This window comes from Pseudophryne corroboree, chromosome 3 (assembly GCF_028390025.1).
Source record: "Pseudophryne corroboree isolate aPseCor3 chromosome 3, aPseCor3.hap2, whole genome shotgun sequence".
Classification (NCBI taxonomy): Eukaryota; Metazoa; Chordata; class Amphibia; order Anura; family Myobatrachidae; genus Pseudophryne; species Pseudophryne corroboree.
Genome location: NC_086446.1, coordinates 808,319,679 through 808,463,857, shown reverse-complemented (window position 1 = coordinate 808,463,857; position 144,179 = coordinate 808,319,679). Strand labels below are relative to the sequence as shown.

Sequence of the window (144,179 nt, the reverse complement as noted above, 5' to 3'; positions counted from 1 at the left end):
TAGTCAGGCCACCGGCCTGTGGCACCGGTTAGGCGGGCATTAGGCCCGAGCGGCACATCAGGCACTAGGCCTGGGGGATCTATAGAGGGCATTAGGCCCTAGGAAAGCCCGCTGGTAAAGGAGCATAAGGTGACCCTGGGCACTAGGCCCAGGTCACCCAACGGGTGACAAGTTAGGCGGGCGCTAGGCCCGTGGGTGAAGCCAGGCCTCCGGCCTGTGTACAGTCAGGGGGCGCTAGGCCCAGTGAAGAAGTGTTTCCCCCGAGGTGAATAGAGGTGGCACTGGGCACTAGGTCCAGGCCACCCTGAGGTGATTAGGTAGACAGGCTCGCTTGGCCTGAGGCCCACATAAGGGAAGGTACAGGAGGTGGGCAGGCTGTGCGGCGTCCACCCCCCAGAGTGCAGGTAGGGATCTAAAGGAATCGCACCGTTTGATGTACTCTGATGTGTGTTGTTACCGTGCAGGGCATAGTGTTGTTTAGAGTTTGTGCATAGTTTGTGTTGCACCACCCGCACTTGAGCCAGTTTGAGGCCTTTGTTTATGTAGTTAGTGTAGCGGATGCACACTAGGTTAGAGTGAGGCCCTGCACGGCTGTTTCTCTCTTTGCCTCCTTACAGGGACCTGTAAGTGGAGAAGATCGGAGTACAAGACGTAGGACGTGAGTAACATCGGTCTGTGTGTTCCTTCTGTGTGTGTCCATATCTGTCTCCCTTCCCTCAGGGCGAACGGTGAGCCTTGCACACCGGTGCAAGGTAAAATTTCCACCTGGTGCGAGAGTGCCAATAGGTGAAATTCGGGCTCTGAGGCGGACGCCTGGGATGACCCTCACCCAGCCCGAAAGCACTATTTTCCTCGGCTCCGGAGGGCGTTACGGTCCACAGTCAGGAGGACGGCACTCAGCAATCTCCTTCCTCCTAGGTCATCGTGTCCGGATCCGACGGAAGATTTGCCAGGTCCGTTGAAGGTTCCGGTACCTGAAGGTGAGAGAGCGGCGCCTGGTGAGTACCGAAACTACACCTGCACGGCAGCAGGCACCACCACACACACAGCCGCACCTCTAACATTTTACACACGTACAGCTGCAGTCACTACTTTGTGTGATCACCGGCATTGCGTCCGCTCTGAGCCAGCGCCACGATGTCCCAACTCTCTGGGCTTACAAACCAAGTGGATAAAGTGAGACGCCTGCGCCTAAGGGGGACATGTTGCAGCGTGCGCAGTGGAGAGTTATGCAACTTTTGACAAAGGTATGTTCTGCTATTTGGGTCTTGGCGATGGTTGGACGCTGATCTCCCTTCAGCTCGCTCCCGTCCATCTGCGCTAGTCTGCCGAGCGCTATGTACTGCATATGCACCAGCTTCCTCCTTGGCCCATTCTGCACCATTTACACATATTAACCCTCTCTATGACATAACCACAGTCACTTGCCTCAGCTTCCTCCCTAATCATCTGTGGATAGTTTACATGTGCCTCCAGAGCCTCTCCTCTAGTGGCCTATGTATTCATCAGTGCAGAGGTACTGCTCTTTGTCTGTGTCGAAGTATCTACGTTTTATAACATCATTTTACAGAGGGACAGCGACAGGGCCGGCAACAGACATCTTGGGGCCCGGTACAGGTATCCCCTTTGACCCCCCTGTCGCCGGCCCTGGACAGCGGCTGCGAGAACACACGGATGCGGAATCCAGGCCGGCACAAATGAGGCATTTCGTATTTTCACCTTCTGACACCGCAGCAACCGCACAGCATCACTTTCTGAGGCACTTCAGAGGAGGGAGGCTGTGAAAATGCCTCCAGAGGCACATCGCAGTTATCCCCATCTGGAGAGTAACCTACAGTGCCCAGATCCCATACGCCGTGTTTTCTGGAGCTTGGTACATAGATCCCCATTGAGACGGCAGCTGAGGCGCTAATTAACCTTTCGCAGGACGTCTCTGCGCAGTCTCCTGTCACATAGCACCAATACTTATACTGCTGACAGAGCTGTCAGAGCTGGGCTGGTCCCTGGAGATCAGGACTGCTGAGTGCATAGGATTTCCTGTGAGGCTTGCCTGGAACCAGCATGAGGGGGACGCAGAGAAGCCGCAGCTCTGAGACCCACTGATGACAGCTGCTCAGTACATAGGATTTCCTGTGAGGCTTGCCCAGGACCAGCATGAGGGGGACGCAGAGAAGCCGCAGCTCTGAGACCCACTGATAACAGCTGCTTAGTACATAGGATTTCCTGTGAGGCTTGCCCGGGACCAGCATAAGGGGGACGCAGAGACGCCGCAGCTCTGAGACCCACTGATAACAGCTGCTCAGTACATAGGATTTCCTGTGAGGCTTGCCCAGGACCAGCATGAGGGGGACGCAGAGAAGCCGCAGCTCTGAGACCCACTGATAACAGCTGCTTAGTACATAGGATTTCCTGTGAGGCTTGCCCGGGACCAGCATGAGGGGGACACAGAGAAGCCGCAGCTGTGAGACCCACTGATAACAGCCGCTTGCTCTCCCTGGGACATATTTTATTCTTTACAGAGTTCTTTCCCTCTGAGCATATTGCATGCACGGTTCCTTTTAATTTTGCAGCTTGAACATCAGGTTGTAAAACATTAATAATGTAAAACGCGCCATGCGCTCTCTCTCCAGCCAGTGTGACTTCTACAGTGCAGTTTTATTACTAGATTTATTTATAAGTCCCTGCCCTGCGGAGCTTACACTCCGAGGTCTATAAAACAAGCAAATATTAGTTTGGTCAGCAGCCAAGTCACTTCGAGTTAATGCGGGATGATACAGGTGACTCTGGGAGAACATACAAACTCCACACAGATGGGTAGAATTCAGCCCATGGCCTATGACACTTAGGTGTTGTGAAACTACATGTCCCAGAGCATAGCCAGATTAAGGGGGGATGCAGGGCATACTGTGCCCCGGGCCCCCTTTGTCAGGCCCCCCTCCCCCCCCGGCCAGAGCATACGGACATCACTAGCTTTCCCTCTTAAGCAGCAGCAGAACCAGCAGCCAGAATGTGAGAAAGAAAGTGTGCAGTGCAGGCAGAGACACAGGAATATCAAGTGTCATGAGCTACAGGCAGAGCTTTCTGACCAGAGGAGAGATAGGAGGGCGGAGAGAGCTGTAAGTGACACAGGGATCCCAGCTTCTCCTCCTCCCCGCCTGGGTGTCTGAGTCCTGTGTAACTGTTATGCAACTAAATCATTTGGTTCTAGAGATAGAGACACACACAGAGTCCTCCTGAGTCCTGTCCCAGTGTGTAAGTAGTACAGAGGCTGCTGATATTCTTTCATGTGACAAGATAAATTATTTTATTTTTCTATGTGTATTTTAAGGTTAAGTTGTCTGTGTTACACTACAAGAAAAGTTTCTAAAATAGTTGTCTTCCAATTAGGTGGAGCTATAAACAGTACCCGGGCATTATTAAACTAAACTAATAAACACCAATTAAATGTAATATACACAATCCATACCTCCCACCATGACCCATTCTAGGAGGGACAACATGCTCTCTACCTGGACTATCTTATTACTTTATGATTGCAATCAGCTGTGCTGAAATTCCTTTCTTATCAATTAAATAGTTCAACACAGGTGACACCAATCATATATTAAGTGGGAAGTCCAGGTAGAGAGCATTTTACCCCTCTTGGAACGGGACATGTTGGGCGGTATGCACAATCTAATATACATCCCTTCCATCGCGGGCCCCCTGTCTTAAGTGCCCCGGGCACCACCAAGGTTTAAACCGGCCCTGTCCCAGAGTGCTGGCTGGGGCCATGGAAGGAGCTGGCGTGGCAGCAGTTGGCAGAAATGGAACCTGGCCAGAGCACCAACCCACTCATTAGGTGTAGAAGGTGATGTATGCCATCTCTTCTATACCATCTTATGGCCAATCTGACAGCGAACATGCTTCTCGGTGCAGTGTATCCGTTTGTGTCAGCCTCTTTCCCCAGCCAGACAGGCGCCTTACTGATAATTGGGGCAGGTCTCATTTACTAACGCGCATCACACAGATATCTCAGCAATCCCAGGACCGCAACACAGAGACAAGAAAAAAAAGGAAACATTTTCCCCCAGCACACTGCAAAGCATCAGCAATGAGATGTGAATACTACATGATAATAGAAATACAGAGATCTCAGCTTGCATAGATTTGCAAATATACACTGCTCAAAAAAATAAAGGGAACACTTAAACAATACAATGTAACTCCAAGTCAATCACACTTATGTGAAATCAAACTGTCCACTTAGGAAGCAACACTGATTGACAATCAATTCCCCATGCTGTTGTGCAAATGGAATAGACAACAGGTGGAAATTATAGGCAATTAGCAAGACACCCCCAATAAAGGAGTTGTTCTGCAGGTGGTGACCACAGACCACTTATGAGCTCCTTTGCTTTCTGGCTGATGTTTTGGTCACTTTTGAAAGCTGGTGGTGCTTTCACTCTAGTGGTAGCATGAGACGGAGTCTACAACACACACAAGTGGCTCAGGTAGTGCAGCTCATCCAGGATGGCACATCAATGCGAGCTGTGGCAAGATGGTTTGCTGTGTCTGTCAGCGTAGTGTCCAGAGCATTGAGGCGCTACCAGGAGACAGGCCAGTACATCAGGAGACGTGGAGGGGGCCGTAGGAGGGCAACAACCCAGCAGCAGGACCGCTACCTCCGCCTTTGTGTAGGGAGGAAAGGGAGGAGCACTGCCAGAGCCCTGAAAAAATGACCTCTAGCAAGACACAAATGTGCATGTGTCTACTCAAACGATCAGAAACAGACTCCATGAGGGTGATATGAGGGCCCGACGTCCACAGGTGGGGGTTGTGCTTACAGCCCAACACCGCGCAGGACATTTGGCATTTGCCAGAGAACACCAAGATTGGCAAATTCACTACTGGCGCCCTGTGCTCTTCACAGATGAAAGCAGGTTCTCACTGAGCACATGTGACAGACATGACAGAGTCTGGAGATGCCAAGGAGAACGTTCTGCTGCCTGCAACATCCTCCGGCATGGCAGTGGGTCAGTAATGGTGTGGATTGGCATTTCTTTGGGGGGCCGCACAGCCCTCCATGAGCTCGCCAGAGGTAGCCTGACTGCCATTAGGTACCGAGATGAAATCCTCAGACCCCTTGTGAGACCATATGCTGGTGCGGTTGGCCCTGGGTTCCTCCTAATGCAAGACAATGCTAGACCTCATGTGGCTGGAGTGTGTCAGCAGTTCCTGCAAGACGAAGGCATTGATGCTATGGACTGGCCCGCCCGTTCCCCAGACCTGAATCCAATTGAGCACATCTGGGACATCATGTCTCGCTCCATCCACCAACGCCACGTTGCACCACAGACTGTCCAGGAGGTGGCGGATGCTTTAGTCCAGGTCTGGGAGGACATCCCTCAGGAGACCATCCGCCACGTCATCAGGAGCATGCCCAGGTGTTGTAGGGAGGTCATACAGGCACGTGGAGGCCACACACACTACTGAGCCTCATTTTGACTTGTTTTAAGGACATTACATCAAAGTTGGATCAGCCTGTAGTGTGTTTTCCCACTTTAATTTTGAGTGTGACTCCAAATCCAGACCTCCATGGGTTAATAAATTTGATTTCCATTGATAATTTTTGTGTGATTTTGTTGTCAGCACATTCAACTATGTAAAGAACAAAGTATTTAATAAGAATATTTCATTCATTCAGATCTAGGACGTGTTATTTTAGTGTTCCCTTTATTTTTTTGAGCAGTGTATGTGTAAGCCACCAGGCCGCATCAAGGCATCTCTGTTCTCGCTCTTCCTAGCGCTACGTAATAACAGAACCCAGTCTTGGAGGTATGGATGATAAAAGTATGCTATTGTCTCAGGTGTCCACAGCGCCCTCTGGGGTGGACACACTGTACTTACTACAAGGAGAGCTGTTTTCTAGGCTCTCTACATATTCTGAGTAGTTCTATCACATTCCCTATGGTGAGAAGTTGCCTATCTCAGACTGTATTACCCACAGTGGGTGCTATTATTTAGGTACCGCCAGAATAAAAATTACTTGATGTGGCCTGGTGGCTTAACCACTTGCCTGTTGTGGTCGCATCAGATGTGATGACACCAGACTGGGCTTTCCCTGACATGAAAAAAGCCCATTGTGCGGGGATGCTGGAAGAGAATTCTTCCAGCAGCTGCCGCTCTCAGAGGGCCTAGGGATTGCCATCATCCATCGATGAATCACAATCAAGGGGGAGAACCGGATGGTTTCCTACCATTGATGGTAAAGATCAAATAATATTTTTTTCTCTCCAGAGTGTCAGTAATGTGGAGCATAGCTCCGCCCCCGACAACCGCAAATCCGCGACCCAAGCTCCTGATTGATCCGCGACTCTTTTAATACAAAAGTAGGGATGACCATCAATGGATAACCCCCCACCACACACACACACACACACACACACACAATCTACGGCTGCAGAGAGTAGCAGCTGCTGGAGAAACATAAAAGAAGGCCCTTTCCTTGCTTTTCCTCCCACATGGCTGCAGATAAAAGCAGCCACCGGGAAAAGGTAGGTTCCTGATGGTTACTATGTTCCGATCATCGATGGACCAATATTTCAGTCATCGATGTTTATAAAAATTATTGTAAAAAAAAACAGGATTTTAATAGCTACCGGTAAATCCTTTTATCATAGTCCGTAGAGGATGCTGGGGTCCACTTTAGTTCCATGGGGTATAGACGGTTCCACTTTAAGACTTTTCAAGGGTGTGAACTGGCTCCTCCCTCTATGCCCCTCCTCCAGACCTCAGTTATAGGAACTGTGCCCAGTGAGACGGACATTTTGAGGAAAGGATTTACTTATAATTTAATGGAGAGATTCATACCAGCTCACACCTCAACCATGCCGCACAACATGGCATTCAACATAACACATGCCAACGGGCATGAACAATTGCAGCAATCATGCTGAAAATAACCATAACACAACATCTGTGTAACTACAAACGTAATAACTGCAGGTAAAGTACGCACTGGGTGGGCGCCCAGCATCCTCTACGGCCTAGGAGAAAATGATTTACCGGTAGGTATTAAAATCCTATTTTCTCAAACGTCCTAGAGGATGCTGGGGTCCACTTTAGTACCATGGGGTTATACCAAAGCTCCAGTACGGGCGGAAGAGTGCGGATGACCCTGCAGCACCGATTGACCAAACTTGAGGTCCTCATCGGCCAAGGTGTCAAACTTGTAAAACTTTGCAAACGTGTTTGCCCCTGACCAAGTAGTTGCTTGGCAAATTTGTAATGCCGAGACCCCCCAGGCAGCCGCCCAGGATGCGCCCACCTTTCTAGTAGAATGGGCATTTAACGACTTCGGTATCGGCAATCGTGCCGTGAAAGGAGCATGCTGAATCGTCCCTCTATCCAACGCGCAATGGTCTGGTTAGAAGCAGGACACCCAATCTTGTTGGGAGCATACAGGAAAAACAGAGCCTCTGTTTTCTGTACCCGAGCTGTTCTTGCGACATAAATTTTCAAAGCTCTAACCACATCCAGAGACTTTAACGTATTGAAGGTGTCAGTAGCCACTGGCACCACAATAGGCTGGTTTATATGGAAAGACGAAACCACCTTTGGAAGAAATTGTTGGCGAGTTCTCAACTCTGCTCTATCTTCATGGAAGATCAGGTAAGGACTCTTGTGAGACAAGGCCTCCAACTCAGACACCCGCCTTGTGGATGCCAAGGCCAATAACATGACCACTTTCCAATTGAGAAACTTCAATTCTATCTCCTTCAGTGGTTCAAACCAATCTGATTGCAGGAACTGCAACACCACATTAAGGTCCCATGGTGCCACCGGGGGCACAAATGGAGGTTGGATGTGCAGCACTTCTTTCACGAACGTCTGAACTTCTGGAAGGGAGGCCAATTATCTTTGAAAGAAAATTGATAAGGCAGAAATCTGGACATTGATTGAACCCAATCGTAGGCCCGCATCCACACCAGCCTGTAGAAAATGGAGAAAACGTCCTAACTGAAAATCTTCCGTTGGAGCCTTCTTGGATTCACACCAAGACACATAATTTCTCCAAGTACGGTGGTAATACTTAGACGTTACTCCTTTCCTGGCCTGAATAAGTGTGGGAATGACTTCTTTTGGAATACCCTTTCGGGCCAGGATCCGGCGCTAAACAGCCATGCCGTCAAACGTAGCCGCGGTAAGTCTTGATATACGCACGGCCCCTGCTGCAGCAGGTCCTCATGAGGAGGAAGAGGCCGAGGATCTTCTAGTAACTCCTGAAGATCTGGATACCAAGCCCTCCTTGGCCAGTCTGAGGCAATGAGAATCGCTCAAACCCTTGTTCTCCGTATGATTTTGAGAACTTTTGGTATCAGTGGAAGTGGAGGGAAGACATATACCGACCGAAACACCCACTGGGTCACCAGTGCATCCACTGCTAGTGCTTGAGGATCTCTCGACCTGGAACAATATCTCTGAAGCTTCTTGTTGAGACGAGATGCCATTATATCTACTTGAGGAACTCCCCAAAGACTTGTCACCTCTGCGAAGACTTCTTGGTGGATGCCCCACTCTCCTAGATGGAGATCGTGTCTGCTGAGGAAGTCTGCTTCCCAGTTGTCTACTCCCGGAATGAAAATTGCTGACAGAGCTCTTGCATGTCTTTCTGCCCGGAGGAGGATCTTTGTCACCTCTGCCATTGCTGCTCTGCTTTTCGTTCCGCCCTGACGGTTTATGTACGCGACTGCTGTTACATTGTCTGATTGGATCTGCACGGGTTGATCTTGAAGAAGATGCACCGATTGTAGAAGGCCGTTGTAAATGGCTCTCAATTCCAGCACGTTTATGTGAAGACAGGTTTCCTGACTTGACCATCTTCCTTGGAAGCTTTTTCCTTGTGTGACTGCTCCCCAGCCTCGGAGACTTGCATCCGTGGTTACTAGGACCCAGTCCTGAATCCCGAACCTGCGTCCCTCTAATAGGTGAGAACTGTGTAGCCACCATAGGAGCGAAATCCTGGCTTTGGAGGACAGGATTATCTTCTGGTGCATGTGCAGGTGGGATCCGGACCACTTGTCCAACAGGTCCAACTGGAACGCTCTGGCATGGAATTGGCCAAACTGTATGGCCTCGTAGGCCGCTACCATCTTTCCCAACAATCGAATGCATTGATGGATCGACACTCTTGTTGGTTTCAAAATTTGCTTGACCAGTCTCCGGATTTCCAGAGCCTTTTCCACTGGAAGAAATACCCTCTGTACTTCTGTGTCCAGTATCATCCCCAGAAAGGACAATCTTGTCGTCGGTTCCAATTGTGACTTTGGAAAATTCATGATCCAACCGTGTCGTTGGAGTACTGACAGGGAGAGTGCAATGTTCTGCACCAACCGTTCCCTGGATCTCGCTTTTATCAGGAGATCGTCCAGGTAAGGAATTATATTGACTCCTTGTTGTCGAAGGAGGACCATCATCTTGGTGAATACCCTCGGTGCCGTGGAGAGTCCGAACGGCAACGTCTGGAACTGGTAATGGCAATCCTGTACTGCGAATCTCAGATAAGCTTGATGAGGAGGATAAATGGGAACATGTAAGTAAGCATCTTTTATGTCTACTGACACCATGAAGTCCCCTTCCTCCAGACTGGAAATCACTGCTCTGAGAGATTCCATCTTGAACTTGAATCTTTTCAGGTAAAGATTCAGCGATTTTAGTTTCAAAATTGGTCTGACCGAGCCGTCCGGCTTCGGAACTACGAAGAGGCTTGAATAAAACCCTTCTCCCTGTTGTGACACGGGAGCCAGGACAATGACTTGATCCTGACATAATTTTTGAATTGCAGCTGTTACAACTTCTCTGTCCGGAAGAGAAGCTGGCAAGGTCGATTTGAAAAATCGGCATGGGGGGACGTCTTGAAACTCCAGTTTGTATCCATGGGACACTATTTGCAAGACCCATGGGTCCAGGACAGATTGACCCCAGACCTGACTGAAAAGATTCAGACGTGCTCCCACCGGAGCGGACTCCCACATTGGAGCCCCAGCGTCATGCTGCAGATTTGGCAGAAGCAGGGGTGGACTTCTGCTCCTGCGATCCCGGAGACGCTGCAGGCTTTTTTCCCCGTCCTCTCCCTCTACCTGGAAAGAAGAGGGAACCTTTGGCCTTTTTATATTTGTTGGGCCGAAAGGACTGCATCTGAGAGTGGTGTCTTTTTCACCGGTGCAGGAGCATAAGGCAAAAATGTCGACTTACCTGCGGTAGCCGCAGAGACCAACGCATTTAGCCCATCTCCAAACAAGGCCTCACCTTTATACGGGAAAGCCTCCATATTTCTTATGGAATCTGCGTCAACATTCCACTGGCGAATCCACAACGCCATCCGAGCCGAGACTGCCATGGTGGCGGCTTTTGAACCTAAAAGTCCAATATCCTTCATGGCTTCTAGAATGTAAGCAGCAGCGTCTTTGATATGACCTAACTTTAGGAGAATCTAGTCTCTATCGTGTCAATTTCAGATGACAAGTTATCTGACCATTTTTCGATAGCACTACTCACCCACGCGCAAGCAATGGTGGGCCTGAGCAGTGTACCATTGGCCACATAAATAGATTTTAACGTAGTCTCCATTTTGCGGTCTGTCGGCTACTTTAGTGAAGCCGTCCCAGGTGCAGGGAGAATCACCTTTATTGTTAAGCGTGACAAGGCACTGTCCAAAACTGGGGGTAACTCCCACCTTTTCCTGTCCTCTACCGGGAAAGGATAAGCAACCTGAATCCTTTTGGGAATCTGAAATTTCTTTTCAGGGTTTGCCCAAATTCCCTCAAAGAGAGTATTTAGCTCGTGAGAAGGAGGGAAAGTTACATTAATTTTCTTTTCTTTATAAAAATAAGCCTTTTCCTGAGGTACAGGAGGGGCTTCCATAACTTCAAAAACCTACCTTATAGCAACAATCATGTAGTGAATGCTTTTTGCCAATTTAGGATCTATTCCCCTGGAATCACTAGTGTCGACACAGGAATCAGAGTCCGTGTCGGTATCAGTTTGTACTATTTGCGCAAATGGTCTTTTATGTGACCCAGAGGGCTCGCCTGCGGATGAAAAAGCAGAACCACTAAAAATCCACATCTTCCACTGATTTTCTCCAGCTCTCTGCATGAGACTCAGACTTATCTAATCTCTTACTGATATGATTCACACTATCACGTAATTATTTCACCCATTCGGGTTCGTGGTGTGCCGGCAGAGCCACCACATTACAACTCTGTGTCCCTAAAATGGCTCCCTCAGGGGAAGAGCTCCCTGCCTCAGACATGTCACACACGTGCACAACCACACCACAGACACTCCGGGGCTTATAGGGGACAGACCCACAGTAAAATCTGTCAGAAGGACACAGATAGGATTTGCCAGTTCACAACCCAGCGCCAGTAATACAATGTCTGTGAACACAAAATGCTCACTGACATGCAGCGCTTTTATAATGATAATTATACCGTGTATAGCACCAAATTTCACTGTGCCCCCCGTTTTGCACCCTGAAACTTAGTTCAGCAGTGGAGGAGGACCAGCGTTCTTCTCTGCAGCTCAGGAATGACAGAAAATGGCGCTAAGCAGTGTGCTGGCTGACTGAGGAGGAAGCCCCGCCCTTGTAATGGCGCGTTTCCCCTCAGACAATGCTTCTAATATTTATACTGGCAGGGATAGGGCTGTGCCACAACATCTTATGCCCCTTGTATGCCAGTGTACAAGGTTTCATGCTGCCCAGGGTGCGCCCCCCCCCGCACCCTGCAGTGCCTGTGTGTGTGGGTAGCATGGTGCGTAGTGTTCCCGCCCGCTGCGCGGTACCTTTCAGCCGTCACGATGTCTGAAGATCCTCTCTTCTTTACACTCACCTGTCTTCTGGCTCTGTAAGGGGGGTGACGGCGGGCTGTGGGAGTGAGCGCATAGCCGCAGCTAGCGTTCAGTACCCTTCAAGAGCTAATGGTGTCCTGTCAGCCAGAAGCAGAGCCATGAAACTCTTTAGGAAGTTGGTTCAAACTTCTTCCCCCTCAGTGCCACGGAGCAGGGAGACTGTTGCCAGCAGTCCTCCCTGAAAATAAAAAACCTAATATAAGTCTTTCAGAGAAACTCAGTAGAGCTCCCCTGGAGTGCATCCAGTCTGCCTGGGCACATTTCTAAAACTGAGGTCTGGAGGAGGGGCATAGAGGGAGGAGCCAGTTCACACCCTTGAAAAGTCTTAAGGTGCCCATGGCTCCTGCGGAACTGTCTATACCCCATGGTACTAAAGTGGGCCCCAGCATCCTCTAGGACGTTTGAGAAATATATATTTATTTTCAAATAAAATCGTGTAAAATATGTTTTTAATAGATGTTTTAACCTTTTTCAATCATAAAAAAAAATGATAATTTGTGAGCGTTTTTTGGGAGAAATATCAGCCAGGTAAGTGGTCACACATATCTTTGTAAATATATATATGCAGAGATCCCTGTATTTCTGTTATGTACTATTCAGTTGTCATTGCTGATCCTTTGCAGTGCGCTGGGGGAATACGTCTCTTTTATCTTGTGTAGACTGACCCCTCCCAATCATGCACCTGTGGAGGACCATTAAATTGACTGAGCAACCACCATTTTATATTACTGCTATAGAGAGACCCCAGAACAACGCCTGGAACTTGTGAAGAGGCTGAAGGGCTCAGTTATACCCCTTTTCCACTAGCTCTTAGAAACACGGGTAAATGCGCTGGGGGCATATGCCCTAGTGGAAAAGGGTCCCCCGGCAAATTCCCGGATCAAGTGATCCGGGAATCCTACCCTGGTAGCTAGCCGGGTTGAACACGTGTTCAACCCGGTAAGCTGTCTAGTGTGAACGGAAGCCGTGTCGAGGCGACACAGCTCCCGTTCACAGTGTATGGGAGGGCGGCGCTGGGAGATCATGTGATCTCCCAGCGCCGCCCCTGCCGCGTCACCAACCCGGCAATTGCCGGGTTGGTGAGCGCTGTCTTTAGGGGGCTGTAGCATGGGTCACCACCGCGTCAGGCGACACGGCTGCGACCCGTGCTACAGTAGTGGAAAAATAAGATTTTAAACCTACCGGTAAATCTATTTCTCCTAGTCCGTAGAGGATGCTGGGGACTCCGTAAGGACCATGGGGTATAGACGGGCTCCACAGGAGATATGGCACCTAAAAAGAACTTTGACTATGGGTGTGCACTGGCTCCTCCCTCTATGCCCCTCCTCCAGACCTCAGTTAGAGAACTGTGCCCAGAGGAGATGGACAATACAAGGCAGGATTTAGCAATCCAAGGGCAAGATTCATACCAGCCCACACCAATCATACCATGTAACCTGGAACATACATAACCAGTTAACAGTATGAACAAAAACAACAGTAACGGTCTTAGACCGATGTCAACTGTAACATAACCCTTATGTAAGCAACAACTATATACAAGTCTTGCAGAGTTTCCGCACTGGGACGGGCGCCCAGCATCCTCTACGGACTAGGAGAAATAGATTTACCGGTAGGTTTAAAATCTTATTTTCTCTTACGTCCTAGAGGATGCTGGGGACTCCGTAAGGACCATGGGGTTTATACCAAAGCATCCAATCGGGCGGGAGAGTGCGTATGACTCTGCAGCACCGACTGAGCAAACGCTAGGTCCTCATCAGCCAGGGTATCAAACTTGTAGAACTTAGTAAAAGTGTTTGACCCCGACCAAGTCGCCGCTCGGCAAAGTTGTAAAGCCGAGACGCCTCGGGCAGCCGCCCAAGAAGAGCCCACCTTCCTAGTGGAATGGGCCTTAACCGAATTTGGTACCGGCAATCCAGCCGTAGAGTGAGCCTGCTGAATCGTATTACAGATCCAGCTAGCAATAGTCTGCTTTGAAGCAGGAGCGCCAATCTTATTGGCCGCATACAGGACAAACAGAGCCTCTGTTTTCCTAAATCTAGCCGTCCTGGCTACATAAATCTTTAAGGCCCTGACTACGTCTAGGGATCTGGAATCCTCCAGGTCACCGGTAGCCACAGGCACCACAATAGGTTGATTCATATGGAACGAAGAAACCACTTTAGGCAAAAATTGCGGACGTGTCCTCAATTCAGCTCGATCCACATGAAAAATCAAGTAGGGGCTCTTGTGTGAGAGAGCCGCCAATTCTGACACTCGCCTTGCTGATGCTAAGGCCAACAACATGACCACCTTCCAAGTAAGAAATTTCAACTCAACCTTGTTAAGCGGTTCAAACCAGTGTGATTTTAGGAACTGCAACACCACATTCAGGTCCCATGGTGCCACTGGAGGCACAAAAGGGGCTGGATGTGCAGCACTCCCTTTACAAACGTCTGGACTTCTGGAAGAGAAGCCAATTCCTTCTGAAAGAAAATCGAGAGGGCCGAAATCTGTAATTTAACCGAGCCTAATTTCAGGCCCATATCCACTCCTGTCTGTAGGAAGTGGAGAAAACGACCCAGATGAAAATCTTCCGTAGGTGCATTCTTGGTCTCACACCAAGACACATACTTTCGCCAGATACGGTGATAATGTTTTATCGTCACCTCCTTCCTAGCCTTTATTAAAGTAGAGATGACCTCTTCCAGAATCCCCTTTTTTGCTAGGATTCGGCGTTCAACCGCCATACCGTAAAACGTAACTGCGCTAAGTCTTGAAATACACAGGGCCCCTGCTGCAACAGGTCTTCCCTCAGAGGAAGAGGCCAGGGGTCTCCTGTGAGCATCTCTTGTAGATCCGAGTACCAGGCCCTTCGAGGCCAGTCTGGGACAACGAGTATCGTCTGTACTCTTCTTCGTCTTATGATCCTCAACACTTTCGTGATGAGAGGAAAAGGAGGAAACACGTAGACCGATTCGAACACCCACGGTGTTACCAGTGCGTCTACTGCTACTGCCTGAGGGTCCCGAGACCTTGCGCAATACCTCCGAAGTTTTTTGTTGAGGTGTGACGCCATCATGTCTATTTGAGGGGTTCCCCAAAGACGTGTTACGTCTGCAAAGACTTCTTGATGAAGTCCCCACTCTCCTGGATGGAGATCGTGTTTGCTGAGGAAGTCTGCTTCCCAGTTGTCCACTCCCGGAATGAAGACAGCCGACAGAGCGCTTACATGATTTTCCGCCCAGCGAAGAATCCTTGTGGCTTCCGCCATCGCAACTCTGCTTCTTGTCCCGCCTTGGCGGTTCACATGAGCCACTGCTGTGATATTGTCTGATTGAATCAGAGCCGGTAGGTTTCGAAGAAAACTCTCTGCTTGTCGAAGGCCGTTGTAAATGGCCCTGAGTTCCAACTCACTGATGTGTAGACAGGACTCCTGGTCTGACCAAAGACCCTGAAAAGTCTTTCCCTGTGTGACCGCTCCCCATCCTCGGAGGCTCGCGTCCGTGGTAACCAGGATCCAGTCCTGAATCCCGAACCGGCGACCCTCCAGCAGGTGAGCACTTTGCAACCACCACAGGAGGGACACTCTGGTTCCTGGGGACAGAGTTATTTTCCGATGTAAGTGCAGATGGGACCCTGACCACTTGTCCAGAAGGTCCCATTGAAAAGTCCTTGCATGGAACCTTCCGAAGGGAATGGCCTCGTAGGCCGCCACCATTTTCCCCAGAACTCGAGTGCATTGGTGAACTGACACCCTTTTCGGTTTTAGCAGGTCTCTGACCATGTTCTGGATGTCTTGGGCCTTCTCTGTTGGGAGAAAGACCTTCATTTGTTCCGTATCCAGTATCATACCTAGGAACGGTAGTCGAGTTGTCGGAATCAACTGTGACTTTGGTAGATTTAGAATCCAACCGTGTTGCTGGAGCACTCTCAGAGAGAGCGCCACACTGCTCAGCAATTTCTCCCTTGATCTCGCTTTTATCAGGAGATCGTCCAAGTATGGGATAATTGTGACTCCATGCTTGCGCAGGACCACCATCATTTCCGCCATTATTTTGGTGAAAATCCTCGGGGCCGTGGAAAGTCCAAACGGCAACGTCTGCAATTGGTAATGACAATCCTGTACAGCGAATCTCAGGTATTCCTGATGGGGGGCATATATGGGGACATGAAGATACGCATCCTTTATGTCCAGAGACGCCATAAACTCCCCCCTCCTCCATGTTGGCTATTATCGCTCTGAGAGATTCCATTTTGAATTTGAATCTTTTTATGTACAGGTTTAGGGATTTCAGATTTAAAATCGGTCTGACCGTACCGTCCGGTTTCGGAACCACAAATAGGGTTGAATAGTAACCTCTTCCCTGCTGGTGCAGGGGAACCTTGATTATCACTTGCTGTATACACAGCGTTTAAATTGCAGCTAACACTACATCCCTTTCCGATGTGGAAGCTGGTAGGGCACATCCTCGAATTCCAATTTGTAACCCTGGGAAACTATTTCCAACATCCAGGGATTCAGGTCCGAACTGACCCAGGTCTGACTGAAAAGTCGAAAACGTGCCCCCACCGGTGCGGACTCCCTCAGGGGAGTCCCAGCGTCATGCTGTGGGTTTTGGAGCAGCCGGGGAGGACTTTTGTTCCTGGGCACCTGCCGAAGCAGGAGCTCTCTTGCCTCTGCCCTTACCTCTGGCGAGGAAAGAGGATCCCCGACCTCTTTTGGACTTGTGCGACCGAAAGGACTGCATCTGATAGGGTGTTACCTTCTTTTGCTGTTGGGGAATATATGGTAAAAAATTAGATTTACCTGCTGTAGCTGTGGAAACCAGGTCCGTCAGCCCATCCCCAAACAATACATCACCCTTATAGGGTAGTACTTCCATATGTTTTTTGGAATCCGCATCACCCGTCCATTGGCGAGTCCATAAGGATCTTCTCGCTGAGATAGACATGCAATCCAATGTCCCTTTGAGCATCCCTCATAAATAAGACTGCGTCTTTTATATGGGCTAGAGTTAGGAATATAGTATCCTTATCCATCTTATCAAATTGATCTGTCAGCTCATCTGTCCTAGCTGCAATTGCGCTACACACCCATGCCGACGCAATCGTCGGTCTTAACACAGTACCCGTATGAGAATAAATACCCTTTAATGTAGTTTCTTGCCTGCGATCTGCAGGGTCCTTAAGGGCCGCTGTGTCAGGAGACGGTAGCGCCACTTTCTTGGATAAGCGCGTCAGGGCCTTGTCCACAGTGGGGGATGATTCCCAAATCTCCCTGTCCTGCTTAGGGAAAGGGTATGCCATAAAAATTCTTTTGGGGATCTGCGGTCTCTTATCCGGAGTCTCCCAAGCTTTTCCAAAGAAATCATTTAATTCATGAGATGTGGGAAAATTAATAATCTGTTTCTTTTCCTTAAACATGTGTACCCTTGTGTCGGGGACCGAGGGTTCATCCACAATATGCAACACATCCCTTATTGCCACAATCATACACTGAATGGTTTTAGTCACCCTAGGGTGCAATTTTACTTCGTCATAGTCGACACTGGAATCAGAATCCGTGTCTATAGTAGTGTCTTGTGTCAAGGGACGCTTTTGAGACCCCGACGGGCCCTGTGAGTCGGTCCAATCTGAGGATTGACCGCCTGATGTCCCCCCTAAACCAGCCTTATCAAGCCTTTTATGTAAAGATGCCACACTTGCATGCAACGTATGCCACATATCCATCCAATCTGGAGTCGGCACAACCGACGGGGACACACCACTCATTTGCTCCACCTCCTCCTTGGAGAAGCCTTCCGCCTCAGACATGTCGACACACACGTACCGACACCCCCCACACACAGGGAGTTACCTATAAGGGGACAAAACCCCAACCAGGCCCTTAGGAGAGACAGAGAGATAGAGTATGCCAGCACACACCCAGCGCTTAAAAACACTGGAATATATGACCAGATAGCGCTGTTATATGTATATAATTGTAATCTCCACTCACTGCGTCGCCAAAGTGCCCTCCTCCTCTTTTTTCCAGCTTGTGAAGCTCAGCAGGGGAGAGAACAGGGAGCCAGCGTTTCCTCATGCAGTCTCTGTGGAGAAAATGGCGCTGGTTAGTGCTGAGGATCAAGCCCCGCCCACCCAACGGCGGGCTTCGGTCCCATCAACCTTGCATAGAAAAATGGCGGGGGTTACCGGATTTACTGTGCCACAGCCTAATCCATGTTTATTCATGCCAAATATGAGGAATATTGCTGCCCAGGGCGCCCCCCCCTGCGCCCTGCACCCTTCAGTGCCTGCTTGTGTGTGTGTGACTGGGAGTAATGGCGCGCAGCTTACCGCTCCGCGCTTACCTCATGAAGATCTGATGTCTTCTGCCGCCTGAAGTCTTCTTTGCCTTCTCATACTCACCCGGCTTCTATCTTCGGCATCTGTGAGGAGGACGGCGGCGCGGCTCCGGGACGAACCCCAGGTGAAACCTGTGTTCCGACTCCCTCTGGAGCTAATGGTGTCCAGTAGCCTTAGAAGCAGTGCCCAACTTGACAAGCCAGCTCTGCTTCTCTCTCCTCGGTCCCACGATGCAGGGAGCCTGTTGACAACAGGACTCCCTGAAAATAAAAAACCTAACAAAATTCTTTTTCCACAGAAAACTCTGGAGAGCTCTCTGCAGTGCACCCATTCTCCTCTGGGCACAAGTCCTAACAGAGGTCTGGAGGAGGGGCATAGAGGGAGGAGCCAGTGCACACCCATAGTCCAAGTTCTTTTTAGGTGCCCTATCTCCTGCGGAGCCCGTCTATACCCCATGGTACTTACGGAGTCCCCAGCATCCTCTAGGACGTAAGAGAAAGGGGTATTACTTACCAGTGTACTAAGCTAAAGCAGATTGCCTGCAGCCACAGCAATCCTTACAGCCGGCGGAAGCGCGAGAATGCTTATTAGTTGCGTTGCAGTCATACCAGGTCCCTATTGTCTCAGATGTTCACGGCGCCCTCTGGGGTGGACACACTGTACTACAAGGAGAGCGGTTATCTACATATTCTGAGCAGTTCTCTCACTTACCCCGGGAGAGGAGCAGACACCCGCTAGTACAATATATGATCACATTCCCTATGGTGAGTAGTTGCCTGTCTGTATAAAGGTGCAGGAAGTTAGATCATCCCTACCGACGAGAGTCTGGACAATGCAGGCCCACATACAGCAGCCAGGGGCCCCCCGTAACCTGGGAACGGGGCCCCTTCTTACCATAGCAAGAATATGAATAAAGAATATACAGCAGAAGCTGCGATGTAACCCACGACTTGTGTCCCGGGGCGGATAGGCGGATAGCCAGAAGCCCAATGTGTTACAGTGACAATGCAACTTTATCTATTCTACATTGTTATCAGACTACTTGCCTTTCTGCAGTTTCCTCTTGGACGTCGTATCACCACCTCAAACTTTATATTTCCACCGGCCAATAGTAGTTTCCAACCTGATATCTCTATCACTATTGAGAACTCGGCAATCATCCCTACCCCACAAGCTCGCTGCCTAGGTGTCATCCTGACTCTGATCTGTCCTTTATCCCCACATTCAATCTGTCTCTAAATTATGTTACATACATCCAAGAAACATATCCAGAATACGACCATACCTTACACAAGACACTGTAATCCATGCTCTCATCATCTCCCGCATTGATTATTGTAATAGTCTCCTGACCGGTCTTCCCAAACATAGGCTCTCACCACTACAATCCATTCTGACTGCAGCTGCGAGGCTAATCTTCCTCGCCAGACGTTCATCGTCTGCAGATCCGCTCTGTCAGTCCCTCCATTGGTTACCTGTATTCTACCGTATTCAATATAAAATACTTTTACTTACACACAAGGCCATTAACCAAACTGCACCAACATACATCACTTCACTCATCTCATAATATCTCCCAACCCGACCTCTCCGCTCTGCACAAGATCTGCGTCTCTCATCCACACTCATTACTCGCTCCCATGCACAATTACAGGACTTTCTTCAGGCTGCACCCACTCTGTGGAATGCCCTCCAACGCACAATAAGACTTACCTCTAGTCTCCAAACCTTCAACCGTTCCCTGAAAACTCACCTCTTCAGACAGCTTATCACATCCCAGAACCACTCACATAATCTTCAGAAGCTTTCCTATCTAATTATATCCCCTCTGTACAGTCCACACATATCCTCTCTTCACTTCCCCATCCTCCTCACCCCAGGCCAACATCACTGTGTGACCATATCATACAGCCCACCGAGAACCTCTGCAATGTGGCAGGACATGTAATATACAGGGCCGGCGACAGGGGGGTCAAAGGAGACAACTGTACCAGGCGCCAAGGATCAGAGGGGCCCCAAAGATATGCCGCTTAGTGCTCGGCCGTTACGTGAGCCATCTTGTAAAAATAGTGCAGCGAGCTGTAGGTGGTGTGTGCGTTGCCTCAGAGTGAAAGGAGCCTCTCACACACAGTGACTGTGCGGCATCCGCAGTGTGCGCACGCTCTTCCGGGTCCGGCTCTGATGCAGGCAGTTACAGGACATGGCAGCAGCTGGCCAGGATTTCCGTGCCCTGCATCGGCCTCGTCTACTGGGGTGTGAGGGCTGCACGCTTCCTGCTGTGTCATGTTCGGGTCTGGGTACTGGGGAGTGCAGCGCAGGTGAGTCTCTCCATGGCGTAAGAGTGACTTGGTGAGGGGATATAGGGCTTTGGGATGGGGTGAGGAAGTTGGGAATGCAGCATGGGGTCATTGGGGAAAGACAGACTGTGGGGTGTGTGGGAGGAAGGAGAGGGAGACAGACTGTAGTGTGTGGGGAGGAAGGAGATATATATATATATATATATATATATATATATGTTTCTAATATAGCGCAGCAAATTCTGTTGTACTTTAATAATGGGATTTTAATACGTAGAGGATGCTGGGGTCACCATTAGAACCATGGGATATAGACGGGATCCGCAGGAGACATGGGCACTTTAAGACTTTCAAAGGGTGTGAACTGGCTCCTCCCTCTATGCCCCTCCTCCAGACTCCAGTTATAGGAACTGTGCCCAGGGAGACGGACATTTCGAGGAAAGGATTTATTGTTAAACTAAGGTGAAATTCATACCAGCTCACACCTCAAGCACGCCGTACAACGTGGCATTCAACAGAACACAAGCCAACGGCATGAACAATTTCACCAACAGGCTGACTATAAAACGTACCACAACATGTGTGTAACCACAACTAATAACTGCAGATACAGTACGCACTGGGATGGGCACCCAGCATCCTCTATGGACTAAGAGAAAAGGATTTACCGGTAGGTATTAAAATCCCATTTTCTCATACGTCATAGAGGATGCTGGGTCACCATTAGAACCATGGGGTTATACCAAAGCTCCAGAACGGGCGGGAGAGTGCGGATGACTCTGAAGCACCGATTGACCAAACTTAAGGTCATCATCGTCCAGGGTATCAAACTTGTAAAACTTTGCAAAAGTGTTTAAACCCGACCAAGTAGCAGCTCGGCAAAGTTGTAATGGCGAGACCCCCCAGGCAGCCACCCAGGACGAGCCCACCTTTGTAGTAGAATGGGCCTTCACCGATTTCGGTAACGGCAATCCAGCCATGGAATGAGCATGCTGAATCGTATTACAGATCCAGCGTGCAATGGTCTGCTTGGAAGCAGGAGCACCCAATCTTGTTGGGAGCATACAGGACAAACAGAGCCTCTGTTTTCCTAACCTGAGCCGTTCTGGCGACATAAATTTTCAAAGCTCTGACCACATCCAGAGACTTTGACTCAATTAAGGCGTCAGTAGCCACTGGCACCACAATAGGTTGGTTCATGTGGAAAGATGAAACCACCTTCGGCAGAAACTGCTGACGAGTCCTCAACTCTGCTCTATCTTCATGGAAGATCAAATAAGGGCTCTTGTGACACAAGGCCACTAACTCAGACACCCACCTTGCGGATGCCAAGGCCAACAGAATGACCACTTTCCAAGTGAGGAATTTCAACCCCACCTTCTGCAAAAGGTTCAAACCAATGTGATTGAAGGAACTGCAACACCACGTTAAGATCCCATGGTGCCACTGGGGGCACAAATGGAGGTTGGATGTGCAACACACCCTTCACGAAAGTCTGAACTTCTGGAAGGGAGGCCAATTGTTTTTGAAAGAAAACCGATAAGGCTGAAATCTGTACCTTAATTGAGCCCAACTTTAGGCCCGCATCCACACCTGCTTGTAGAAAATGGAGAAAACGTCCTAGCTGAAATTCTTCCGTAGGAGCCGTCTTGGATTCACACCAAGAAACATATTTTCTCCAAATACGGTGGAAATGTTTAGACGTTACTCCTTTCCTGGCCTGAATAAGTGTGGGAATGACTTCACTGGGAATACCCTTTCGGGCTAGGATTTAGTATTCAACCGCCATGCCGTCAAACGTAGCCGCGGTAAGTCTTGATACACGCACGGCCCCTGCTGTAACAGGTCCTCGCGTAGAGGAAGAGGCCAGGGATCTCCTATGAGTAATTCCTGAAGATATGGATACCAAGCCCTCCTTGGCCAGTCTGGGACAATGAGGATCGCTTGAATCTTTGTTCTTCTTATGATCTTTAGAACTTTTGGAATGAGAGGAAGTAGAGGGAATACATACACCGACTGAAACACCCATGGTGTCACCAGTGCATGCATCCACTGCTATTGCTTGAGGGTCCCTCGACCTGGAACAATATCTCTGAAGCTTCTTGTTGAGACGAGATGCCATCATGTCTATTTGAGGAATTCCCCAATGTCACTTGGGCCCCACTCTCCTGGATGGAGATCGTGTTTGCTGAGGAAGTCTGCTTCCCAGTTGTCCACTCCTGGAATGAAGATCGCTGACAGAGCGCTTGTATGCTTTTCCGCCCAACAGAGAACCTTTGTGGCTTCTGCCATTGCCGCTTTGCTTTTTGTTCCGCCCTGGCGGTTTATGTACGCTACTTGTAGAAGGCCGTTGTAAATGGCCCTAGTCTCCACATAAACGTTCTGGAGTTAAGTTTCCTGGCTTGACCATCTTCCTTGGAAGTTTTCCCCCTGTGTGACTGCTCCCCAGCCTCGGAGACTTGCATCCGTGGTTACTAGGATCCAGTCCTGGATCCCGAACCTGGGCCCCTCTAGGAGGTGAGAGCTGTGCAGCCACCACAGGAGTGAGATTCTGGTCTTGGAAGACAGGATTATCCTTCGGTGCATGTGCAGGTGGGATCCGGACCACTTGTCCAACAGGTCCCACTGAAACACTCTGGCATGGAATCTGCCAAGCTGAATAGCCGCGTAGGCCGCAACCATCTTCCCCACCAACCGCGTGCATTGATGGATTGACACTCTTGCTGGTTTCACAATTTGTTTGACCAGACTCTGAAGTTCCAGAGCCTTTTCCACTGGAAGAAAAACTCTCTGTAGTTCTGTGTTCAGTATCATTCCCAAACACGACAACCGCGTCGTCGGAATCAACTGTGATTTTGGCAAGTTTTAGAGCCAACCATGTTGTTGAAGAACTGTCAGGGAGAGTGCAATGTTTTGCACCAACTTGTCCCTGGATCTCGCCTTTATCAGGAGATCGTCCAAGTACGGGATAAAACTCCTTGCTTGCGAAAGAGAACCATAATTTCCGCCATAACTTTGGTGAAAATCCTCGGAGCCGTGGACAGACCAAACGGCAACGTCTGAAATTGGTAATGACAATCCTAAATTGCAAACCTCAGGTAAGCCTGATGCGGAAGATAAATGGGAACATGTAAGTAGGCATCCTTTATGTCCACCGACACCATAAAATCCCCTTCCTCCAGACTGGAGATCACTGCTCGGAGAGACTCCATCTTGAATTTGAATTTTTTTTAGGTAGAAATTGAGAGATTTTAGGTTTAGGATTGGTCTGACTGAGCCGTCCGGCTTCGGGACCACGAACAGGTTTGAATAAAAGCCTTCTCCCTGTTGTGACGGGGGAAGCATGACAATGACCTGATTTTGACACAACTTTTGTATTGCGTTGCATACTACCTCCCTGTCCGGAAGAGAAGCTGGTAAGGCCGATTTGAAAAATCGGCGAGGGGGAACGTCTTGAAACTCCAGTTTGTACCCTTGGGACACTATTTGTAAAACCCATGGGTTCAGGTCCGAACGAAACCAGAACTGACTGAAGAGTTTGAGACATGCCACCACCGTCATGCGGTGGAATGGTCAGAAGCCGGGGAGGACTTCTGTTCCTGGGAACCCGACAAGGCTGGTGATCGTTTACCTCTTCCCCTTCCTCTAGTAGCAAGGAAGGAAGAACCTCACCCTTTTCTGTATTTATTGGGCCGAAAGGACTGCATTTGATAGTGGTGTGTTTTCTTTTGTTGTGGAAGAACATAAGGCAAAAAGGATGACTTATCCGCGGTAGCCGTAGATACCAAATCAGCGAGGCCGTCACCAAACAAGGCACCACCTTTATATTAGTGATATGCACCGGACATTTTTCGGGTTTTGTGTTTTGGTTTTGGCTCCACGGCAGTGTTTTGGATTCGGACGCGTTTTGGCAAAACCTCCCTGAAAATTTTTTGTCGGATTCGGTTGTGTTTTGGATTCGGGTGTTTTTTTTACAAAAACCCCTCAAAAACAGCTTAAATCATAGAATTTGGGGGTCATTTTGATCCCATAGTATTATTAACCTCAATAACCATAATTTCCACTCATTTCCAGTCTATTCTGAACACCTCACAATATTATTTTTAGTCCTAAAATTTGCACCGAGGTCGCTGGATGACTAAGCTAAGCGACCCAAGTGGCCGACACAAACACCTGGCCCATCTAGGAGTGGCACTGCAGTGTCAGGCAGGATGGCAGATTAAAAAAATAGTCCCCAAACAGCACATGATGCAAAGAAAAAGAGAGGCGCAATGAGGTAGCTGTGTGACTAAGCTAAGCGACCCAAGTGGCCAACACAAACACCTGGCCCATCTAGGAGTGGCACTGCAGTGTCAGGCAGGATGGCACTTCAAAAAAATAGTCCCCAAACAGCACATGATGCAAAGAAAAATGAAAGAAAAAATAGGTGCAAGATGGAATTGTCCTTGGGCCCTCCCACCCACCCTTATGTTGTATAAACAGGACATGCACACTTTTACAAACCCATCATTTCAGCGACAGGGTCTGCCACATGGATGGAATGGATGGATAGTATACTTGACGACACAGAGGTAGGTAGAGCAGTGGCCTTCTGTACCGTACTGCTATATATTATATACTGGTGGTCAGCAAACTGTGCAAAACTGAAATGCACCACAGGTATGGATGGATAGTATACGTGACGACACAGAGGTAGGTAGAGCAGTGGCCTTCTGTACCGTACTGCTATATATTATATACTGGTGGTCAGCAAACTGTGCAAAACTGAAATGCACCACAGGTATGGATGGATAGTATACTTGACGACACAGAGGTAGGTAGAGCAGTGGCCTTCTGTACCGTACTGCTATATATTATATACTGGTGGTCAGCAAACTGTGCAAAACTGAAATGCACCACAGGTATGGATAGTATACTTGACGACACAGAGGTAGGTAGAGCAGTGGCCTACTGTACCGTACTGCTATATATTATATACTGGTGGTCAGCAAACTGTGCAAAACTGAAATGCACCACAGGTATGGATGGATAGTATACTTGACGACACAGAGGTAGGTAGAGCAGTGGCCTTCTGTACCGTACTGCTATATATTATATACTGGTGGTCAGCAAACTGTGCAAAACTGAAATGCACCACAGGTATGGATGGATAGTATACTTGACGACACAGAGGTAGGTAGAGCAGTGGCCTTCTGTACCGTACTGCTATATATTATATACTGGTGGTCAGCAAACTGTGCAAAACTGAAATGCACCACAGGTATGGATGGATAGTATACTTGACGACACAGAGGTAGGTACAGCAGTGGCCTACTGTACCGTACTGCTATATATATATATTATATACTGGTGGTCAGCAAACTGTGCAAAACTTAAATGCACAACAGGTATGGATGGATAGTATACTTGACGACACAGAGGTAGAGCGTGGACTACTGTAACCTACTGCTATATATATAGTTATACTGGTGGTCAGCAAAATTCTGCACTGTCCTCCTACTATATACTACAATGCAGCACAGATATGGAGCGTTTTTCAGGCAGAGAACGTATAATACTGGTGGTCACTGGTCAGCAAAACTCTGCACTGTCCTCCTATATAATACTGCTGGTCCCAAGTCCCCACAATAAAGCAATTAGCACACTGAGCACAGATATTTGCAGCACACTGAGCACAGATATTTGCAGCACACTGAGCACAGATATTTGCAGCACACTGAACATAGAAACTGAGAGGACGCCAGCCACGTCCTCTCACGATCATCTCCAATGCACGAGTGAAAAATGGCGGCGACGTGCGGCTCCTTATATAGAATACGAATCTCGCGAGAATCCGACCACGGGATGATGACTTTCGGGCTCGCTCGGGTTAACCGAGCAAGGCGGGAGTATCCGAGTTGCTCGGACCCGTGCAAAAAAAGGTGAAGTTCGGGGGGGTTCGGATCCCATCACTACTTTATATGGTACAGATTCCATATTTTTCTTGGAGTCAGCATCAGCATTCCATTGGTGAATCCACAATGCTTGCCTAGCTGAGACTGCCATGGCATTGGCTCTTGTCTACAATGGGGGGTGACTCCCACTTTTCCCTATCCTCAGAGGGAAACGGATAAGCCACCGGAATCCTTTTGGGAATCTGAAACTTTCTGTCAGGGCTTTCCCAGACTTTTTCAAATAGCGTGTTCAGTTCATGAGAGGGAGGAAACGTTACCTCAGGTTTCTTTTCCTTATACATACATACAGACCCTTTTATCAGGAACAGCAGGGTCCTCAGTGATATGTAATATGTCTTTTATCGCCACAATCATGTACTGAATGCTCTTTGCCAATTTTGGATCTAATCTGGAATCACTATAGTCGACACTGGAATCAGTGTCCGTGTCGGTACCGTTTTTGTGACCCCGAGGGGTCCTGGATTTGCAATAACACATCCTCCACAGATTTCTTCCATGCCTGGGTCTCTCAGACTTATCTAATCTCTCGTCACTGAAGTATTCTTCTTTCCTTCTGCTACTCACCTGTCTTCTGGCTCTGTGAGGGGGCTGACGGCAGGCTGTTGGAGTGAGCATCTTGGCGTACCTAGCGATCAGCACCCTCAGGAGCTAATGGTGTCCTGTCGGCCAGAAGCAGAGCCTTGGAATTCATTAGAAGTAGGTCATACCTGTCTCACTTAAGTCCCATGAAGCAGGGAGACTGTTGCCAGCAGCCTTCCTGAAAATAAAAAACCTAACAGAAGTCTTTGTTCAGAATAACGCAGTAGAGCTCCCCTGTAGTGCATCCAGCCTCACTGGGCACAATTCTAAAACTGGAGTCTGGAGGAGGGGCATAGAGGGAGGAGCCAGTTCACACCCTTTGAAAGTCTTAAAGTGCCCATGTCTCCTGCGGATCCCGTCTATACCCCATGGTTCTAATGGTGACCCCAGCATCCTCTAGGACGCATGAGAAATAAATATATATATATATATATATATATTTATTTATATATATATCTCTATCTTCCTGGAGGGATCGTGCAGTCAAACGTGGATTTTGACTTGCTTTTCTCACAATCCTGCGAGCTGTTCTGTCTGATATTTTTCTTGGTCTTCCAGATCTTGCTTTAACTTCCACTGTTCCTGATGACTGCCATTTCTTAATTACATTCCGAACAGAGGATATGGGCATCTGATAACGCTTTGCTATCTTCTTATAGCCTTCTCCTGCTTTGTGAGCGTCAACTATTCTCAGTTTCAGTGTTCTACGCAACTGCTTAGAGGAACCCATGGTGCTGATTGTTGGAGCAAGGTCAGATGAGTCTGGGCTTTTAAAACCTTTGAGATTGACATTGCCTGGTCTTTCCAGATGATGATTGAGAACAATCCATGACACTGCCAGGTCTCAGCTGTCCAAAGGGGGCAGTACAAGGTATTAACTCTGCAGGGTGCCCAAACTTTTGCAGACGCCATTTTTTGTTTTCTGTTCTTTTGAAAGTGTAAATGATGGAAATAAAATCAAACTTTTTTTGACATATTATAAGAATGTCTAATCTGTCATTTGATGCCTTTTGGAGATTTTACCATCTTTCCTTCGCTTCTTTTTGCACATTAAAATGAGTTTTTGCCTGGGGTGCCCAAACTTTCAATCCCCACTGTGTGTTTATATATATATATATATATATATATATATATATATATATATATATATATATTTTTTTTTTTTTTTTCTGAGGGGGCCCTAGAGATATCACTGTATGGGGCCCCAAGATTTCTGTTGCCGTCCCTGGTAATAGAGAACACCTATCCTTGTGTATCAATGCCTATTGCCCCATAGAGTGTAAGCTTGCGAGCAGGGCCTTCCTACCTCTGTCTGTAATTACCCAGTTTTGTTTGATCATTGTTGTCTCCAATTGTAAAGTACACCGGAATATGCTGCGCTATATAAGACATGGCTAATAATAATAACAGACCGGACACCACATTGCTGGACACATCTGTAAATGTCATAATGTAGAAACTTCTGCAGCTCTTCTTCTAAGGCTGGGACTCATCGCTTACATCAACTCAAGCGTCCGTCGCTAGCGTCCTATGTTATGTTAATGAAGGACGGAACATGGCCCCAGTGTGTATGGGCGTTCTGGGCTGACGGGGATTCGATCCAATGTCGGAACGAATCGCCGTTGTTCCAGTGTGTACTCAGCTCCCGTTGTTAAGGAAAGAATCAATGTGGCTTCTCTACAGAATACAGACCACCCAGGGGATGAGACGTCCCTGTGACCGGAGAAGGGTTTTCCCTGTATGTAACAGGACTAGTCCCAGGAATGTCAGAACGCAGGAAGAAGACTGCGGCAGGGGCGTCCTCATCATGGGGAGGATTTGCTGCCTGGATAAGGGGGATTTCTGCACTTACCTGTGAGGCCCTGAGGCAGAGAGTGCAGGGGGGCAGATACTGGTGCAATGGCCTCAGAAAGGGAACAGATAACCCTCACTGCTCCCCCTCAGTGTATCGCTAGCCTAGGAAGGAGACAACAAAATGCAGAATATAACACGTTCCTGGGAGGGTGGATCTGTACAATAAGTATAAACACCCCATTTCCTTCCAGCAGGGGGATACAGCTGTCTCTTAGCCACAGGCAGCAGGAGGAGAGGAACGCCTAACAGCAGCCATTTTGTGGGGTGCAAATCTGGTCATCCAGCCCTTCATGACATCCACCCCACCCTCCCTCCAGGAACAGATCACCCTGCCATGGTTTAGTAAACCCCAGATACGGGAGGGCGGTAGGGCACCAGAGTTAAGGTCACTGGGGCGGTCATCTTGGTCCAGCGAGAGAGAGCGGACATGAATCAGGAAACTCCTAAGGATCTAGACAAGTATTCCCGCAGAGTGCGTACCATGGACAAGGGAGTAAAGTGTTCCTTTCAGGATAGAAGGAGCAGGATGCTAGAGAGGGGTCCACAGAGCTGTAATTATACACAAAGGTCCTGTGAGCACCTCCCCTACAGGCGGACCACCCACCATCTGTGCCCCCTACTGGAGGATGGAGGGACTGCAGGCAGACTTCATGCCCAGATATTGCTTAGGATCTCAGAGGCTGAAGTCTGCACACACAACCCACCTTAGTAGTGGTACCAGGTAAGTGGCAGACCTGGAGGAAGCAGTTCGTTATGGTGCCTATGAGGTCTGCCCCACACGCACCCCCACACGGCACGGGGACATTTTACTCAATGCAGTATTGTCCGTCTCCAATCAGAGCTAAACTACTCCATCGTTTCCATGTTATAAACATTTATTATCAGTGTTACAGAAATAGTGCACAATATGTAACAAATATAGATTCATTCTGAGTTTCCTGGCGGTGAATCAGTGCGGAGCCATTCACCTGCAGATTTCTCACGCGGCTCTGGGGCTCCGCACTCACCCAGCTGCGCGAAGAGCACTCATGGGACGCCGCCACCCAACCCCCCTCATACAGGAACCTGCGCGTCTTATTCTAGCTCTTGCAGCAGTGACATCTATCCGGATCCGCCCTCCGGTCCAGGTAACCCGCTCAGCGCCAGCACAGCCACATGCGGAGGAGGGTGAGCAAATCACTATACGCCAGAGGTCTCTCTGCACAGCGGAATCCCATCAGTAACATGAATCTCTTTCTCTAAGAAAGGTTTTATGTCCGTTATAGAAAATACTGATTAAAAATGAGCTAAAACCGAGCATGACATAGCTGCAAGCACCTGGACGCCGCGCTTCCGCATATGAAAAGAGACAGACCTGCTGGTTATACCTGGGGCAGCAGGCAGACCAGCCCCATACGCTGGGTACGTGCTGCCGGAACATGCCCCACTGCGTGACCGGACACATTATGGATAAAGGCCTCCTGCATTCTGTCTGCCTGAAAGGGCTGAAGGGTAACTGGAAGACACTTTGCCTTACGTTCGCGTTGTCCTAATTCGGCGACGCTACCTCGTATGTAGACAGCAGGTGAATGTGCCACAGGTCAGCTTAATGCAGGCACGGGGGGACAACCAACGGAATCGCTGACTGTAGCTAACAGCCATGGACTGGTCCGAAACGCAACGCTTTTCTTATCGCGGTCACCTGACTAACACAGGGTCCAATTCCACAAAAGTCAGGGTGGGCATACCCACCCCCCGTCTCGCTTGGTCCCGATTACACACTACAGGGTAGATTACCGGTACCTACCTGATATAAAAGCAGCAGTAACTGAATGACAAGCCAGCACTTACGGTTTCTTATAAATCAGTAGGTTACAGCGGCAGCAGATCTCCATCCAAAAGATCAGCCGGCGTTACGGTCATCCGAATATTCCGCAGCTATAACCCTGACCAGTCACAGTCTAATCGCTCGTGTGACTATCCGTCTGCGCGAGGCTTTAATGTGCTGCACTGGTGGGTGAGCTTGTAGTGCCTCACGCTTACTGGTGGAGTGGTAGGAGGGCGTGTGTCTGAGATCAGGGGCCTATAAAACTACTGTAATATAGCACAGCAGTGAGCGGGTTAAGGGCCTAATTCAGACCTGATTGCAGCAGCAAATTGTTAGCAGTTGGGCAAAACCATGTGCACTGCAGGGGGGACAGATGTAACATGTGCAGAGAGAGTTAGATTTGGGTGGGGTGCGTTCAAGCTGAAATCTAAATTACAGTGTAAAAATAAAGCAGCCAGTATTTACCCTGCACAGAAACAATATACCCACCCAAATCTAACTCTCTCTGCACATGTTACATCTGCCCCCCTGCAGTGCACATGGTTTTGCCCAACTGCTAACAAATTTTCTGCTGCGATCAGATCTGAATTACCCCCTAAGTTTGGTCCAGAGAGAGGCAAAGAATTGTGCAACGAACCTGATCCATTGCACTGGAAAGTCGCACCCAAAAACTCGCCCAAAACAATAAACGGAAAATATAAAAACTGCAATATAATCCCGGGAGTGTTCCTGAAGCACGGGGATTCCCCAGTGCGGTGTCCCTCCTATTCCGCATACAGACATAGATTTATATATATATATAAATAAAAAAACACTGACTGAGTTGTCTTTTTACAGGTTTTATACAAATGAATGGTTTCAGCTAAACGTGGCCTGTAGCCGGGGATCAGCCAGTACGGGGAGGGGGCGGCACACAGGCTGCAGAACCACATTGTCTATATACAAGATGCAGCACAGGGAGGGAGCAGGGATCGCGCTGCGGCCGGATTAGGGCCTCTCAGCAATCACCGTTTTTTAGCAGCAAGTTCAAGTTTTCTTTAAAACAAAAATATATATATATATTTCTATGTATATATACACCCAAGAGAAAACTCCTGTTATAAATAATGTTCACGTCTGTCGGCATCGGGACACGTCAGGAGGAATCTCGGCACTCGTCCATGTGGTGCCATTGTCCTAGAGCTCAGATTCAGTCTGCGGGGAGCAAGTCACTGGGATCTTATCTGGTGCAGGAGCCATCTGCAAAACACAAGGGGGCGACAGTGAGAAACTGCCTCCAGTACACTGCATTACATATCCTACACTGTGTGACAGGATAGTCAGTGATATACCTCCTCCAGTAAACTGCATTACATATCTTACACTGTGTGACAGGATACAGTCAGTGATATACCTCCTCCAGTACACTGCATTACATATCACACTGTGTGACGTTATAGTCAGTGATATACCTCCTCCAGTACACTGCATTACATATCTTACACTGTGTGACAGGATACAGTCAGTGATATACCTCCTCCAGTACACTGCATTACATATATTACACTGTGTGACAGGATACAGTCAGTGATATACCTCCGCCAGTACACTGCATTACGTATCATACTGTGTGACAGGATACAGTCAGTGATATACCTCCTCCAGTACACTGCATTACATATCACACTGTGTGACAGGATACAGTCAGTGATATACCTCCTCCAGTACACTGCATTACATATATTACACTGTGTGACAGGATACAGTCAGTGATATACCTCCTCCAGTACACTGCATTACATATCACACTGTGTGACAGGATACAGTCAGTGATATACCTCCTCCAGTACACTGCATTACATATCTTACACTGTGCGACAGGATACAGTCAGTGATATACCTCCTCCAGTATACTGCATTACATATCACACTGTGTGACAGGATACAGTCAGTGATATACCTCCTCCAGTACACTGCATTACATATCACACTGTGTGACAGGATACAGTCAGTGATATACCTCCTCCAGTACACTGCATTACATATCACACTGTGTGACAGGATACAGTCAGTGATATACCTCCTCCAGTACACTGCATTACATATCTTACACTGTGTGACAGGATACAGTCAGTGATATACCTCCTCCAGTACACTGCATTACATATCACACTGTGTGACAGGATACAGTCAGTGATATACCTCCTCCAGTACACTGCATTACATATCTTACACTGTGTGACAGGATACAGTCAGTGATATACCTCCTCCAGTACACTGCATTACATATCTTACACTGTGCGACAGGATACAGTCAGTGATATATCTCCTCCAGTATACTGCATTACATATCATACTGTGTGACAGGATACAGTCAGTGATATACCTCCTCCAGTAAACTGCATTACATATCGCAAACTGTGTGAAAGGATACAGTCAGTTATATACCACCTCCAGTACACTGCATTACATATCACATTGTGTGACAGGATACAGTCAGTGATATACCTCCTCCAGTACACTGCATTACATATCTCACACTGTGTGACGGGATACAGTCAGTGATGAATCTCCTCCAGTACACTGCATTACATATCTTACACCGTGTGACAGGATACAGTCAGTGATATACCTCCTCCAGTACACTGCATTACGTATCATACTGTGTGACAGGATACAGTCAGTGATATACCTCCTCCAGTACACTGCATTACGTATCACAGTGTGACAGGATACAGTCAGTGATATACCTCCTCCAGTACACTGCATTACATATCTTACACTGTGTGACAGGATATAGTCAGTGATATACCTCCTCCAGTACACTGCATTACATATCTCACACTATGTGACAGGATACAGTCAGTGATATACCTCCTCCAGTATACTGCATTACATATCTTACACTGTGTAACAGGATACAGTCAGTGATCTACCTCCTCCAGTACACTGCATTACATATCACACTGTGTGACACGATACAGTCAGTGATATACCTCCTCCAGTACACTGCATTACATATCTCACACTGTGTGACAGGATACAGTCAGTGATCTACCTCCTCCAGTACACTGCATTACATATCTTACACTGTGTGACAGGATACAGTCAGTGATATACCGCCTCCAGTACACTGCATTACATATCTCACACTGTGACAGGATACAGTCAGTGATCTACCTCCTCCAGTACACTGCATTACATATCTTACACTGTGACAGGATACAGTCAGTGATATACCTCCTCCAGTACACTGCATTACATATCTCACACTGTGTGACAGGATACAGTCAGTGATCTACCTCCTCCAGTATACTGCATTACATATCTTACACTGTGTGACAGGATACAGTGATCTACCTCCTCCAGTACACTGCATTACATATCACACTGTGTGACAGGATACAGTCAGTGATATACCTCCTCCAGTACACTGCATTACATATCTTACACTGTGCGACAGGATACAGTCAGTGATATACCTCCTCCAGTACACTGCATTACGTATCATACTGTGTTACAGGATACAGTCAGTGATATACCTCCTCCAGTACACTGCATTACGTATCACAGTGTGACAGGATACAGTCAGTGATATACCTCCCCCAGTACACTGCATTACATATCTCACACTGTGTGACAGGATACAGTCAGTGATCTACCTACTCCAGTATACTGCATTACATATCTTACACTGTGGAACAGGATACAGTCAGTGATCTACCTCCTCCAGTACACTGCATTACATATCGCAAACTGTGTGATAGGATACAGTCAGTGATATACCTCCTCCAGTACACTGCATTACATATCTTACACTGTGTGACAGGATACAGTCAGTGACATACCTCCTCCAGTACACTGCATTACGTATCATACTGTGTGACAGGATACAGTCAGTGATATACCTCCTCCAGTACACTGCATTACGTATCACACCGTGTGACAGGATACAGTCAGTGATATACCTCCTCCAGTACACTGCATTACATATCTCACACTGTGTGACAGGATACAGTCAGTGATATACCTCCTCCAGTACACTGCATTACATATCGCAAACTGTGTGAAAGGATACAGTCAGTGATATACCTCCTCCAGTACACTGCATTACATATCACACTGTGTGACAGGATACAGTCAGTGATATACCTCCTTCAGTACACTGCATTACATATCTCACACTGTGTGACAGGATACAGTCAGTGATGAATCTCCTCCAGTACACTGCATTACATATCTTACACCGTGTGACAGGATACAGTCAGTGATATACCTCCTCCAGTACACTGCATTACGTATCATACTGTGTGACAGGATACAGTCAGTGATATACCTCCTCCAGTACACTGCATTACGTATCACAGTGTGACAGGATACAGTCAGTGATATACCTCCTCCAGTACACTGCATTACATATCTCACACTGTGTGACAGGATACAGTCAGTGATCTACCTCCTCCAGTATACTGCATTACATATCTTATACTGTGTGACAGGATACAGTCAGTGATCTACCTCCTCCAGTACACTGCATTACGTATCATACTGTGTGACAGGATACAGTCAGTGACATACCTCCTCCAGTACACTGCATTACGTATCATACTGTGTGATAGGATACAGTCAGTGATATACCTCCTCCAGTACACTGCATTACATATCGCAAACTGTGTGAAAGGATACAGTCAGTGATATACCTCCTCCAGTACACTGCATTACATATCTCACACTGTGTGACGGGATACAGTCAGTGATGAATCTCCTCCAGTACACTGCATTACATATCTCACACTGTGTGACAGGATACAGTCAGTGATATACCTAATCCAGTACACTGCATTACGTATCTCACACTGTGTGACAGGATACAGTCAGTAATATACCTCCTCCAGTACACTGCATTACGTATCACACACTGTGTGACAGGATACAGTCAGTGATATACCTCCTCCAGTACACCGCATCACGTATCATACTGTGTGACAGGATACAGTCAGTGATATACCTCCTCCAGTACACTGCATTACATATCGCAAACTGTGTGAAAGGATACAGTCAGTGATATACCTCCTCCAGTACACTGCATTACATATCTTACACTGTGTGACAGGATACAGTCAGTGATATACATCCTCCAGTACACTGCATTACGTATCTCACACTGTGTGACAGGATACAGTCAGTGATATACCTCCTCCAGTACACTGTATTACATATCTCACACTGTGTGACGTTATAGTCAGTGATATACCTCCTCCAGTACACTGCATTACGTATCATACTGTGTGACGTTATAGTCCGTGATATACCTCCTCCAGTACACTGCATTACATATCATACTCTGTGACAGGATACAGTCAGTGATCTACCTCCTCCAGCACACTGAATTACATATCTCACACTGTGTGACAGGATAGTCAGTGATATACCTCCTCCAGTACACTGCATTACGTATCATACTGTGTGACAGGATACAGTCAGTGATTTACCTCCTCCAGTACACTGCATCACGTATCATACTGTGTGACAGGATACAGTCAGTGATCTACCTCCTCCAGTACACTGCATTACGTATCATACTGTGTGACAGGATACAGTCAGTGATCTACCTCCTCCAGTACACTACATTACATATATCGCACTGTGTGACAGGATACAGTCAGTGATCTACCTCCTCCAGTAGACTGCATTACGTATCTCACACTGTGTGACAGGATACAGTCAGTGATATACCTCCTCCAGTACACTGCATTACATATCATACTGTGTGACATGATACAGTGATCTACCTCCTCCAGTACACTGCATTACGTATCATACTGTGTGACAGGATACAGTCAGTGATCTACCTCCTCCAGTATACTGCATTACGTATCTTACACTGTGTGACAGGATACAGTCAGTGATATACCTCCTCCAGTACACTGCATTACATATCTCACACTGTGTGACAGGATACAGTCAGTGATCTACCTCCTCCAGTACACTGCATTACATATCACACTGTGTGATGTTATAGTCAGTGATATACCTCCTCCAGTACACTGCATTACATATTTTACACTGTGTGACAGGATACAGTCAGTGATCTACCTCCTCCAGTACACTGCATTACATATCACACTGTGTGACGGGATACAGTCAGTGATGAATCTCCTCCAGTACACTGCATTACATATCTTACACTGTGTGACAGGATACAGTCAGTGATATACCTCCTCCAGTACACTGCATTACGTATCATACTGTGTGACAGGATACAGTCAGTGATCTACCTCCTCCAGTACACTACATTACATATCTCACACTGTGTGACAGGATACAGTCAGTGATCTACCTCCTCCAGTACACTGCATTACGTATCTCACACTGTGTGACAGGATACAGTCAGTGATATACCTAATCCAGTACACTGCATTACATATCATACTGTGTGACAGGATACAGTGATCTACCTCCTCCAGTACACTGCATTACGTATCATACTGTGTGACAGGATACAGTCAGTGATCTACCTCCTCCAGTATACTGCATTACGTATCTTACACTGTGTGACAGGATACAGTCAGTGATATACCTCCTCCAGTACACTGCATTACATATCTCACACTGTGTGACGTTATAGTCAGTGATATACCTCCTCCAGTACACTGCATTACCTATCTCACACTGTGTGACGTTATAGTCAGTGATATACCTCCTCCAGTACACTGCATTACCTATCTTACACTGTGTGACGGGATACAGTCAGTGATATACCTCCTCCAGTACACTGCATTACATATCTTACACTGTGTGACAGGATACAGTCAGTGATCTACCTCCTCCAGTACACTGCATTACGTATCTCACACTGTGTGACAGGATACAGTCAGTGATCTACCTCCTCCAGTACACTGCATTACATATCACACTGTGTGATGTTATAGTCAGTGATATACCTCCTCCAGTACACTGCATTACATATTTTACACTGTGTGACAGGATACAGTCAGTGATCTACCTCCTCCAATACACTGCATTACATATCACACTGTGTGACGGGATACAGTCAGTGATGAATCTCCTCCAGTACACTGCATTACATATCTCACACTGTGTGACGTTATAGTCAGTGATATACCTCCTCCAGTACACTGCATTACATATCTTACACTGTGTGACAGGATACAGTCAGTGATATACCTCCTCCAGTACACTGCATTACGTATCATACTGTGTGACAGGATACAGTCAGTGATCTACCTCCTCCAGTATACTGCATTACGTATCTTACACTGTGTGACAGGATACAGTCAGTGATATACCTCCTCCAGTACACTGCATTACGTATCATACTCTGTGACAGGATACAGTCAGTGATATACCTCCTCCAGTACACTGCATTACATATCTTACACTGTGTGACAGGATACAGTCAGTGATCTACCTCCTCCAGTACACTGCATTACGTATCTTACACTGTGTGACAGGATACAGTCAGTGATCTACCTCCTCCAGTACACTGCATTACATATCTCACACTGTGTGACAGGATACAGTCAGTGATATACCTCCTCCAGTATACTGCATTACATATCACACTGTGTGACAGGATACAGTCAGTGATATACCTCCTCCAGTACACTGCATTACATATCACACTGTGTGACAGGATACAGTCAGTGATATACCTCCTCCAGTATACTGCATTACATATCACACTGTGTGACAGGATACAGTCAGTGATATACCTCCTCCAGTATACTGCATTACATATCACACTGTGTGACAGGATACAGTCAGTGATATACCTCCTCCAGTACACTGCATTACATATCACACTGTGTGACGGGATACAGTCAGTGATATACCTCCTCCAGTACACTGCATTACATATCGCAAACTGTGTGAAAGGATACAGTCAGTGATATACCTCCTCCAGTACACTGCATTACATATCTCACACTGTGTGACGGGATACAGTCAGTGATGAATCTCCTCCAGTACACTGCATTACATATCTCACACTGTGTGACAGGATACAGTCAGTGATATACCTAATCCAGTACACTGCATTACGTATCTCACACTGTGTGACAGGATACAGTCAGTAATATACCTCCTCCAGTACACTGCATTACGTATCACACACTGTGTGACAGGATACAGTCAGTGATATACCTCCTCCAGTACACCGCATCACGTATCATACTGTGTGACAGGATACAGTCAGTGATATACCTCCTCCAGTACACTGCATTACATATCGCAAACTGTGTGAAAGGATACAGTCAGTGATATACCTCCTCCAGTACACTGCATTACATATCTTACACTGTGTGACAGGATACAGTCAGTGATATACATCCTCCAGTACACTGCATTACGTATCTCACACTGTGTGACAGGATACAGTCAGTGATATACCTCCTCCAGTACACTGTATTACATATCTCACACTGTGTGACGTTATAGTCAGTGATATACCTCCTCCAGTACACTGCATTACGTATCATACTGTGTGAAGTTATAGTCAGTGATATACCTCCTCCAGTACACTGCATTACATATCATACTGTGTGACAGGATACAGTCAGTGATCTACCTCCTCCAGCACACTGAATTACATATCTCACACTGTGTGACAGGATAGTCAGTGATATACCTCCTCCAGTACACTGCATTACGTATCATACTGTGTGACAGGATACAGTCAGTGATTTACCTCCTCCAGTACACTGCATCACGTATCATACTGTGTGACAGGATACAGTCAGTGATCTACCTCCTCCAGTACACTGCATTACGTATCATACTGTGTGACAGGATACAGTCAGTGATCTACCTCCTCCAGTACACTACATTACATATATCGCACTGTGTGACAGGATACAGTCAGTGATCTACCTCCTCCAGTAGACTGCATTACGTATCTCACACTGTGTGACAGGATACAGTCAGTGATATACCTCCTCCAGTACACTGCATTACATATCATACTGTGTGACATGATACAGTGATCTACCTCCTCCAGTACACTGCATTACGTATTATACTGTGTGACAGGATACAGTCAGTGATCTACCTCCTCCAGTATACTGCATTACGTATCTTACACTGTGTGACAGGATACAGTCAGTGATATACCTCCTCCAGTACACTGCATTACATATCTCACACTGTGTGACAGGATACAGTCAGTGATCTACCTCCTCCAGTACACTGCATTACATATCACACTGTGTGATGTTATAGTCAGTGATATACCTCCTCCAGTACACTGCATTACATATTTTACACTGTGTGACAGGATACAGTCAGTGATCTACCTCCTCCAGTACACTGCATTACATATCACACTGTGTGACGGGATACAGTCAGTGATGAATCTCCTCCAGTACACTGCATTACATATCATACTGTGTGACGTTATAGTCAGTGATATACCTCCTCCAGTACACTGCATTACATATCTTACACTGTGTGACAGGATACAGTCAGTGATATACCTCCTCCAGTACACTGCATTACGTATCATACTGTGTGACAGGATACAGTCAGTGATCTACCTCCTCCAGTACACTACATTACATATCTCACACTGTGTGACAGGATACAGTCAGTGATCTACCTCCTCCAGTACACTGCATTACGTATCTCACACTGTGTGACAGGATACAGTCAGTGATATACCTAATCCAGTACACTGCATTACATATCATACTGTGTGACAGGATACAGTGATCTACCTCCTCCAGTACACTGCATTACGTATCATACTGTGTGACAGGATACAGTCAGTGATCTACCTCCTCCAGTATACTGCATTACGTATCTTACACTGTGTGACAGGATACAGTCAGTGATATACCTCCTCCAGTACACTGCATTACATATCTCACACTGTGTGACGTTATAGTCAGTGATATACCTCCTCCAGTACACTGCATTACATATCTCACACTGTGTGACGTTATAGTCAGTGATATACCTCCTCCAGTACACTGCATTACCTATCTTACACTGTGTGACGGGATACAGTCAGTGATATACCTCCTCCAGTACACTGCATTACATATCTTACACTGTGTGACAGGATACAGTCAGTGATCTACCTCCTCCAGTACACTGCATTACGTATCTCACACTGTGTGACAGGATACAGTCAGTGATCTACCTCCTCCAGTACACTGCATTACATATCACACTGTGTGATGTTATAGTCAGTGATATACCTCCTCCAGTACACTGCATTACATATTTTACACTGTGTGACAGGATACAGTCAGTGATCTACCTCCTCCAATACACTGCATTACATATCACACTGTGTGACGGGATACAGTCAGTGATGAATCTCCTCCAGTACACTGCATTACATATCTCACACTGTGTGACGTTATAGTCAGTGATATACCTCCTCCAGTACACTGCATTACATATCTTACACTGTGTGACAGGATACAGTCAGTGATATACCTCCTCCAGTACACTGCATTACGTATCATACTGTGTGACAGGATACAGTCAGTGATCTACCTCCTCCAGTATACTGCATTACGTATCTTACACTGTGTGACAGGATACAGTCAGTGATATACCTCCTCCAGTACACTGCATTACGTATCATACTCTGTGACAGGATACAGTCAGTGATATACCTCCTCCAGTACACTGCATTACATATCTTACACTGTGTGACAGGATACAGTCAGTGATCTACCTCCTCCAGTACACTGCATTACGTATCTTACACTGTGTGACAGGATACAGTCAGTGATCTACCTCCTCCAGTACACTGCATTACATATCTCACACTGTGTGACAGGATACAGTCAGTGATATACCTCCTCCAGTATACTGCATTACATATCACACTGTGTGACAGGATACAGTCAGTGATATACCTCCTCCAGTACACTGCATTACATATCACACTGTGTGACAGGATACAGTCAGTGATATACCTCCTCCAGTATACTGCATTACATATCACACTGTGTGACAGGATACAGTCAGTGATATACCTCCTCCAGTATACTGCATTACATATCACACTGTGTGACAGGATACAGTCAGTGATATACCTCCTCCAGTACACTGCATTACATATCACACTGTGTGACGGGATACAGTCAGTGATATACCTCCTCCAGTACACTGCATTACATATCTCACACTGTGTGACGGGATACAGTCAGTGATGAATCTCCTCCAGTACACTGCATTACATATCTCACACTGTGTGACAGGATACAGTCAGTGATATACCGCCTCCAGCATTATAAACAGGTGCAGCAGTATATACATGTGGGCATTATACACAGGTGCAGCAGTATATACATGTGGGCATTATATACAGATGCAGCGGTATATACATGTGGGCATTATACACAGGTGCAGCGGTATATACATGTGGGCATTATACAGATGCAGCGGTATATACATGTGGGCATTATACACAGGTGCAGCAGTATATACATGTGGGCATTATATACAGATGCAGCGGTATATACATGTGGGCATTATACACAGGTGCAGCGGTATATACATGTGGGCATTATGCACAGGTGCAGCAGGTATATACATGCGGGCATTATGCACAGGTGCAGCAGTATATATATGTGGGCATTATGCACAGGTGCAGCGGTATATACATGTGGGCCATATGCACAGGTGCAGCGGTATATAGATGTGGGCATTATGCACAGGTGCAGCGGTATATAGATGCGGGCATTATGCACAGGTGCAGCGGTATATACATGTGTGCATTATACACAGGTGCAGCGGTATACACATGTGGGCATTATACACAGGTGCAGCGGTATATACATGTAGTCATTATACACAGGTGCAGCAGTATATATACATGTGGGCATTATGCATCATAATTATATTTATAATATAGTCTTTGTATTTTTCATATACTTTATAGTCAAAACTCCGGTGTATATGTTCGTATGACAGGAAAGGCTCTGACTCACCTCACTGCTATGTGTAGCGATAGATAGATAGATAGATAGATAGATAGATAGATAGATAGATAGATACACACACACACATATATATATACATACATACATACATACATACATACAGTGTATCCGGAAAGTATTCACAGCGCTTCACTTTTTTCCACATTTTGATATGTTACAGCCTTATTCCAAAATGGAATAAATTCATTTTTTCCCCACAAAATTCTACACACAATACTCCATAATGACAATGTGGAAAAAGTTTTTGAGATTTTTGCAAATTCATTAAAAATAAAAAACTAAGACATCACATGTACATAAGTATTCACAGCCTTTGCCATGAAGCTCAAAATTGTGCTCAGGTGGATCCTGTTTCCACTTCAAGCATGAAGTCAAAGGAATTGTCTGTAGACCTCCGAGGCAGGATTGTCTCGAGGCACAAATCTGGGGAAGGGTATAGAAAAATATCTGCTTCTTTGAAGGTCCCTATGAGCACAGTGGCCTCCATCATCTGTGAATGGAAGAAGTTCGGAACCACCAGGACACTTTCTAGAGCTGGCCAGCGGTCTAAACAGAGCGATCGGGGGAGAAGGGCCTAGGCAGGGAGGTGACCAAGAACCTGATGGTCACTCTGTCAGAGCTACAGCATTCCTCTGTGGAGAGAGAAGAACCTTCCAGAAGGACAACCATCTCTGCAGCAATCCACCAATCAGGCCTGTATGGTCGAGTGGCCAGGCGGAAGCCACTCCTTAGTAAAAAGCACATGACAGCCCGCCAGGAGTTTGCTAAAATGCACCTGAAGTACTCTCAGATCATGAGAAACAGAATACTCTGGTCTGATGAGACAAAGATTGAACTCTTTGGTGTGAATGCCAGGCGTCATGTTTGGAGGAAGCCAGGCGTCATGTTTGGAGGAAACCAGGCACCGCTCATCACCAGGCCAATACCATCCCTACAGTGAAGCAGGGTGGTGGCAGCATCATGCTGTGGGGATGTTTTTCAGCGGCAGGAACTGGGATACTAGTCAGGATAGAGGGAAAGATTAATGCAGCAATGTACAGAGACATCCTGGATGAAAACCTGCTCCAGAGCGCTCTTGACCTCAGACTGGGGCGACGGTTCATCTTTCAGCAGGACAACGACCCTAAGCACACAGCCAAGATATCAAAGGAGTGGCTTCAGGACAACTCTGTGAATGTCCTTGAGTGGCCCAGCCAGAGCCCAGACTTGAATCCTATTGAACATCTCTGGAGAGATCTGAAAATGGCCGTGAACCGACGATTCCCATCCAACCTGATGGAGCTTGAGAGGTGCTGCAAAGAGGAATGGGCGAAACTGCCCAAAGAAAGGTGTGCCAAGCTTTTGGCATCATATTCAAAAAGGCTTGAGGCTGTAATTGCTGCCAAAAGTGCATCAACAAAGTACTGAGCAAAGGCTGTGAATAGTTATGTACATGTGATTTCTTAGTTTTTATTTTTAATGAATTTGCGAAAATCTCAAAAACAAAAACACTTTTTTCACGTTGTCACTATGGGGTATTGTTTGTAGAATTTTGAGGGGAAAAAAATGAAGTTATTCCATTTGGAATAAGGCTGTTACATAACAAAATGTAGAAAAAGTGAAGAGCTGTGAATAATTTCCAGATGCACTGTACATGTATGTACATGTGTGTATATATATATAATATATATATATATATATATATATATACACACATATACACATATACACACACACACACACACACACACACACACACACACATATAACGAGTTTTATGGTAAGAACTTACCTTTGTTAAAACTCTTTCTGCAAGGTACACTGGGCTCCACAAGGAATGGACAATGGGGTGTAGAGTAGGATCTTGATCCGAGGCACCAACAGGCTCAAAGCTTTGACTGTTCCCAGAATGCATAGCGCCGCCTCCTATATCACCCCGCCTCCCTGCACAGGATCTCAGTTTTTAGTTAACCAGCCCAATGCAGTAGCAGGAAAAGAGACAACGGTTAGTAGCCACATACACCACACTCTCACGACAGGAGACGTGTCAGCGGCTAATGCCATACCAACCCAAAGAAGCTAAGTGCGTCAGGGTGGGCGCCTTGTGGAGCCCAGTGTACCTCGCAGAAAGAGTTTTAACAGAGGTAAGTTCTTATCATAAAACTCGTTTTCTGCTGCGGGGTACACTGGGCTCCACAAGGAATAGACAATGGGGATGTCCTAAAGCAGTTCCTTATGGGAGGGGACGCACTGTAGCGGGCACAAGAACCCGGCGTCCAAAAGAAGCATCCGGGGAAGCGGCAGTATCGAAGGCATAGAACCTTATGAACGTGTTCACAGAGGACCACGTAGCCGCCTTGCACAATTGTTCAAGGGTCGCACCACGTTGGGCCGCCCAAGAAGGTCCAACAGACCGAGTAGAATGGGCCTTAATGTAAACAGGAGCAGAGAGACCAGCCCTCACATAAGCATGTGCAATCACCATTCTAATCCATCTGGCCAGAGTTTGCTTGTGAGCAGGCCAGCCACGTTTCTGAAACCCAAACACAACAAAAAGAGAATCAGATTTCCTAATAGGAGCAGTTCTCTTCACATAGATACGGAGAGCCTGTACCACATCCAAAGACCGCTCTTTGGGAGACAGATCAGGAGAAACAAGTGCCGGAACTACAATCTCCTGATTAAAGTGGAATGAAAAAACCACCTTAGGTAGATAGCCGGGACCAGTCCTAAGAACCGTCCGGTCACGGTGAAATATCAGATATGGGGAACTACAGGACAAGGGATCCAAATCCGACACTCTTCTAGCTGAGGCAATAGCCAGCAGAAACACCACCTTAAGGGAAAGCCACTTAAGGTCAGCTGAACTAAGAGGTTCAAACGGAGACTCTTGTAACGCCTCCAAAACCACCGACAAGTCCCATGGAGCCACAGGCGGGACATAGGGAGGTTGGATACGCAACACGCCCTGAGTAAAGGTATGCACATCAGGTAAGGTCGCAATTTTTCTCTGAAACCACACCGACAAGGCAGATATTTGAACCTTGAGGGAGGCCAAGTCCAGGCCCTGCTGAAGAAAAGCCAACAACTTGGCTATACTAAACTTGGAAGCGTCATAATCGTTAGATGCGCACCAAACAAAGTAAGAATGCCAGACCCTATAGTAAATCCGAGCCGAAGCCGGTTTCCGGGCCCACAACATAGTTTGAATGACCGCCTCAGAAAACCCTTTAGCCCTTAAGACGGAAGCTTCAAGAGCCACGCCGTCAAAGACAGCCGGGCTAGGTCCTGGTAGACACAGGGGCCCTGAACGAGGAGGTCTGGGCGTTGTGGAAGTAGAATTGGACGCTCTGACCAACGCTGGAGCGTCTGGGCAACGCTGGAGCTATGAGAAGTAGAATTCCTTTTTCTTGCTTGAACTTCCTTATTACCCTGTGCAGGAGTGACACCCGAGGGAACACGTACGGCAGCCGAAACCTTCACGGTACCGTCAGCGCATCCACGAATGCTGCTTGAGGATCCCTTGTCCTTGCTCCGAAGACCGGAACCTTGTGATTGTGTCGAGACGCCATCAGATCTACGTCTGGAAGGCCCCACCTTTCCACTAGGAGTTGAAACACTTCTGGATGGAGGCCCCACTCGCCGGCATGCATGTCCTGACGACTGAGAAAGTCTGCATCCCAATTCAGGACTCCCGGAATGAATATTGCCGATATGGCCGGTAGATGGCGTTCTGCCCACTGTAGAATCCGCGAGACATTCTTCATTGCTAGGCGTCTTAGAGTGCCGCCTTGATGATTTATGTAAGCCACTGTGGTGGCGTTGTCCGACTGTACTTGAACAGGACGGTTCTGAATTAAATGCTGGGCTAGGTTCAAGGCATTGGAGACCGCCCGCAACTCCAGAATATTGATCGAGAGGAGGGACTCCTCCTTGGTCCACCGTCCCTGAAGGGAGTGTTGCTCCAGCACCACGCCCCAACCTCTTAGACTGGCATCTGTCCCAGTCGGCTATCCAGAACGGACGGCCCCTGCACAGTGGTTGGTCCCGGAGCCACCAGAGCAGCGACAGACGAACCTCCGGAGTCAATGAGATCATTTGAGACCTGATCCGGTGAGGCAGGCCGTCCCATTTGGCTAGAATCAGCCTCTGGAGAGGGCGAGAGTGAAATTGAGCGTACTCCACCATGTCGAATGCTGACACTATGAGGCCCAGCACCTGCATCACCGAATGTATCGATACTTGCGGACGAGATAGGAAGCAACGAATCCTGTCCTGAAGTTTCAGGACTTTCTCCTGAGACAGGAACAACCGCTGGTTGTGAGTGTCCAATAGCGCTCCCAGATGCACCATACTCTGTGCAGGGATCAGGGATGACTTCTTCCAGTTGATGAGCCACCCGTGGGCTTGCAGAAACCGGACCATCACATCTAGATGACGCAGGAGAAGTTCTGGGGAATTTGCCAGGATTAACAAGTCATCCAAATACGGCAGTATCCTGACCCCTTGACGGCGGAGTACCACCGTCATCAACGCCATGACGTTTGTAAAGACTCGCGGAGCCGTTGTTAAACCAAAAGGTAACGCCCGAAACTGGTAATGGCAGTTGCCAATCGCAAATCTCAGGTATTGCTGATGAGACACTGCTATAGGAATCTGCAGGTAAGCATACTGTATATCCAGGGAGACCATGAAGTCCCCAGGTTCCAAGGCCAGAACTAGAGCGAAGGGTTTCCATCCGGAACCTGGAAACCTTCACAAACCTGTTCAATACCTTGAGGTTGAGAATGGGCCGGGAGGACCCATTCGGTTTCGGGACTAGAAACAGCGGAGAATAGTACCCCCGGCCCCTCTGCGCAAGAGGCACCTGTACTACGACTCCTGTATCCAGGAGGGTCTGTACCACCGAATGTAGAGTGTTTGCCTTTGTCTTGTCCAACGGGTCATCTGTCTGGCAAAATCGATGAGGGGGTCGGTTTTTGAAGGCTATGGCGTAACCTCGAGTGACGACTTCCCGTACCCAGGCATCTGAAGTGGTCTTCAACCATTCCTGGGTATACCCTAGAAGCCGGCCCCCCACCCTGGGATCCCCCAGAGGGAGGCCCGCCCCGTCATGCGGCAGGCTTATCTGTCTTGGAAGCTGGCTGATGGGCCGCCCAGGCTCTTTTGGGCTTAGGCTTACCAGGTTTGGAAGTGCGGGCCTGCTTGTTGTACGCCTGACCTTTTGCTTTACCTGAAGGACGAAAAGGGGGAAAGGAAGTACTTTTAGCCTTCGACACAAAAGGAGCGGTACTTGGCAGACAGGTAGTTTTGGCAGTAGCCAAGTCAGCCACAATCTTATTTAAATCCTCCCCAAACAGAATATCTCCCTTGAAAGGGAGTACCTCCAGGGTTTTTCTAGAGTCCAGATCCACAGACCAGGATCTCAGCCACAATATCCGGCGAGCCAGGACTGACGTAGTAGAGGCCTTGGCTGCCAGGATACCGGCATCAGAAGCTGCCTCTTTAATGTAACAAGAAGCTGTGACAATATGAGACGAGAATTGTCTAGCATGGTCAGAGGAGATTTCAGCATCTAACTACAAGGCCCATGCTTCAATAGCCTCTGCAGCCCATGTAGCTGCAATGGTGGGCCTTTGTGCAGCACCCGTGAGGGTGTAAATCACTTTCAGACAACCCGCCACACGTTTATCCATAGGCTCTTTTAGAGACGTGACGGTGGTGACCGGTAGAGCTGAGGAAACCACCATCCTAGCCACATGCGACTCCACTTGAGGAGGCGTTTCCCAATTCTTAGACAGCTCCGGCGCGAGGGGATAGCGAGCCAGCATCTTCTTTTGAGGCACAAACTTCGTACCCGGGTTTTCCCAGGGTTCCTGACGTATATCAATTAGGTGGTCAGAGTGAGGTAAAACTTGTTTAATCACCTTCTGACGCTTGAACCTATCTGGTTTCTTAGGAGGAACGGATGGCTCGGGATCATCCGTAATCTGTAAAATCAGGATTTTGGTACTTACCGATAAATCCCTTTCTCCGATTCCACAGGGGCCACTGGAGTGCAGATACAATGGGGATATAGTAGGCAGTAACTGGAAGTTGGCACTTTAAATTTATAACCATGTGACTAGCTCCTCCCTTACTATGTCCCCCCTCCAAGCCAGTCTAGTTAAAACTGTGCCCGAGGAGAGCTGGAAAAGACCAACGTCAAAGTAGAGGAGGTTCGCTAAGTCAACTAAAACAAGATAATACCAAGGAAACAGTGATAGGGTAATAGGAACAAAATGCGCAGTCACACAGTGACATGCAACCCGATAAGTATAGGAGGAGGAAACAGCGCTGGGTGGGCGTCCAGCGGCCCCTGTGGAATCGGAGAAAGGGATTTATCAGTAAGTACCAAAATCCTGATTTCTCCTTCATCCACTAGGGGCCACTGGAGTACAGATACAATGGGGACGTCCCAGAGCTCCCAAGACGGGAGGGAGAGCGCTGAGAGTCCTGCAAAACCGCTCGGCCAACCTGTGACAGAGGCCGCAAAAATGTCAAATCCATAAAACGTGATCAACGTATGATGTCCCGACTAAGCGGCAGTGCAACATAAAAGCATTCATGGACACCCCGTGGGCGGCCGCCCCCGAAGGTCCCCCAGAGCGCGTGGAGTGCGCCAAAATAGAAAACGGAGGCTCTCGAGCAACCGCCAAATAAGACTGTCTGATGGTCAGACGTATCCAATGGCCCAACGTCTGCTGGGACCCCGGCCATTTAGGACGGGAGCATCGTACAGAACAAAGAAGAAATACATTTGTCAAATAGCCGAAGACCTCTGTAGAGAGTCGGCGAGCCCTGACAACATCCAAAGAGGGCCGAAAACACAAGTGTCAGATTTATATGAAAAGCAGACATCACCCCTAGAAGAAACGACAGCTGAGTATGAAGCTCAGCCATAACCTTATTCGAAAGGGGGGTTGCCGGTAGAGTACCCCCTGAAAGAGAGCCTGAACTTCCGGCCGCCAGGCTAATTTCCTTTGGAAGAAAACCGAAAGAGCAGAGACCTGAAAATTCAGGTCAACCTAGTCAAAACGCAGCCGAGCAAACCACCCGGAGAAAACCAAAGAAGGCGGCAAAATGAAAAACCGAAGGGAAAAACCCTCGTCATCCACACCAGGCCACATAAAGTTTCCAAAATTGGCAAAAGTGAGACGAGGTAACCGACTTCCGAAATCGGGGCCCAGTTGGTATAACCGAACTAGGGAACTCCTTACTTCTGAGAAAGTCTCGTGAACAGCCACGCTGTATAAGACTGAACAAAGAAAAGGACCCTGTTGAAGTAGACATTCCCACAGAGGTAGGAGCCAAGGCTCCTCTATTGACAACAGGTGCAGGGTGGATTTTCAAGTCATGCGCGGCCAAACTGGAGTCACCGGGAGGACTAGCGCGCATTCTCCCTTTATATGTGTTGCAGAAAGTGAGGTAGAAACAGAAAAGGAGGAAAGATAGACTAACCAGAAGCTCCGAGGAGCCCTAAGGGAATCCTCGGCTACTGCCGCCAGAGCTCACGTCCGAGAGTAGTAAAGGGATGAAGATCAGTCAAAACACCCTGAGGTCGATCAGAGTTCTCCGCCCACAGCGGACCAGCTGACAAAACTACGGGGAATGTCCAGTCACCCGGGTGCCTGACCTGGCGGCTTGACCTGGAATGAAGATTGTCATCCTCTGCTCAAAGGAGAATGTAGGCGACTTCTCTCAGCGCCGCAACTTGGCTGAAGAGAGAGAGGGGAACTGGTCCCGAGGAAGGAAAAATCCTCTGACGGACCGAGTTGAGAACCATCCCTAAACACAGAAAAACAGTACGAGGAGCATAAATGGGACCCGTGTTGAATCAGAAGATCCTGGATCCTCCGGATATTCAGAAGCAACCTAATCTGCAGAGTGGGTTTCCAGCAGTAGATTGTCCAGTTAGGGAACACACGTCACTCCCTGCCTCTGGAGTAGGGACATCCTGTGACCTTCATGAAAACGTTGGGAGCGGAAGAGAGACCGAACGGAAAGGTCCGACAGTGGAAATGAGTATCCTGTACTGCAAATCTGAGAAAAATCCGATGAGGAACCACAGACTGAAAGGATTCTAAGTTCAGAATAGGCCTGGCCGAGCCATCTGGCTTCGGCACAGAAAAAAAATAAAAAAATAAAAGGCCTGAGAAAATGCCCCAATTCCAATGATGTGCGGAAACAGGGATCAGCACCCTTGCGGTTAGAATCTGGTAGGCCGCCTGCAGTACGACTCTCTTGTCGTCGTAATCCAGCCGACCCGTGGTGAGGGACCCCTGAGGCGGTTGGACTCCAAAATCGAGTATGTAACCGCCCGTGATGAGAAACCTAACCCAAGCACACCCAGGCCTCCCAGAAAAACCACAGACATGCGCCCACCCTGGGATCTCCCAGGTGGGAGGGAGGTCTGACCTGCGGTGGGTGTGTTGGAGGACCTACAATCAGATTGGTTCAAGGATGCTGAACCTCTGCCTTGACCTCTTACTTTGAGATCCCTTGGTGACGGAGATACCGCCCCTGTCATAGACTCGAAACCTGGAAAGGGCACGGAGAGATCTAAAGGAAAGACCGGTATAGGTCCGTCTTGGAGCTGGAGCAGCAGTAGAGGAAAGAAAAGTGGACTTACCCCCAATGGCCTGAGAAATCCAGGCAGGAAGATCCTTCCCGACCAGGCCCATAATGAACCTGCTGCCCATTAGGATTCAATATCCGCTCGTCACTGTCGCAGTCACAAAGGTCGTCGGGTTAAGACAGCCCAAGCGGAAATTCAGGCTCCGAGTATACAGACGTTCTTGGAGACCACAAAAGAATATAAAGCACAATCTTGAATCTGATCTGCCCAAGGAATCAGTTGATCCTGATGCAAACTGTCCTGTAACCCAGAGGACAATTGTTCCACAACCTACCTGCGCCGGACAAGGTAGAACCCCTGCTGCCGCCTATTTCTCTCAGGCAGCTCCCTCAGCAAGATTGCACCAGGAACCGGTAGTTTCTTGGACAGCGATACATCGAGGGGTATACCCTTGGAGAGGTCTGATATCGTTTCCTGCTGTCTGCGGGGAAAGGATAGAAAAACAAACAGTGTTTGATACCTGAAATTGTGCCTCCGGATGTCTCTAGGCCGCAGACCGGAGCATCTCCAGCTCATCCGAAACTGGAAGAGTCGCTGTCATTTCTTCATTGGCGCCGAACCCCGAGGAACCTGAAGTGTCTAATTCCGACTCCTTTACCTGCAGCACCAGATGAACTGCTGTACAACGCGCTTCAATGCCATGAGATACAGGTTCAGACTCCACAGAAAACCGACGTCATCAGTATCCTGGAAATCCCTCGCCTCCTCCAAGAGAGACTTCTCATGTAACATTGAGGTTAGCAACCTCCTTATAGAGACCTGCAGAGGAGAAATGACGGACGGGGTCTCTGGTTAACAATGACCTTACCTGCATAAGGCGAGCTGTGCAAACAGGAGTGCGCTGCAGATGCGTTGAGGGCTGAGCAGATGGCTCCACCGCACAATCCTCATATAACAGGGAATTCTCTGACTTTCCTGGGTGTTACGTTTAGTAAAACGAAAAGAGAAAAGGAGGGTTAAAGAAGTGTAGCCCTATGTAATCCCTGCACTATAACGTGCAGTGACCGACACGTCTCCCTTCTCGGTCGTCAGATGTCCCCGCTATTAGCGTACTGAGCCACAGCGGCTATTTGTCTGATGCCACACACATTCCCCAAACTACAAACAGCATTATTACCAAGTGAAACAAGGGAATGATAAAGGGAAGGCAACACCCGCCCTGTATGTAGTGTACTGCTAAATTAAGAAGAACAGATGCAATACATGTTTATCTGAAGCTCCGCTGGTTGCCCAAAAAGGCGGTCAGCCTATGAGAAACGCCGGGGGGAAATCTTATGTGGCGAGACGTTATTATAATAAATTACGGTGAAAGTCGGTGGTTCTAACCACTCTATATGGTATTTTAACAGTAAATATTCAGCGAGCCTATTAGTGCTGAGCTGGCTCTATACTCTAAAACCAGGGGCCTTGTAATCAATGAAAAAACTACTCACCGCTGTGATGACCCCGACTTTCCCCGCAAACAGCAGAGTCCGGGCAGAGGTTTCCCCTGCAGTGAGCAAATGGCCGCCAGCGCGTGTAGAGCCGCAGGAGCAGCCAGAGATTGAAGCCCTTGTCGGGAGAAAGCTCCGCCCCCCCCCCCCCCCGTTCAGGCGCCCAATTTTAAACATCACCAGCTTCTACAAACGGAGAGGGGAGCACCCTGCATCTCCAGCAATGCGAGCCGCGGCCGGGACCAGGCTCCGCCCCATTTCCATATTCAACTTCAACCAGGGCAGAGCAAATGCAGCGGAGAGCGCCCCGCCCCCTCCCGCCATAGCGCCCCCACTCAAATTCAAGTAAATACAGCGGGGAGTGCCCCGCACCCCCCAAAACCCCGCCAGCAGCGGCCGGGGAGCCCGTCATACAGAGCGGGAGCAAGCTCCGTTCCCTCCCGCCATGGCGCCAATATTTAAACTTGTACCCCTTTTCCACCTACGAGCACGGGTCGCAGCCGGGTGCCTGACACGGGAGCTGCCCCCTGCTGCGACCCGTGCTCGGTCCCTTTCCCATCAGCAGTCACAACCCGGCATATGCCGGGTTGGTGACGCTTCTAGTGACGCGGCAGGGGCGGCGCAGGGAGATCACATGATCTCCCAGCGCCGCCCTTCCATACAGTGTAAACGGGAGCCGTGTCGCATCGACACGGCTCCCGTTTACACTACAACCCTACCCGGATCATTCCCGTGTCCTACCCAGGTAGATAGCCGGGTAGGATTCACAGGTCACTTGATCCGGGTTGACCCTTTTCCACTTGCAAAAAACACGGGTAAATGCGCGCCCCCGTGCATTTACCCGTGTTTTTTGAGCTAGTGGAAAAGGGGTATTAACTAGCTCAGGAGAGTGCTGAGCCCGCTGTTCTAAAACTGGCAAGGCGCTGGGGGAGGAGGAGAGAGAGAGGGAGACAGGCAACACTCAGATTAAACCGTATTGGAGAAATACCTGGGCATTTCTTCCCAGCATAAACCAAAAACAGGTCCCCAAGATGCATACAGGCATTCTACCACATACAGATGCATGGCGTTCCTCTATACTATGTATTACAGTGTACCATGGGGACGTTCTTATATTCAGCAAGATCAGATAATCACACTGGCCATAGGTGTACGCTGGGGCCCTTATCTGAGTGGTATCTCCGAGCTGCGGCCAGGGACGGCTGAGAGCGGGGAAGCGGGGGGGGGGGGGGGGGGGGGAGCGTTTGTACTCACCGCTGCTTGCAGGATCCTGATGGAGTGGCCCCGACATGCGCAGCATGCAGCGGTGTCCAGCCACTCATACTCACCGCTGCCATGCTGCCGGAATCTTCTGCTGACGGAGCGGCCCCGACATGCGCTGCATGCAGCGGTGTCTGGCCACTGATACTCACCGCTGCCGTAATCTTCTGCCGACGGAGCGGCCCCGACACGCGCCGCACGCAGCGGTGTCCGGCCAGCTCCGGGTCTCCTTCGGCCGGGGCCCATCCCGACCCGCACGCAGCTGCGATGGGACCCCGCCGGCACCTCCCGCGGTGCAGACTTGCAGTCTGTGAGTGCAAAAAAAATAATAATAAAAAAATAATAAAAATAATAAAATTCTTCAGAGCAGTCCCAAGAGTGACCAGCTCCCCTGGGCACTAAAATAAGACTGGCTTGGAGGGGGGACATAGTAGGGGAGGAGCTAGTCACATGGTTATAAATTTAAAGTGCCAGCTCCCAGTTACTGCCTACTATATCCCCATTGTATCTGCACTCCAGTGGCCCCTAGCGGATGAAGGAGAAATTAACTTAATAGCCTCCAAAAGATCAGGAACATCCACATGTGAACTACCCTCCCCATCAGCCGTATCTGAGTCAGAACCTGTGGGGTCAGTATATGTGCCGTCTTCATCAGACGAGGTGTCAGTGACAGCAGTGGATTGTGAGGAGACAAGCGCTCACTTAGAGGACCTCTTGGACTTAGGCGAGCGACGGTCAGACTTTTTAGTAGTCAGGGACTGGTTCAACTTCTTTATTTGAGCAGATAAATCGTCCGCCCACGGCGGGTTAGCTGCAGGGACCACAATTGGTTGCACCGGCATTGGGGGTCCCATAGGGGGTGTTAGTTTATGAACTAGTGTATGCAGAAGCGTGGAAAAAGCGGCCCACGGCGGGTCATTATTTGCCCCTGTTGCCACCGTTCCACTGGGGGGCAAGGAGCCCCCAGAACCAGAGCCCACAGGTGCTATATTCTCATATGGCCCCGTGGTGTCAGCAACACCGGCAGTGTGTTCCGCCCCAGAACCGTTACCCTCAGAAGCAGACATGATATAACTTGCAGTATGAGGTAACACAGTACAATTATCAGCAGCACAATACCTCTAAACCCCTGCGCTGTCTAGTCAGCAGCAGCAGAGATAAAGGAGAGATATGGTGACTAAATCACAGAGAAAAATACGTAATACAGTATATCTTTGTGAAAATCCTATATTAGATAAAACCTGACGCACCAAGCCCCCTCAGGTTATAGAATATAGGGATAGCAGGTTGAGTGAAAGACACGAAATGGACAACACTCAGCTATCAATGCACACACAGATAGTCACAGTTTGTACAATGCAGAGGTTATTACAGACAATAATACTGCACTGGACTAGCTTACACAGCTATATAACAATAGATATAACACTACACAGTAAGAACTGGATGTATATGTATATCACAGGGTAATTGTACTAGAAAACCCTGACTAAGTGCACTCTTTCTTAACTATCACTGTCTAAAAAGGCAGGTAGAATACTTAAGTGTCATGTAAAGTCACAGCGCTGACAACCAGGCGGCATTACATAGGAGGATTTGCCCAAGCAGTCCCAGGAACAGTGAGCTGAGGGATAATGGCGCCAAGACACTGACAGGGAGTGAGGGAGAGACAGATATGCAGCTCCAGGGCGGGAACACTTGCAGAAAATGGCGCCCTGGGGCTGGGGGAGGGGCTTCAGGTCTAAGCCTTATCCCCCTGGTGGCAAAACCACCAGGTACTGCGGGCTCTAATATAACGGTTTAGAGAGAAAACCTGACCTGCCCCATGAGTTGTTGATCTAGTGGGATCGCCTGTACTGCCACAGTGTCCACCGCCAGCGCGCGCAGCCCGCCTCCCACTGACCGCGCCGGATCGCGATAAAGACCGGGTCCTACAAGCGGGACCCAATTACCACCTCCCGAAGCGCGGCCACGCGATCCTGGAGAGCCCCAGCCGTGTGTGTCTAACGTGAAGTAAACCGGAGCCTCCGCTGTAGGTACCCGGCAACCAGGGCTCGGGAGTGTACAGCGCCGCTGGGGAGAGCTGGAGCTGCAGCAGAGAATGTCACAAGACATATACCACCGCTGCTGCCCTTGAAGTCTTCACTTTTTACCTCATAAAAAGCTTTTCTCAGGGCTGCCTGGAGCAGCCCCTCTGTTATGTGCCTGCTATCTGCAGCACCAACTACAAAACTGAGATCCTGTGCTGGGAGGCGGGGTTATAGAGGAGGCGGTGCTGTGCATTCTGGGAACAGTCAAAGCTTTGAGTCTGTTGGTGCCTCGGATCAAGATCCTACTCTACACCCCATTGTCCATTCCTTGTGGAGTCCAGTGTACCCCGCAGCAGAAACTTAAATATATATATATATATATAATAAGAATTTACTTACCGATAATTCTATTTCTCATAGTCCGTAGTGGATGCTGGGGACTCCGTAAGGACCATGGGGAATAGCGGCTCCGCAGGAGACTGGGCACATCTAAAGAAAGCTTTAGGACTATCTGGTGTGCACTGGCTCCTCCCCCTATGACCCTCCTCCAAGCCTCAGTTAGGATACTGTGCCCGGACGAGCGTACACAATAAGGAAGGATTTTGAATCCCGGGTAAGACTCATACCAGCCACACCAATCACACCGTATAACCTGTGATCTGAACCCAGTTAACAGCATGATAACAGAGGAGCCTCTGAAAGATGGCTCACTACAGCAATAACCCGATTTTTGTAACAATAACTATGTACAAGTATTGCAGACAATCCGCACTTGGGATGGGCGCCCAGCATCCACTACGGACTATGAGAAATAGAATTATCGGTAAGTAAATTCTTATTTTCTCTAACGTCCTAAGTGAATGCTGGGGACTCCGTAAGGACCATGGGGATTATACCAAAGCTCCCAAACGGGCGGGAGAGTGCGGATGACTCTGCAGCACCAAATGAGAGAACTCCAGGTCCTCCTCAGCCAGGATATCAATTTTGTAGAATTTTACAAACGTATTTGCTCCTGACCAAGTAGCTGCTCGGCAAAGTTGTAAAGCCGAGACCCCTCGGGCAGCCGCCCAAGATGAGCCCACCTTTCTTGTGGAATGGGCTTTTACAGATTTTTGGCTGTGGCAGGCCTGCCACAGAATGTGCAAGCTGAATTGTACTACAAATCCAACGAGCAATAGTCTGCTTAGAAGCAGGAGCACCCATCTTGTTGGGTGCATACAGGATAAACAGCGAGTCAGATTTCCTGACTCCAGCCGTCCTGGAAACAATAAGAATTTACTTACCGATAATTCTATTTCTCGGAGTCCGTAGTGGATGCTGGGGTTCCTGAAAGGACCATGGGGAATAGCGGCTCCGCAGGAGACAGGGCACAAAAAAGTAAAGCTTTACTAGGTCAGGTGGTGTGCACTGGCTCCTCCCCCTATGACCCTCCTCCAGACTCCAGTTAGGTACTGTGCCCGGACGAGCATACACAATAAGGGAGGCATTTTGAATCCCGGGTAAGACTCATACCAGCCACACCAATCACACCGTACAACTTGTGATCTAAACCCAGTTAACAGTATGACAACAGAAAGGGCCTCTTAAAGATGGCTCCTTAACAATAACCCGAATTAGTTAACAATAACTATGTACAAGTATTGCAGATAATCCGCACTTGGGATGGGCGCCCAGCATCCACTACGGACTCCGAGAAATAGAATTATCGGTAAGTAAATTCTTATTTTCTCTATCGTCCTAAGTGGATGCTGGGGTTCCTGAAAGGACCATGGGGATTATACCAAAGCTCCCAAACGGGCGGGAGAGTGCGGATGACTCTGCAGCACCGAATGAGAGAACTCCAGGTCCTCCTTTGCCAGGGTATCAAATTTGTAAAATTTTACAAACGTGTTCTCCCCCGACCACGTAGCTGCTCGGCAGAGTTGTAATGCCGAGACCCCTCGGGCAGCCGCCCAAGATGAGCCCACCTTCCTTGTGGAGTGGGCTTTTACAGTTTTAGGCTGTGGCAGGCCTGCCACAGAATGTGCAAGTTGAATTGTGTTACAAATCCAACGAGCAATCGACTGCTTAGAAGCAGGTGCGCCCAACTTGTTGGGTGCATACAATATAAACAGCGAGTCAGATTTTCTGACTCCAGCCGTCCTTGCAATGTATATTTTTAAGGCTCTGACAACGTCCAACAACTTGGAGTCCTCCAAGTCGCTAGTGGCCGCAGGCACCACAATAGGTTGGTTCAGATGAAATGCTGATACCACTTTAGGGAGAAAATGCGGACGAGTCCGCAGTTCTGCCCTATCCGAATGGAAGATTAGATAAGGACTTTTATAAGATAAAGCCGCCAATTCAGATACTCTCCTGGCAGAGGCCAGGGCTAGTAACATAGTCACTTTCAATGTGAGATATTTCAAATCCACCTTTTTCAATGGTTCAAACCAATGGGATTTGAGGAAATCTAAAACTACATTTAGATCCCACGGTGCCACCGGAGGCACCACAGGAGGCTGTATATGCAGTACTCCCTTGACAAAAGTCTGGACCTCAGGGACAGAGGCCAATTCTTTTTGGAAGAATATTGACAGGGCCGAAATTTGAACCTTAATGGATCCCAATTTGAGACCCATAGATAATCCTGATTGCAGGAAATGTAGGAAACGACCCAGTTGGAATTCCTCCGTCGGAACCCTCCGATCCTCGCACCACGCTACATATTTTCGCCAAATGCGGTGATAATGTTTCACGGTGACTTCCTTCCGTGCCTTAATCAAGGTAGGAATGACTTCTTCTGGAATGCCTTTCCCTTTTAGGATCTGGCGTTCAACCGCCATGCCGTCAAACGCAGCCGCGGTAAGTCTTGAAAAAGACAGGGACCCTGCTGTAGCAGGTCCCTTCTCAGAGGTAGAGGCCACGGTTCGTCCGTGAGCATCTCTTGAAGTTCCGGATACCAAGTCCTTCTCGGCCAATCCGGAACCACTAGTATTGTTCTTACTCTTCTTTGCCGTATGATCTTCAATACCTTTGGTATGAGCGGCAGAGGAGGAAACACATACACTGACTGGTACACCCAAGGAGTTACCAGTGCGTCCACAGCTATTGCCTGTGGATCTCTTGACCTGGCGCAATATTTGTCCAGTTTCTTGTTGAGGCGAGACGCCATCATGTCTACAATTGATCTTTCCCAACGGTCTATTAACATGTTGAAGACTTCTGGATGTAGACCCCACTCTCCCGGATGAAGATCGTGTCTGCTGAGGAAGTCTGCTTCCCAGTTGTCCACGCCCGGGATGAACACTGCTGACAGTGCTATCACGTGATTCTCCGCCCAGCGAAGAATCTTGGCAGCTTCTGCCATTGCACTCCTGCTTCTTGTGCCGCCCTGCCTGTTTACATGGGCGACCGCCGTGATGTTGTCCGACTGAATCAACACCGGCTTTCCTTGCAGGAGAAGTTCCGCCTGGCTTAGAGCATTGTAGATTGCTCTTAGTTCCAGAATGTTTATGTGAAGAGACTTTTCCAGACTCGTCCATACTCCCTGGAAGTTTCTTCCTTGTGTGACTGCTCCCCAGCCTCTCAGGCTGGCGTCCGTGGTCACCAGGATCCAATCCTGAATGCCGAATCTGCGGCCTTCTAATAGGTGAGCCTTCTGCAACCACCACAGAAGTGACACCCTTGTCTTTGGTGACAGGGTTATTCGCAGGTGCATCTGCAGATGCGACCCTGACCATTTGTCCAACAGATCCCTTTGGAATATTCTTGCATGGAATCTGCCGAATGGAATTGCTTCGTAAGAAGCCACCATTTTTCCCAGGACTCTTGTGCATTGATGTACTGACACTTTTCCTGGTTTTAGGAGGTTCCTGACCAGATCGGATAACTCCTTGGCTTTTTCCTCTGGAAGGAAAACCTTTTTCTGAACCGTGTCCAGAATCATTCCTAGGAACAGCAGACGAGTTGTCGGGATTAAATGGGATTTTGGAATATTCAGAATCCACCCGTGTTGTCTTAGCACCTCTTGAGATAGTGCTAAAGCTGTCTCCAGCTGTTCTCTGGACCTTGCCCTTATTAGGAGATCGTCCAAGTATGGGATAACTAATACGCCTTTTCTTCGAAGAAGAATCATCATCTCGGCCATTACCTTGGTAAAGACCCGAGGCGCCGTGGACAATCCGAACGGCAGCGTCTGAAACTGATAGTGACAGTTTTGAACAATGAACCTGAGGTACCCCTGGTGTGCGGGGTAAATCGGAACGTGTAGATACGCATCCTTGATGTCCAAGGATACCATAAAGTCCCCTTCTTCCAGGTTCGCTATCACTGCTCTGAGTGACTCCATCTTGAACTTGAACTTTTTTATGTAGAGGTTCAAGGACTTCAGATTTAGAATAGGCCTTACCGAGCCATCCGGCTTCGGTACCACAAATAGAGTGGAATAATACCCCTTTCCTTGTTGTAATAGGGGTACTTTGACTATCACCTGCTGAGCGTACAGCTTGTGAATGGCTTCCAACACCCTCTCCCTTTCGGAAGAGACGGTTGGTAAGGCAGACTTCAGGAAACGATGAGGAGGATCCGTCTCTAATTCCAACCTGTACCCCTGAGATATTATCTGCAGGATCCAGGGGTCTACCTGCGAGTGAGCCCACTGCGCGCTGTAATTTTTGAGACGGCCCCCCACTGTCCCCGAGTCCGCTTGAGAGGCCCCAGCGTCATGCTGAGGTTTTTGCAGGAGCCGGGGAGGGCTTCTGTTCCTGGGAAGGAGCTGCCTGTTGGTGTCTCTTCCCTCTTCCTCTGCCTCGTGGCAGGTACGACAAGCCCTTTGCTCTCTTATTTTTGTAGGAGCGAAAAGGCTGCGGTTGAAAGGTCGGTGCCTTTCTCTGTTGGGGAGTGACTTGAGGTAAAAAAGTGGATTTCCCGGCAGTAGCCGTGGCCACCAAGTCTGATAGACCAACTCCAAATAACTCCTCCCCTTTATACGGCAAAACCTCCATGTGACGTTTTGAATCCGCATCGCCTGTCCACTGTCGTGTCCATAAGGCTCTTCTGGCTGAAATGGACATAGCACTCACCCGAGATGCCAGTGTGCAAATATCCCTCTGTGCATCACGCATATAGATAAATGCATCCTTTATTTGTTCTAACGACAGTAAAACATTGTCCCTATCTAGGGTATCAATATTTTCAATCAGGGATTCTGACCAAACTACTCCAGCACTGCACATCCAGGCAGTTGCTATAGCTGGTCGTAGTATAACACCTGCATGTGTGTATATATTCTTTTGAATAACTTCCATCTTTCTATCTGATGGATCCTTAAGTGCGGCCGTCTCAGGAGAGGGTAACGCCACTTGTTTGGATAAGCGTGTGAGCGCCTTGTCCACCTTAGGGGGTGTTTCCCAGCGCGCCCTAACCTCTGGCGGGAAAGGGTATAATGCCAATAACTTTTTTGAAATTATCAACTTTTTATCAGGAGCAACCCACGCTTCATCACACACGTCATTTAATTCTTCTGATTCAGGAAAAACTGTTTGTAGTTTTTTCACACCATACATAATACCCTGTTTTACGGTATCTGTAGTATCAGCTAAATGTAACGTCTCCTTCATTGCCAAAATCATATAACGTGTGGCCCTACTGGAAAATACGTTTGAATTTCTACCGTCGTCACTGGAATCAGTGCCCGTGTCTGGGTCTGTGTCGACCGACTGAGGCAAAGGGCGTTTTACAGCCCCTGACGGTGTTTGAGGCGCCTGGACAGGCATTAATTGATTGTCCGGCCGCCTCATGTCCTCAACTGACTGTTTAAGGGAAGATAAACCATCACGTAATTCCACAAATAAAGGCATCCATTCTGGTGTCGACCCCCTGGGGGGTGACATCTGCATATTTGGCAATTGCTCCGCCTCCACACCAATATCGTCCTCATACATGTCGACACCACGTACCGACACACACCGCAAACTCACAGGGAATGCTCTAATGAAGACAGGACCCACTAGCCCTTTTGGGGAGACAGAGGGAGAGTCTGCCAGCACACACCACAAAGCGCTATATATACAAGGGATATCCTTATATTAAGTGCTCCCTTATAGCTGCTTTAATATATATATATATAGCCATTAATGTGCCCCCCCTCTCTGTTTTACCCTGTTTCTGTAGTGCAGTGCAGGGGAGAGACCTGGGAGCCGTTCTGACCAGCGGAGCTGTGACAGAAAATGGCGCCGTGTGCTGAGGAGATAGGCCCCGCCCCTTTTTCGGCGGGTTCTTCTCCCGCTATTTTTCCAGTCAGGCAGGGGTTAAATATCTCCATATAGCCCCTATGGGCTATATGTGAGGTATTTTTAGCCTTGTATAAGGTTTATATTTGCCTCTCAGAGCGCCCCCCCCCAGCGCTCTGCACCCTCAGTGACTGCCCAGTGAAGTGTGCTGAGAGGAAAATGGCGCACAGCTGCAGTGCTGTGCGCTACCTTATGAAGACTGAGGAGTCTTCAGCCGCCGGTTTCCGGACCTCTTCACGCTTCAGCATCTGCAAGGGGGTCGGCGGCGCGGCTCCGGGACCGGACTCCACGGCTGGGCCTGTGTTCGATCCCTCTGGAGCTAATGGTGTCCAGTAGCCAAGCAGCAAATCCACTCTGCATGCAGGTGAGTTTACCACTTTCCCCCTAAGTCCCACGTTGCAGTGATCCTGTTGCCAGCAGGACTCACTGTAAAGAAAAAAAAAAACCTAAACTAAACTTTCTCTAAGCAGCTCTTTAGGAGAGCCACCTAGATTGCACCCTTCTCGTTCGGGCACAAAATCTAACTGGAGTCTGGAGGAGGGTCATAGGGGGAGGAGCCAGTGCACACCACCTGACCTAGTAAAGCTTTACTTTTTTGTGCCCTGTCTCCTGCGGAGCCGCTATTCCCCATGGTCCTTTCAGGAACCCCAGCATCCACTTAGGACGATAGAGAAATATATTTTCAGGGCACTGACAACGTCTAGCAACTTGGAGGCCTCCAAGTCCCTAGTAGCCGCAGGCACCACCAATAGGTTGGTTCAGGTGAGACGCTGAAACCACCTTGGGGAGAAACTGAGGACGAGTCCTCAATTCCGCCCTGTCCGAATGGAAAATCAGATAAGGGCTTTTACAGGATAAAGCCGCCAATTCTGACACGCGCCTGGCCCAGGCCAGGGCCAACAGCATGACCACTTTCCATGTGAGATATTTTAACTCCACAGATTTAAGTGGTTCAAACCAATGTGACTTTTGGAACCCAAAACTACATTGAGATCCCAAAGTGCCACTGGAGGCACAAAAGGAGGCTGTATATGCAGTACCCCTTTTACAAACGTCTGAACTTCAGGGACTGAAGCTAGTTCTTTTTGGAAGAAAATTGACAGGGCCGAAATTTGAACCTTAATGGACCCCAATTTCAGGCCCATAGACACTCCTGTTTGCAGGAAATGTAGGAATCGACTCAGTTGAATTTCCTCCGTCGGGCCTTACTGGCCTCGCACCACGCAACATATTTTCGCCAATTGCGGTGATAATGTTTTTGCGGTTACATCCTTCCTGGCTTTGATCAGGATAGAGATGACTTCATCCGGAATGCCTTTTTTCCTTCAGGATCCGGCGTTCAACCGCCATGCCGTCAAACGCAGCCGCGGTAAGTCTTGGAACAGACAGGGTCCTTGCTGGAGCAGGTCCCTTCTTAGAGGTAGAGGCCACGGATCCTCCGTGAGCATCTCTTGAAGTTCCGGTTACCAAGTCCTTCTTGGCCAATCCGGAACCACGAATATAGTGCTTATTCCTCTCCATCTTATCAATCTCAGTACCTTGGGTATGAGAGGCAGAGGAGGGAACACATACCCTGACTGGTACACCCACGGTGTTACCAGAGCGTCTACAGCTTATTGCCTGAGGGTCCCTGGACCTGGCGCAATACCTGTCGAGTTTTTAATCATGTGGAAGACTTCTGGGTGAAGTCCCCACTCTCCCGGGTGGAGGTCGTGCTGAGGAAGTCTGCTTCCCAGTTGTCCACTCCCGGAATGAATACTGCTGACAGTGCTATCACATGATTTTCCGCCCAGCGAAGAATCCTTGCAGCTTCTGCCATTGCCCTCCTGCTTCTTGTGCCACCCTGTCTGTTTACGTGGGTGACTGCCGTGATGTTGTCCGACTGGATCAACACCGGCTGACCTTGAAGCAGAGGTCTTGCTAAGCTTAGAGCATTGTAAATGTCCCTTAGCTTCAGGATATTTATGTGAAGTGATGTCTCCAGGCTTGACCATAAGCCCTGGATATTCCTTCCCTGTGTGACTGCTCCCCAGCCTCGCAGGCTGGCATCCGTGGTCACCAGGACCCAGTCCTGAATGCCTAATCTGCGGCCCTCTAGAAGATGAGCACTCTGCAACCACCACAGGAGGGACACCCTTGTCCTTGGTGACAGGGTTATCCGCTGATGCATCTGAAGATGCGATCCGGACCATTTGTCCAGCAGGTCCCACTGGAAAGTTCTTGCGTGGAATCTGCCGAATGGGATTGCTTCGTAGGAAGCCACCATTTTGCCCAGAACCCTTGTGCATTGATGCACTGAGACTTGGCTCGGTTTTAGGTTCCTGACTAGCTCGGATAACTCCCTGGCTTTCTCCTCCGGGAGAAACACCTTTTTCTGGACTGTGTCCAGGATCATCCCTAGGAACAGAAGACACGTCGTCGGAACCAGGTGCGATTTTGGAATATTGAGAATCCAATCGTGCTGCCGCAACACTACCTGAGATAGTGCTACACCGACCTCCAACTGTTCCCTGGATCTTACCCTTATCAGGGAATTGTCCAAGGAAGGGATAACTAAAATTCACTTCCTTCGAAGGAATATCATCATTTCGGCCATTACCTTGGTAAAGACCCGGGGTGCCGTGTACCATCCCATACGGCAGCGTCTGAACTGATAGTGACAGTTCTGTACCATAAACCTGAGGTACCCTTGGTGAGAAGGGTAAATTTTGACATGAAGGTAAGCATCCTTGATGTCCCGAGACATCATGTAGTCCCCTTCTTCCAGGTTCGCAATCACTGCTCTGAGTGACTCAATCTTGAATTTGAACCTCTGTACGTAAGTGTTCAAAGATTTTAGATTTAGAATCGGTCTCACCGAGCCGTCCGGCTTCGGTACCACAACAGTGTGGAATAATACCCCGTTCCCTGTTGCAGGAGGGGTATCTTGATTATCACCTGCTGGGAATACAGCTTGTGAATGGCTTCCAAAACTGTCTCCCTGTCAGAAGGAGACATCGGTAAAGCCGACTTTAGGAAACGGCGAGGGGGAGATGTCTCGAATTCTAATTTGTACCCCTGAGATATCACCTGAAGGATCCAGGGGTCTACTTGCGAGTGAGCCCACTGCGCGCTGAAATTCATTGAGACGGGCCCCCCACCGTGCCTGATTCTGCTTGTAAAGCCCCAGCGTATACTGAGGGCTTGGCAGAGGCGGGAGAGGGTTTCTGTTCCTGGGAACTGGCTGATTTCTGCAGCCTTTTTCCTCTCCCTCTGTCACGGGGCAGAAATGAGGAACCTTTTGCCCGCTTGTCCACGAAAAGACTGCGCCTGATAATACGGCGTCTTCTCATGTTGAGAGGCGACCTGGGGTACAAACGTGGAATTCCCAGCTGTTGCCGTGGCCACCAGGTCTGAAAGACGACCCCAAATAACTCCTCCCTTAATAAAGCAATACTTCCAAATGCCGTTTGGAATACGCATCACCTGACCACTGACGTGTCCATAACCCTCTACTGGTAGAAATGGACAACGCGCTTAGACTTGATGCCAGTCGGCAAATATTCCGCTGTGCATCACGCATATATAAAAATGCATCTTTTAAATGCTCTATAGGCAAAAATATACTGTCCCTATCTAGGGTATCAATATTTTCAGTCAGGGAATCCGACCACGCCAACCCAGCACTGCACATCCAGGCTGAGGCGATTGCTGGTCGCAGTATAACACCAGTATGTGTGTAAATACCTTTTAGGATACCCTCCTGCTTTCTATCAGCAGGATCCTTAAGGGCGGCCATCTCAGGCGAAGGTAGAGCCCTTACAAGCGTGTGAGCGCTTTATCCACCCTAGGGGGTGTTTCCCAACGCACCCTAACCTCTGGCAGGAAAGGATATAATGCCAATAACATTTTAGAAATTATCCGTTGTTATCGGGGGAAACCCACGCATCATCACACACCTCATTTAATTTCTCAGATTCAGGAAAACTACAGGTAGTTTTTCCTCACCGAACATAATACCCCTTTTTTTGGTGGTACTCGTATTATCAGAAATGTGTAAAACATTTTTCATTGCCTCAATCATGTAACGTGTGGCCCTACTGGAAGTCACATTCGTCTCTTCACCGTCGACACTGGAGTCAGTATCCGTGTCGGCGTCTATATCTGCCATCTGAGGTAACGGGCGCTTTAGAGCCCCTGACGGCCTATGAGACGTCTGGACAGGCACAAGCTGAGTAGCCGGCTGTCTCATGTCAACCACTGTCTTTTATACAGAGCTGACACTGTCACGTAATTCCTTCCAACAGTTCATCCACTCAGGTGTCGACCCCCTAGGGGGTGACATCACTATTACAGGCAATCTGCTCTGTCTCCACATCATTTTTCTCCTCATACATGTCGACACAAAAGTACCGACATACAGCACACACACAGGGAATGCTCTGATAGAGGACAGGACCCCACTAGCCCTTTGGGGAGACAGAGGGAGAGTTTGCCAGCACACACCAGAGCGCTATATATATACAGGGATAACCTTATATAAGTGTTTTTCCCCTTATAGCTGCTGTATTGTTTATACTGCGCCTAATTAGTGCCCCCCTCTCTTTTTTTAACCCTTTCTGTAGTGTAGTGACTGCAGGGGAGAGCCAGGGAGCTTCCCTCCAACTGAGCTGTGAGGGAAAATGGCGCCAGTGTGCTGAGGAGATAGGCTCCGCCCCCTTCTCGGCGGCCTTTTCTCCTGCTTTTTTATGGATTCTGGCAGGGGTTAAATGCATCCATATAGCCCAGGAGCTATATGTGATGTATTTTTTGCCATCTAAGGTATTTTTATTGCGTCTCAGGGCGCCCCCCCCCAGCGCCCTGCACCCTCAGTGACCGAAGTGTGAAGTGTGCTGAGAGCAATGGCGCACAGCTGCAGTGCTGTGCGCTACCTTGTTGAAGACAGGACGTCTTCTGCCGCCGATTTTCCGGACCTCTTCTGCCTTCTGGCTCTGTAAGGGGGACGGCGGCGCGGCTCTGGGACCCATCCAAGCTGGGCCTGTGATCGTCCCTCTGGAGCTAATGTCCAGTAGCCTAAGAAGCCCAATCCACTCTGCACGCAGGTGAGTTCGCTTCTTCTCCCCTTAGTCCCTCGATGCAGTGAGCCTGTTGCCAGCAGGTCTCACTGAAAATAAAAAACCTAATCTAAAACTTTCACTAAGAAGCTCAGGAGAGCCCCTAGTGTGCACCCTTCTCGTTCGGGCACAGAGATCTAACTGAGGCTTGGAGGAGGGTCATAGGGGGAGGAGCCAGTGCACACCAGATAGTCCTAAAGCTTTCTTTAGATGTGCCCAGTCTCCTGCGGAGCCGCTATTCCCCATGGTCCTTACGGAGTCCCCAGCATCCACTTAGGACGTTAGAGAAATATATATATACACACACATACATACTGTACACACACACACGGTATATGTGTAATGGGCAGGCAATAATGATGCTGCACTATATACACCAGTACTGGCACGTGTAAACTCCCAGCCAGTCTGGGGAGGTAGAGGACACCAGAAACTGTCAGAAAGGATGTGGGTAAGGCCTGGGAGGGGTGTGGGAGGGGCGAGCACAGGTCCCCGCCCCTCTGTTGGCGCACAGTAAATATAAAGCAGCTGAGCTGGTTATCTGCCTCCTCCTCACCCGCATCATCTGCAGTCCTAGCACTGACCCCTCCTCCTCCCGGTCACCGCACTGCTCACCCCACACAGGGTCTCACCCCTTCCTGCCAGACTGAATCACCTTCTCCCCTGCCGGAAAGTAGTCATGTGTCCCCGATGCCTCCGCTCTGAGCGCTGCGGGACAGTCTGGTGGTTCCTACGTCCGTTTCCTGGTTACTGCTGGTACCTGCAGCCGAGTCCCGGGATGGCGAGTAACCTGGGGGTGCAGCATGGTATATGGAGGAGGGGTGCAGAGTATGCGGTATATGGCAAGAGCAGGATATGGAGGAGGGGGTGCCCTGTATATAGGGGGTACTATATAGATGGGTATGGGGGTGCACTGTGTATATGGGGGCAGTATGTGTGTGTGTCACACAGAGATGACTATACTGAGAACAATCTGCCCCTACCGCCCTCTCTGCCCCATGTCTTATCTGCCCCTACCGCCCTCTCTCCCCCATGTCTTATCTGCCCCTACTGCCCTCTCTCCCCCATGTCTTATCTGCCCCTACCGCCCTCTCTCCCCCATGTCTTATCTGCCCCTACTGCCCTCTCTCCCCCATGTCTTATCTGCCCCTACCGCCCTCTCTCTTCCTTGTCCTATCTGACCCTCCCCATGTCTTATCTGCCCCTACCGCCCTCTCTCCCCCATGTCTAATCTGCCCCTACCGCCCTCTCTCCCCCATGTCCTATCTGCCCCTACCGCCCTCTCTCCCCCATGTCCTATCTGCCCCTACCGCCCTCTCCCCCATGTCTTATCTGCCCCTACCGCCCTCTCTCCCCCATGTCTTATCTGCCCCTACCGCCCTCTCTCCCCATGTCTTATCTGCCCCTACCGCCCTCTCTCCTCCTTGTCTTATCTGCCCCTACCGCCCTCTCTCCGCCATGTCTTATCTGTCCCTACCGCCCTCTCTCCCCCATGTCTTATCTGCCCCTACCGCCCTCTCTCCCCCATGTCCTATCTGCCCCTACCGCCCTCTCCCCCCCATGTCTTATCTGCCCCTACCGCCCTCTCTCCCCCATGTCCTATCTATCCCTACCGCCCTCTCTCCCCCATGTCTTATCTGCCCCTACCGCCCTCTCTCCCCCATGTCTTATCTGCCCCTACCGCCCTCTCTCCCCCATGTCTTATCTGCCCCTACCGCCCTCTCTCCCCCATGTCTTATCTGCCCCTACCGCCCTCTCTCCCCCATGTCTTATCTGCCCCTACCGCCCTCTCTCCCCCATGTCCTATCTGCCCCTACCGCCCTCTCTCCCCCATGTCCTATCTGCCCCTACCGCCCTCTCCCCCATGTCTTATCTGCCCCTACCGCCCTCTCTCCCCCATGTCTTATCTGCCCCTACCGCCCTCTCTCCCCATGTCTTATCTGCCCCTACCGCCCTCTCTCCTCCTTGTCTTATCTGCCCCTACCGCCCTCTCTCCGCCATGTCTTATCTGTCCCTACCGCCCTCTCTCCCCCATGTCTTATCTGCCCCTACCGCCCTCTCTCCCCCATGTCCTATCTGCCCCTACCGCCCTCTCCCCCCCATGTCTTATCTGCCCCTACCGCCCTCTCTCCCCCATGTCTTATCTGGCCCTACCGCCCTCTCTCCCCCATGTCTTATCTGCCCCTACCGCCCTCTCTCCCCCATGTCTTATCTGCCCCTACCGCCCTCTCTCCCCCATGTCCTATCTGCCCCTACCGCCCTCTCTCCCCCATGTCCTATCTGCCCCTACCGCCCTCTCTCCCCCATGTCTTATCTGCCCCTACTGCCCTCTCTCCCCCATGTCTTATCTGCCCCTACTGCCCTCTCTCCCCCATGTCTTATCTGCCCCTACTGCCCTTTCTCCCCCATGTCTTATCTGCCCCTACCGCCCTCTCTCTTCCTTGTCCTATCTGACCCTCCCCATGTCTTATCTGCCCCTACCGCCCTCTCTCCCCCATGTCTAATCTGCCCCTACCGCCCTCTCTCCCCCATGTCCTATCTGCCCCTACCGTCCTCTCTCCCCCATGTCCTATCTGCCCCTACCGCCCTCTCCCCCATGTCTTATCTGCCCCTACCGCCCTCTCTCCCCCATGTCTTATCTGCCCCTACCGCCCTCTCTCCCCATGTCTTATCTGCCCCTACCGCCCTTTCTCCCCCATTGCGGTGATAATGTTTTTGCGGTTACATCCTTCCTGGCTTTGATCAGGATAGAGATGACTTCATCCGGAATGCCTTTTTTCCTTCAGGATCCGGCGTTCAACCGCCATGCCGTCAAACGCAGCCGCGGTAAGTCTTGGAACAGACAGGGTCCTTGCTGGAGCAGGTCCCTTCTTAGAGGTAGAGGCCACGGATCCTCCGTGAGCATCTCTTGAAGTTCCGGTTACCAAGTCCTTCTTGGCCAATCCGGAACCACGAATATAGTGCTTATTCCTCTCCATCTTATCAATCTCAGTACCTTGGGTATGAGAGGCAGAGGAGGGAACACATACCCTGACTGGTACACCCACGGTGTTACCAGAGCGTCTACAGCTTATTGCCTGAGGGTCCCTGGACCTGGCGCAATACCTGTCGAGTTTTTAATCATGTGGAAGACTTCTGGGTGAAGTCCCCACTCTCCCGGGTGGAGGTCGTGCTGAGGAAGTCTGCTTCCCAGTTGTCCACTCCCGGAATGAATACTGCTGACAGTGCTATCACATGATTTTCCGCCCAGCGAAGAATCCTTGCAGCTTCTGCCATTGCCCTCCTGCTTCTTGTGCCACCCTGTCTGTTTACGTGGGTGACTGCCGTGATGTTGTCCGACTGGATCAACACCGGCTGACCTTGAAGCAGAGGTCTTGCTAAGCTTAGAGCATTGTAAATGTCCCTTAGCTTCAGGATATTTATGTGAAGTGATGTCTCCAGGCTTGACCATAAGCCCTGGATATTCCTTCCCTGTGTGACTGCTCCCCAGCCTCGCAGGCTGGCATCCGTGGTCACCAGGACCCAGTCCTGAATGCCTAATCTGCGGCCCTCTAGAAGATGAGCACTCTGCAACCACCACAGGAGGGACACCCTTGTCCTTGGTGACAGGGTTATCCGCTGATGCATCTGAAGATGCGATCCGGACCATTTGTCCAGCAGGTCCCACTGGAAAGTTCTTGCGTGGAATCTGCCGAATGGGATTGCTTCGTAGGAAGCCACCATTTTGCCCAGAACCCTTGTGCATTGATGCACTGAGACTTGGCTCGGTTTTAGGTTCCTGACTAGCTCGGATAACTCCCTGGCTTTCTCCTCCGGGAGAAACACCTTTTTCTGGACTGTGTCCAGGATCATCCCTAGGAACAGAAGACACGTCGTCGGAACCAGGTGCGATTTTGGAATATTGAGAATCCAATCGTGCTGCCGCAACACTACCTGAGATAGTGCTACACCGACCTCCAACTGTTCCCTGGATCTTACCCTTATCAGGGAATTGTCCAAGGAAGGGATAACTAAAATTCACTTCCTTCGAAGGAATATCATCATTTCGGCCATTACCTTGGTAAAGACCCGGGGTGCCGTGTACCATCCCATACGGCAGCGTCTGAACTGATAGTGACAGTTCTGTACCATAAACCTGAGGTACCCTTGGTGAGAAGGGTAAATTTTGACATGAAGGTAAGCATCCTTGATGTCCCGAGACATCATGTAGTCCCCTTCTTCCAGGTTCGCAATCACTGCTCTGAGTGACTCAATCTTGAATTTGAACCTCTGTACGTAAGTGTTCAAAGATTTTAGATTTAGAATCGGTCTCACCGAGCCGTCCGGCTTCGGTACCACAACAGTGTGGAATAATACCCCGTTCCCTGTTGCAGGAGGGGTATCTTGATTATCACCTGCTGGGAATACAGCTTGTGAATGGCTTCCAAAACTGTCTCCCTGTCAGAAGGAGACATCGGTAAAGCCGACTTTAGGAAACGGCGAGGGGGAGATGTCTCGAATTCTAATTTGTACCCCTGAGATATCACCTGAAGGATCCAGGGGTCTACTTGCGAGTGAGCCCACTGCGCGCTGAAATTCATTGAGACGGGCCCCCCACCGTGCCTGATTCTGCTTGTAAAGCCCCAGCGTATACTGAGGGCTTGGCAGAGGCGGGAGAGGGTTTCTGTTCCTGGGAACTGGCTGATTTCTGCAGCCTTTTTCCTCTCCCTCTGTCACGGGGCAGAAATGAGGAACCTTTTGCCCGCTTGTCCACGAAAAGACTGCGCCTGATAATACGGCGTCTTCTCATGTTGAGAGGCGACCTGGGGTACAAACGTGGAATTCCCAGCTGTTGCCGTGGCCACCAGGTCTGAAAGACGACCCCAAATAACTCCTCCCTTAATAAAGCAATACTTCCAAATGCCGTTTGGAATACGCATCACCTGACCACTGACGTGTCCATAACCCTCTACTGGTAGAAATGGACAACGCGCTTAGACTTGATGCCAGTCGGCAAATATTCCGCTGTGCATCACGCATATATAAAAATGCATCTTTTAAATGCTCTATAGGCAAAAATATACTGTCCCTATCTAGGGTATCAATATTTTCAGTCAGGGAATCCGACCACGCCAACCCAGCACTGCACATCCAGGCTGAGGCGATTGCTGGTCGCAGTATAACACCAGTATGTGTGTAAATACCTTTTAGGATACCCTCCTGCTTTCTATCAGCAGGATCCTTAAGGGCGGCCATCTCAGGCGAAGGTAGAGCCCTTACAAGCGTGTGAGCGCTTTATCCACCCTAGGGGGTGTTTCCCAACGCACCCTAACCTCTGGCAGGAAAGGATATAATGCCAATAACATTTTAGAAATTATCCGTTGTTATCGGGGGAAACCCACGCATCATCACACACCTCATTTAATTTCTCAGATTCAGGAAAACTACAGGTAGTTTTTCCTCACCGAACATAATACCCCTTTTTTTGGTGGTACTCGTATTATCAGAAATGTGTAAAACATTTTTCATTGCCTCAATCATGTAACGTGTGGCCCTACTGGAAGTCACATTCGTCTCTTCACCGTCGACACTGGAGTCAGTATCCGTGTCGGCGTCTATATCTGCCATCTGAGGTAACGGGCGCTTTAGAGCCCCTGACGGCCTATGAGACGTCTGGACAGGCACAAGCTGAGTAGCCGGCTGTCTCATGTCAACCACTGTCTTTTATACAGAGCTGACACTGTCACGTAATTCCTTCCAACAGTTCATCCACTCAGGTGTCGACCCCCTAGGGGGTGACATCACTATTACAGGCAATCTGCTCTGTCTCCACATCATTTTTCTCCTCATACATGTCGACACAAAAGTACCGACATACAGCACACACACAGGGAATGCTCTGATAGAGGACAGGACCCCACTAGCCCTTTGGGGAGACAGAGGGAGAGTTTGCCAGCACACACCAGAGCGCTATATATATACAGGGATAACCTTATATAAGTGTTTTTCCCCTTATAGCTGCTGTATTGTTTATACTGCGCCTAATTAGTGCCCCCCTCTCTTTTTTTAACCCTTTCTGTAGTGTAGTGACTGCAGGGGAGAGCCAGGGAGCTTCCCTCCAACTGAGCTGTGAGGGAAAATGGCGCCAGTGTGCTGAGGAGATAGGCTCCGCCCCCTTCTCGGCGGCCTTTTCTCCTGCTTTTTTATGGATTCTGGCAGGGGTTAAATGCATCCATATAGCCCAGGAGCTATATGTGATGTATTTTTTGCCATCTAAGGTATTTTTATTGCGTCTCAGGGCGCCCCCCCCCAGCGCCCTGCACCCTCAGTGACCGAAGTGTGAAGTGTGCTGAGAGCAATGGCGCACAGCTGCAGTGCTGTGCGCTACCTTGTTGAAGACAGGACGTCTTCTGCCGCCGATTTTCCGGACCTCTTCTGCCTTCTGGCTCTGTAAGGGGGACGGCGGCGCGGCTCTGGGACCCATCCAAGCTGGGCCTGTGATCGTCCCTCTGGAGCTAATGTCCAGTAGCCTAAGAAGCCCAATCCACTCTGCACGCAGGTGAGTTCGCTTCTTCTCCCCTTAGTCCCTCGATGCAGTGAGCCTGTTGCCAGCAGGTCTCACTGAAAATAAAAAACCTAATCTAAAACTTTCACTAAGAAGCTCAGGAGAGCCCCTAGTGTGCACCCTTCTCGTTCGGGCACAGAGATCTAACTGAGGCTTGGAGGAGGGTCATAGGGGGAGGAGCCAGTGCACACCAGATAGTCCTAAAGCTTTCTTTAGATGTGCCCAGTCTCCTGCGGAGCCGCTATTCCCCATGGTCCTTACGGAGTCCCCAGCATCCACTTAGGACGTTAGAGAAATATATATATACACACACATACATACTGTACACACACACACGGTATATGTGTAATGGGCAGGCAATAATGATGCTGCACTATATACACCAGTACTGGCACGTGTAAACTCCCAGCCAGTCTGGGGAGGTAGAGGACACCAGAAACTGTCAGAAAGGATGTGGGTAAGGCCTGGGAGGGGTGTGGGAGGGGCGAGCACAGGTCCCCGCCCCTCTGTTGGCGCACAGTAAATATAAAGCAGCTGAGCTGGTTATCTGCCTCCTCCTCACCCGCATCATCTGCAGTCCTAGCACTGACCCCTCCTCCTCCCGGTCACCGCACTGCTCACCCCACACAGGGTCTCACCCCTTCCTGCCAGACTGAATCACCTTCTCCCCTGCCGGAAAGTAGTCATGTGTCCCCGATGCCTCCGCTCTGAGCGCTGCGGGACAGTCTGGTGGTTCCTACGTCCGTTTCCTGGTTACTGCTGGTACCTGCAGCCGAGTCCCGGGATGGCGAGTAACCTGGGGGTGCAGCATGGTATATGGAGGAGGGGTGCAGAGTATGCGGTATATGGCAAGAGCAGGATATGGAGGAGGGGGTGCCCTGTATATAGGGGGTACTATATAGATGGGTATGGGGGTGCACTGTGTATATGGGGGCAGTATGTGTGTGTGTCACACAGAGATGACTATACTGAGAACAATCTGCCCCTACCGCCCTCTCTGCCCCATGTCTTATCTGCCCCTACCGCCCTCTCTCCCCCATGTCTTATCTGCCCCTACTGCCCTCTCTCCCCCATGTCTTATCTGCCCCTACCGCCCTCTCTCCCCCATGTCTTATCTGCCCCTACTGCCCTCTCTCCCCCATGTCTTATCTGCCCCTACCGCCCTCTCTCTTCCTTGTCCTATCTGACCCTCCCCATGTCTTATCTGCCCCTACCGCCCTCTCTCCCCCATGTCTAATCTGCCCCTACCGCCCTCTCTCCCCCATGTCCTATCTGCCCCTACCGCCCTCTCTCCCCCATGTCCTATCTGCCCCTACCGCCCTCTCCCCCATGTCTTATCTGCCCCTACCGCCCTCTCTCCCCCATGTCTTATCTGCCCCTACCGCCCTCTCTCCCCATGTCTTATCTGCCCCTACCGCCCTCTCTCCTCCTTGTCTTATCTGCCCCTACCGCCCTCTCTCCGCCATGTCTTATCTGTCCCTACCGCCCTCTCTCCCCCATGTCTTATCTGCCCCTACCGCCCTCTCTCCCCCATGTCCTATCTGCCCCTACCGCCCTCTCCCCCCCATGTCTTATCTGCCCCTACCGCCCTCTCTCCCCCATGTCCTATCTATCCCTACCGCCCTCTCTCCCCCATGTCTTATCTGCCCCTACCGCCCTCTCTCCCCCATGTCTTATCTGCCCCTACCGCCCTCTCTCCCCCATGTCTTATCTGCCCCTACCGCCCTCTCTCCCCCATGTCTTATCTGCCCCTACCGCCCTCTCTCCCCCATGTCTTATCTGCCCCTACCGCCCTCTCTCCCCCATGTCCTATCTGCCCCTACCGCCCTCTCTCCCCCATGTCCTATCTGCCCCTACCGCCCTCTCCCCCATGTCTTATCTGCCCCTACCGCCCTCTCTCCCCCATGTCTTATCTGCCCCTACCGCCCTCTCTCCCCATGTCTTATCTGCCCCTACCGCCCTCTCTCCTCCTTGTCTTATCTGCCCCTACCGCCCTCTCTCCGCCATGTCTTATCTGTCCCTACCGCCCTCTCTCCCCCATGTCTTATCTGCCCCTACCGCCCTCTCTCCCCCATGTCCTATCTGCCCCTACCGCCCTCTCCCCCCCATGTCTTATCTGCCCCTACCGCCCTCTCTCCCCCATGTCTTATCTGGCCCTACCGCCCTCTCTCCCCCATGTCTTATCTGCCCCTACCGCCCTCTCTCCCCCATGTCTTATCTGCCCCTACCGCCCTCTCTCCCCCATGTCCTATCTGCCCCTACCGCCCTCTCTCCCCCATGTCCTATCTGCCCCTACCGCCCTCTCTCCCCCATGTCTTATCTGCCCCTACTGCCCTCTCTCCCCCATGTCTTATCTGCCCCTACTGCCCTCTCTCCCCCATGTCTTATCTGCCCCTACTGCCCTTTCTCCCCCATGTCTTATCTGCCCCTACCGCCCTCTCTCTTCCTTGTCCTATCTGACCCTCCCCATGTCTTATCTGCCCCTACCGCCCTCTCTCCCCCATGTCTAATCTGCCCCTACCGCCCTCTCTCCCCCATGTCCTATCTGCCCCTACCGTCCTCTCTCCCCCATGTCCTATCTGCCCCTACCGCCCTCTCCCCCATGTCTTATCTGCCCCTACCGCCCTCTCTCCCCCATGTCTTATCTGCCCCTACCGCCCTCTCTCCCCATGTCTTATCTGCCCCTACCGCCCTTTCTCCCCCATGTCTTATCTGCCCCTACCGCCCTCTCTCTTCCTTGTCCTATCTGACCCTCCCCATGTCTTATCTGCCCCTACCGCCCTCTCTCCCCCATGTCTAATCTGCCCCTACCGCCCTCTCTCCCCCATGTCCTATCTGCCCCTACCGTCCTCTCTCCCCCATGTCCTATCTGCCCCTACCGCCCTCTCCCCCATGTCTTATCTGCCCCTACCGCCCTCTCTCCCCCATGTCTTATCTGCCCCTACCGCCCTCTCTCCCCCATGTCCTATCTGCCCCTACCGCCCTCTCTCCCCCATGTCTTATCTGCCCCTACTGCCCTCTCTCCCCCATGTCTTATCTGCCCCTACTGCCCTCTCTCCCCCATGTCTTATCTGCCCCTACTGCCCTTTCTCCCCCATGTCTTATCTGCCCCTACCGCCCTCTCTCTTCCTTGTCCTATCTGACCCTCCCCATGTCTTATCTGCCCCTACCGCCCTCTCTCCCCCATGTCTAATCTGCCCCTACCGCCCTCTCTCCCCCATGTCCTATCTGCCCCTACCGCCCTCTCTCCCCCATGTCTTATCTGCCCCTACCGCCCTCTCTCCCCCATGTCCTATCTGCCCCTACCGCCCTCTCTACCCCATGTCTTATCTGCCCCTACTGCCCTCTCTCCCCCATGTCTTATCTGCCCCTACTGCCCTCTCTCCCCCATGTCTTATCTGCCCCTACCGCCCTCTCTCTTCCTTGTCCTATCTGACCCTCCCCATGTCTTATCTGCCCCTACCGCCCTCTCTCCCCCATGTCTAATCTGCCCCTACCGCCCTCTCTCCCCCATGTCCTATCTGCCCCTACCGCCCTCTCTCCCCCATGTCCTATCTGCCCCTACCGCCCTCTCCCCCATGTCTTATCTGCCCCTACCGCCCTCTCTCCCCCATGTCTTATCTGCCCCTACCGCCCTCTCTCCCCATGTCTTATCTGCCCCTACCGCCCTCTCTCCTCCTTGTCTTATCTGCCCCTACCGCCCTCTCTCCGCCATGTCTTATCTGCCCCTACCGCCCTCTATCCCCCATGTCTTATCTGCCCCTACCGCCCTCTCTCCCCCATGTCCTATCTGCCCCTCCCCCATGTCTTATCTGCCTCTCCCGCCCCAGTCCCTCTCTGCCTCCGCATCCCCCCAGTGCTATGTATGGAGAGACAGGCACTTACTGTAAGACAACTCGTCTCCGGCTCTTTTACGTGACTGGTCACCTCTGCAGAGAAGAAGAAGAGACAGTCTGAATGCTGGAAGGCGGATTTCTTACCTCACATGATACAATATTTTAAGATAAAGATTTTGCCGTTTGCGACAGATGGAAACGACAAATCAATTAATAACGGGCGTGTGCACGCATGACGACGATGCTCGCACCCGCGGGTCTCTAGAGACAGGAAGATCTGGGATTGTCACTAGCGATGTCACACTGCCAAACGCAGCCCCTGCCCGGCCATTACACAGCGTACAGCGTTATCTGCCCATTATACAGCGTACAGCGTCGCCTCCCCATTATACAGCGTCACCTGTCCATTATACAGCGTCACCTGTCCATTATACAGCGTCACCTGCCCATTATACAGCGTCACCTGTCCATTATACAGCGTCACCTGCCCATTATACAGCGTCACCTGTCCATTATACAGCATCACCTGCCCATTATACAGCGTCACCTGCCCATTATACAGCTTCACCTGCCCATTATACAGCGTCAGCTGTGCATTATACAGCGTCACCTCCCATTATACAGCATCACTTCCCCATTATACACCGTCACCTGCCCATTATACCACGTACAAGGTCACCTGCCCATTATACAGCGTCACCTGCCCATTATACAGCTTCCAGGGTCACCTGCTCATTATACAGCGTCACCTACTCATTATACAGCGTCACCTACTCATTATACAGCGTCCAGCATCACCTGCCTATTATACAGCGTACGTCGTCACCTGCCCATTATACAGCGTCACCTGCCCATTATACAGCGTACAGCGTCACCTGCCCATTATACAGCGTACAGCGTCACCTGCCCATTATACAGCATCACCTGACCATTATACAGCGTACAGCGTCACCTGCCCATTATATAGCGTACAGCGTCACCTGCCCATTACACAGCTTCACCTACCCTTTATACAGCGTCACCTGCCCATTAAACAGCGTACACTGTCACCTGCCCATTATACAGCGTCACCTGCCTATGATACAGTGTACAGCGTCACCTCCCCATTATACAGCGTTACCTGCCTATTATACAGCGTACAGCGTCACCTCCCCATTATAAAGCGTCACCTGCCCATTACAAAGCGTACAGTGTCAGCTGACCATTATACAGCGTACAGTGTCAGCTGACCATTATACAGCGTACAGTGTCACCTGCCCATTATACAGCTTCACCTCCCCATTATACAGCGCACACCGTCACCTGCCCATTATACAGCGTCACCTGCCCATTAAACACCGTCACCTGCCCATTATACAGCGTACAGTGTCACCTGCCCATTATACAGCGTACAGTGTCACCTGCCCATTATACAGCGTACAGTGTCACCTGCCCATTATACAGCGTCACCTGCCCATTATACAGCGTACAGCATAACCTGCCCATTATACAGCGTAACCTGCCCATTAAACAGCATCACCTCCCCATTATACAGCGTCACCTGCCCATTACAAAGCGTACAGTGTCACCTGCCCATTATACAGCGTACAGTGTCACCTCCCATTATACAGTGTACGTCACCTGCCCATTATACAGCGTCACCTGCCCATTGTACAGCGGCACCTGACCATTATACAGCGTAAAGCTTTACCTGACCATTATACAGTGTCACCTGCCCATTATACAGCGTCACCTGAGCATTATACAGCATATAGTGTCACCTGCCCATTATACAGCGTACAGCATCACCTGCCCATTATACAGCGTACAGTGTCACCTGCCCATTAAACAGTGTACAACGTCACCTGCCCATTATACAGCGTCATCTACCCATTATACAGTGTCACCTGCCCATTATACAGCGTGCAGTGTCACCTGCCCATTAAACAACATCACCTCCCCATTATACAGCGTCACCTGCCCATTACAAAGCGTACAGTGTCACCTGCCCATTATACAGCGTACAGTGTCACCTCCCCATTATACAGTGTACGTCACCTGCCCATTATACAGCGTCACCTGCCCATTGTACAGCGTCACCTGACCATTATACAGCGTCACCTGACCATTATACAGCGTAAAGCTTCACCTGACCATTATACAGTGTACAGTGTCACCTGCCCATTATACAGCATACAGCGTCACCTGAGCATTATACAGCATATAGTGTCACCTGCCCATTATACAGCGTACAGCATCACCTGCCCATTATACAGCGTACAGTGTCACCTGCCCATTAAACAGTGTACAGCGTCACCTGCCCATTATACAGCGTCATCTACCCATTATACAGTGTCACCTGCCCATTATACAGCGTGCAGTGTCACCTGCCCATTATACAGCGTACAGCGTCAGCTGACCATTATACAGCGTACAGCGTCAGCTGACCATTATACAGCGTCACCTGCCCATTATAAAGTGTACAGTGTCACCTGCCCATTATACAGCGTACAGTGTCACCTGCCCATTATACAGCGTACAGTGTCACATGCCCATTATACAGCGTCACCTGCCCATTATACAGCGTAGTGTCACATGCCCATTATACAGTGTACATCGTCCCCTGCCCATTATACAGCGTCACCTCCCCATTATACAGCGCAAACCGTCACCTGCCCATTATGCCACGTACAGCGTCACCTGCCCATTATACAGCGTCACCTGCCAATTATACAGCGTACACGGTCACCTGCCCATTATACAGCGTACAGCGTCACCTGCCCATTATACAGCATCACCTGCCTATGATACAGCGTACAGCGTCACCTCCCCATTATACAGCGTTACCTGCCTATTATACAACGTACAGCGTCACCTGCCCATTATACAGCTTCACCTACCCATTATACAGCGTCACCTCCCCCTTATACAGCGCACACGTCACCTGCCCATTATACCACGTACAGCGTCACCTGCCCATTATACCGCGTCACCTGCCCATTATACAGCGTCACCTGCCCATTATACAGCGTCACCTGCCCATTATACAGCGTACAGCGTCACCTGCCCATTATACAGCGTACAGCGTCACCTGCCCATTACACAGCGTACAACGTCACCTGCCCATTACACAGCGTACAGCGTCACCTGACCATTATACAGCATACAGTGTCACCTGCCCATTATACAGCGTACAGCGTCACCTGCCCATTATACAGCGTGCAGTGTCACCTGCCCATTATACAGCGTGCAGTGTCACCTGACCATTATACAGCGTAACCTGCCCATTATACAGCGTACAGCGTCACCTGCCCATTACAAAGCGTGCAGTGTCAGCTGCCCATTATACAGCGTCACCTGCCCATTATACAGTGTAAAGTGTCACCTGACCATTATACAGCGTTACCTGACCATTATACAGTGTAGAGTGTCACCTGCCCATAATACAGCGTCACCTGACCATTATACAGTGTACAGTGTCACCTGCCCATTATACAGAATATAGGGTCACCTGCCCATTATACAGCGTACAGCATCATCGGCCCATTATACAGCGTACAGTGTCACCTGCCCATTATACAGCGTACAGCATCACCTGCCCATTATACAGCATACAGTGTCACCTGTCTATTATACAGCGTCATAAACCCATTATACAGTGTAGTGTCACCTGCCCATTATACAGCGTACAGTGTCACCTGCCCATTATACAGCGTCACCTGCCCATTATACAGCCTCACCAGACCATTATACAGCGTACAGTGTCACCTGCCCATTATACAGCGTACATCGTCACCTGCCCATTATACAGCGTACATTGTCACCTGCCCATTATACAGCGTACATTGTCACCTGCCCATTATATAGCGTCACCTCCCCATTATACAGCGCAAACCGTCACCTGCCCATTATACATCATACAGCCTCACCTGACCATTATACAGCGTACAGTGTCACCTGCCCATTATACAGCGTACAGTGTCACTTGCCCATTATACAGCATACAGCGTCCCCTGCCCATTATACAGCGTACATAGTCACCTGCCCATTATACAGCGCAAACCGTCACCTGCCCATTATGCCACGTACAGCGTCACCTGCCCATTATACAGCGCCACCTGCTCATTAAACACCGTCACCTGCCCATTATACAGCGTACACGGTCACCTGCCCATTATACAGCGTACAGCGTCACCTGCCCATTAAACACCATCACCTGCCCATTATACAGCATACAGCGTCACCTGCCCATTATACAGCTTCACCTACCCATTATACAGCGTCACCTGCCCATTATACAGCAAACAGCGTCACCTGCCCATTATAAAGCTTCACCTACCCATTATACAGCGTCACCTCCCCATTATACAGCGCACACCGTCACCTGCCCATTAAACCACGTACAGCGTCACCTGCCCATTATACAGCATCACCTGCCCATTAAACACCGAAACCTGCCCATTATACAGCGTCACCTGCCCATTATACAGCGTACAGCGTCACCTGCCCATTATACAGCGTACAGCGTCACCTGCCCATTATACAGCGTACAGCGTCACCTGCCTATTATACAGCGTACAGCGTCACCTGCCCATTATACAGCGTCACCTGCCCATTATACAGCGTAGTGTCACCTGCCCATTATACAGCATCACCTGCCCATTATACAGCGTACAGCGTCACCTGCCCATTATACAGCGTAGTGTCACCTGCCCATTATACAGCATCACCTGCCCATTATAGTGTCACCTGCCCATTATACAGCGCACAGCGTCACCTGCCTATTATACAGCGTACGCCGTCACCTGCCCATTATACGGCGTCACATGCCCATTAAACGGCGTCACCTGCCCATTATACGGCGTCACCTCCCCATTATACAGCGCACACCGTCACCTGCCCATTATACCGCGTACAGCGTCACATGCCCGTTATACAGCGTCATCTACCCATTATATAGCGTACAGCGTCACCGGCCCATTATACAGTGTCACCGGACCATTATACAGCATTGTGTCACCGGCCCATTATACAGCGTACAACGTCACCTGCCTATTATACAGTGTCATCTGCCCATTATACAGCGTACAGTGTCACCGGCCCATTATACAGCGTCACCTGCCCATTATACAGCGTACAGCGCCACCTGCCCAGTATACAGCATCACCTGCCCATTATACAGCATACAGCATCACCGGCCCATTATACAGTGACACCTGGCCATTATACAGCGTCACCTGCCCATTATACAGCGTACAGCGTCACCTGCCCATTATACAGCGTCACCTGCCCATTATACAGCGTACAGTGTCACCTGCCCATTATACAGCGTCACCTGCCCACTATACAGCGTACAGCGTCTCCGGCCCATTATACAGCGTACAGCGTCACCTGCCCATTATACAGCGTCACTTCCCCATTATACAGCGTCACCTGACCATTATACAGCGTCACTTGCCCATTACAAAGGGGTTCACTACGATATGCCGGCGGTCGGGCTCCCGGCGACCAGCATACCGGCACCGGGAGCCCGACCGCCGGCTTACCGACAGTGTGGCGAGCGCAAATGAGCCCCTTGCGGGCTCGCTACGCGCGCCACACTATTTTATTCTCCCTCCAGGGGGATCGTGGACCCCCACGAGGGAGAATAAGTGTCGGTATGCCGGCTGTCGGGCTCCCGGCGCCGGTATGCTGGTCGCCGGAGCCCGACCGCCGGCATACTGAAGACCACCCATTACAAAGCGTACAGCGTCACCTGCCCATTATACAGCGTACAGCGTCACCTGCACATTATACAGCGTACAGTGTCACCTGCCCATTATACAGCGTCACCTGCCCATTATACAGCGTACAGTGTCACCTGCACATTATACAGCATCACCTGCCCATTATACAGCGTACAGCGTCACCTGCCCATTATACAGCGTCACCTGCCCATTACAAAGCGTAGTGTCAGCTGCCCATTATGCAGCGTCACCTGCCCATTATACAGCGTAGTGTCACCTGCCCATTATACAGCGTCACCTGCCCATTATACAGCGTACAGCGTCACCTGCACATTATACAGCGTACAGCGTCACCTGCACATTATACAGCGTACAGTGTCACCTGCCCATTATACAGCGTCACCTGCCCATTATACAGCGTACAGCGTCACCTGCCCATTACAAAGCGTAGTGTCAGCTGCCCATTATGCAGCGTCACCTGCCCATTATACAGCGTAGTGTCACCTGCCCATTATACAGCGTACAGCGTCACCTGCCCATTATACAGCGTCATCTACCAATTATACAGCGTACAGCGTCACCTGCCCATTATACAGCGTCACCTGCCCATTATACAGCGTACAGCGTCACCTGCACATTATACAGCGTACAGCGTCACCTGCACATTATACAGCGTACAGTGTCACCTGCCCATTATACAGCGTCACCTGCCCATTATACAGCGTACAGCGTCACATGCCCATTATACAGCATCACCTGCCCATTATACAGCGTACAGCGTCACCTGCCCATTATACAGCGTACAGCGTCACCTGCCCATTATACAGCGTCACCTGCCCATTACAAAGCGTAGTGTCACCTGCCCATTATACAGCATCACCTGCCCATTATACAGCGTACATCGTCACCTGCCCATTATACAGCGCACAGCGTCACCTGCCCATTATACAGCGCACAGCGTCACCTGCCCATTATACGGCGTCACCTGCCCATTATACGGCGTCACCTGCCCATTATACGGCGTCACCTGCCCATTATACAGCGTCACCTGCCCATTATACAGCGTCACCTGCCCATTATACAGCGCACAACGTCACCTGCCCATTATACAGCGTACAGTCACCTGTCCATTATACAGCATCACCTGCCCATTATACAGCGTACAGCGTCACCTGCCCATTATACAGCGTCACCAGCCCATTATACAGCGCAAACCGTCACCTGGCCATTATACAGCGTCACCTGCCTATTATACAGCGTAGTGTCACCTGCCCATTATACAGCGTACAGCGTCACCTCCCCATTATACAGCATCACCTGCCCATTATACAGCGTAGTGTCACCTGCCCATTATACAGCGTACAGCGTCACCTCCACATTATACAGCATCACCTGCCCATTATACAGCGTACAGCGTCACCTGCCCATTATACGGCGTCACCTGCCCATTATACGGCGTACTGCGTCACCTGCCCATTATACGTCGTCACCTCCCCATTAAACAGCGTCACCTGACCATTATACAGCGTACAGTGTCACCTGCCTATTATACAGCGTACGTCGTCACCTGCCCATTATACGGCGTCACCTGCCCATTATACGGCGTACGTCGTCACCTTCCCATTATACGGCGTCACCTCCCCATTAAACAGCGTCACCTCCCCATTAAACAGCGTCACCTGCCCATTATACAGCGTCACCTGACCATTATACAGCGTACAGTGTCACCTGCCTATTATAGTGTACAGTGTCACCTGCCCATTATACAGCGTACAGCGTCACCTGCCTATTATACAGCGTACAGCGTCACCTGCCCATTATACAGCATACAGTGTCACCTGCCCATTATACAGCATACAGTGTCACCTGCCCATTATACAGAGTACAGTGTCACGTGCCCATTATACAGCGTACAGTGTCATCTGACCATTATACAGCGTAGTGTCACCTAACCATTATACAGCGTACAGTGTCACCTGCCCATTATACAGCATAGTGTCACATGCCCATTATACAGCGTCACCTGCCCATTATACAGCGTACAGCGTCACCTGCCCATTATACAGCGTACGTCACCTGCCCATTATACAGCGTACATCGTCACCTGCCCATTATACAGCGTCACCTCCCCATTATACAGCGCAAACCGTCACCTGCCCATTATGCCACGTACAGCGTCACCTGCCCATTATACAGCGTACACGGTCACCTGCCCATTATACAGCGTACAGCGTCACCTGCCCATTAAACACCATCACCTGCCCATTATACAGCGTCACCTGCCCATTATACAGCATACAGCGTCACCTGCCCATTATAGAGCTTCACCTACCCATTATACAGCGTCACCTCCCCATTATACAGCGCACACCGTCACCTGCCCATTAAACACCGTACCTGCCCATTATACAGCGTCACCTGCCCATTATACAGCATACAGCGTCACCTGCCCATTATACAGCGTACAACGTCACCTGCCCATTATACAGCGTACAGCGTCACCTGCCCATTATACAGCGTAGTGTCACCTGCCCATTATACAGCGTCACCTGACCATTATACAGCATACAGTGTCACCTGCCCATTATACCGCGTACAGAGTCACCTGCCCATTATACAGCGTGCAGTGTCACCTGACCATTATACAGCGTAACCTGTCCATTATACAGCGTACAGCGTCACCTGCCCATTACAAAGCGTGCAGTGTCAGCTGCCCATTATACAGCGTCACCTGCCCATTATACAGCGTAAAGCGTCACCTGCCCATTATACAGCGTCACCTGACCATTATACAGTGTACAGTGTCATCTGCCCATTACACAGCGTCACCTGACCATTATACAGCATATAGTGTCACCTGCCCATTATACAGCGTACAGCATCACCTGCCCATTATACAGCGTAGTGTCACCTGCCCATTATACAGCGTACAGCGTCACCTGCCCATTATACAGCATACAGTGTCACCAGCCCATTATACAGTGTCATCTACCCATTACAGTGTACAGTGTCACCTGCCCATTATACAGCGTACAGTGTCACCTGCCCATTATACAGCGTCACCTGCCCATTATACAGCGTACAGTGTCACCTGCCCATTATACAGCGTACAGTGTCACCTGCCCATTATACAGTATACAGTGTCACCTGCCCATTATACAGCGTACATCGTCACCTGCCCATTATACAGCGTACATCGTCACCTGCCCATTATACAGCGTCACCTCCCCATTATACAGCGCAAACTGTCACCTGCCCATTATGTCACGTACGGCGTCACCTGCCCATTATACAGCGTCACCTGCCCATTATACAGCGTACACGGTCACCTGCCCATTATACAGCGTACAGCGTCATCTGCCCATTAAACACCGTCACCTGCCCATTATACAGCGTCACCTGCCCATTATACAGCTTCACCTCCCCATTATACAGCGTCACCTCCCCATTATACAGCGCACACCGTCACATGCCCATTATACCACGTACAGCGTCACCTGTCCATTAAACACCGTCACCTGCCCATTGTACAGCGTCACCTGCCCATTATACAGCGTACAGCGTCACCTGCCCATTATACAGCGTACAGCGTCACCTGCCCATTATACAGCGTCATCTACCAATTGTACAGCGTCACCTGCCCATTATACAGCATACAGCGTCACCTGCCCATTATACAGCATACAGCGTCACCTGCCCATTATACAGCATACAGCGTCACCTGCCCATTATACAGCGTACAGCGTCACCAGCACATTATACAGCGTACAGCGTCACCTGCACATTATACAGCGTACAGTGTCACCTGCCCATTATACAGCGTCACCTGCCCATTATACAGCGTACAGCGTCACCTGCCCACTATACAGCATCACCTGCCCATTATACAGCGTACAGCGTCACCTGCCCATTATACAGCGTACAGCGTCACCTGCCCATTATACAGCGTACAGCGTCACCTGCCCATTATACAGCGTACAGCGTCACCTGCCCATTATACAGCGTACAGCGTCACCTGCCCATTATACAGCGTCACCTGCCCATTATACAGCGTCACCTGCCCATTACAAAGCGTAGTGTCACCTGCCCATTATACAGCATCACCTGCCCATTATACAGCGTACATCGTCACCTGCCCATTATACAGCGCACAGCGTCACCTGCCCATTATACAGCGCACAGCGTCACCTGCCCATTATACGGCGTCACCTGCCCATTATACAGCGTCACCTGCCCATTATACAGCGCACAACGTCACCTGCCCATTATACAGCGTACAGTCACCTGTCCATTATACAGCATCACCTGCCCATTATACAGCGTCAAGCGTCACCTGCCCATTATACAGCGTCACCTGCCCATTATACAGCGTACAGCGTCACCTGCCCATTATACAGTGCAAACCGTCACCTGCCCATTATACAGCGTCACCTGCCCATTATACAGCGTAGTGTCACCTGCCCATTATACAGCGTAGTGTCACCTGCCCATTATACAGCGTACAGCGTCACCTCCCCATTATACAGCATCACCTGCCCATTATACAGCGTAGTGTCACCTGCCCATTCTACAGCGTACAGCGTCACCTCCCCATTATACAGCATCACCTGCCCATTATACAGTGTACATCGTCACCTGCCCATTATACAGCGTACAGCGTCACCTGCCCATTATACGGCGTCACCTGCCCATTATACGGCGTACTGCGTCACCTGCCCATTATACGGCGTCACCTCCCCATTAAACAGCGTCACCTGCCCATTATACAGCGTCACCTGACCATTATACAGCGTACAGTGTCACCTGCCTATTATACAGCGTACGTCGTCACCTGCCCATTATACGGCGTCACCTGCCCATTATACGGCGTACGTCGTCACCTTCCCATTATACGGCGTCACCTCCCCATTAAACAGCGTCACCTGCCCATTATACAGCGTCACCTGCCCATTATACAGCGTCACCTGACCATTATACAGCGTACAGTGTCACCTGCCTATTATAGTGTACAGTGTCACCTGCCCATTATACAGCGTACAGCGTCACCTGCCTATTATACAGCGTACAGCGTCACCTGCCCATTATACAGCATACAGTGTCACCTGCCCATTATACAGCATACAGTGTCACCTGCCCATTATACAGAGTACAGTGTCACGTGCCCATTATACAGCGTACAGTGTCATCTGACCATTATACAGCGTAGTGTCACCTAACCATTATACAGCGTACAGTGTCACCTGCCCATTATACAGCATAGTGTCACATGCCCATTATACAGCGTCACCTGCCCATTATACAGCGTACAGCGTCACCTGCCCATTATACAGCGTACAACGTCACCTGCCCATTATACAGCGTACATCGTCACCTGCCCATTATACAGCGTCACCTCCCCATTATACAGCGCAAACCGTCACCTGCCCATTATGCCACGTACAGCGTCACCTGCCCATTATACAGCGTACACGGTCACCTGCCCATTATACAGCGTACAGCGTCACCTGCCCATTAAACACCATCACCTGCCCATTATACAGCATACAGCGTCACCTGCCCATTATAGAGCTTCACCTACCCATTATACAGCGTCACCTCCCCATTATACAGCGCACACCGTCACCTGCCCATTAAACACCGTCACCTGCCCATTATACAGCGTCACCTGCCCATTATACAGCATACAGCATCACCTGCCCATTATACAGCGTACAACGTCACCTGCCCATTATACAGCGTACAGCGTCACCTGCCCATTATACAGCGTACAGCGTCACCTGCCCATTATACAGCGTACACGGTCACCTGCCCATTAAACACCATCACCTGCCCATTATACAGCGTCACCTGCCCATTATACAGCATACAGCGTCACCTGCCCATTATAGAGCTTCACCTACCCATTATACAGCGTCACCTCCCCATTATACAGTGCACACCGTCACCTGCCCATTAAACACCGTCACCTGCCCATTATACAGCGTCACCTGCCCATTATACAGCATATAGCATCACCTGCCCATTATACAGCGTACAACGTCACCTGCCCATTATACAGCGTACAGCGTCACCTGCCCATTATACAGCGTAGTGTCACCTGACCATTATACAGCGTCACCTGACCATTATACAGCATACAGTGTCACCTGCCCATTATACCGCGTACAGAGTCACCTGCCCATTATACAGCGAGCAGTGTCACCTGCCCATTATACAGCGTCACCTGACCATTATACAGCATACAGTGTCACCTGCCCATTATACCGCGTACAGAGTCACCTGCCCATTATACAGCGTACAGTGTCACCTGACCATTATACAGCGTAACCTGTCCATTATACAGCGTACAGCGTCACCCGCCCATTACAAAGCGTGCAGTGTCAGCTGCCCATTATACAGCGTCACCTGCCCATTATACAGCGTAAAGCGTCACCTGCCCATTATACAGCGTCACCTGACCATTATTAACGTGTACAGTGTCATCTGCCCATTACACAGCGTCACCTGACCATTATACAGCATATAGTGTCACCTGCCCATTATACAGCGTACAGCATCACCTGCCCATTATACAGCGTAGTGTCACCTGCCCATTATACAGCGTACAGCGTCACCTGCCCATTATACAGCATACAGTGTCACCTGCCCATTATACAGTGTCATCTACCCATTATACAGTGTCACCTGCCCATTATACAGCGTACAGTGTCACCTGCCCATTATACAGCATACAGCGTCACCTGCCCATTATACAGCGTACAGTGTCACCTGCCCATTATACAGCGTACAGTGTCACCTGCCCATTATACAGTATACAGTGTCACCTGCCCATTATACAGCGTCACCTGCCCATTATACAGCGTACATCGTCACCTGCCCATTATACAGCGTCACCTCCCCATTATACAGCGCAAACTGTCACCTGCCCATTATGTCACGTACGGCGTCACCTGCCCATTATACAGCGTCACCTGCCCATTATACAGCGTACACGGTCACCTGCCCATTATACAGCGTACAGCGTCATCTGCCCATTAAACACCATCACCTGCCCATTATACAGCGTCACCTGCCCATTATACAGCGTCACCTGCCCATTATACAGCGTCACCTGCCCATTATACAGCGTCACCTCCCCATTATACAGCGCACACCGTCACATGCCCATTATACCACGTACAGCGTCACCTGCCCATTAAACACCGTCACCTGCCCATTGTACAGCGTCACCTGCCCATTATACAGCGTACAGCGTCACCTGCCCATTATACAGCGTACAACGTCACCTGCCCATTAAACAGCGTCACCTGCCCATTATACAGCGTACAGCGTCACCTGCCCATTATACAGCGTAGTGTCACCTGCCCATTATACAGCATCAGTTGCCCATTATACAGCGTACAGCGTCACCTGCCCATTACAAAGCGTAGTGTCAGCTGCCCATTATAAAGCGTCACCTGCCCATTATACAGCATAGTGTCACCTGCCCATTATACAGCGTACAGCGTCACCTGCCCATTATACAGCGCACAGCGTCACCTGCCTATTATACAGCGTACGTCGTCACCCTCCCATTATACGGCGTCACATGCCCATTATACAGCGTCACCTCCCCATTATACAGCGTCACCTCCCCATTATACAGCGCACAGCGTCACATGCCCATTATACAGCGTCATCTACCCATTATACAGCGTACAGCGTCACCGGCCCATTGTACAGTGTCACCTGCCCATTATACAGCGTACAGCGTCACCTGCCCATTATACAGCGTCACCGAACCATTATACAGCGTCACCGGACCATTATACAGCGTCACCGGACCATTATACAGCGTACAGCGTCACCTGCCTATTATACAGTGTTACCTGCCCATTATACAGCGTACAGCGTCACCGGCCCATTATACAGCGTCACCTGCCCATTATACAGCGTACAGCGTCACCTGCCCATTATACAACGTACAGTGTCACCTGCCCATTATACAGCATCACCTACCCATTATACAGCGTACAGCATCACCGGCCCATTATACAGCGTACAGCATCACCGGCCCATTATACAGTGACACCTGGCCATTATACAACGTCACCTGCCCATTAAACAGCGTCACCTGCCCATTATACAGCGTACAGCGTCACCTGCCCATTATACAGCGTAGTGTCACCTGCCCATTATACAGCGTACAGCGTCACCTGCCCATTACAAAGCGTAGTGTCAGCTGCCCATTATAAAGTGTCACCTGCCCATTATACAGCATCACCTGCCCATTATACAGCGTACAGCGTCACCTGCCCATTATACAGCGCACAGCGTCACCTGCCTATTATACAGCGTACGTCGTCACCTGCCCATTATACGGCGTCACATGCCCATTATACGGCGTCACCTGCCCATTATACAGCGTCACCTCCCCATTATACAGCGCACAGCGTCACATGCCCATTATACAGCGTCATCTACCCATTATACAGCGTACAGCGTCACCGGCCCATTATACAGTGTCACCTGCCCATTATACAGCGTACAGCGTCACCTGCCCATTATACAGCGTCACCGCACCATTATACAGCGTACAGCGTCACCTGCCTATTATACAGTGTTACCTGCCCATTATACAGCGTACAGCGTCACCGGCCCATTATACAGCGTCACCTGCCCATTATACAGCGTACAGCGTCACCTGCCCATTATACAACGTACAACGTCACCGGCCCATTATACAGTGACACCTGGCCATTATACAGCGTCACCTGCCCATTATACAGTGTCAACTGCCCATTATACAGCGTACAGCATCACCGGCCCATTATACAGCGTCACCTGCCCATTATACAGCGTACAGCGTCACCTGCCCATTATACAGCGTCACCTGCCCATTATACAGCGTCACCTGCCCACTATACAGCGTACAGCGTCTCCGGCCCATTATACAGCGTACAGCGTCACCTGCCCATTATACAGCGTACAGCGTCACTTCCCCATTATACAGCGTACAGCGTCACTTCCCAATTATACAGCGTCACTTGCCCAATATACAGCGTACAGCGTCACCTGCCCATTATACAGCATCACCTGGCCATTCTACAGCGTACAGTGTCACCTGCCCATTATACAGCGTCACCTGCCCATTATACAGTGTTACCTGCCCACTATACAGCGTCTCCGGACCATTATACAGCGTACAGCGTCACCTGCCCATTATACAGCGTACAGCGTCACCTACCTATTATACAGCGTCACCTGCCCATTATACAGCGTCACCTGCCCATTATACAGCGTACAGCGTCACCTGCCCATTATACAGCGTACAGCGTCACCTGCCCATTATACAGCGTCACCTGCCCATTACACCACGTAGAGTGTCACCTGCCCATTATACAGCGTCACCTGCCCATTACACCACGTAGAGTGTCACCTGCCCATTATACAGCGTACAGCGTCACCTGCCCATTATACAGCGTACAGTGTCACCTGCCCATTATACAGTGTACAACGTCACCTCCCCATTATACAGAGCAAACCGTCACCTGCCCATTATACCACGTACAGTGTCACCTGCCCATTATACAGCTTCACCTACCCATTATACCACGTACAGCGTCACCTGCCCATTATACAGCGCAAACCGTCACCTGCCCATTGTACCACGTACAGCAACACCTGCCCATTATACAGCTTCACCTACCCATTATACAGCGTCACCTGCCCATTATACAGCATACACTGTCACCTGCCCATTATACCGCGTACAGCGTTACCTGCCCATTATACAGCGTCACCTGCCCATTATACAGCGTACAGCGTCACCTGCCCATTAAACACCATCACCTGCCCATTATACAGCATACAGCGTCACCTGCCCATTATACAGCTTCACCTACCCATTATACAGCGACACCTGCCCATTATACAGCATCACCTGCCCATTATACAGCATCACCTGCCCATTATACAGCGTCACCTGCCCATTATACAGCGTCACCTGCCCATTATACAGCGTACAGCGTCACCTGCCCATTATACAGCGTACAACGTCACCTGCCCATTATACAGCGTACAACGTCACCTGCCCATTATACAGCATACGTCACCTGCCCATTATACAGCGTACAGCGTCACCTGCCCATTATACAGCGTACAGCGTCACCTGCCCATTATACAGCGTCACCTGCCCATTATACAGCATCACCTGCCCATTATACAGCGTACAGCGTCACCTGCCCATTATACAGCGTGCAGTGTCACCTGCCCATTATACAGCGTCACCTGCCCATTATACAGCGTACAGCGTCACCTACCTATTATACAGCGTACAGCGTCACCTGCCCATTATACAGCGTCACCTGCCCATTATACAGCGTACAGCGTCACCTGCCCATTATACAGCGTACAGCGTCACCTGCCCATTATACCACGTAGAGTGTCACCTGCCCATTACACCACGTAGAGTGTCACCTGCCCATTATACAGCGTCACCTGCCCATTATACAGCGTACAGCGTCACCTGCCCATTATACAGAGCAAACCGTCACCTGCCCATTATACCACGTACAGTGTCACCTGCCCATTATACAGCTTCACCTACCCATTATACCACGTACAGCGTCACCTGCCCATTATACAGCGCAAACCGTCACCTGCCCATTGTACCACGTACAGCATCGCCTGCCCATTATACAGCTTCACCTACCCATTATACAGCGTCACCTGCCCATTATACAGCATACACTGTCACCTGCCCATTATACCGCGTACAGCGTCACCTGCCCATTATACAGCGTACAGCGTCACCTGCCCATTATACAGCGTCACCTGCCCATTACACCACGTAGAGTGTCACCTGCCCATTACACCACGTAGAGTGTCACCTGCCCATTATACAGCGTCACCTGCCCATTATACAGTGTACAACGTCACCTCCCCATTATACAGAGCAAACCGTCACCTGCCCATTATACCACGTACAGTGTCACCTGCCCATTATACAGCTTCACCTACCCATTATACCACGTACAGCGTCACCTGCCCATTATACAGCGCAAACCGTCACCTGCCCATTGTACCACGTACAGCATCGCCTGCCCATTATACAGCTTCACCTACCCATTATACAGCGTCACCTGCCCATTATACAGCATACACTGTCACCTGCCCATTATACCGCGTACAGCGTTACCTGCCCATTATACAGCGTCACCTGCCCATTATACAGCGTCACCTGCCCATTAAACACCATCACCTGCCCATTATACAGCATACAGCGTCACCTGCCCATTATACAGCTTCACCTACCCATTATACAGCTTCACCTACCCATTATACAGCGTCACCTGCCCATTATACAGCGTCACCTGCCCATTATACAGCTTCACCTCCCCATTATACAGCGTCACCTCCCCATTATACAGCGCACACCGTCACCTGCCCATTATACCACGTACAGCGTCACCTGCCCATTATACAGCATCACCTGCCCATTATACAGCGTCACCTACCCATTATACAGCGTCACCTGCCCATTATACAGCGTACAGCGTCACCTGCCCATTATACAGCGTACAACGTCACCTGCCCATTATACAGCGTACAGCGTCACCTGCCCATTATACAGCGTACAGCGTCACCTGCCCATTATACAGCGTACAGCGTCACCTGCCCATTGTACAGCGTCACCTGCCCATTATACAGCGTACAGCGTCACCTGCCCATTATACAGCGTCACCTGCCCATTATACAGCGTCACCTGCCCATTCTACAGCGTAGTGTCACCTGCCCATTATACAGCATCACCTGCCCATTATACAGCGTACAGCGTCACCTGCCCATTATACAGCGTACAGTGTCACCTGCCCATTATACAGCGTCACCTGCCCATTATACAGAATACAGTGTCACCTGCCCATTATACAGCGTCACCTGCCCATTATACAGCGTAGTGTCACCTGCCCATTATACAGCATCACCTGCCCATTATACAGCGTACAGCGTCACCTGCCCATTATACAGCGTACAGCGTCACCTGCCCATTATACAGCGTACAGCGTCACCTGCCCATTATACAGCGTACAGCGTCACCTGCCCATTATACAGCGTCACCTGCCCATTATACAGCGTAGTGTCACCTGCCCATTATACAGCGTCACCTGCCCATTATACAGCGTACAGCGTCACCTGCCCATTATACAGCGCACAGCGTCACCTGCCTATTATACAGCGTACGTCGTCACCTGCCCATTATACAGCGTCACCTGCCCATTACACCACGTAGAGTGTCACCTGCCCATTATACAGCGTACAGCATCACCTGCCCATTATACAGCGTACAGCATCACCTGCCCATTATACATCGTACATGGTGTCACCTGCCCATTATACAGTGTACAACGTCACCTCCCCATTATACAGAGCAAACCGTCACCTGCCCATTATACCACGTACAGTGTCACCTGCCCATTATACAGCTTCACCTACCCATTATACCACGTACAGCGTCACCAGCCCATTATACAGCGCAAACCGTCACCTGCCCATTGTACCACGTACAGCATCACCAGCCCATTATACAGCTTCACCTACCCATTATACAGCGTCACCTGCCCATTATATCGCGTACAGCGTTACCTGCCCATTATACAGCGTCACCTGCCCATTATACAGCGTACAGCGTCACCTGCCCATTAAACACCATCACCTGCCCATTATACAGCATACAGCGTCACCTGCCCATTATACAGCGACACCTGCCCATTATACAGCGTCACCTGCCCATTATACAGCATATAGTGTCACCTGCCCATTATACAGCAAACAGCGTCACCTGCCCATTATACAGCTTCATCTACCCATTATACAGCGTCACCTCCCCATTATACAGCGCACACCGTCACCTGCCCATTATACCACGTACAGCGTCACCTGCCCATTATACAGCATCACCTGCCCATTAAAAACCGTCACCTGCCCATTATACAGCGTCCCCTACCCATTATACAGCGTCACCTGCCCATTATACAGCGTCACCTGCCCATTATACAGCGTACAACGTCACCTGCCCATTATACAGCGTCACCTGCCCATTATACAGCGTACAGCGTCACCTGCCCATTATACAGCGTACAGCGTCACCTGCCCATTATACAGCGTAGTGTCACCTGCCCATTATACAGCGTACAGCGTCACCTGCCCATTATACAGCGTCACCTGCCCATTATACAGCGTACAGTGTCACCTGCCCATTATACAGCGTCACCTGCCCATTATACAGCGTAGTGTCACCTGCCCATTATACAGCATCACCTGCCCATTATACAGCGTACAGCGTCACCTGCCCATTATACAGCGTACAGCGTCACCTGCCCATTATACAGCGTCACCTGCCCATTATACAGCGTAGTGTCACCTGCCCATTATACAGCGTACAGCGTCACCTGCCCATTATACAGCGCACAGCGTCACCTGCCTATTATACAGCGTACGTCGTCACCTGCCCATTATACGGCGTCACATGCCCATTATACGGCGTCACCTGCCCATTATACGGCGCACACCGTCACCTGCCCATTATACAGCGCACACCGTCACCTGCCCATTATACAGCGCACACCGTCACCTGCCCATTATACCACGTACAGCGTCACATGCCTGCTATACAGCGTCATCTACCCATTATACAGCGTACAGCGTCACCGGCCCATTATACAATGTCACCTGCCCATTATACAGCGTCACCGGACCATTATACAGCATACAGCGTCACCGGCCCATTATACAGCGTACAACGTCACCTGCCTATTATACAGTGTCACCTGCCCATTATACATCGTACAGCGTCACCGGCCCATTATACAGCGTCACCTGCCCATTATACAGCGTACAGCGTCACCTGCCCATTATACAGCGTCACCTGCCCATTTATACAGCATAAGCTGCCCATTATACAGCATCACCTGCCCATTATACAGCGTACAGCATCACCGGCCCATTATACAGTGACACCTGGCCATTATACAGCGTCACCTGCCCATTATACAGCGTATAGCATCACCGGCCCATTATACAGCGTCACCTGCCCATTATACAGCGTACAGCGTCACCTGCACACTATACAGCGTACAGCGTCTCCGGCCCATTATACAGCGTACAGAGTCACCTGCCATTATACAGCGTACAGCGTCACCTGCCCATTATACAGCGTACAGCGTCACCTGCCCATTATACAGCGTACAGCGTCACCTGCCAATTATACATCGTACAGTGTCACCTGCCCATTATACAGCGTCACCTGCCCATTTATACAGCGTAAGCTGCCCATTATACAGCATCACCTGCCCATTATACAGCGTACAGCATCACCGGCCCATTATACAGTGACACCTGGCCATTATACAGCGTCACCTGCCCATTATACAGCATACAGCGTCACCTGCCCATTATACAGCGTACAGCGTCACCTGCACACTATACAGCGTACAGCGTCTCCGGCCCATTATACAGCGTACAGAGTCACCTGCCATTATACAGCGTACAGCGTCACTTCCCCATTATACAGCGTACAGCGTCACCTGCCCATTATACAGCGTCACTTGCCCATTACAAAGCGTACAGCGTCACCGGCCCATTATACAGCGTCACCTGCCCATTATACAGCGTACAGCATCACCTGCCCATTATACAGTGTACAGTGTGTACAGTGTCACCAGCCCATTATACAACATCACCTGCCCATTATACAGCGTACAGCGTCACCTGCACATTATACAGCGCACAGTGTCACCTGCCCATTATACAGCGTCACCTGCCCATTGTACAGCGTCACCTGCCCATTGTACAGCGTACAGTGTCACCTGCCCATTATACAGCATCACCTGCCCATTATACAGCGTCACCTGCCCATTACAAAGCGTAGTGTCAGCTGCCCATTATGCAGCGTCACCTGCCCATTATACAGCGTAGTGTCACCTGCCCATTATATAGCGTACAGCGTCACCTGCCCATTATACAGCGTCATCTACCCATTATACAGCGTCACCTGCCCATTATACAGCATCACCTGCCCATTATACAGCGTACAGCGTCACCTGCCCATTATACAGCGTCACCTGCCCATTATACAGCGTACAGCGTCAACTTCCCATTATACAGCGCACAGCGTCACCTGCCTATTATACAGCGTACGTCGTCACCTGCCCATTATACGGCGTCACATGCCCATTATACGGCGTCACCTGCCCATTATACAGCGTCTCCTCCCCATTATACAGCGCACACCGTCACCTGCCCATTATACAGCATACATCGTCACCTGAGCATTATACAGCATATAGTGTCACCTGCCCACTATACAGCGTACAGCATCACCTGCCCATTATACAGCATACAGCATCACCTGCCCATTATACAGCGTCATCTACCCATTATACAGTGTACAGTGTCACCTGCCCATTATACAGCTTCACCTACCTATTATATAGCGTCACCTCCCCATTATACAGCGCACACTTCACCTGCCCATTATACCACGTACAGTGTCACCTGCCCATTATACAGCGTCACCTGCCCATTATACAGCGTATAGCGTCACCTACCCATTATACAGAGTACAGCGTCACCTGTCCATTATACAGCGTCACCTGCCCATTATACAGCGTCACCTGCCCATTATACAGCGTACAGAGTCACCTGTCCATTATACAGCATCACCTGCCCATTATACAGCGTCACCTGCCCATTATACAGCGTCACCTGCCCATTATACAGCGTCACCTGCCCATTATACAGCGTCACCTGCCCATTATACAGCATACAGCGTCACCTGCCCATTATACAGCGTACAGCGTCACCTGCCCATTATACAGCGCAAACCGTCACCTGCCCATTATACAGCATCACCTGCCCATTATACAGCATCACCTGCCCATTATACAGCGTAGTGTCACCTGCCCATTATACAGCGTCACCTCCCCATTATACAGCGTACATCGTCACCTGCCCATTATACAGCGTACAGCGTCACCTGCCTATTATACAGCGTACGTCGTCACATGCCCATTATACGGCGTCACCTGCCCATTATACGCGTCACGTCCTTATTAAACAGCGTCACCTGACCATTATACAGCGTACAGTGTCACCTGCCTATTATACAGAGTACAGCGTCACCTGCCATTATACAGCGTACAGCGTCACCTGCCTATTATACAGCGTACAGCGTAACCTGCCCATTATACAGCGTACAGCGTCACCTGACCATTATACAGCGTACAGCGTCACCTGCTCATTATACAGCATACAGCGTCACCTACCATTATACAGCGTACAGTGTCACCAGCCCATTATACAGCATACAGTGTCACATGCCCATTATACAGCGTCACCTGTCCATTATACAGCGTACAGTGTCACCTGCCCATTATACAGCGTACATCGTCACCTGCCCATTATACAGCGTCACCTCCCCATTATACAGCGCAAATCATCACCTGCCCATTATGCCACGTACATCGTCACCTGCCCATTATACAGCGTACACGGTCACCTGCCCATTATACAGCGTACAGCGTCACCTGCCCATTATACAGCGTCACCTGCCCATTATACAGCATACAGCGTCACCTGCCCATTATACAGCATACAGCGTCACCTGCCCATTATACAGCTTCACCTCCCCATTATACAGCGTCACCTCCCCATTATACAGCGCACACCGTCACCTGCCCATTATACCACGTACAGCGTCACCTGCCCATTAAACACCGTCACCTGCCCATTATACAGCGTCACCTGCCCATTATACAGCGTCACCTGCCCATTATACAGCGTACAGCGTCACCTGCCCATTATACAGTGTACAGTGTCACCTGCCCATTATACAGCGTACAGTGTCACCTGCCCATTATACAGCGTACAACGTCACCTGCCCATTATACAGCGTACAGCGTCACCTGCCCATTATACAGCGTACAGTGTCACCTGACCATTATACAGCATACAGCGTCACCTGACCATTATACAGCATACAGCGTAACCTGTCCATTATACAGCGTACAGCGTCACCTGCCCATTACAAAGCGTGCAGTGTCAGCTGCCCATTATACAGCGTCACCTGCCCATTATACAGCGTAAAGCGTCACCTGCCCATTATACAGCGTCACCTGCCCATTATACAGCGTCACCTGACCATTATACAGCATATAGTGTCACCTGCCCATTATACAGCGTACAGCATCACCTGCCCATTATACAGCGTACAGCGTCACCTGCCCATTATACAGCGTACAGCGTCACCTGCCCATTATACAGCGTACAGCGTCACCTGCCCATTATACAGCATACAGCGTCACCTGCCCATTATACAGCGTCATCTACCCATTATACAGTGTACAGTGTCACCTGCCCATTATACAGTGTACAGTGTCACCTGCCCATTATACAGCGTACAGCGTCACCTGCCCATTATACAGCATACAGCGTCACCTGCCCATTATACAGCGTCATCTACCCATTATACAGTGTACAGTGTCACCTGCCCATTATACAGTGTACAGTGTCACCTGCCCATTATACAGCGTACAGCGTCACCTGCCCATTATACAGCGTACAGCGTCACCTGCCCATTATACAGCGTACAGTGTCACCTGCCCATTATACAGCGTACAGCGTCACCTGCCCATTATACAGCGTACAGCGTCACCTGCCCATTATACAGCGTACAGCGTCACCTGCCCATTATACAGCGTACAGCGTCACCTGCCCATTATACAGCGCAAACCGTCACCTGCCCATTATACAGCGTCACCTGCCCATTATACAGCGTAACCTGCCCATTATATAGCGTACGTCGTCACCTTCCCATTATACGGCGTCACCTCCCCATTAAACAGCGTCACCTGCCCATTACAAAGTGTACTGTGTCAGCTGCCCATTATACAGCGTCACCTGCCCATTATACAGCGTACAGCGTCACCTGCCCATTATACAGCATCACCTGCCCATTATACAGCGTACAGCGTCACCTGCCCATTATACAGCGTCACCTGCCCATTATACAGCGTACAGCGTCACCGGCCCATTATACAGCGTACAGCGTCACCGGCCCATTATACAGCATCACCTGCCCATTATACAGCGTCACCTGACCATTATACAGCGTACAGCGTCACCTGCCCATTATACAGCGTACAGCGTCACCTGCCCATTATACAGCGTACAGCGTCACCTGCCCATTATACAGCGTACAGTGTCACCTGCCCATTATACAGCGTACAGTGTCACCTGCCCATTATACCACGTACAGCGTCACCTGCCCATTATACAGCGTCACCTGCCCATTATACAGCGTCACCTGCCTATTATACAGTGTCACCTGCCCATTATACAGCGTACAGCGTCACCTGCCCATTACACCACGTACAGTGTCACCTGCCCATTACACCACGTACAGTGTCACCTGCCCATTATACAGCGTGCAGCGTCACCTGCCCATTATACAGCGTACAGCGTCACCTGCCCATTATACAGCGTACAGCGTCACCTGCCCATTATACAGCGTACAGCGTCACCTACCCATTATACAGCGTACAGCGTCACCTGCCCATTATACAGCGTCACCTGCCCATTATACAGAGCAAACCGTCACCTGCCCATTATACAGCGTACAGCGTTACCTGCCCATTATACAGTGTCACCTGCCCATCATACAGCGTCACCTGCCCATTACACCACGTACAGTGTCACCTGCCCATTACACCACGTACAGCGTCACCTGCCCATTATACAGCGTACAGCGTCACCTGCCCATTATACAGCGTACAGCGTCACCTGCCCATTATACAGCGTACAGCGTCACCTGCCCATTATACAGCGTCACCTGCCCATTATACAAAGCAAACCGTCACCTGCCCATTATACCACGTACAGTGTCACTTGCCCATTATACAGCTTCACCTACCCATTATACCACGTACAGCGTCACCTGCCCATTATACAGCGCAAACCGTCACCTGCCCATTGTACCACGTACAGCATCACCTGCCCATTATACAGCTTCACCTACCCATTATACAGCGTCACCTGCCCATTATACAGCGTCACCTGCCCATTATACCGCGTACAGCGTCACCTGCCCATTATACAGCGTCACCTGCCCATTATACAGCGTCACCTGCCCATTATACAGCGTCACCTGCCCATTATACAGCGTCACCTGCCCATTATACAGCGTCACCTGCCCATTATACAGCGTCACCTGCCCATTATACAGCGTCACCTGCCCATTATACAGCGTCACCTGCCCATTATACCGCGTCACCTGCCCATTATACCGCGTACAGTGTCACCTTCTCATTATACAGCGTACAGAGTCAACTGCCCATTATACAGCATCACCAGCCCATCATACAGCGTACACCGTCACCTTCCCATTATACAACGTACACCGTCACCTGCCCATTATACAGCGTCACCTGCCCATTATACAGCGTCACCTGCCCATTATACAGCGTCACCTGCCCATTATACAGCGTCACCTGCCCATTATACAGCGTCACCCTCCCCATTATACAGCGTCACCCTCCCCATTATACAGCGTCACCCTCCCCATTATACAGCGTCACCCACCCCATTATACAGCGTCACCCACCCCATTATACAGCGTCACCCACCCCATTATACAGCGTCACCCACCCCATTATACAGCGTCACCCACCCCATTATACAGCGTCACCCACCCCATTATACAGCGTCACCCACCCCATTATACAGCGTCACCCACCCCATTATACAGCGTCACCCTCCCCATTATACAGCGTCACCCTCCCCATTATACAGCGTCACCCTCCCCATTATACAGCGTCACCCTCCCCATTATACAGCGTCACCCTCCCCATTATACAGCGTCACCCTCCCCATTATACAGCGTCACCCTCCCCATTATACAGCGTCACCCTCCCCATTATACAGCGTCACCCTCCCCATTATACAGCGTCACCCTCCCCATTATACAGCGTCACCCGCCCATTATACAGCGTCACCCGCCCATTATACAGCGTCACCCGCCCATTATACAGCGTCACCCGCCCATTACACACTGACGCCCCTGTAACTGCACTGACCTGTTGAATCCGGTCTGCATCAATTCCCGCTGCAGCTTCTGATCCTGCGCTGCGTAATCCTGCAGCTCCGATTCCATTGCCGGAGGCAGAATGTTGGGAATAAATTTGGAGAAGAGCGTTGGGGCAAGCTGGACCCATTCTGAAAGCAGGAGAGAGGAGATGCTCTGTGTAGCAGGGTAATGCTGATCCCTACTCCTGGCCGAGACTGGCACAGAAGGTGGCACACAACAATACACTATCCTGTCTGTGCCAAACAGCAACACAAGGGGAACACACAACACGTTTCTCTCTCGGGTTCCTATAAGACTTGTGTACTATACACGAACAGCGCCAATCTCTGGCTACGAGTGGCATGCTCTGGCACGGTCCCCGTCGGCAGGAGATAACTGGCACACTCAGCTAACAGTGATTGATTGTGCCAGCGTCCCCATCTTACAGAGATGGCTCATCCCCTGAGTGACGGCCACTTTACTATAACGTGACATTATGTGCAGCCAAGTAACCAGGGACAGGGGAGGAGGGCACTTACCTGGCCGCAGCGTGTACAAGCCTTTCACAATGCTTGCCATGGTGGAGGGAGTGATCTGAAAAGGTGTAGACTGGGCCTCCAGTAACAAGGCTGCAGGGAGGAACAGAAAACATTAATCACCATTTCATAAGAACCCAGATAGTTACTAATAGTGTAGTATTAATCCTGCCCGCGTTCCCCCCAGTACGGAGAGAGAGGATACCGGGAACAGCCCAAATTCATTACCCAAATCCATTGGGCTCTCTACACAAAATGGGGGACAGCTATGGTAACCGCAGAACGGGAGATGGGGCTTCAGCAACTGAGCGGTGCATGACAAAATGTCTGCAAAGAGTCTGATTGGATGCTGAGGGCCACGCCTAGGAACCCCCCCCCCCTCAATCTAAAACTGAACGTCAGGAAGCGGCACCATCAGCCAGGATCTCCGAGTGTTTCTCGTGCACAGAGCTCACATTCTACTCACGCATCAGGCTGTAAATGTGCTTTTCTGCCACATGCTCCGTAAAGAGCAAAATGAGGTCGTCCTTCAGGTCTCTGTTCAGTTTGGTTTCTATATAAAACTTGTTCTGGAAAATAAACACAAGAGAACACGGTGGGGGTGGCAGCGGGCAATAATAAAAGGCAGTCGCTCCATTTCTGAAACTACCCCGTGTAACAAACCCCACAGTGCACCTAACCTCAGGGACGAGAGATTTAAAACACCCATTTTTCCAGGTTTTACCGAAATGTAAGCAGTTCCAGCCCTGTGAGGGACCTGCAATGCTCAGTGGTAAGTACTGCTATAAGAAAGGCCTGTTTAGGCCACAAATCATGGGCTGGGAAGGAATGAGTCTTGCTGGCTACGGTGCACTGCGTGTGGGCTACTGAGGACTGGAGGAATGAAAGTGGGAAATCTTTGCTTCATTGCGCAGACTTTTGTACAGCACAAGTGGCGCTTTCCAGCGTGTTTATACCCAAAATAGCAAACCACCCCATGCTCTGCTATGAAAACCACCCCATGCTCTGCTATGAAAACCACCCCATGCTCTGCTATGAAAACCACCCCATGCTCTGCTATGAAAACCACCCCATGCTCTGCTATGAAAACCATTGCCCTTTTACATGTGGGGCATTTGGAAGTCGAGCAGCACTTAAAACCCCGGTGGCACTGTCAGACATGCAGGAGGAGGAGTAAGAGGAGTGGGAGGAGGAAGAGGAGGAGGAGTGGGAGGAGGAAGAGAGGAGGAAGAGAGGGGGAAGAGAGGTCTGGGGCTCATTGACTTGAACAAGCCTTAACCAAGAAGGCTACAACAGCCCATTGCAGCTCCATGCAACACCCTCTGGTGTACGCCTAGTGGGCCGACGGTTCATCCTACAGCAAGACAGCATTCCTCAGGCTACGTCAGAGCTACCGCACAGGAAAACAATACGGGAGGCCACAATTCATGGCCTGTAGACTTACGCCCCGGACAGCTGGTTTGGGTGGAAGTGGACAGAAGGGTGACAGCACAGGGGTGTGGTATGGAGGGTCGACCACACTTAGGTCGACAGTGTAGGTCGACTATTATTGGTCGACAGTAACTAGGTCGACATGGTCTCTAGGTCAACATGTTCTAGGTCGACAGGTCAACATGAAGGTTTGTTTTTTCTTCAATTTGGTGTTGTTTTCTCCGTACAGTGACCGGGAACCCCAATTAGTGCACCGTGTCCCCTCGCATGGCTCGCGCTGCGCTCGGCACAGGTTACTATTACCAATTGTAGTCCACGTGGATCGTTAAGTATGAAAAAGTTCAAAAAAAGGGGCAAAAATTGAGAAAAACTCATGTCGACCTTTTGACCAGTCGACCAATAGTGGTCGACCTAGACATTGTCGACCTAAGTGTTGTTGACCTAGAGACCGGATAGCGCAGCACATCGGGTTGGAAGGAGCGATATGAAATTGCCAGTGTAGGAAGAAGGTCACAGGGTCTCCAGTCACGCCAATGCCGGTATCTCAGAGCACATCAACACATTACACCAGGCAAGTGTCCACAGAAACTGGAATAATGAGGATGTTCTAAACCATCTGACCATAGAATGCACCACAGAACAGGACCAGCCACATTATCCCGTGGGTGTGGTACAATACGTGGACATTCAGAATGATGACGTTATGTATATGAAGAGAAGGATTCTATTCACACGGCGTCAGACGTTACTACCTGCTCACACTGCACCAGTGTAGGAGACAGCCCCGCCCACTCAGTGACATCACCTGCTCATCCAGTCACTGCCTTGCACCAGTGTAGGAAACAGCCCCGCCCACTCAGTGACATCATCACCTGCTCATCCAGTCACTGCCTTGCACCAGTGTAGGAGACAGCCCCACCCACTCAGTGACATCATCACCTGCTCATCCAGTCACTGCCTTGCACCAGTGTAGGAGACAGCCCCACCCACTCATTGACATCATCACCTGCTCATCCAGTCACTGCCTTGCACCAGTGTAGGAGACAGCCCCACCCACTCATTGACATCATCGCCTGCTCATCCAGTCACTGCCTTGCACCAGTGTAGGAGACAGTCCCGCCCACTAAGTGACATCATCACCTGCTCATCCAGTCACTAACGTGCTTTGCACAAGTCTAGAAGACAGCCCCGCCCACTCAGTGACATCATCACCTGCTCATCCAGTCATTGACTTGCCCTGCACCAGTGTATTGGGCCCTACACACAGCGCGATCCGCCGCCGAGCTGGCCGACGGCGGATACGGCCGACCCGGTGGGGGGCAGTGACGGGAGGAGTGAAGTTTCTTCACTCCCCCCGTCACCCGGCTCCATAGAAGTGCAGGCAAATATGGACGAGATCGTCCATATTGGCCTGAATGCACAGCCGACGGGGCAATAGCGATGAAAGAGCGCGGAGCCACACATCGTTCATCGCTGGTGCCTCCACACTGGAAAATATGAATGGTATCTCTTCAGATTAATATCGCGCAGTGTGTAGGGCCCTAAAGAGCCAGCCCCGCCCACTCCGTGACATCACAGGGCTGCTACCGGTCATTGCCGGATGAGACTGCACCACTGCTGTCAGTATAACGCACCCATCTGTCACTCTTACATCACAGAATGAGTATTATGCTGTATCCACGGGGCAGTGACACAGTCATACACTATATGCCTCAGAGCTGGGCACCGGAGCAGTAGCAGGGCAGTCTAGTATACGGGCACGTAGTAACGCTGGGAAACATACACGCAGCACACATACTCACCATATAGATAAAAAGTGGGACAATGCTGTGCAGTGCCCCCATGTACTGGCCCAGGGCAAGGTTAAACTTTTCAATATACTGCTCAGGAGAACTTGCCTGAAATAAAGAGGAGAATGTAAATGGACCTGCAGTGTATGCAATATATACAACAATAACTATATTGTAAGATTGGCCCATAATGAGCGGTGACTAGCAAACATAATACAAATACACAGCCCTTAGAGGTACATCACGGAGAGCGCGGCCTATCCAGTCACTCTGTGCCATCACTGAGAGCGCGGCCTATCCAGTCACTCTGCGCCTGTGACATCACTGAGAGAGCGGCCTATCCAGTCACTCGGTGCCTGTGACATCACTGAGAGCGCGGCCTATCCAGTCACTCTGCGCCTGTGACATCACTGAGAGCGCGGCCTATCCAGTCACTCTGTGCCTGTGACATCACTGAGAGCGCGGCCTATCCAGTCACTCTGCGCCTGTGACATCACTGAGAGCGCAGCCTATCCAGTCACTCTGTGCCTGTGACATCACTGAGAGCGCAGCCTATCCAGTCACTCTGTGCCTGTGACATCACGGAGAGCGCAGCCTATCCAGTCACTCTGTGCCTGTGACATCACTGAGAGTGCAGCCTATCCAGTCACTCTGTGCCTGTGACATCACTGAGAGTGCAGCCTATCCAGTCACTCTGTGCCTGTGACATCACTGAGAGCGCAGCCTATCCAGTCACTCTGTGCCTGTGACATCACTGAGAGTGCAGCCTATCCACTCACTAGGAGCCAGTGACATCACTGAGAGCGCAGCCTATCCAGTCACTCTGTGCCTGTGACATCACTGAGAGTGCAGCCTATCCAGTCACTCTGTGCCATCACTGAGAGCGGGGCCTATCCAGTCACTCTGCGCCTGTGACATCACTGAGAGTGCAGCCTATCCAGTCACTAGGAGCCAGTGACATCACTGAGAGTGCAGCCTATCCAGTCACTAGGAGCCAGTGACATCACTGAGAGCGCGGCCTATCCAGTCACTCTGTGCCTGTGACATCACTGAGAGCGCAGCCTATCCAGTCACTAGGAGCCAGTGACATCTCTGAGAGCGCAGCCTATGCAGTCACTCGGTGCCTGTGACATCACTGAGAGCGCAGCCTATCCAGTCACTAGGAGCCAGTGACATCTCTGAGAGCGCAGCCTATGCAGTCACTCGGTGCCTGTGACATCACTGAGAGCACGGCCTGTCTGGTCACTAGGAGCCAGTGACATCACTGAGAGCGCGGCCTATTCAGTCACTAGGAGCCAGTGACATCACTGAGAGCGCAGCCTATTCAGTCACTCGGTGCCTGTGACATCACTGAGAGCGCAGCCTATCCAGTCACTAGGAACCAGTGACAACACTGGGGCTGCAGCCTATCCAGTCACATCACTGAGAGCACGGCCTATCCAGTCACTAGGTGCCAGTGACATGACTGAGAGCGCGGCCTATACAGTCAGTAAGAGCAAGTGACATCACAGAGCGTAGCCTATCCAGTCACAAGGAGCCAGTGACAACACTGAGAGCACGGCCTGTTCGGTCAGTAGGAGCCAGTGACATTACTGAGAGTGCAGCCTATCCAGTCACTAGGAGCCAGTGACATCACTGAGAGCGCGGCCTATCCAGTCACTAGGAGCCAGTGACATCTCCGAGAGCGCAGCCTATGCAGTCACTCGGTGCCTGTGACATCACTGAGAGCGCAGCCTATCCAGTCACTAGGAGCCAGTGACATCTCTGAGAGCGCAGCCTATGCAGTCACTCGGTGCCTGTGACATCACTGAGAGCACGGCCTGTCTGGTCACTAGGAGCCAGTGACATCACTGAGAGCGCGGCCTATTCAGTCACTAGGAGCCAGTGACATCACTGAGAGCGCAGCCTATTCAGTCACTCGGTGTCTGTGACATCACTGAGAGCGCAGCCTATCCAGTCACCAGGAACCAGTGACAACACTGAGGCTGCAGCCTATCCAGTCACATCACTGAGAGCACGGCCTATCCAGTCACTAGGTGCCAGCGACATGACTGAGAGCGCGGCCTATACAGTCAGTAAGAGCAAGTGACATCACAGAGCGTAGCCTATCCAGTCACAAGGAGCCAGTGACAACACTGAGAGCGCAGCCTCTCGTCAGTATTCGCCAGTGACATCACTGAGAGCGCAGCCTATCCAGTCGCTAGGAGCCAGTGACATCACTGAGAGCACGGCCTGTTCGGTCAGTAGGAGCCAGTGACATTACTGAGAGTGCAGCCTATCCAGTCACTAGGAGCCAGTGACATCACTGAGAGCGCGGCCTATCCAGTCACTCGGTGCCTGTGACATCACTGAGAGTGTGGCCTGTCAAATCACTAGGAGCCAGTGACATCACTGAGAGCACGGCCTGTCCGGTCAGTAGGAGCCAGTGACATCACTGAGAGTGCAGCCTATCCAGTCAGTAGGAGCCAGTGACATCACTGAGAGCACGGCCTGTCCGGTCAGTAGGAGCCAGTGACATCACTGAGAGCACGGCCTGTCCGGTCAGTAGGAGCCAGTGACATCACTGAGAGCACGGCCTGTCCGGTCAGTAGGAGCCAGTGACATCACTGAGAGCACGGCCTGTCCGGTCAGTAGGAACCAGTGACATCACTGAGAGCACGGCCTGTCCGGTCAGTAGGAGCCAGTGACATCACTGAGAGTGCAGCCTATCCGGTCAGTAGGAGCCAGTGACATCACTGAGAGTGCAGCCTATCCAGTCAGTAGGAGCCAGTGACATCACTGAGAGCACGGCCTGTCCGGTCAGTAGGAGCCAGTGACATCACTGAGAGTGCAGCCTATCCAGTCAGTAGGAGCCAGTGACATCACTGAGAGCACGGCCTATCCGGTCAGTAGGAGCCAGTGACATCACTGAGAGTGCAGCCTATCCGGTCAGTAGGAGCCAGTGACATCACTGAGAGCACGGCCTGTCCGGTCAGTAGGAGCCAGTGACATCACTGAGAGCACAGCCTGTCCGGTCAGTAAGAGCCAGTGACATCACTGAGAGCACGGCCTGTCCGGTCAGTAGGAGCCAGTGACATCACTGAGAGCACAGCCTGTCCGGTCAGTAAGAGCCAGTGACATCACTGAGAGCACGGCCTGTCCGGTCAGTAGGAGCCAGTGACATCACTGAGAGCACAGCCTGTCCGGTCAGTAAGAGCCAGTGACATCACTGAGAGCACGGCCTGTCCGGTCAGTAGGAGCCAGTGACATCACTGAGAGCACGGCCTGTCCGGTCAGTAGGAGCCAGTGACATCACTGAGAGCACGGCCTGTCCGGTCAGTAGGAGCCAGTGACATCACTGAGAGCACAGCCTGTCCGGTCAGTAAGAGCCAGTGACATCACTGAGAGCACGGCCTGTCCGGTCAGTAGGAGCCAGTGACATCACTGAGAGCACGGCCTGTCCGGTCAGTAGGAGCCAGTGACATCACTGAGAGCACGGCCTGTCCGGTCAGTAGGAGCCAGTGACATCACTGAGAGCACGGCCTGTCCGGTCAGTAGGAGCCAGTGACATCACTGAGAGCACGGCCTGTCCGGTCAGTAGGAGCCAGTGTGTGGATTACTCACCTGGAGCTCTAGAGACACCCTCTCTAGATGACGAGTGATCTTGCACATGAGATCGCTGTACATCTGCTCTGAGTGCTGCTGACAGACACATTTATATACACAGCTGAAAGGAAACAAGAAGGAAATGATTGTCAGTAACGTATACAGAATGAATTCCTACACAGTACTAATGAGCTGCAGGGGCAGCGTATCCCGGGACTGGTGCATCACCTGTATATCTGCTCATAGGAAATGGGTATATAATCTCCAGGACTCTGCGTCAGCAGCTGGTCAATGGCGCTCTCCAGTTTGGGCCAGTAGGTGCTCTTGTAATCGTCCACTGTGATCACATTCATCACTAGGAGAGAAGGGGAGATGTCAGGAGACGGTCGCTGGGGCAGAGGAAGACCCACACATGCCGCCTTATGCCCGTGATTCAGATGGAACGGCTCTGTGCCACGTTGTAGGATCTGGGCATGCCGCAGCCACTATAGCAATAACAGCAGCCGCCATATTCAGTGGATATTCCCGGCTGCAACACGGTGACCGCGCCGCGTGAAAGCACACAACACTATTCATTCATTTCTAAAATGCGGCCGCAGCAAAAAGCCGTAGAAACCGGTCAACGTGAAATGTCTGTAAGGGGAATAGGGCACTCGGGGGTATGATGTCATCACATACAGAGGACGACAGGATTACTCTGTACCCGGGGGATCAAGGAAATATACAGCCCCAAAACAAAGAGGTACTCCTGTACCTGAGAGTAACCGGCAGCTAATGTCACCCCTGTACAGACAGCTGGAGCCAGGTATATACACACACAGGGCCCCGGGGGCCACATATACACACACTGAGAATAAAGGGAGGTACTCCTGTACCTGAGAGTAACCGGCAGCTAATGTCACCCCTGTACAGACAGCTGGGGCCGGGTATATACACACACAGGGCCCCGGGGGCCACATATACACACACTGAGAATAAAGGGAGGTACTCCTGTACCTGAGAGTAACCGGCAGCTAATGTCACGCCTGTACAGACAGCTGGGGCCGGGTATACACACACAGGGCCCCGGGGGCCACATATACACACACTGAGAATAAAGGGAGGTACTCCTGTGCCTGAGAGTAACCGGCAGCTAATGTCACCCCTGTACAGACAGCTGGGGCCGGGTATATACACACAGGGCCCCGGGGGCCACATATACACACACTGAGAATAAAGGGAGGTACTCCTGTGCCTGAGAGTAACCGGCAGCTAATGTCACCCCTGTACAGACAGCTGGAGCCGGGTATACACACACACAGGGCCCCGGGGGGCAAATATACACACACACTGAGAATAAAGGGAGGTACTCCTGTGCCTGAGAGTAACTGGCAGCTAATGTCACCCCTGTACAGACAGCTGGGGCCGGGTATATACACACAGGGCCCCGGGGGCCACATATACACACACTGAGAATAAAGGGAGGTACTCCTGTGCCTGAGAGTAACTGGCAGCTAATGTCACCCCTGTACAGACAGCTGGGGCCGGGTATATACACACAGGGCCCCGGGGGCCACATATACACACACACTGAGAATAAAGGGAGGTACTCCTGTACCTGAGAGTAACCGGCAGCTAATGTCACCCCTGTACAGACAGCTGGGGCCGGGTATACACACACACAGGGCCCCGGGGGCCACATATACACACACTGAGAATAAAGGGAGGTACTCCTGTACCTGAGAGTAACCGGCAGCTAATGTCACCCCTGTACAGACAGCTGGGGCCGGGTATACACACACAGGGCCCCGGGGGCCACATATACACACACTGAGAATAAAGGGAGGTACTCCTGTGCCTGAGAGTAACCGGCAGCTAATGTCACCCCTGTACAGACAGCTGGAGCCGGGTATACACACACACAGGGCCCCGGGGGCCACATATACACACACTGAGAATAAAGGGAGGTACTCCTGTGCCTGAGAGTAACCGGCAGCTAATGTCACCCCTGTACAGACAGCTGGGGCCGGGTATATACACACACAGGGCCCCGGGGGCCACATATACACACACTGAGAATAAAGGGAGGTACTCCTGTACCTGAGAGTAACCGGCAGCTAATGTCACCCCTGTACAGACAGCTGGGGCCGGGAATACACACACAGGGCCCTGGGGGCCACATATACACATACTGAGAATAAAGGGAGGTACTCCTGTGCCTGAGAGTAACCGGCAGCTAATGTCACCCCTGTACAGACAGCTGGGGCCGGGTATACACACACACAGGGCCCCGGGGGCCACATATACACACACTGAGAATAAAGGGAGGTACTCCTGTACCTGAGAGTAACCGGCAGCTAATGTCACCCCTGTACAGACAGCTGGGGCCGGGTATATACACACACAGGGCCCCGGGGGCCACATATACACACACACTGAGAATAAAGGGAGGTACTCCTGTGCCTGAGAGTAACCGGCAGCTAATGTCACCCCTGTACAGACAGCTGGGGCCGGGTATATACACACAGGGCCCCGGGGGCCACATATACACACACTGAGAATAAAGGGAGGTACTCCTGTGCCTCTGAGTAACCGGCAGCTAATGTCACCCCTGTACAGACAGCTGGGGCCGGGTATATACACACACACAGGGCCCCGGGGGCCACATATACACACACTGAGAATAAAGGGAGGTACTCCTGTACCTGAGAGTAACCGGCAGCTAATGTCACCCCTGTACAGACAGCTGGGGCCGGGTATATACACACACAGGGCCCCGGGGGCCACATATACACACACTGAGAATAAAGGGAGGTACTCCTGTGCCTGAGAGTAACCGGCAGCTAATGTCACCCCTGTACAGACAGCTGGGGCCGGGTATATACACACAGGGCCCCGGGGGCCACATATACACACACTGAGAATAAAGGGAGGTACTCCTGTGCCTGAGAGTAACCGGCAGCTAATGTCACCCCTGTACAGACAGCTGGGGCCGGGTATATACACACAGGCTTATGGCCACTCACGGAACTTGGAGGTGCTGGAGCTGATCCCCAGGAGCCCCTTGTTACCGGGGCCGCAGTCTCGGGCCCTCCGGCAGTACTCGGGGTCCGGGGGGGACTCGGGGCGTAGCTCCCAGTGGTTGTGGTTGGGGTCCTCCTCCATCCTCTCCGCCTCCATCTATCCGGCTCCCTCACCGCTCTCCCCGGGCTCCGAGCATCCCCAGCCCGGCTCCAGCAGCTGACAGGCACGCCGGGAACTTCCGCCCTCACCGCGCAGCACGCCGGGAATTTCCGCCCTCACCGCGCGGCACGCCGAGAGCAGTAGTTCTACGTCACGTCCGGTGTCCTCGCTGTTTCCATACGTTGCTATGGTACCCGGGACCGTTTGTGTGAGGGAGCCCCGGAGTCAGCGCCAGGCCGGGACCGTTGGAGCCGGAGGAGAGAGACCGTGTGGAGGAGAGAGACCGTGTGGAGGATAGAGGGACCGTGTGGAGGATAGAGGGACCGTGTGGAGGATAGAGGGACCGTGTGGAGGAGAGAGGGACCGTGTGGAGGAGAGGGACCGTGTGGAGCAGAGAGACAGTCGGAGGAGAGGGACCGTGTGGAGCAGAGAGACAGTCGGAGGAGAGGGACCGTGTGGAGGAGAGGGACAGTCGGACGAGAGAGACAGTCAGAGGAGAGGGACCGTGTGGAGCAGAGAGACAGTCGGAGGAGAGGTACCGTGTGGAGCAGAGAGACAGTCGGAGGAGAGGTACCGTGTGGAGCAGAGAGACAGTCGGAGGAGAGGGACCGTGTGGAGCAGAGAGACAGTCGGAGGAGAGGGACCGTGTGGAGCAGAGAGACAGTCGAAGGAGAGGGACACCGTGTGGAGCAGAGAGACAGTCGGAGGAGAGGGACCGTGTGGAGCAGAGAGACAGTCGAAGGAGAGGGACACCGTGTGGAGGAGAGAGACAGTCGGAGGAGGGGGACACCGTGTTGGGGAGAGAGACCGTGTGGAGGAGAGAGACCGTGTGGAGGAGAGAGACCGTGTGGAGGAGAGGGACCGTGTGGAGGAGAGGGACCGTGTGGAGCAGAGAGACAGTCGGAGGAGAGGGACACCGTGTGGAGGAGAGGGACCGTGTGGAGCAGAGAGACAGTCGGAGGAGAGGGACACCGTGTGGAGGAGAGAGGGACACCGTGTGGAGGAGAGAGACAGTCGGAGGAGGGGGACACCGTGTTGGGGAGAGAGACCGTGTGGAGGAGAGGGACCGTGTGGAGCAGAGAGACAGTCGGAGGAGAGGGACACCGTGTGGAGGAGAGAGGGACACCGTGTGGAGGAGAGAGGGACACCGTGTGGAGGAGAGAGGGACCGTGTGGAGGAGAGAGGAACCGTGTGGAGGAGAGAGGGACAGTCGGAGGAGAGAGGGACCGTGTGGAGGAGAGGGACAGTCGGAGGAGAGGGGGACCGTGTGGAGGAGAGAGGGACCGTGTGGAGGAGAGAGACCGTTGGAGGAGAGGGACAGTCGGAGGAGAGAGGGACCGTGTGGAGGAGAGAGACAGTCGGAGGAGAGTGGGACCGTGTGGAGGAGAGGGACAGTCGGAGGAGAGAGGGACCGTGTGGAGGAGAGGGACCGTGTGGAGGAGAGGGACCGTGTGGAGGAGAGAGACCGTTGGAGGAGAGGGACAGTCGGAGGAGAGATGGACCGTGTGGAGGAGAGAAACCGTTGGAGCCGGAGACCCGGAGTCAGCGCCAGGCCGGGTGTGATATGCGGGTAGTGCCCCTCTCAGGGATAACAGCCCCCCACTCCCCCGGGTTACGGACACTCACTGTGTTCCCCTCTCAGGCTCTGGTGCTGCTGCGGTTACATTGCGCCCGGTTACCCGCTGCTGGTAAGTGCCCTGCCTGGGGGGGGATACCCTGCTCTTTGGTTACATGTGAGTGATGTAATGCCATGGCTGTAGGAAGGGGCGCAGCGTGGTCAGGCCGCGGGGTATGTGGCAGCTAGTGGCTCCTTCACCTCGCATGTCCTATATATACCCCACGCCACAGTGCTAGGCACCGGCCCACGCCCCCCTCCTGTATGTCAGCCATTTGTGATAATACCGTGTGCCTTAGTCCGAGGTACCAACCCACGTCCCCCTCCTGTATGTGAGACATTGGTGATAACACCCCGGGCGTCGGTGCGAGGCACCGGCCCATGTCCCCCTCCTGTATGTCAGGCATTGGGGATAATACCCCTCGCCTCAGTGCGAGGTACCGGCCCACGACCCCTTTCTGTATGTCAGGCATCGGTGATAATACCCCGGGCCTCAGTGCGAGGCACCGGCCCGTGTCCTCCTCCTGCATGTGAGTCATTGGTGATAATACCCCAGGCCTCAGTGCGAGGCACCGGCCCACGCCCCCCTTCTGTAGGTCAGGCATTGGTGATAATACCCCAGGCCTCAGTGCGAGGCACCGGCCCACGTCCCCCTCCTGTATGTCAGGTATTGGTGATAATACCCCGGGGCTCAGTGCGAGGCACCGCCCTGTGTCCCCCTCCTGCATGTGAGTCATTGGTGATAATACCCTGAGCCTCAGTGCGAGACAGCGGCCCACGTCCCCCTCCTGTATGTCAGGCATTGGTGATACAATGATTGCAAAAACGCGCTATGGCTCTATGTAGCGCAATGGGGTCGACTCAATTCACAGACAGTTGACTAGCGCCGGGAATTAGCTCCCAGCGCTATTCAATTCAGCTCAAGTTAAGACGGCGAATGCCCGTTCTCCCGGACTTAACAGGTTGATTTGTCGGGAGAACGGGCATTCTTCGACTTAACTCCCTGCCGCGATGTTGATTCCTGACAGAAACAGCCGCGCGCCGGCCGCACGGCAGCACATTTCTTGGATTGCCTCTCATCCCCCGCGGGTGAGAGAAGAATTCCTGACAATTGAGTGTCACTTGGCGCTGTATTGAATAGCGCCGGGAGCTAATGAATTGGATCGACCCCAATGTGTCTAAGCGCTCTACCTGGCGCAATGTGTCTAAGCGCTCTACCTGGCGCAATGTGTATAACGTGCTCTACCTGGCGCAATGTGTCTAAGCGCCCTACCTAGCGCAATGTGTATAATGTGCTCTACCTGGTGCAATGTGTATAATGTGCTCTACCTGGCTCAATGTGTTTTAAAGTTCAAATTATGTCTCTAATAAATATTTAAATGCCAGCGTTAATTTATACTGCGGACGCAAGGCGCATCTTATTACTATATACGATAAAAGTGCGCTGAACGTCGCGGCCCTATATCCCTAAAGAGAAAGCTAGCAGTCGCACACATGGTAAGCTGGGATCCAACGCTCAGAGATGTATATATTTGATATTAAAAGGGTATGCATGCAATATAACGTACAGTATATCATTCAGTTATAATATGTATATATGTGATTACAGAGTTACAATTACACAAGAAGCAGTTGTAGTTACATAAGGATCAGTTACAGCCAAATATACATGGTTCCGATATGAATGGTCGACCATGTTATGGTCGACAGTCATTAGGTCGACCACTATTGGTCGACATTGGCGTGGTCGACACATGAAAAGGTCGACATTGGCCCTTTTTAACTTTTTTTGGTGTAGTTTTCTGCGTAAAGTGACGGGGAACCCCAATTAGTGCACCGCGTCCCCTCGCATGGCTCGCCTTCGGGCAAGGTGCCTCGCTCCACTACCACTGCGCTCGTCACAGGTCACCGTTCCCAATCATAGTCCACGTGGATCATAAAGTATGGAGAAGTTCCCCAAAAGAAAAAAAAAGTGAAAACTCATGTCGACATTTCATGTGTCGACCATGTGTCAATGTCGACCAATGGTGGTCGACCTAATGACTGGCGACCATAACATCCTTCTAGGATGATGAAGGGACAGGGCGCCAGAGTTCGGGGGCACAAAATGGGGGGTGGCCATGCAAATTAGGGGGCATGGACACCCCGTCATTTTAGTGGGCGGTGCGGCCCACAGGCGCTGCTATAGAGGGCGTCTGCGGCCGTCGATGTGACTGTTGGGGGCGTGCCCGGCACCTCCGTCGGTGCTGGGCTTCTCCCAGCTCTCTCCCAATGCGTGAATGGATGCCGAGCGCATGCGCACGGCATCTTTACACGCTGGGAGGGCAGGAAGCGGGCGGCTGTTCTAGCAGGGCGCCGCAAAAGGGGCAGGGCGGGTTTTGCCTTCTAAAAAATGGGCAGGACGCGGCGCCCTGCTAAAACAGCCTAGAGTAAACACTAATGGTTGACCATCCAAACGGATACCAATATACATACGCTTAGTTTCACTGGTCCCAGACAGCCAGTCATCAGGTAGGAGACTTCTGATAATGGTGTGTGTGTGTGAGAACTGAGAATGTATCAGAGAGAGAGCTGCCTGGAATCTGAGTCCCTTTATACAGTAAAATAATGGCTTTATACAACAGTGGGTTTCATCTTCTTCCATTGGTCCAGGGGCCAGACCTCTCAAGAACTCGACGGTTCATAGGTCAGTGTGTGGGCTTTTGTCCTAGGCTACTGGCACATGTCTGCCCCCAGGGTCATGCTGTGAGGCCAGTTTCAAGTCTGAAAGTCTTTTGTTCACTTTAGAATATGGCTTTATATTCATACATTTAATCATAACTAATCGTGCTACAATCTAACTACAGCTATCAAACCAACACACAGATTTTGACACTAAGCATGATATGTTTAACTTGTTCCGTTCCAATAATACATATATATATATATATATATATATATGTGTGTGTGTGTATATATAATATTTCTCTTACGTCCTAGAGGATGCTGGGGACTCCGTAAGGGCCATGGGGTATAGACTGGCTCCGCAGGAGATAGGGCACCTAAAAAGAACTTTGGCTATGGGTGTGCACTGGCTCCTCCCTCTATGCCCCTCCTCCAGACCTCAGTTAGATCTTGTGCCCAGAGGAGAAAGGGTACAATGCAGAAAGCTCTCCAGAGTTTTCTGTTTTAAAGAATTTTGTTAGGTTTTTTATTTTCAGGGAGTCCTGTTGGCAACAGGCTCCCTGCATCGTGGGACTGAGGAGAGAGAAACAGAGTTGGCTTGTCAGGTTGGGCACTGTTTCTAAGGCTACTGGACACCATTAGCTTCAGAGGGAGTCGGAACATAGGTCTCACCTGGGGTTCGTCCCGGAGCCGCGCCACCGTCCTCCTCACAGATGCCGAAGATAGAAGCCAGGTGAGTATGAGAAGGCAACAAGACATCAGGCGGCAGAAGACATCAGATCTTCATGAGGTAAGCGCGCAGCGGTAAGCTGCGCGCCATTGCTCCCAGTACTCACACACAAGCAGGCACTGAAGGGCGCAGGGGGGGCGCCCTGGGCAGCAATATTCCTCATTTTGTGGCAATATAAGCAGGATTAGGCTGTGGCACAGTAAATCCACAAATCCCCCGCCATTTTTTATATAAGTTTACTGGGGCCGAAGCCCGCCGTCGGGTGGGCGGGGCTTGATCCTCAGCACTAACCAGCGCCATTTTCTCCACAGAAACTGCATGAGGAAAAGCTGGCTCCCTGATCTCTCCCCTGCTGAACCATCACTGGCTGGAAAAAAGAGGAGGGGGGCACTTTGGAACGCAGTGAGTGGGAATTAAGGCTATATATATGTATAAAAGCGCTATCTGGTATATATATTCCAGTGTTTTTAAGCGCTGGTGTGTGCTGTCATACTCTCTCTCTGTCTCTCCTAAGGGCCTGGTTGGGGTTTTGTCCCCTTTGTGTGTGGGGTGTTGGTACGTGTGTGTCGACATGTCTGAGGCGGAAGGCTTCTCCAAGGAGGCGGTGGAGCAAATGAGTGGTGTGTCCCCGTCTGTTGTGCCGACTCCGGATTGGATGGACATGTGGCATATGTTGAATGCAAGTGTGGCATCTTTACATAAAAGGCTTGATAAGGCTGAATTAGGGGGGACATCAGGGGGTCAATCCTCGGATTGGACCGTCCCACAGGGCCCGTCGGGGTCTCAAAAGCGTCCCTTAACACAAGACACTACTACCGACACGGATTCTGATTCCAGTGTTGACTATGACGAAGTAAAATTGCACCCTAGGGTGACTAAAACCATTCAGTGTATGATTGTGGCAATAAGGGATGTGTTGCATATTGAGGATGAACCCTCGGTCCCCGACACAAGGGTACACATGTTTAAGGAAAAGAAACAGATTATTAATTTTCCCACATCTCATGAATTAAATGATTTCTTTGGAAAAGCTTGGGAGACTCCGGAAAAGAGACCGCAGATCCCCAAAAGAATTTATATGGCATACCCCTTCCCTAAGCAAGACAGGGAGATTTGGGAATCATTCCCCACTGTGGACAAGGCCCTAACGCGCTTGTCCAAGAAAGTGGCGCTACCGTCTCCTGACACAGCGGCCCTTAAGGACCCTGCAGATCGCAGGCAAGAAACTACCTTAAAGTGTATTTATTCTCATACGGGGGCTGTGCTAAGACCGACAATTGCGTCAGCATGGGTGTGTAGCGCAATTGCAGCTTGGACAGATGAGCTGACAGATCAATTTGATAATATGGATAAGGATACTATATTCTTAACTCTAGCCCATATAAAAGACGCAGTCTTATTTATGAGGGATGCTCAAAGGGACATTGGATTGCTGGCTTCTAGGGCCAATGCCATGTCAATCTCAGCGAGAAGATCCTTATGGACTCGCCAATGGACGGGTGATGCAGATTCCAAAAAACATATGGAAGTACTACCCTATAAGGGTGATGTATTGTTTGGGGATGGGCTGACGGACCTGGTTTCCACAGCTACAGCAGGTAAATCAAATTTTTTACCATATATTCCCCAACAGCAAAAGAAGGTAACACCCTATCAGATGCAGTCCTTTCGGTCGCACAAGTCCAGAAGAGGTCGGGGATCCTCTTTCCTCGCCAGAGGTAAGGGCAGAGGCAAAAGAGCACCTGCTTCGGCAGGTGCCCAGGAACAAAAGTCCTCCCCGGCTGCTCCAAAACCCACAGCATGACGCTGGGGCTCCCCTGAGGGAGTCCGCACCGGTGGGGGCACGTCTTCGACTTTTCAGTCAGGCCTGGGTCAGATCAGACCTGAATCCCTGGGTGTTGGAAATAGTTTCCCAGGGGTACAAACTGGAATTCGACGAGGTGCCCCCGCACCGATTTTTCAAATCGGCCCTACCAGCTTCCACATCGGAAAGGGATGTAGTGTTAGCTGCAATCCAAACACTGTGTATACAGCAAGTGATAATCAAGGTTCACCAGCAGGGAAGAGGTTACTACTCAACCCTATTTGTGGTCCCGAAACCGGACGGTTCGGTCAGACCTATTTTGAATCTGAAATCCCTAAACCTGTACATAAAAGATTCAAATTCAAAATGGAATCATTCAGAGCGATAATAACCAAGATGGAGGAGTTTATGGTGTCTCTGGATATAAAGGATGCGTACCTTCATGTCCCCATATATGCCCCCCATCAGGAATACCTGAGATTCGCTGTACAGGATTGTCATTACCAATTTCAGACGTTGCCGTTTGGACTTTCCACGGCCCCGAGGATTTTCACCAAGATAATGGCGGAAATGATGGTGGTCCTGCGCAAGCATGGAGTCACAATTATCCCATACTTGGGCGATCTCCTGATAAAAGCGAGATCAAGGGAGAAATTGCTGAGCAGTGTGGTACTCTCTCTGAGAGTGCTCCAGCAACATGGTTGGATTCTAAATCTACCGAAGTCACAGTTGGTTCCGACAACTCGACTACCGCTCCTAGGTATGATACTGGATACGGAACAAATGAAGGTCTTCCTCCCAATAGAGAAAGCCCAGGACATCCAGAACATGGTCAGAGACCTGCTAAAACCGAAAAGGGTGTCAGTTCACCAATGCACTCGAGTTCTGGGAAAAATGGTGGCGGCCTACGAGGCCATTCCCTTCGGAAGGTTCCATGCAAGGACTTTTCAATGGGACCTTCTGTACAAGTGGTCTGGGTCCCATCTGCACTTACATCGGAAAATAACTCTGTCCCCAGGGGCCAGAGTGTCTCTCCTGTGGTGGTTGCAAAGTGCTCACCTGCTGGAGGGTCGCCGGTTCGGGATTCAGGACTGGATCCTGGTTACCACGGACGCGAGCCTCCGAGGATGGGGAGCGGTCACACGGAAAAAACTTTCAGGGACTTTGGTCAGACCAGGAGTCCTGTCTACACATCAATGTGTTGGAACTCAGGGCCATTTACAACGGCCTTCGACAAGCGGAGAGTCTTCTTCGAAACCTACCGGTTCTGATTCAGTCAGACAATGTCACAGCAGTGGCTCATGTGAACCGCCAAGGCGGGACAAGAAGCAGAGTCGCGATGGCGGAAGCCACCAGGATTCTTCGCTGGGCGGAAAATCATGTAAGCGCTCTGTCGGCTGTCTTCATTCCGGGAGTGGACAACTTAGAAGCAGACTTCCTCAGCAGACACGATCTCCATCCAGGAGAGTGGGGACTTCATCAAGAAGTCTTTGCAGACATTACACGTCTTTGGGGAACTCCTCAAATAGACATGATGGCGTCACGCCTCAACAAAAAGCTTCGGAGGTATTGTGCAAGGTCTCGGGACCCTCAGGCAGTGGCAGTAGACGCTCTGATAACACCGTGGGTGTTCAAATCGGTTTAGGTTTTTGCTCCTCTTCCTCTCATCACAAAAGTGTTGAGGATCATAAGGCAAAGAAGAGTTCAGACGATACTCGTTGTCCCAGACTGGCCTCGAAGGGCCTGGTACTCGGATCTACAAGAGATGCTCACAGGAGATCCCTGGCCTCTTCCTCTGAGGGAAGACCTGTTGCAACAGGGGCCCTGTGTATTTCAGGACTTATCGCGGTTACGTTTGACGGCATGGCGGGTGAACGCCGAATCCTAGCGAAAAAGGGGATTCCGGAAGAGGTCATCCCTACTTTAATAAAGGCTAGGAAGGAGGTGACGGTTAAGCATTATCACCGTATCTGGCGAAAGTATGTGTCTTGGTGTGAGATCAAGAATGCACCTACGGAAGATTTTCATCTGGGTCGTTTTCTCCACTTCCTACAGACAGGAGTGGATATGGGCCTGAAATTAGGCTCTGTTAAGGTACAGATTTCGGCCCTCTCGATTTTCTTTCAGAAGGAATTGGCTTCTCTTCCAGAAGTCCAGACGTTTGTAAAGGGAGTGCTACACATCCAGCCTCCTTTTGTGCCTCCAGTGGCACCATGGGACCTGAACGTGGTGTTGCAGTTCCTAAAATCACACTGGTTTGAACCGCTTAACAAGGTTGAGTTGAAATTTCTTACTTGGAAGGTGGTCATGTTGTTGGCCTTGGCATCAGCAAGGCGAGTATCAGAATTGGCGGCTTTGTCACACAAAAGCCCTACTTGATTTTTCATGTGGATCGAGCTGAATTGAGGACACGTCCGCAATTTTTGCCTAAGGTGGTTTCTTCATTTCATGTGAATCAACCTATTGTGGTGCCTGTGGCTACAAGTGACCTGGAGGATTCCAGATCCCTGGACGTAGTCAGGGCCTTAAAGATTTATGTAGCCAGGACGGCTAGAATTAGGAAAACAGAGGCTCTGTTTGTCCTGTATGCGGCCAATAAGATTGGCGCACCTGCTTCGAAGCAGACTATTGCTCGCTGGATCTGTAATACGATTCAGCAGGCTCACTCTACGGCTGGATTGCCGGTACCAAATTGGGTTAAGGCCCATTCCACTAGGAAGGTGGGCTCTTCTTGGGCGGCTGCCCGAGGCGTCTCGGCATTACAACTTTGCCGAGCTGCGACTTGGTCGGGGTCAAACACTTTTGCTAGATTCTACAAGTTTGATACCCTGGCTGATGAGGACCTAGCGTTTGCTCAGTCGGTGTTGCAGAGTCATACGCACTCTCCCGCCCGATTGGATGCTTTGGTATAAACCCCATGGTCCTTACGGAGTCCCCAGCATCCTCTAGGACGTAAGAGAAAATAAATCTAAAGGTAAATCTATTTCTCCTAGTCCGTAGAGGATGCTGGGCGCCCGTCCCAGTGCGGAAACTCTGCAAGACTTGTATATAGTTGTTGCTTACATAAGGGTTATGTTACAGTTGACATCGGTCTTGGACCGTTACTGTTGTTGTTCATACTGTTAACTGGTTATGTATGTTCCAGGTTACATGGTATGATTGGTGTGGGCTGGTATGAATCTTGCCCTTGGATTGCTAAATCCTGCCTTGTATTGTCCATCTCCTCTGGGCACAGTTTCTCTAACTGAGGTCTGGAGGAGGGCATAGAGGGAGGAGCCAGTGCACACCCATAGTCAAAGTTCTTTTTAGGTGCCCTATCTCCTGCGGAGCCCGTCTATACCCCATGGTCCTTACGGAGTCCCCAGCATCCTCTACGGACTAGGAGAAATAGATTTACCGGTAGGTTTAAAATCTTATTATATGATGTTACACTCTATTATATAATTTAATCCAAAATTATGCTAAACATGTTTTGTCTATGTGTTGTATGAATATGTTGTTGTATATGTCTTTGTGGCGTGTCTGTGTGAATGCGTATGCTACCATATATCGCTGTGCACGCTGCACGTATGCGCACGCCCAGAGACCCATCTGTTTGGAGTTTGTATGTGGTGTGTAAGTAATATTTTTTGACTTTGACAGTGTCTAAGCGCTCTACCTGGTGCAATGTGTATAATGTGCTCTACCTGGTGCAATGTGTATAATGTGCTCTACCTGGTGTAATGTGTATAATGTGCTCTACCTGGTGCAATGTGTATAATGTGCTCTACCTGGTGCAATGTGTATAATGTGCTCTACCTGGTGCAATGTGTATAATGTGCTCTACCTGGTGCAATGTGTATAATGTGCTCTACCTGGTGCAATGTGTATAATGTGCTCTACCTGGTGCAATGTGTATAATGTGCTCTACCTGGTGTAAAGTGTATAATGTGCTCTACCTGGTGTAATGTGTATAATGTGCTCTACCTGGTGCAATGTGTATAATGTGCTCTACCTGGTGTAATGTGTATAATGTGCTCTACCTGGTGCAATGTGTATAATGTGCTCTACCTGGTGTAAAGTGTATAATGTGCTCTACATGGTGTAAAGTGTAGAACGTGCTCTACCTGGCGCAATATGTATAACATGCTCTACCTAGCGCAAAGTATAGAACTTGCACTTTCTTATGCAATATGTATAACATACCTGGCGCAGTGTGTATAGGAGGCTCTTACTGGCGCAGTGTGTATAGGAGGCTCTTACTGGCGCAGTGTGTATAGGAGGCTCTACCTGGCGCAGTGTGTATAGGAGGCTCTACCTGGCGCAGTGTGTATAGGAGGTTCTACCTGGCGCAGTGTGTATAGGAGGTTCTACCTGGCGCAGTGTGTATGGGAGGCTCTACCTGGCGCAGTGTGTATAGGAGGCTCTACCTGGCGCAGTGTGTATAGGAGGCACTACCTGGCGCAGTGTGTATAGGAGGTTCTACCTGGCGCAGTGTGTATAGGAGGCTCTACCTGGCGCAGTGTGTATAGGAGGCTCTACCTGGCGCAGTGTGTATAGGAGGTTATACCTGGCGCAGTGTGTATAGGAGGCTCTACCTGGCGCAGTGTGTATAGGAGGCTCTACCTGGAGCAGTGTGTATAGGAGGCTCTACCTGGCGCAGTGTGTATAGGAGGCTCTACCTGGAGCAGTGTGTATAGGAGGCTCTACCTGGCGCAGTGTGTATAGGAGGCTCTACCTGGCGCAGTGTGTATAACGTGCTCTACCTGGCGCAGTGTATATAGGAGGCTCTACCTAGCGCAGTGTGTATAGGAGGCTCTACCTGGCGCAGTGTCTGTATAGGAGGCTCTACCTGGCGCAGTGTGTATAACGTGCTCTACCTGGCGCAGTGTGTATAGGAGGCTCTACCTGACGCAGTGTGTATAGGAGGCTCTACCTGGTGCAGTGTGTATAATGTGCTCTACCTGGCGCAGTGTGTATAGGAGGCTCTACCTGGCGCAGTGTGTATAGGAGGCTCGACCTGGCGCAGTGTGTATAGGAGGCTCTACCTGGGGCAGTGTGTATAGGAGGCTCTACCTGGCGCAGTGTGTATAGGAGGCTCTACCTGGCGCAGTGTGTATAGGAGGCTCGACCTGGCGCAGTGTGTATAGGAGGCTCGACCTGGCGCAGTGTGTATAGGAGGCTCGACCTGGCGCAGTGTGTATAGGAGGCTCGACCTGGCGCAGTGTGTATAGGAGGCTCGACCTGGCGCAGTGTGTATAGGAGGCTCTACCTGGCACAGTGTGTATAGGAGGCTCTACCTGGCGCAGTGTGTATAGGAGGCTCTACCTGGCGCAGTGTGTATAGGAGGCTCTACCTGGCGCAGTGTGTATAGGAGGCTCTACCTGGCGCAGTGTGTATAGGAGGCTCTACCTGGCGCAGTGTGTATAGGAGGCTCTACCTGGCGCAGTGTGTATAGGAGGCTCTACCTGGCGCAGTGTGTATAGGAGGCTCTACCTGGCGCAGTGTGTATAGGAGGTTCTACCTGGCGCAGTGTGTATAGGAGGCTCTACCTGGCGCAGTGTGTATAGGAGGCTCTACCTGGCGCAGTGTGTATAGGAGGCTCTACCTGGCGCAGTGTGTATAGGAGGCTCTACCTGGCGCAGTGTGTATAGGAGGCTCTACCTGGCGCAGTGTGTATAGGAGGCTCTACCTGGCGCAGTGTGTATAGGAGGTTATACCTGGCGCAGTGTGTATAGGAGGCTCTACCTGGCGCAGTGTGTATAGGAGGCTCTACCTGGCGCAGTATGTATAGGAGGCTCTACCTGGCGCAGTGTGTATAGGAGGCTCTACCTGGCGCAGTGTGTATAGGAGGCTCTACCTGGCGCAGTGTGTATAGGAGGCTCTACTCTTGGGTGAAATAAAAATGATAATCACGTGGTATGCATTAGAAATGAGTTTCCAGTGAAGGTCATCTCATGTCCCCAGGTATACAGACATATAAATGTAAATATAAGAGAGGTGACAGCTGGTTATTGTAGTGATAGCAGTGTCGTGTGGATATGTAGGACGTCCTGCAAGTCACTGGAATGAGCAGCTGTTGTGTTATACCCTTTCACACCGCACAAATAACCCGGTATCGACTCGGCATATTGCTGGGTCAACACGGGTCAGCATGCGGTGTGAAAGCGCCATAGCTGAAATTCCGGGTCGCCTGACCCGGCAATTCAGCCCGGGAATAAAGCAGTGTTATACCCGGGTTGAATACCGGGTCAGTGGCAGCATAAACGGGCTCCCGGGTTTAAGCAATCCAGGACCCGTTCACTACAAGAGGGAGAGGCGGCGCGGAGATGATCTCCTCTCCTAGCGCCGGCTCCACCCCACGCTGCTATGGCAACCCCCCTGCATATTGCCGGGTCGGGGAAGCCAGCAGCAGCGTACAATTCTGGATCCCCCGCGGGAAGGACCCGTTTCCAATTCCCTGGTGGGATTCGGCATTGGCGGTGTGAAAGGGGTATAAATGTGTCAGCGAGATTGTAGCCAGGAATATAAGGTGATGGAAATGTGGCAGAGTGTATAACGCAGGTCAGAGCAGGCCGGTACTATGTGTATATTGCATGAGGCACACATACCTACTGGAGGCTGAGGCTATTGCTCACTGTCATCACCTGGTAAAGATCAATAAGCGTGGTGCTATTGAATAAATGCACACAAATGATTGTGTCCTCCTGCTATAGCAATCTATTAAGCAGGGAAATAATTACAGCCAAAAGGATAGATAGAGTTGCCTGAGTACCGTGTAGTCCCTCCAGCTTCTACTATCCGGCCGTGTACCGCTGCTAGTGAAGGGCTTTCTACTATCCGGCCGTGTACCGCTGCTAGTGAACGGCTTTCTACTATCCGGCCGTGTACCGCTGCTAGTGAACGGCTTTCTACTATCCGGCCGTGTACAGCTGCTAGTGAACGGCTTTCTACTATCCGGCCGTGTACAGCTGCTAGTGAACGGCTTTCTACTATCCGGCCGTGTACCGCTGCTAGTGAACGGCTTTCTACTATCCGGCCGTGTACCGCTGCTAGTGAACGGCTTTCTACTATCCGGCCGTGTACAGCTGCTAGTGAACGGCTTTCTACTATCCGGCCGTGTACAGCTGCTAGTGAACGGCTTTCTACTATCCGGCCGTGTACCGCTGCTAGTGAACGGCTTTCTACTATCCGGCCGTGTACCGCTGCTAGTGAACGGCTTTCTACTATCCGGCCGTGTACAGCTGCTAGTGAACGGCTTTCTACTATCCGGCCGTGTACCGCTGCTAGTGAACGGCTTTCTACTATCCGGCCGTGTACAGCTGCTAGTGAACGGCTTTCTACTATCCGGCCGTGTACCGCTGCTAGTGAACGGCTTTCTACTATCCGGCAGTGTACCGCTGCTAGTGAACGGCTTTCTACTATCCGGCCGTGTACAGCTGCTAGTGAACGGCTTTCTACTATCCGGCCGTGTACAGCTGCTAGTGAACGGCTTTCTACTATCCGGCCGTGTACCGCTGCTAGTGAACGGCTTTCTACTATCCGGCCGTGTACCGCTGCTAGTGAACGGCTTTCTACTATCCGGCCGTGTACAGCTGCTAGTGAACGGCTTTCTACTATCCGGCCGTGTACCGCTGCTAGTGAACGGCTTTCTACTATCCGGCCGTGTACAGCTGCTAGTGAACGGCTTTCTACTATCCGGCCGTGTACCGCTGCTAGTGAACGGCTTTCTACTATCCGGCAGTGTACCGCTGCTAGTGAACGGCTTTCTACTATCCGGCCGTGTACCGCTGCTAGTGAACGGCTTTCTACTATCTGGCCGTGTACAGCTGCTAGTGAACGGCTTTCTACTATCCGGCCGTGTACAGCTGCTAGTGAACGGCTTTCTACTATCCGGCCGTGTACAGCTGCTAGTGAACGGCTTTCTACTATCCGGCCGTGTACCGCTGCTAGTGAACGGCTTTCTGCTAGTGAACGGCTTTCTACTATCTGGCCGTGTACCGCTGCTAGTGAACGGCTTTCAACTATCCGGCCGTGTAACGCTGCTAGTGAACGGCTTTCTACTATCCGGCCGTGTACAGCTGCTAGTGAACGGCTTTCTACTATCCGGCCGTGTACAGCTGCTAGTGAACGGCTTTCTACTATCCGGCCGTGTAACGCTGCTAGTGAATGGCTTTCTACTATCCGGCCGTGTACAGCTGCTAGTGAACGGCTTTCTACTATCCGGCCGTGTAACGCTGCTAGTGAACGGCTTTCTACTATCCGGCCGTGTACCGCTGCTAGTGAACGGCTTTCTACTATCCGTCCGTGTACCGCTGCTAGTGAACGGCTTTCTACTATCCGGCCGTGTACAGCTGCTAGTGAACGGCTTTCTACTATCCGGCCGTGTACCGCTGCTAGTGAACGGCTTTCTACTATCCGGCCGTGTACCGCTGCTAGTGAACGGCTTTCTACTATCCGGCCGTGTACAGCTGCTAGTGAACGGCTGGTGGAGAGTGCCAGTGTATAAGATTGTATCTCCTCTCACTCAGGAACACCCTCCGTGACCCCTGATGGTGAAAACCAGCGCAGAGGAGATGGTGGGGTCCTTTGTGATCAGAGTTCAATGAAAAAGAAATAGGACTCAAACAATAATTTGAGGGTTGTGTGTTTGTATAGAGTGCCGGGTATTGAAGGTAGTGGTACAATTTAGAGAATGTGCTAAACACACAATAACATCGTAATGATGAGATATGCCCGCTGGTTAGACGGATGAGACCTGGCATGGGATATGGTCATACAGTGGGTCCCTTATAATCTACAGCACCATGTGTTCCCTGCTAGTCTCCCACCCAGGTACTAGCACGGCCCAACACTGTACCGGACGGAATCGGGCATATCCAGTGTGGTATGGGTGTAGGTTTGGTGGGAAGCCGCTAAACAGATGCTTATAAGGAATATACTGGCTTATTAGCGAGATGGGGGGGGGGTCCAGCCCAGACATGAAGGAGACCCCGACAAGGGGTGGATACAATGCGGTTCTGGAATCACAGAATGTGTGTATATATAGCAAATGGGATAATGCATGATAATACATAAATCACAATTGATATAAATAAAGATGAATATAATGAATAAAGAAGTACGTAACTTTGTGACAGAGTCCATGAGTGGACTTGGATCAGGACGCGCATTTCCCCAGTATGTTTACCTGGTGTATAGGAGGTTCTCATGAAAAACCCACACACCAGAATCTTACAGGTTCAAATGACAGCCAAGGAATCAATTGTATTAATAAAAAACATATATGTTTATTAACAACAATACTCTACTAAAATAAAATCACTGCTTGAATGCAGAAACTGATAAACACATAAATTATAATAAGCTTCGATTAAAATGCTCACATTAGATAAATTGACACTGAACTGAATCTGTATAAAGGATCAAGGAGTATGTATCCAATTGTTGCTGTCCTTTATAAACAATGTAGCCGCAGCTACTATATGGATGCCTTTATGAGTCACAGTGGCTGGCTATACGCATATAGAATTGTCAGCTTAATTGGTTTTGCAGATGTAAAAAATTATCTCACCGGGAGGGCTGGTGTGCCCGAGCGTCCTCGGGTTGATCCAAATATGTGCCCGTATGGTGGAAAGCTGGAAAGTTCAAATGGATAAGCCGTCTGCAGGCTTTTGTCTTTCAATAGACCTGCTGATATCACCTTAAAGTGCTGTGCAGATAGATGGTGTAGAGCAGGTGTGCGGCCACTGGTTCAGGCGCCGTCTAGGGGATCCAGCCGTGTGGAGACTACCCTCCAAACTACCTGGACGTGCACCGTCCGCCGGTAGTAAACGAGATGGAGGGTGCTGGAGACAGTTGTCGGGGCCGTGCTGCGTCTGCGGCTAAATGTGAAGCCAAGTTTAAATCACCCGCGGCTGCTGTGGATGAATGCCGGGTGAAGTAGCTGTGACCCGAGGGCGTCCAGAAGGATGATGTTCAGTGAACGAGCATTAGGGGAGGACTCCTCCCCTAATGCTCGTTCACTGAACATCATCCTTCTGGACGCCCTCGGGTCACAGCTACTTCACCCGGCATTCATCCACAGCAGCCGCGGGTGATTTAAACTTGGCTTCACATTTAGCCGCAGACGCAGCACGGCCCCGACAACTGTCTCCAGCACCCTCCATCTCGTTTACTACCGGCGGACGGTGCACGTCCAGGTAGTTTGGAGGGTAGTCTCCACACGGCTGGATCCCCTAGACGGCGCCTGAACCAGTGGCCGCACACCTGCTCTACACCATCTATCTGCACAGCACTTTAAGGTGATATCAGCAGGTCTATTGAAAGACAAAAGCCTGCAGACGGCTTATCCATTTGAACTTTCCAGCTTTCCACCATACGGGCACATATTTGGATCAACCCGAGGACGCTCGGGCACACCAGCCCTCCCGGTGAGATAATTTTTTACATCTGCAAAACCAATTAAGCTGACAATTCTATATGCGTATAGCCAGCCACTGTGACTCATAAAGGCATCCATATAGTAGCTGCGGCTACATTGTTTATAAAGGACAGCAACAATTGGATACATACTCCTTGATCCTTTATACAGATTCAGTTCAGTGTCAATTTATCTAATGTGAGCATTTTAATCGAAGCTTATTATAATTTATGTGTTTATCAGTTTCTGCATTCAAGCAGTGATTTTATTTTAGTAGAGTATTGTTGTTAATAAACATATGTTTTTTATTAATACAATTGATTCCTTGGCTGTCATTTGAACCTGTAAGATTCTGGTGTGTGGGTTTTTCATGAGCGCCCCTATTAACCCCTTGTATCTGATTAACCATATAGGAGCAGTACACATCTCCTTATAGTGGCGAACGTGTCCCTTGCACCATAATTTTCAGGCTCATTATACTTATATTCCTATATACTCATTTATACATATTTTTTATTGCTAGTTTAGGGTTAAACACAGGCGCAGCAAAGTCTTTCTCTTGTATAGGAGGTTCTACCTGGTGCAATGTGTATAAGCTGTACTACTGTGTGGTGTAATGTGAATTGGCACTATTATGTGGCCATGCCCCTCCCCATGAAGCCACGCCCCTACATTTTGCTGTTTATGCCTTGGAATATACGAGGGGGAGCACCAATGCGCTTCCTGCCTTAGAGCACCAAAATGTCTAGTTACATGTCTGGTGCAGAGTGTCCTGTATGGTACACAGCCCAGCAGCACTGTCACCCCCTCCCCCCATTCAACACGTTTGTAGTGTCCAAATCAAGTCTGACTTTTTTATATTTTGTATAATTAATAAGATTAATAAAAACCTTCATTCCGATGGGACCTAGAAAATGACAGATACGAAACCAATTTTTAAAAGTGAGGGGACCCTCGGACCCACTTTTTTTTTTTTTTTTGTAACTCTGCGCAATCACTGATAATAATACCCTGTGCCCACATCCCCCTCCTGTATGTCAGGCATTGGTGATAATACCCCGGGCCTCAGTGCGAGGTACCGGCCCGATTCCCCCACCTATATGTCAGGCATTGGTGATAATACCCCGAGCCTCAGTGCGAGGTACCGGCCCACATCCCCCTCCTGTATGTCAGGCATTGGTGATAATACCCCGGGCCTCAGTGCGAGGTACCGGCCCGATTCCCCCTCCTATATGTCAGGCATTGGTGATAATACCCCGAGCCTCAGTGCGAGGTACCGGCCCACATCCCCCTCCTGTATGTCAGGCATTCGTGATAATACCCCGGGCCTCAGTGCGAGGTACCGGCCCGATTCCCCCTCCTATATGTCAGGCATTGGTGATAATACCCCGAGCCTCAGTGCGAGGTACCGGCCCACATCCCCCTCCTGTATGTCAGGCATTAGTGATAATACCCCGGGCCTCAGTGCGAGGTACCGGCCCACATCCCCCTCCTGTATGTCAGGCATTGGTGATAATACCCCGGGCCTCAGTGCGAGGTACCGGCCCGATTCCCCCTCCTATATGTCAGGCATTGGTGATAATACCCCGAGCCTCAGTGCGAGGTACCGGCCCACATCCCCCTCCTGTATGTCAGGCATTCGTGATAATACCCCGGGCCTCAGTGCGAGGTACCGGCCCGATTCCCCCTCCTATATGTCAGGCATTGGTGATAATACCCCGAGCCTCAGTGCGAGGTACCGGCCCACATCCCCCTCCTGTATGTCAGGCATTAGTGATAATACCCCGGGCCTCAGTGCGAGGTACCGGCTCACATCCCCCTCCTGTATGTCAGGCATTGGTGATAATACCCTGAGCCTCAGTGCGAGGTACCGGCCCACATCCCCCTCCTGTATGTCAGGCATTGGTGATAATACCCCGGGCCTCAGTGCGAGGTACCGGCCCGATTCCCCCTCCTATATGTCAGGCATTGGTGATAATACCCCGAGCCTCAGTGCGAGGTACCGGCCCACATCCCCCTCCTGTATGTCAGGCATTCGTGATAATACCCCGGGCCTCAGTGCGAGGTACCGGCCCGATTCCCCCTCCTATATGTCAGGCATTGGTGATAATACCCCGAGCCTCAGTGCGAGGTACCGGCCCACATCCCCCTCCTGTATGTCAGGCATTCGTGATAATACCCCGGGCCTCAGTGCGAGGTACCGGCCCGATTCCCCCTCCTATATGTCAGGCATTGGTGATAATACCCCGAGCCTCAGTGCGAGGTACCGGCCCACATCCCCCTCCTGTATGTCAGGCATTAGTGATAATACCCCGGGCCTCAGTGCGAGGTACCGGCCCACATCCCCCTCCTGTATGTCAGGCATTGGTGATAATACCCCGGGCCTCAGTGCGAGGTACCGGCCCGATTCCCCCTCCTATATGTCAGGCATTGGTGATAATACCCCGAGCCTCAGTGCGAGGTACCGGCCCACATCCCCCTCCTGTATGTCAGGCATTCGTGATAATACCCCGGGCCTCAGTGCGAGGTACCGGCCCGATTCCCCCTCCTATATGTCAGGCATTGGTGATAATACCCCGAGCCTCAGTGCGAGGTACCGGCCCACATCCCCCTCCTGTATGTCAGGCATTAGTGATAATACCCCGGGCCTCAGTGCGAGGTACCGGCTCACATCCCCCTCCTGTATGTCAGGCATTGGTGATAATACCCTGAGCCTCAGTGCGAGGTACCGGCCCACATCCCCCTCCTGTATGTCAGGCATTGGTGATAATACCCCGGGCCTCAGTGCGAGGTACCGGCCCGATTCCCCCTCCTATATGTCAGGCATTGGTGATAATACCCCGAGCCTCAGTGCGAGGTACCGGCCCACATCCCCCTCCTGTATGTCAGGCATTGGTGATAATACCCCGGGCCTCAGTGCGAGGTACCGGCCCGATTCCCCCTCCTATATGTCAGGCATTGGTGATAATACCCCGAGCCTCAGTGCGAGGTACCGGCCCACATCCCCCTCCTGTATGTCAGGCATTAGTGATAATACCCCGGGCCTCAGTGCGAGGTACCGGCTCACATCCCCCTCCTGTATGTCAGGCATTGGTGATAATACCCTGAGCCTCAGTGCGAGGTACCGGCCCACATCCCCCTCCTGTATGTCAGGCATTGGTGATAATACCCCGGGCCTCAGTGCGAGGTACCGGCCCGATTCCCCCTCCTATATGTCAGGCATTGGTGATAATACCCCGAGCCTCAGTGCGAGGTACCGGCCCACATCCCCCTCCTGTATGTCAGGCATTCGTGATAATACCCCGGGCCTCAGTGCGAGGTACCGGCCCGATTCCCCCTCCTATATGTCAGGCATTGGTGATAATACCCCGAGCCTCAGTGCGAGGTACCGGCCCACATCCCCCTCCTGTATGTCAGGCATTAGTGATAATACCCCGGGCCTCAGTGCGAGGTACCGGCTCACATCCCCCTCCTGTATGTCAGGCATTGGTGATAATACCCTGAGCCTCAGTGCGAGGTACCGGCCCACATCCCCCTCCTGTATGTCAGGCATTGGTGATAATACCCCGGGCCTCAGTGCGAGGTACCGGCCCGATTCCCCCTCCTATATGTCAGGCATTGGTGATAATACCCCGAGCCTCAGTGCGAGGTACCGGCCCACATCCCCCTCCTGTATGTCAGGCATTCGTGATAATACCCCGGGCCTCAGTGCGAGGTACCGGCCCGATTCCCCCTCCTATATGTCAGGCATTGGTGATAATACCCCGAGCCTCAGTGCGAGGTACCGGCCCACATCCCCCTCCTGTATGTCAGGCATTAGTGATAATACCCCGGGCCTCAGTGCGAGGTACCGGCTCACATCCCCCTCCTGTATGTCAGGCATTGGTGATAATACCCTGAGCCTCAGTGCGAGGTACCGGCCCACATCCCCCTCCTGTATGTCAGGCATTGGTGATAATACCCCGGGCCTCAGTGCGAGGTACCGGCCCGATTCCCCCTCCTATATGTCAGGCATTGGTGATAATACCCCGAGCCTCAGTGCGAGGTACCGGCCCACATCCCCCTCCTGTATGTCAGGCATTAGTGATAATACCCCGGGCCTCAGTGCGAGGTACCGGCTCACATCCCCCTCCTGTATGTCAGGCATTGGTGATAATACCCTGAGCCTCAGTGCGAGGTACCGGCCCACATCCCCCTCCTGTATGTCAGGCATTAGTGATAATACCCCGGGCCTCAGTGCGAGGTACCGGCCCACATCCCCCTCCTGTATGTCAGGCATTGGTGATAATACCCCGGGCCTCAGTGCGAGGTACCGGCCCACATCCCCCTCCTGTATGTCAGGCATTTGTGATAATACCCCGAGCCTCAGTGCGAGGTACCGGCCCACGTCCCCCTCCTGTATGTCAGGCATTGGTGATAATACCCCGGGCCTCAGTGCGAGGTACGGGCCCACATCCCCCTCCTGTATGTCAGGCATTGGTGATAATACCCTGAGCCTCAGTGCGAGGTACCGGCCCACATCCCCCTCCTGTATATCAGGCATTAGTGATAATACCCCGGGCCTCAGTGCGAGGTACCGGCCCACGTCCCCCTCCTGTATGTCAAGCATTGGTGATAATACCCCGAGCCTCAGTGCGAGGTACCGGCCCACGTCCCCCTCCTGTATGTCAAGCAATGGTGATAATACCCCGGGCCTCAGTGCGAGGTACCGGCCCACATCCCCCTCCTGTATGTCAAGCATTGGTGATAATACCCCGAGCCTCAGTGCGAGGTGCCGGCCCACATCCCCCTCCTGTATGTCAAGCATTGGTGATAATACCCCGAGCCTCAGTGCGAGGTACCGGCCCACGTCCCCCTCCTGTATGTCAGGCATTTGTGATAATATCCCGGGCCTCAGTGCGAGGTACCGGCCCACGTCCCCCTCCTGTATGTCAGGTATTGGTGATAATACCCCGGGCCTCAGTGCGAGGTACCGGCCCACGTCCCCCTCCTGTATGTCAGGCATTTGTGATAATATCCCGGGCCTCAGTGCGAGGTACCGGCCCACGTCCCCCTCCTGTATGTCAGGCATTGGTGATAATACCCCGGGCCTCAGTGCGAGGTACCGGCCCACATCCCCCTCCTGTATGTCAGGCATTTGTGATAATACCCCGAGCCTCAGTGCGAGGTACCGGCCCACATCCCCCTCCTGTATGTCAGGCATTTGTGATAATACCCCGAGCCTCAGTGCGAGGTACCGGCCCACATCCCCCTCCTGTATGTCAGGCATTTGTGATAATACCCCGGGCCTCAGTGCGAGGTACCGGCCCACATCCCCCTCCTGTATGTCAGGCATTTGTGATAATACCCCGGGCCTCAGTGCGAGGTACCGGCCCACATCCCCCTCCTGTATGTCAGGCATTTGTGATAATACCCCGAGCCTCAGTGCGAGGTACCGGCCCACGTCCCCCTCCTGTATGTCAGGCATTGGTGATAATACCCTGAGCCTCAGTGCGAGGTACGGGCCCACATCCCCCTCCTGTATGTCAGGCATTGGTGATAATACCCTGAGCCTCAGTGCGAGGTACCGGCCCACATCCCCCTCCTGTATGTCAGGCATTAGTGATAATACCCCGGGCCTCAGTGCGAGGTACCGGCCCACGTCCCCCTCCTGTATGTCAAGCATTGGTGATAATACCCCGGGCCTCAGTGCGAGGTACCGACCCACGTCCCCCTCCTGTATGTCAGGCATTGGTGATAATACCCCGGGCCTCAGTGCGAGGTACCGGCCCACATCCCCCTCCTGTATGTCAAGCATTGGTGATAATACCCCGGGCCTCAGTGCGAGGTACCGGCCCACGTCCCCCTCCTGTATGTCAGGCATTGGAGATAATACCCCGGGCCTCAGTGCGAGGTACCGGCCCACGTCCCCCTCCTGTATGTCAGGCATTGGTGATAATACCCCGGGCCTCAGTGCGAGGTACCGGCCCACGTCCCCCTCCTGTATGTCAGGCATTGGTGATAATACCCCGGGCCTCAGTGCGAGGTACCGGCCCACGTCCCCCTCCTGTATGTCAGGCATTGGTGATAATACCCCGGGCCTCAGTGCGAGGTACCGGCCCACATCCCCCTCCTGTATGTCAGGCATTGGTGATAATACCCCGGGCCTCAGTGCGAGGTACCGGCCCACGTCCCCCTCCTGTATCTCAAGCATTGGTGATAATACCCCGGGCCTCAGTGCGAGGTACCGGCCCACGTCCCCCTCCTGTATGTCAGGCATTGGTGATAATACCCCGGGCCTCAGTGCGAGGTACCGGCCCACATCCCCCTCCTGTATGTCAAGCATTGGTGATAATACCCCGGGCCTCAGTGCGAGGTACCGGCCCACGTCCCCCTCCTGTATGTCAGGCATTGGTGATAATACCCCGGGCCTCAGTGCGAGGTACCGGCCCACGTCCCCCTCCTGTATGTCAGGCATTGGTGATAATACCCCGGGCCTCAGTGCGAGGTACCGGCCCGATTCCCCCTCCTATATGTCAGGCATTGGTGATAATACCCCGAGCCTCAGTGCGAGGTACCGGCCCACATCCCCCTCCTGTATGTCAGGCATTGGTGATAATACCCCGGGCCTCAGTGCGAGGTACCGGCCCACATCCCCCTCCTGTATGTCAGGCATTAGTGATAATACCCCGGGCCTCAGTGCGAGGTACCGGCTCACATCCCCCTCCTGTATGTCAGGCATTGGTGATAATACCCTGAGCCTCAGTGCGAGGTGCCGGCCCACATCCCCCTCCTGTATGTCAAGCATTGGTGATAATACCCCGAGCCTCAGTGCGAGGTACCGGCCCACGTCCCCCTCCTGTATGTCAGGCATTGGTGATAATACCCCGGGCCTCAGTGCGAGGTACCGGCCCGATTCCCCCTCCTATATGTCAGGCATTGGTGATAATACCCCGAGCCTCAGTGCGAGGTACCGGCCCACATCCCCCTCCTGTATGTCAGGCATTCGTGATAATACCCCGGGCCTCAGTGCGAGGTACCGGCCCGATTCCCCCTCCTATATGTCAGGCATTAGTGATAATACCCCGGGCCTCAGTGCGAGGTACCGGCTCACATCCCCCTCCTGTATGTCAGGCATTGGTGATAATACCCTGAGCCTCAGTGCGAGGTACCGGCCCACATCCCCCTCCTGTATGTCAGGCATTGGTGATAATACCCCGGGCCTCAGTGCGAGGTACCGGCCCGATTCCCCCTCCTATATGTCAGGCATTGGTGATAATACCCCGAGCCTCAGTGCGAGGTACCGGCCCACATCCCCCTCCTGTATGTCAGGCATTCGTGATAATACCCCGGGCCTCAGTGCGAGGTACCGGCCCGATTCCCCCTCCTATATGTCAGGCATTGGTGATAATACCCCGAGCCTCAGTGCGAGGTACCGGCCCACATCCCCCTCCTGTATGTCAGGCATTCGTGATAATACCCCGGGCCTCAGTGCGAGGTACCGGCCCGATTCCCCCTCCTATATGTCAGGCATTGGTGATAATACCCCGAGCCTCAGTGCGAGGTACCGGCCCACATCCCCCTCCTGTATGTCAGGCATTAGTGATAATACCCCGGGCCTCAGTGCGAGGTACCGGCCCACATCCCCCTCCTGTATGTCAGGCATTGGTGATAATACCCCGGGCCTCAGTGCGAGGTACCGGCCCGATTCCCCCTCCTATATGTCAGGCATTGGTGATAATACCCCGAGCCTCAGTGCAAGGTACCGGCCCACATCCCCCTCCTGTATGTCAGGCATTCGTGATAATACCCCGGGCCTCAGTGCGAGGTACCGGCCCGATTCCCCCTCCTATATGTCAGGCATTGGTGATAATACCCCGAGCCTCAGTGCGAGGTACCGGCCCACATCCCCCTCCTGTATGTCAGGCATTAGTGATAATACCCCGGGCCTCAGTGCGAGGTACCGGCTCACATCCCCCTCCTGTATGTCAGGCATTGGTGATAATACCCTGAGCCTCAGTGCGAGGTACCGGCCCACATCCCCCTCCTGTATGTCAGGCATTGGTGATAATACCCCGGGCCTCAGTGCGAGGTACCGGCCCGATTCCCCCTCCTATATGTCAGGCATTGGTGATAATACCCCGAGCCTCAGTGCGAGGTACCGGCCCACATCCCCCTCCTGTATGTCAGGCATTGGTGATAATACCCCGGGCCTCAGTGCGAGGTACCGGCCCGATTCCCCCTCCTATATGTCAGGCATTGGTGATAATACCCCGAGCCTCAGTGCGAGGTACCGGCCCACATCCCCCTCCTGTATGTCAGGCATTAGTGATAATACCCCGGGCCTCAGTGCGAGGTACCGGCTCACATCCCCCTCCTGTATGTCAGGCATTGGTGATAATACCCTGAGCCTCAGTGCGAGGTACCGGCCCACATCCCCCTCCTGTATGTCAGGCATTGGTGATAATACCCCGGGCCTCAGTGCGAGGTACCGGCCCGATTCCCCCTCCTATATGTCAGGCATTGGTGATAATACCCCGAGCCTCAGTGCGAGGTACCGGCCCACATCCCCCTCCTGTATGTCAGGCATTCGTGATAATACCCCGGGCCTCAGTGCGAGGTACCGGCCCGATTCCCCCTCCTATATGTCAGGCATTGGTGATAATACCCCGAGCCTCAGTGCGAGGTACCGGCCCACATCCCCCTCCTGTATGTCAGGCATTAGTGATAATACCCCGGGCCTCAGTGCGAGGTACCGGCTCACATCCCCCTCCTGTATGTCAGGCATTGGTGATAATACCCTGAGCCTCAGTGCGAGGTACCGGCCCACATCCCCCTCCTGTATGTCAGGCATTGGTGATAATACCCCGGGCCTCAGTGCGAGGTACCGGCCCGATTCCCCCTCCTATATGTCAGGCATTGGTGATAATACCCCGAGCCTCAGTGCGAGGTACCGGCCCACATCCCCCTCCTGTATGTCAGGCATTCGTGATAATACCCCGGGCCTCAGTGCGAGGTACCGGCCCGATTCCCCCTCCTATATGTCAGGCATTGGTGATAATACCCCGAGCCTCAGTGCGAGGTACCGGCCCACATCCCCCTCCTGTATGTCAGGCATTAGTGATAATACCCCGGGCCTCAGTGCGAGGTACCGGCTCACATCCCCCTCCTGTATGTCAGGCATTGGTGATAATACCCTGAGCCTCAGTGCGAGGTACCGGCCCACATCCCCCTCCTGTATGTCAGGCATTGGTGATAATACCCCGGGCCTCAGTGCGAGGTACCGGCCCGATTCCCCCTCCTATATGTCAGGCATTGGTGATAATACCCCGAGCCTCAGTGCGAGGTACCGGCCCACATCCCCCTCCTGTATGTCAGGCATTAGTGATAATACCCCGGGCCTCAGTGCGAGGTACCGGCCCGATTCCCCCTCCTATATGTCAGGCATTGGTGATAATACCCCGAGCCTCAGTGCGAGGTACCGGCCCACATCCCCCTCCTGTATGTCAGGCATTAGTGATAATACCCCGGGCCTCAGTGCGAGGTACCGGCCCACATCCCCCTCCTGTATGTCAGGCATTAGTGATAATACCCCGGGCCTCAGTGCGAGGTACCGGCCCACATCCCCCTCCTGTATGTCAGGCATTGGTGATAATACCCCGGGCCTCAGTGCGAGGTACCGGCCCACATCCCCCTCCTGTATGTCAGGCATTTGTGATAATACCCCGAGCCTCAGTGCGAGGTACCGGCCCACGTCCCCCTCCTGTATGTCAGGCATTGGTGATAATACCCCGGGCCTCAGTGCGAGGTACGGGCCCACATCCCCCTCCTGTATGTCAGGCATTGGTGATAATACCCTGAGCCTCAGTGCGAGGTACCGGCCCACATCCCCCTCCTGTATATCAGGCATTAGTGATAATACCCCGGGCCTCAGTGCGAGGTACCGGCCCACGTCCCCCTCCTGTATGTCAAGCATTGGTGATAATACCCCGAGCCTCAGTGCGAGGTACCGGCCCACGTCCCCCTCCTGTATGTCAAGCAATGGTGATAATACCCCGGGCCTCAGTGCGAGGTACCGGCCCACATCCCCCTCCTGTATGTCAAGCATTGGTGATAATACCCCGAGCCTCAGTGCGAGGTGCCGGCCCACATCCCCCTCCTGTATGTCAAGCATTGGTGATAATACCCCGAGCCTCAGTGCGAGGTACCGGCCCACGTCCCCCTCCTGTATGTCAGGCATTTGTGATAATATCCCGGGCCTCAGTGCGAGGTACCGGCCCACGTCCCCCTCCTGTATGTCAGGTATTGGTGATAATACCCCGGGCCTCAGTGCGAGGTACCGGCCCACGTCCCCCTCCTGTATGTCAGGCATTTGTGATAATATCCCGGGCCTCAGTGCGAGGTACCGGCCCACGTCCCCCTCCTGTATGTCAGGCATTGGTGATAATACCCCGGGCCTCAGTGCGAGGTACCGGCCCACATCCCCCTCCTGTATGTCAGGCATTTGTGATAATACCCCGAGCCTCAGTGCGAGGTACCGGCCCACATCCCCCTCCTGTATGTCAGGCATTTGTGATAATACCCCGAGCCTCAGTGCGAGGTACCGGCCCACATCCCCCTCCTGTATGTCAGGCATTTGTGATAATACCCCGGGCCTCAGTGCGAGGTACCGGCCCACATCCCCCTCCTGTATGTCAGGCATTTGTGATAATACCCCGGGCCTCAGTGCGAGGTACCGGCCCACATCCCCCTCCTGTATGTCAGGCATTTGTGATAATACCCCGAGCCTCAGTGCGAGGTACCGGCCCACGTCCCCCTCCTGTATGTCAGGCATTGGTGATAATACCCTGAGCCTCAGTGCGAGGTACGGGCCCACATCCCCCTCCTGTATGTCAGGCATTGGTGATAATACCCTGAGCCTCAGTGCGAGGTACCGGCCCACATCCCCCTCCTGTATGTCAGGCATTAGTGATAATACCCCGGGCCTCAGTGCGAGGTACCGGCCCACGTCCCCCTCCTGTATGTCAAGCATTGGTGATAATACCCCGGGCCTCAGTGCGAGGTACCGACCCACGTCCCCCTCCTGTATGTCAGGCATTGGTGATAATACCCCGGGCCTCAGTGCGAGGTACCGGCCCACATCCCCCTCCTGTATGTCAAGCATTGGTGATAATACCCCGGGCCTCAGTGCGAGGTACCGGCCCACGTCCCCCTCCTGTATGTCAGGCATTGGAGATAATACCCCGGGCCTCAGTGCGAGGTACCGGCCCACGTCCCCCTCCTGTATGTCAGGCATTGGTGATAATACCCCGGGCCTCAGTGCGAGGTACCGGCCCACGTCCCCCTCCTGTATGTCAGGCATTGGTGATAATACCCCGGGCCTCAGTGCGAGGTACCGGCCCACGTCCCCCTCCTGTATGTCAGGCATTGGTGATAATACCCCGGGCCTCAGTGCGAGGTACCGGCCCACATCCCCCTCCTGTATGTCAGGCATTGGTGATAATACCCCGGGCCTCAGTGCGAGGTACCGGCCCACGTCCCCCTCCTGTATCTCAAGCATTGGTGATAATACCCCGGGCCTCAGTGCGAGGTACCGGCCCACGTCCCCCTCCTGTATGTCAGGCATTGGTGATAATACCCCGGGCCTCAGTGCGAGGTACCGGCCCACATCCCCCTCCTGTATGTCAAGCATTGGTGATAATACCCCGGGCCTCAGTGCGAGGTACCGGCCCACGTCCCCCTCCTGTATGTCAGGCATTGGTGATAATACCCCGGGCCTCAGTGCGAGGTACCGGCCCACGTCCCCCTCCTGTATGTCAGGCATTGGTGATAATACCCCGGGCCTCAGTGCGAGGTACCGGCCCGATTCCCCCTCCTATATGTCAGGCATTGGTGATAATACCCCGAGCCTCAGTGCGAGGTACCGGCCCACATCCCCCTCCTGTATGTCAGGCATTGGTGATAATACCCCGGGCCTCAGTGCGAGGTACCGGCCCACATCCCCCTCCTGTATGTCAGGCATTAGTGATAATACCCCGGGCCTCAGTGCGAGGTACCGGCTCACATCCCCCTCCTGTATGTCAGGCATTGGTGATAATACCCTGAGCCTCAGTGCGAGGTACCGGCCCACATCCCCCTCCTGTATGTCAGGCATTGGTGATAATACCCCGGGCCTCAGTGCGAGGTACCGGCCCACATCCCCCTCCTGTATGTCAGGCATTGGTGATAATACCCCGGGCCTCAGTGCGAGGTACCGGCCCACATCCCCCTCCTGTATGTCAGGCATTTGTGATAATACCCCGAGCCTCAGTGCGAGGTACCGGCCCACGTCCCCCTCCTGTATGTCAGGCATTGGTGATAATACCCCGGGCCTCAGTGCGAGGTACCGGCCCACGTCCCCCTCCTGTATGTCAGTCATTGGTGATAATACCCTGAGCCTCAGTGCGAGGTACGGGCCCACATCCCCCTCCTGTATGTCAGGCATTGGTGATAATACCCTGAGCCTCAGTGCGAGGTACCGGCCCACATCCCCCTCCTGTATGTCAGGCATTAGTGATAATACCCCGGGCCTCAGTGCGAGGTACCGGCCCACGTCCCCCTCCTGTATGTCAAGCATTGGTGATAATACCCCGAGCCTCAGTGCGAGGTACCGGCCCACGTCCCCCTCCTGTATGTCAAGCATTGGTGATAATACCCCGGGCCTCAGAGCGAGGTACCGGCCCACATCCCCCTCCTGTATGTCAAGCATTGGTGATAATACCCCGAGCCTCAGTGCGAGGTGCCGGCCCACATCCCCCTCCTGTATGTCAAGCATTGGTGATAATACCCCGAGCCTCAGTGCGAGGTACCGGCCCACGTCCCCCTCCTGTATGTCAGGC

At 51.0% G+C, this 144,179-nt stretch overlaps 1 protein-coding gene across 2 annotated transcripts; it reads right to left on the bottom strand.

Annotated features, from left to right (window-relative positions):
- Positions 1 to 31,536: 31,536 nt before the first annotated feature.
- CACUL1 (CDK2 associated cullin domain 1) lies at positions 31,537 to 114,275 on the bottom strand. 2 transcript variants are annotated; one of them, XM_063962710.1, is made up of 9 exons: positions 113,951 to 114,266; positions 111,174 to 111,300; positions 110,964 to 111,066; positions 107,373 to 107,468; positions 104,606 to 104,708; positions 104,143 to 104,232; positions 103,614 to 103,752; positions 77,847 to 77,890; positions 31,537 to 31,952 (listed from the first exon to the last, which is right to left on the bottom strand). In XM_063962710.1, exons 1-9 carry the CDS (start codon positions 114,102 to 114,104, stop codon positions 31,933 to 31,935), a joined length of 876 nt encoding a protein of 291 aa, XP_063818780.1. In that variant the 5' UTR covers positions 114,105 to 114,266; the 3' UTR covers positions 31,537 to 31,932. The 2 variants fall into 2 exon arrangements, with proteins under 2 accessions (XP_063818780.1, XP_063818779.1); XM_063962709.1 differs by lacking the exon at positions 31,537 to 31,952 and adding an exon at positions 74,606 to 74,757 and having other exon boundaries at positions 113,951 to 114,275.
- Positions 114,276 to 144,179: the final 29,904 nt, after the last annotated feature.

Excerpts from the sequence above, each read along its gene's own strand:
- CACUL1 (XM_063962709.1), bottom strand. The coding sequence starts at position 114,104 with ATGGAGGCGGAGAGGATGGAGGAGGACCCCAACCACAACCACTGGGAG. Across the intron at positions 104,709-107,372 it reads TCCCACTTTTTATCTATATG|AACAAGTTTTATATAGAAAC; the intron begins GTGAGTATGTGT and ends TTTATTTTCCAG. Across the intron at positions 104,233-104,605 it reads GCACATTTACAGCCTGATGC|CCTTGTTACTGGAGGCCCAG; the intron begins GTGAGTAGAATG and ends TCCTCCCTGCAG.